The sequence below is a fragment of the Mesoplodon bidens genome, assembly GCF_964165515.1.
Source record: "Mesoplodon bidens genome assembly, chromosome: 15".
Lineage (NCBI taxonomy): Eukaryota > Metazoa > Chordata > Mammalia > Artiodactyla > Ziphiidae > Mesoplodon > Mesoplodon bidens.
In genome coordinates, this window is record NC_138171.1 from 28195866 (window position 1) to 28309514 (window position 113649).

The 113649-nt window shown below is 44.7% G+C and overlaps 3 protein-coding genes and 1 long non-coding RNA gene across 6 annotated transcripts; 2 read left to right on the plus strand and 2 right to left on the minus strand.

The window, feature by feature from the left end:
• Nucleotides 1-17344: 17344 nt before the first annotated feature.
• Nucleotides 17345-18234, minus strand: LOC308628916. 2 transcript variants are annotated; one of them, XR_014017600.1, is made up of 3 exons: nt 18162-18234; nt 17612-17702; nt 17345-17528 (listed from the first exon to the last, which is right to left on the minus strand). It is a non-coding gene; the product is annotated as an uncharacterized lncRNA (long non-coding RNA). The 2 variants fall into 2 exon arrangements; XR_014017601.1 differs by having other exon boundaries at nt 18055-18220.
• A 105-nt stretch (nt 18235-18339) lies between these two features.
• On the plus strand, nt 18340-64658 carry PSMF1 (proteasome inhibitor subunit 1). Of its 2 annotated transcripts, none has more exons than XM_081256286.1 (7): nt 18340-18615; nt 24866-25018; nt 26538-26620; nt 38431-38613; nt 61766-61819; nt 62956-63114; nt 63657-64658. In XM_081256286.1, exons 1-7 carry the CDS (start codon nt 18487-18489, stop codon nt 63706-63708), a joined length of 813 nt encoding a protein of 270 aa, XP_081112412.1. In that variant the 5' UTR covers nt 18340-18486; the 3' UTR covers nt 63709-64658. The 2 variants fall into 2 exon arrangements, with proteins under 2 accessions (XP_081112412.1, XP_081112413.1); XM_081256287.1 differs by having other exon boundaries at nt 18340-18501.
• Nucleotides 64659-78585: 13927 nt separating this feature from the next.
• On the minus strand, nt 78586-79405 carry TMEM74B (transmembrane protein 74B). The gene has a single exon (XM_081256459.1). The coding sequence runs from the start codon at nt 79367-79369 to the stop codon at nt 78671-78673; it is 699 nt and encodes a 232-aa protein (XP_081112585.1). The 5' UTR covers nt 79370-79405; the 3' UTR covers nt 78586-78670.
• Nucleotides 79406-97867: 18462 nt separating this feature from the next.
• Nucleotides 97868-100227, plus strand: LOC308629381 (uncharacterized protein C20orf202; the record flags this gene model as incomplete). Its single annotated transcript, XM_081257156.1, has 2 exons — nt 97868-97933; nt 99844-100227. The coding sequence occupies 2 exons, from the start codon at nt 97868-97870 to the stop codon at nt 100075-100077; spliced, it is 300 nt and encodes a 99-aa protein (XP_081113282.1). The 3' UTR covers nt 100078-100227.
• Between the last annotated feature and the right edge of the window lie 13422 nt (nt 100228-113649).

Below are 113649 nucleotides of genomic sequence, written 5' to 3' on the forward strand. Positions count from 1 at the left end.
ACACACAGTCCTACACATGCACATGGCCTTCTAGATTCCCGGGAATATGTCAAAGCTTTCCACAGCCCCTGTGGACATCTCATTCTCCAGCTTTTCCTTTAAAGCCTTTTGGTTAGCTGATTGTTTTCCCCAAATATTATCCACTGCCTAGGCATCCCCAAAGTTAAACAATTGCTTCTAAGTATTTTTGAAGAATGCCCTCAGGGAAAAGGCTTTTTGTGCTGGGTAAGCTCCTATTCAGTTCAAATAAAAACAGTCTTACAAGTGGGGTCTTCCAGGGAACCACCAGACAGGCCAACTAAAGACAATAGTCTGGGAATGAGGCTTTAAAAGAGGTTCACCCCTATTCTGACACCTTTGGTGGCTGCTAGGCTGCTGGATTTCAAGTCTACCATGGAGTTGGGGGTGGGAAGATGGGAATAGGGCAAGTTAAAATGCCACAAATGTCAGTGTTCTTACCAAGATTTAACCCTTTGTAAAATAAATTCTTCTTTGATTACTGCAAGCCTTTAGTTTCAAGGATTCTGAAAACCATTGATTCTGACAATTTTTGCCCATTTTGTCATTGATTTTATAGAAGGAAGAATTTCTGGAAGCCCCACTCCACCATTTTCACTTTTCTAAACATTTTACAGATATCACCTTATTTTTTTGTCACAACCCTATGAGGTAGGTATTATTACTGTCATTACCTCTATTTTACAAATGAGGAATCTGAGGCACAGAGAGGTAAAGTGAACAGCCCCAGGCCACACAGACAACAACTGCTGGAGCCAGGATTCAAATGCAGAGATTAACTCTAGGGCTGGCAACCTCACTAGGCTCTTTTTATTTTTTTAAACATCTTTATTGGAGTATAATTGCTTTACAATGGTGTGTTAGTTTCTGCTGTATAACAAAGTGAATCAGCTATACATATACATATGTCCCCATATCCCCTCTCTCTTGCGTCTCCCTCCCACCCTTCTAGGTGGTCACAAAGCACCGAGCTGATCTCCCTGTGCTATGCCGCTGCTTCCCACTAGCTATCTATTTTACATTTGGTAGTGTATATATGTCAAGGCCACTCTCTCACTTCATCTCAGCTTACCCTTCTCCCTCCCCGTGTCCTCAAGTCCATTCTCTACTTCTGCATCTTTATTCCAGTCCCGCCCCTAGGTTCTTCAAAACCTTTTCTTTTAGATTCCATATATATGTGTTAGTATACAGTATTTGTTTTTCTCTTTCTGACTTACTTCACTCTGTATGACAGACTCTAGGTCCATCCACCTCACTACAAACAACTCAATTTCATTTCTTTTTATGGCTGAGTAATATTCCATTGTATATATGTGCCACATATTCTTTATCCATTTATCTGTCGATGGACACTTAGGTTGCTTCCATGTCCTGCCTATTGGAAATAGTGCTGCAACGAACATTGTGGTACATGTCTCTTTTTGAACTGATGAGGATGATTATAATTTTTGTGACTTTCTGTTTGAATAAAAAAAAATCCCACAAGAACTCAGAGGTAAAAAATATACAAATCAATTTTCACTGCAAAATAAAGGAGCTGTTACAGTGGAGGATTACTGGACTGAATGTCAATAGTATGACATTAATATGAGTGTGTTTCGTGTTTGGTAATTGCAATCATTGTTGCTCTTGTTATGGTCATCCATTTACAATGCTTGGTGTCCATTTATTTATGTCTTCTAAAAACAAAATACAGTATGTGTGTGTGAAAAAAAAGAAAAAGAAAGAAAGAAAGAAGGAAGGAAGGAAGGAAGGAAAGGAAGGAAGGAAGAAAGAGAAATAAAAAGAGAGAGGGAGGGAGGGAGGGAAAAAAATTATGGTTTTCTCAGAGTATATGCCCTCACTGGGCTCTTTTTTCTCCCCAGGATTGAGAAAGGAGCACTGGCTCTGGAGTCAGGAAGTCTGAATTCAAGTCCTAAGTTTGCTTCTATTCTACTGTGTGACCCTGGATGCACCAGTTTCTCTCTGTGTGTCTTAGTTTCTCCACATATAAAATGAAGTGGTTGGCTGATTATCTCCTATTCTCTCCCAAGATTTTGGGTTTTACCCAAGCCTGGAGTGCCCACCAGACACTCAGATGAAGTTATGACCCATAGATGGGGCGCAGGCCTGGATGCTCCTGCTATAGAGAGTTGGTGGCAGCTGTCACAGACTTCTCTGGCCCAGCCTAGTTGTCCAGGGGCTTTAGGTGACTCTAGGGGAAGTTTTTGCCTGATGGGGCTGTCACTAATGACAGGGTCCCTTATCAGCTGTGCCATGGGGCCCAGGCCACTGATTCCCCTTCTGGTACCTGGTCTGGTCCTCCGAAGACCAAGGAGGGCCAAGCTTGGAAGGTCCTTGCTTCATCTTATTCTCCCCCCACTTCTCCCTATGTCAACTGCCCTCTCCACCAAAGCCTACAGGAACCTGACTCTTCTGTTAGGCCATGGACTAAAGAACTTCCTTTTCCAAAAAAATTTTCCAAGTCTTTTCCTAATATTTGGCTTTAGGTGATGCCTCTGACCTCATCTCCCACCTCTCCCCTCCCTCCCTGGGCTCTGGACACACATGCCTCAGACACAAAGACCTCAGGGTCTTTGCACTTGCTGTTCTATCTGTCTGGGATTTCTACCTCCTTCAGGCCTGTGCTCAAATGTCCCTTGTCAGTGAGACCCTTCCCTGTCCTCCCTAGTTAAAATATGCCCGCCTTACTCTTATCCACCCTTTCCCCTCCCCATTTCATTTTTTCCTCGGGACAGACAGTTTTGTTACATAAGCCAACAAATTGTGGGTTTTGTCCCAACTAATTTGAATTTTCCTTCCTGTGCAAACTAGGCATTCCTAAACATTACAGCCCTTGATGAAGACTTGACAGCTGACCCCTCCAAAGATAAGGGCCCCTCCCTTAGCCTCACCAAAGCACTTGGCATAGAGTCGGGTACATCAGAGGCCATGACCCAAAGCAGGACAACCTGCCTTGTGGCTGCAGTTGGCACAAAGATGCTCTAAGGTAACAGATGTGTGTAGGATGACAGCTGGGCCATGGATAAGGCAGAGGAAATACACTCATTCAGATGGAGCTGGCCTGTGCCCCGTCTTTCCCATCCTTGCCAACCTAGGATTTAACCCAGTGATTGGGAAATATCTTTTCGTTTTTTCTTGTTAAGGGCCAGCCCTTTCCACCGGGCCTTGTGAGCAAGGTTGAAACTATGGTGCTTCTGGGCAGGCTGAGGTTTGCGGCTAGAGGCTGGACCTCATCCCTGCCATGTCCCTGACAACCAGTCTCCCTGACCCTGCACACCCACGCCACCTACCCACCAGGCCATTCCCAGAGTTGCTCTGGCCTGGCCAGCTCAGCAGCTGTGGAGCGCCCCAGAGAGTGGAGGGAATGTGAGATGTCATTCAGAGGCCAGCTGATGCAACCCTCCTGGAGATGGGCAGACTGAGGCCAGTGAGGGGAGGAGACCCGCCCAGGGTCACACAGACGTTCAACAAAAGCCCAGGGCTTGTGAGACCAGACCAATCTGGGTTTTAACCCAGCCTTTGCTTAATTTCAGAGAGGCTTTGGGCAAGTTCCACAACCTTTGTGAGCCTCAGTTCCCTAATCAAAGGTCAGAACAGTCTCTCTTGTACTGGGTTGTGAGCAGGATGAAATGAGGCATCCACACAAACAGGAGGGGCCTGACCCCCACAGTCCATCAGCAGGTGGTGGCTCCCCCTAAGAATAACTCTGGAGCCCCCAAAAGAGGAGACCCCATCCTAAATGCACTACTCCACCAGCTCATTTCACCTTCACAACAATCCTGGGACGTAATAGAATTAGTAACCCCATTTTACAGATGAGGAAACTGAAACCCCAAAAAGTTGAGATGTGCTACACTTCCCCAGGATGAGAAGCCTGGATTGTTCCTACCAAGATGTACCCCTTCTTGGAAACCACAGCACACCCTTGCTGTCTGATTCTAGCCGTGTTCATTGTTTTTGAGCTATTTTGCACCTCTGTAAACCATAGGTAACTGATGAATGTGCAAACTCTGTCTTGTCTGGTAGAATTGACTTTTCTCCCCTTTGTGGAAAAACTAACTTTGCCTCTATTTATAACTCAATTCCTTTACTCCATATAAGTTTGTGCTTTTTCGACTTTTCCTTTGAGCCAGTTATAACATTTATCTGGTTCTCTTACTGTTTAACAAGTAAAATAAAACCTTCAACACATCATTTTTAGATTTGTATGAGAGTCATGATTTTACCCTTTTCTGAAGGTTATCTTTTAACAAGCCCTAAGAAATCAGTGCCTGATCCTTATGGCAATAGTCCTGGAAATCAACTCTCCTGTTCTCCCTTGCTCACCTCCAGTGCTCCAGACTCAGCCCTTTCATGTGTATTTTCTAGATAATCCTCATATAGGATGCTACTTATCACCCTTCAGTTTACAAATGAGGAAATTAGGGCTCAGAGGGGCAAAGCAACTTAGCCAAGGTTACACAGCTAATGCCAGCAATTTCTCCTTCTGGAGCTCTCTGTGTGTGTGTGTGTGTGTGTGTGCCCGCGCGCACGCGCGCGCACACGCATATGCATGTGTGCGTGTGTGTCCTGCCTCCTTGACTAGATTGTGAATCCAGCTCCAGGTGGAGTCCAAAGAATACATTTGGAAATGGTGTGGTGTGTGATGGGGGCCAGGTGATGCTGTTAAAATAGCAGCTTCCAGAGGCCTTGGCAGGTCGCTCAATCTCAAGGGAGTGAGGCTGCAGTGTTACAGTTGGCCGTGCCTTTGACCCCTCCAAATCCTGAAGAACAGTCCAGGCCTCTGTGGTGGCCCCCTCTGTCCCTTCCTATGTCTCCCCACTGAGAAGGTTGCCCATGGTCGAACAGTTTCTAAATGTTGGAGCCTAGACTTGAACCCAGGAAGTCCAACCTTGCATGCTGCAGTCTTTAAGACCTGGACTTAAGCCCAAGTTTTTTCTTCTCTGCAGTGTGTGACCCTGGGCAAGTTATTTAACCTCTCTGAGCTACTTAACCTCTCATGAAGTAGTTAAGATAATTGAATTACATAATGTAAGCCAAGTGCCAGAAACATGGTAAATCCTCAATAAATAGTGCTATTTCCCAAGGCCTCATTATCTCAAATAATGAGCCACCACTTAGGACCCCTGCCATGTGTCAGGCACTGTGGGAGATGCTTTGGTGACATCATCTCCAGGAATTGTCCCAACAACCCTTGGGGAGTGACTATGGTGATCCCTATTTGACAATTTGATGCCATTTGCCCAAAGTTACACAGAGAGTAAGCAATAAGGTTGAGATATAAACCAGGCTGCCTGACTCCAAGACCTAGACACTTTTCCACTCTATGCATTCATTAATTCATTTGATTCAACAAGTATTTATTGGGCATCTACTATGTATGCAAGGCACGGTTCTAGGAGGTAGAGATACAGCAGTGAACCAAACAGACACAAATCCCTGTGCTCATGAAACCGATGTTCTAGTTACAGGAGCATCAAGAAAAGCTTCTGGCCTTTCAAGGTGAGGCTGGTCACCCATCCCACCTGCTTGACCGAGGCAGGGCAAGTACCTGATGGGACATTGGAGTTGGAGCTGGACATGGCTAGGGTAGTGGGCAGGGGAAAGGATCAGGACCAAAACTATGAAAAGATGAATACAAAGCTGTCTGCTGAGAGAAGTGGGGAATGGTCTCAGAAGCAACAGAGCAGAACCTCAGTGCCCCTGGGACTTTGATTCCCTGAGGACTGTTTTTTCTCTGAGGTCAACAATGCCCAGAGCTACAAGCAGGTATTTCCATGCATGAAGACTCTGACTACACTGTGCACAGAGCCTGCTTTGGGGCCCTCAATCTGGGGCTCCCCGAACCTCCAGGTAGAAAGAATCAGAATGAAGGTGATACACCTCACTCTGCACAGCTGCCTTCGGTGGATATTTGGGTGGGCCCAGGCGCCCTCTTGTGGCTTCCCTTGTCTATGCATGGACCCTTCATGTGTCCCTGTGGTTGGAGGAGCTGCCCGTGCCTAGACCATTTCTCTGTTTCCAGCCTGGACCCTTTCCCCTATTCCCAGCTTTTCCTGCCTCCAGCTGAGGCCTGAAAAACTTACTCATTTTTCTCATCTTTTACTGCATAGACCTTGGAACACAAAATTGGGTGCCTGCAAGCCCTTTGATGCTATCAGCGGGCACAGCCATGTGGTGGTGTAGCACATAGGCACACCATTTGGTTCAAATCCTGACTGTATCCATCAGGAGCAATTGTACAGCCTTGCTGGGTCTTACTTTTCTCATTTTAAAAATGAAGATCAGGGCTCCCCTGGTGGCACAGTGGTTGAGAGTCCGCCTTCCGATGCAGGGGACACGGGTTCGTGCCCCGGTCCAGGAAGATCCCACATGCTGTGGAGCGGCTAGGCCCGTGAGCCATGGCCGCTGAGCCTGCGCGTCTGGAGCCTGTGCTCTGCAACGGGAGAGGCCACAACAGTGAGAGGCCCGCGTACCGCAAAAAAAAAAAAAAAAAGAAGATCATAATAGTTTCTACCTTAAAGAGCTATGAGAATTAAATCCGATAATACTCATTGGCCAATTTATCTGTTAAAGCCACAGTACCATTTCTGTTCTACACACACACACACACACACACACAAACAAATGCTATGCCTCTCCCGTATATTGCAGGGGCCTGAAGCCTGACTTGCCATCAGAGTTCCAGGTTAGATTTAGCCAATGGGAGGCAGCAAAGGCACATTATTCCTTCTCCAACAGCAGTAGGAGAATCTCTAGTTTAGGGAATCAGTTTTACAGACACCTCCGCAGGCTTTTTCCCTGAACACAGCCTCAGGATAGGAGGCAGCTGTGATCATTGTCAGTGGTTTCCTGCAGTTCCCGCAACTTCCAGACTCTCTGAAAGCTGTCTCCAGCCTAATCTTTATATTTTAAGCCATCTAATGGTTTTGTAAGCTCCCAGTTTTTCATATTAAATCCATTCCTGCTGGATGCAGAGCAACTAAGGGCTCTCATTCATTGTTCTGGAAGTATAGTATGGCACACCCACCTTGGAAATCCATTTGGCAGTTTCTTATAACATACACTACTACCACATGACCCAGCAATCCCACTCTAGGAATATACCCAAGACTAATGAAAACCTATGTCCACACCAGGACCTGTACGTGAATGTTAATAGTAGCATTATTCATAATTACTCCAACATGGAAATAATCAAAACATCCATCAATAAGATAAACTGTGGTACAGCCAAAGAGCAGAATATTATTCAGAAATAAAGAGGAAGGAACTGATACATAGAACATGGATGAACCTCAGACATGACGAGTGAAGAAAAGCCAGGCACAAAATAGTGTATATTTTATGTGTCAGCCATGGATGTGTGCCAGCCTCTCTTCAAGAAAGAAACTGCCAATCAGCTGTGAGGAGTGAAGTTCTCCAATAGCCCACAGCTGTAGCAACTTTGATAATGCTGAGGCCATGCTCTTCACGGCAGCTCACCCAGTGACAGGTCACAGAGGGAGTACAGAGGGATGCCCGACTGTTTCAGCCCAACATGGGACTCTATGGGAATCTTCGTTCTGGGCTGGTTGAGATTTTCTAAGAACTGCACCGAAGCCTGAGGCTCCTCCTGTCCAGTTTTCATTTCTTCTCCCTCTTTCACAGGTGTTAGACCTGCATCATAGTATGAAAATCCTTCTCACCTACTCCTGTTCCTGTTCTCCTTTTTCTTTCACAAGCCCTATCTGCAGTAAATCTCTAGAACCACTAACTCCATTCTGACATCTGCTTCCCAGGACCCCAAACTGACATTCTTTTTTATGAAATTTTAAGAGGGGCCAAATTAATCTGTAGAGACAGAAAGTGGACCAGTAGTTGCCTGAGCCAGGGGTTGGAGAGACAGACTGCAGAAGGGCATGAGGAAACTTTTTGGACTAATGTAAATGTTGTATATCTTGATTATCATGGTGGTTACACTGGTGTATACATTTGTCAAAACTCACTGAAGTGTACAATTAAATCAGTGATTTTATTGTATACAAATTATATTTCAATAAGGATTTTTTTTTAATCTCTGCTTTCGAGAAATATCTAGAGTGTGTGTGCTGGTTATAGGACTGTGCACATTTGTCAAAACATAGACTTGTACACTAAAAAGGAGGATTTGTATTATGTATGAGTTATACTTTCATGAAAAAAAAGAATGAATCAGGAAAATAATTTTTACTGATTATCTCAAGTGATGATATGTATGGGGGGGGGAATGCTCCATTGGAGGAAGCACACTTCCTGATTTCAAAAATTACTACAAATCTACAGTAATCAAAAGAGTGTAGTACAGGCATAAAGACAGACATATAGCCCAATGGAACAGAATAGAGAGCCCAGAAATAAGCCCTTGCATATATGGTCAAATGATTTTTGACAAGGGTGCCAAGACCATTCATTCACAGGGGAAGTACAGTCTTTATAACAAATCGTGCTAGGAAAACCGGATATCCATATGCAAAAGAATGAAGATGAACCCCTACCTCACACTATACACAAAAATTAACTCAAAATGGATCAAAGTCCTAAATGTAAGACCTAAAACTATAAAACTCTTAGAGGAAAACAGGGTAAAAGCTTCATGATATTGGATTTGGCAATGATTTCCTGGATCTGATACCAAAAGCACAGGCAACAACAACAAAAATAAACAAATTGGACTTCATGAAAATTTAAAACTTTTGTATATTCAAAGACACTATCAACAGAGTAAAAAGCAACCCACAGAATGAGAGAAAGATATCTGCAAATTATATGTCTGATAAGGGATTAATATCCAGAAAATATAAAGAGTTTTAAAAATTCTACCACACACACACACACACACACACACACACACACACACACACACAAAATCCCATTTCAAGATCTATATCAGGGAAACTACAAACAACTCTGATGAAACAAATCAAAGAAGAACTAAATAGAGAGATATTCCATGTTCACAGATAGGAAGACTCCATATTATTAAGACGTCAGGTCTTTCAAACTTCATCTATAGATTCAAGGCAGTCCCAATCAAAACCCCAACAAGCTACTTTGTGGATATCAACTTATTCTAAAGTTTATGTAGAGAGGCAAAAACCCCAGCATAGTGAACACTGTATTGAAGGAGAACCATTACCCGACTTCAAGACTTACTATAAAGCTACAGTAATCAAGACAGTGGCATTGGTGAAAGAACAGACAAATAGATAGATCAGTGGAACATAAAAGAGAGCTTAGAAATAGACCCAAATAGATATAGTCAACCGATCTTTCACAAAGGAGTAAAGGCAATATAATGGAAAAATGATAGACTTTTCAACAAATGGTCCTGGAACGGCTGGACATCTACATGCAAACAAACAAAAGAATCTGGACACTGACCTTACATCCTTCACAAAAATTAACTCAAAATGAATCACAGACCTAAATCTAAAATGCAAAACTATAAAACTCCTAGAAGATAACATAGGAGATGCTATCTAGATCAGCGGTCCCCAACCTTTTTTTGGCACCAGGGACTGGTTTTGTGGAAGACAATTTTTCCACAGACTGGGGGTGGGGGGGGATGGTTTGGGGATGATTCAAATGCATTAAATTTATTGTGCACTTTATTTCTATTATTATTGCAATATATAATGAAATAATTATACAACTCACCATAATGCAGAATCAGTGGGAGCCCTGAGCTTGTTTTCCTGCAACTAGACGGTCCCATCTCGGAGTGATGGGAGACAGTGACACCCGAAGTGTGTTGCTTATGTCCAGTCTACTCTGTAATCTCATTTTGGTTGCTGTTGCTGCAGAAAACCCTGCTTCCCAAAGATAGGATGCTGGAAATGGAAGCAGGCTTTTCAGTGCTTTTGTGGCAATCTCAGGATATTCTGCCTTGACTTTAATCCAGAACATACGGAGATCTGAAGTTCTCTCAAACATACTCTTAAGGCCACCGTCATTTGCGATCTCAAGCAGTTGATCCTCTTCTAGCACAGACAAAACTTTCAACTGATTCACCTGGCTTATTCACAAATGGGTCGCGAATCCATTCCTTCCCACTTCGGGGGTCCTTGTGGTTGGAAAGTAATGCTCAGACTCTTTTGAAAGCTGAGATAGGTGATCATGCACCAGCTGGGAGAAAGAAGGCCCTGGCTCAGTCTCTTTCAAAAGCTCTGCTAATGTTTGAAACATGTCCAAAATCCCAATGCTCACTCATCACTCCCATAATTCCAGTTTGGCTTTGAATGCAGCCACTTTATATGCCAACTTGAACATAGCTGTCGTTACCCCCTGAAGTGACAGACTGAGTTCCTTGAGCAGGTTGAACATGTCACACAAAAGTAAGCAAGTTTTGCGACCCATTCTGTGTCACTGAAATGTGCTGCCAGTGGTGACTGTTTTTCTAAAAGAAATTTCTGGAGCAGCTCTCGTTAACTCAGAAACTCTGGCCAGTGATCTCCCTTTAGAAAGCCATCTCACTTCTGTGTATCAGAGTAGACGTGTGTGCTCTGCGTCCAGCTCCTCACAGAGCTGCATGAACAGACGTGAGTTAAGAGCATGTACTTTAATGTGGGGGATAACTTTAATCACATCCTGCAAAACGTTGTTAAGTTCAGGTGACAGTTTTCAGCTAGCCAGCATTTCTCTTTGGATGACACAGTGCGTAGACTCACATTCAGAAGCGACCTCTTTGACCCGAGTAGTGAAACCAGAAAGCCGTGCAGTCATGGCAGCTGCTCCGTCACGCATATACCAGCCCAAAATGACCAATTCAGTTTTCCTGATATGTAATCATTCAAATACTTGAATAGTTATGTAACTGTGGTGTTCCCTGGCAACAAAAGTGCACATAACATAGCCTCATGCATATCCTCCTGAAAAATGTATCTCACAAAAACAAGCATCGTTGCCTTGTTGTCAACATCGGTAGACTCATCAACCTGGATTGCATTCCACGGTGACTCATTACTCCTCTCTAACAATTGTGCCTCAATATCCTCTGCTATTGCATCAATTCGTCTAGTTACGGTGCTAGCCGAAAGAGGAACGCGTGCCACTATTGAACTGCAGCCTCTCCTAATATTTCACGACAAATGTCCTCAGCAGCAGGCAGGATCAACTCTTCACCAATAGTTAAGGGCTTCTTAGCTTTAGCAATGCGGCTAGCCACTAAGAATGATACTCTCAGTGCAGACGCATTTGATGAAGTGGTGGCCTTCAGTAATTGCTTCTGCTCCTCGTGTTCACATTTTTTCTTTTGAAAAACTCCAAAGGCTTGTCTTTTCATGCAGGGTGCTTGGTCTCCATGTAGTGAAGCCGTTTTGAAGGTTTCGCGGCTTCGTTGGATCGCTGGTCTCCACATATTATACAAAGCGGGCTTGGAGAATGTGAATCGCCTGTTGCAATGAACCCATAATTTAAGTAGGGCTCTTGGTATGTTCTTGTAAACGCAGCTTCCTTTTGGTGGGCAGCCTTAGAGTCTTCTGCTGTCTGTCTCATCATTGGGTCTTTCCCCCTTTTCAAAGAAGCTCTCCAGCGATGCTTGCTTTTTACTCATTTTGGCTAGAGTTAGCTTGTGGGCTCACCAAAACTGTGACTGAGACAAGTACGCAGTGTGGGAAAGAGGCACAGACAGAAGTGGTAAATAAAATAATGGGCGGGGGGTCCCATGCAGACTAACATAAGTGTCGGATTCTGTCTTAAAACCCGCCACCAGATGCAGCTGTACAATTGAAGTACACCAACTCAGTTGCCACTTTAAAGCCTGCCACCAGATGCAGCTTGTCACTTGCCACTCACTGATAGGGTTTTGATATGAGTCTGCAAGCAATTGATTTATTATGGTCTCTGTGCAGTCACACCTCTCTGCTAATGATAATCTGTGTTTGCAGCCACTCCCCAGCACTCATTGCCTCAGCCCCACCTCAGATCATCAGGCATTAGATTCTCATAAGGAGCATGCAACCTAGATACCTCGTATGCACAGTTCACGGTAGAGTTTGCGCTCCTAGGAGAATCTAATGCTGCCGCTGACCTGACAGGAGGCAGAGCTCGGGCAGTAATGCGAGCGATGGGGAGCGGCTGTAAATACAGATGAAGCTTTGCTGGCTCACCCGCCGCTCACCTCCTGTGTGGGTCCGTTCCTATCAGGCCATGGACTGGTACTGGTTTGTGGCCTGGGGATTGGGAACCCCTGATCTAGATGACCTACAGTCTGGCAATAACTTTTTAGATATAATACCAGAGGCACAATTCATGAAAGAAAGAATCAATAAGCTGGATTTCATTAAAATTTAAAAAGTCTCCTCTGCTAAAGACACTGTCAAGAGAATAAAATGACAAGCCATAGACTGGGAGAAAATATTTGCAAAAGTCATATCTGATCAAGGACTTTAATCCAAAATATACAAAGAATTCTTAACAACAATAAGAGTTGTTCAACAATAAGAAAATAACCTGATTAAAAATTGGGCCAAAGACCTGAACAGACACCTCATCAAAGAAGATACATAAAAAAAAAAAAAAAAAAGAAGATACATAGACGGCAAATAAGCATACAAAAAGATGCCCCACATCATATATCATCAGGGAAATGCAAATGAAAGCAATGAGATACCACTGTACACCTATTAGAATGGCCAAAATTCTGAACACAGACAACATGAAATGCTGGTGAGAATATGAAGCAACAGGAACTCATTGCTTGTGGGAATGCAAAATGGTACAGCAACTTTGGAAGACAATTTGGCAGTTTCTTACAAAACCAAACGTACTCTTACCATACTATTCAGGAATTATGTTCCTTGGTATTTACCCAAAGGAACTGAAAACTTATAATCACACAAATGCCTGCACATGTATGTTTATAACAGCTTTACTTATAATTGCTAAAACTTGGGAACAACCAAGATGTCCTTCAGTAGGTGAATGGGTAAACTGTGGTACACCCAGATAGTGGAATGTTATGCAATGCTTAAAAACAAAAAAAAACAGACCAAAAAAAAAAGCTATCAAGCCATGAAACATACGGAAGAATCGTAAATGCGTATTACTAAGTGAAAGAAGCCAGTCTGAAAAGACTACATACTGTATGATTCCAGCTCTATGATATTTTGGAAAAGGCAAAACTATGAAGACTAAAAAGAATGGTGCTTACCAAGGATTAGGAGGAAGGAAGGGATGAATAGGTGGAGAGCAGAGGACTTTTAGGGCAGTGAAATTAAATTTCTCTGTATGAAACTATAATGGTGGAAACATGTCATTATACATTTGTCCAAACCCATAGAATGTTCAACACCTAGAGTGAACCCTAATGTAAACTATGAACTGTGGTAGTAATGATGTGTCAATGTAAGTTCACCAATTATAAAAAATGTACTACTCTGTGGGGGATATTGATAAAGGGAGAGGCTGCGCATGTGTTGGGGGAGAGGGTATGTGGGAAATCTCTGTCCTTCCTCCCAGTTTTTGCTGTGAGTATGAAACTGCTCTAAAAATAATGCCTATTTGAAAACAATCTAATTCAAAAATGGGCAAAGGACTTGCACAGACAGTTCTTCAAAGAAGATATACAAATGGCCCATAAGCACGTGGATAGATGCTCAACGTCACTAATCATTAGGGAAATGCAAATCAAAACCACAATGAGATACTGCCTCATACCCATTAGGATGGCCACTATCAAAAACAACAAGCATTGTCAATGATGTAGAGAAACGTGAACTGCTGTGCACTGTTGGGAATGTAAAATGTTATAGCCTCAGTGGAAAACAGTATGGTAATTCCCAATAAAATTAAAAATAGAATTACCATTGGTTCAGCAATTCTACTCCTGGGTATATATTCAAAACAATTGAAATCAAGGTCTTAAAGAAATATTTGTACACACACGTTCATAGAAGCATTATTCATAATAGCCAAAAGATGGAAGCAACCTAAGTGTCCACCAACAGATGAGTGGATAAGCAAAATGTGATAGGTATAGATATTCCATTAGATACATAGATAGATAAATATATAGCCATATATCTATGATACAGATATATACATGGAATATTATTCAGCCTTAAAAAGGAAAGAAATTCTGAGACACGCTACAACATGGATGAGCCTTGAAGACATTAAGCTGTGAAATAAGCCAGTTACAAGAAGACAATACTGTATGATTCCATTTAAATGAGGGATCTAGAGTAGTCAGATCCTCAGAGACATCATTCTACAGAAAGTAGAATGATGATCGTCAGGGATTGGGAAGAGAGGGGAATGGGGAGTTAAGGTTTAATAGATACAAAGTTTCAGTTTTGCAAGATAAAATGAGTTCTGAAGATAAATGTTGGAGATTGCACAACAATATGTATGTACTTAATATCACTGAACTGTACACTTCTAAATCATTAAGATAGTTAAATTTTGTCATGTGTATTTTACCACAATAAAAGACTTTAAAAAAACTGTTATATTAAAATTATATATATATATATATATATATATATATAATTTTTAAAGAGTTATCTCCTCCAGGTGTCAAATATGCTGGGCACCCCATCGACAAGGGGAATGGGAAGTTCAGATACTATTGAACAGTATTAATCACGGAGGGCTTCTCGGAGGAGGTGTAGTGGTTGGGCTGACGCTAGGCCAAAGGGGCAGGATTCCAGTGGTGAATGATTCCACCTCAGTGTTCATCTGGATCCTGCTTCTCAGCTCACTGCTTCACAGTTTCCAGGGAGATAGTTTCCAGAGAACTTGGAATACCCATGTTGCTGTCACGTGGCAACCAAGTACTGGTAGCTGCCGCAAACTGCCACATTCTTTCCATCATCCTGGGCCCTCATCTCTGGCATGGGCTCTGCACAGCCCAGGCACTGGGGGCCCAGCTAGGGAGGCACCTTCCACCTGCTTTCCTCTCAGCCACTCACAGGCCTCACAGGGACAACTGAGACTCTTGTTGATGGAGGAGAGTCCACAGAAAGTGCTGGATGGACTGCAGGCAGGACACAGACAACCTCCAGCCCCAGAGGATTCTCCCATTTGCTTCCATCCATGGAGGACCCTGGAGGACCCTGGGGTCCAGTGTGGATGGAACACAGTCCTGATCTCAAGGGACTCACAGCCTAGTGCAAGACACAGAGCTCACTCCATTCTTTCAATACCCAGATGCTAGTGCCTACTCCATGCTGGCTGCTGACCCACAGACCAGGGTGCAGGGGATGAGGCACACAGCAGACTCCATGGTGCCCCACTCACTCCTCAGCAGGCACCTCTAAGAACCACAGGCTTCTTTCTTTAAACGTTGTGATTCTCTGCCTGAGGGCTTTTCATGCCCCCAGAAGCAGCCCTTGACCTGTGGCAGATGGAAGTCAGTGAACAAAACACACCAGTCCCCTTGCCTTCAATTGAAACAACTCTGAGACATGTCCTACACTGTTTGCCAGAGTTGCCTGGCAGGACTGAGCTCCAGGTGCCCAGAGCTCCTGGCTTGAGCACATAACATACATTGGCTGCCTTTCATCCCATCTCGCTTCTCTACTCCCTTATTGCTACTCCTGGAATCAGCTCCCCAGTAAACCACTCAAATCCTCATCTCAAATTAGCTTCTGAGGGAACCCAAGCTAACAGGGATGATGTATAACAAGGAACCAAAGTTCTGTGAGATGCGAGCTCTAACCGATTGCACGCAAAGCAGTGGCTGAACCAAGGGGAGCTGTCTGCCAGGGCAGGCAATAGTGGTAGGGGGGACATTGTCTTTAAAAACTTAAAAGCAGTAATAACATGGACCAACAGCCAGTCTACTTTTTATTATCACCATGAACCAGTCATTCTAACCAACTTCAGTGATAAAATTCCCCTCCCCACTGAAGCTGATAGATCTCACTGTCCCATGCCCGCTCCTTGGCACTCCACTGAGGCCAGCTGCACGGAGGAGAGAGTCATTGTGGGCAGAGGAGATAGGGGAAGGCCTCAGTTTGTAGCAGTGACCTTCTAATCACCCAGTACCAGCTGCCTGGTACAGTCCTCCAAGTGCCCCTCTGCCATGGCAGTTTTCACTAGGTTACCTCTATCTGTAATTTTTTTTTAACCACTAGACAGTGAGCTCCATAGAGGCAGGAACTACGGCTTGGTCACCTGGGCCTTGCTCATAGTAGACACTTAGGAACGGGGCTGCTACTGGGTGGGTACTTTTGTGCAGTGCACAGCCTGCATCACTATCCATGGCAACCCAGCCTATGGAGGTTTAGTGAATTAGTGAATGAATGAATGAATAGGTGAGAACTTTCAATAAGTGGGGAAAGACATTGCAAGCAGAAGGGACAGAGCAAGCAAAAGTAGGAAGCTTGTAAGTGCAAAGCTTCTCAGTGGAAGGGGCAAATAGCTTTATGTCACAGGCAGTACATCTCAGGAGTTCCATAGCCACCAGCTTTAGCATCACCCAGAGTGTGGTCAACATACCTGCACTCCACCTCAGAAATGCTCAGCCAGAATCTCTGCAGATGGGGTTCAAGAATCTGGGCATCCCAGGGGAACCCCAAGAACACAACATATGGAAAAGTACAGGGCCAGCTAACAAAGTGAGTGGTGGACTGCAAAGCGGTGAGACTGGCCCAATTGGCCTGAGCCCAGGCCATTAATTCATTCATTCAGCATTCATTCATTCAATAAGTATATATTGAGCCAGGAAGGCATTCAGGTATATACCTGTGCACAAGACAGACATGGTCCCTTCTCCCTTGTCACAGGTTAGTGGGAAGACAGTCATTAAATAATTAAGCAAATAAATATCTAATATAGTGTCAGCTTATGAGTAATGCTTTGCAGGAAAGAAAGCAAGGTAAGGGGTTAAGAACAGAAGGTTATTTTGGATGGGATGTCAGGGAAGCCCTCTGCTGAGACTGATAGGAGGTGAGGGAAGGAGTCATTTAAAATGAAAGAGCAAACCATGCAGATGTTTGGGGAAAGAGCAATCCAGGCAGAGGGAGTATATGCAAAGGCCTAGAGAATAGAACATGTGAAAGAGGGAGACTGGTTAGGAAGCTTCTGCAATAGTCCAAGTATGAGATGCCAGAGGCTCAGACCAGGGTGGAGGCAGTGGAGGTGGGTGGAAGTGGTCCAATTCAGAATATATTTTGAGGGTTAAGTTGACTAGCTTTGCTGTTGGATCCGATGTGGGTGTGAAAGAAGAGGGGAGTCAAGGTTATTGCAGTCAAGAGTGCAGGGAAATTGGAGGAGGTAATGTTAGAGAGAGACATTGGGGTGGGGAGCACAGACCACAGGAAGGTTCCTGCAGACCATGAGAAGGACTTACTTTTCTTTTGAGTGTGATGGAAGACCTGGGAGGGTTTTGAGTAGAGAAGGGATGTGATCTGGCATGTTCTAACAGCATCTCTAGTTGCAGAGTGTAGAACAGACTGTAGGGAGACAGAGATGGAGTATGGCAGTTTAGAGCCTGGTGCAGACATCCAAGGGAGAGATGATGATGGCTTGCAGGGTGCTGACTGGGATGGAAAAACTAAATTTATTTGAGTAAAAACAGTAAGTGGTAAAAATCATGAAGGAGACAGACAAATAAATGACTGACATTTGGTAGTGGATCAGGAGCGCCAGCTCTCCAGTCAGCAGCTGCGTCTTCTTGGGGGAAGCGGCTTCCATTCTCCAAGCTGGTGACAAATCTGCAAAATGGCAACGATAATGGAACATACCTCATAGAGTTTTTGATAGAGTGATGTGAATGTTTTGACACAGGACATAGCACACAGTAAGCATTTAATAAATGTTATCCAAGGAGCCAGACTGCTAGATTGCTGTACCATCTCTGCCACTCACTCATCTTTGTGAGATTTACCCCTCTGTGTGTCTGTTTACCCATCAGTAAAATGGAGCTATCAAATACCAACTTTATGGGGTTGGGTGGTGAGGATTAAATAAATGAATACAAGTAAAGCATTTAGAATAATGTTCCATGGAGCAAGCACCGCATGTGTCAATTATTATTCTGAATATATTATAGCCCTATTTCATTACCTCTTCTCCCACCAGCATACGTCCACCCTATTCTGCAGATGGGAGGTCTGTGGCTCAGAACAAGGTAACCTCTCTTCAAACGATGCCACAACCTACGTGTAGCGTACCTGCCCGCTGCGGGGAAGACGGAGATTCCAGCTTTGAAGGACCTTGTCCCCAGGGGTCCTGTCCCGACAACGCGCTGCCTGTCGGAACCTTTTAGCGTCTCCCTTCTGTTTCCAGCCGGGCGCGCTGGCGCAGCAGCGCCGGAGCGGGAAGTTACTTCCGGTGGTCACACCCCAACGCCGAGCGTCTCCATTTTGGTCGCGCAGGTGGAGACTCGGCGAGAACTAGCGGAGTAGCGGAGCGGAGTCAGCAGAAGTGTGAGGGCCGAATCGGCTCACCGCACTTCCTCCCTTCCTTCCTCCGCCCGCAGAAGCCGGGGGCTCTCTCATGGCGGGCTTGGAGGTACTATTCGCGTCGGCGGCGCCGTCCATCACCTGCGCGCAGGACGCGCTCGTCTGCTTCCTGCACTGGGAGGTGGTCACGCATGGCTACTACGGCTTGGGTGCCGGCGACCAGGTACGCCACGGAGCCGGCCCGGGGCCAGTGTGGAGGGGGTAAGGTGTCTTCTGCCCAAACCCAGAGGACCGGAGGCTCGGTCCAAAGTGCCTGACCTTCCCTCCTCCCAGGTCTGGGTCCTAGGAGTCATGACACCATTGGTACCTTTAGTCTGCGGGTCGGGGAGGTGCTCTCTTGTCCTAGCCTAGCTGGCACAACACGATTTGAAAACCCAAGGACAGAAACTCGCTGCAGCACAGGCTGGCAGTCTCCGAGGCCGGGATTGTGCGGATCTGGCAGCGAGACAGGGGTTACTCTCCTGAGTACTCCTCACCTACCCGTGCTCCGCCAAGCTCCTTCCCACGCTGCTGGGTGGGGTGGGGCTGTACCCAGTACTACCCTCCTCATACTGTAGTTGAGTGCACACCAGATATCTGGATCCAGGCACAGGTATGTGGGGAGGTTGGGCCGACTCAGCTCCAGTCAAGGGCCCCTAGAGCTCAGACACCCTTCACGCTTTACTGAAGGACCTGGTGCAGCCCACTCACCGTTACGGTCTTCACTCCGGCTCCGGGGGAACAACCACCTCCCACACACGTACAGACATGCACCCTGGGTGCAGGGCCAAGTAAGTTTCCTCCCCAACAGCTGTCCCATCCTCAGGCTCTGCCTCTTACAGCAGGGGGCCCTGTGGTCATCCCCAGAGAGCCCCAGGACTGGCGGGCCCAGCCGGCCTCACTAATTCTTTGCCGTAGCATTCTCCCGTCTTCCCTGCCCCTTCCCTGTGACTCTCCCCCTGTACCTCATTGTACACACCAGCTTCCTGTGAGAACTGGGCCTGGGCCCCTTACTGCCCCTTCATTTCCCTTCTGCTCCATCCGAGAAAATATCCTCCCATACACACGCTCAGGACTCGCTGCCTGCGCCTCACTGTCACTCTCTTCTCACTCTCAGAACCTAGACCGGCTCTGGGGAGCAGGGCGCGTCACTCCTTTCATCTTACGGTGAGATTTTAACCTCACTCTCATTTCTAACTGCTTTAGTTCTCAAATTCCCTAATCCTTTTTTAGTTTCTCAGATATACATCCAGCGTCTTAATCTTTCCTCTTCTGACACAGAGCTTTAGGGATCCCTCCTCAGACACAGTTTACACATCCTGGGCTCCTAGAGCCAGGTTCGCCCCCCCCACCCCCACTGCTCCATTTCTCTGTCCCTTAGAACTCGTGACCAAGACTATCACACCCCCCCTCATGCTTTACCCTCAACGACAGGAATAAGAAACACAAGAACTGTCATGGATTTCTGGCCCTTGCCCCCCGCCCCCTAGACCTCAAGTGTCTACACACAGTAAACAATTCCACCACCGCCTCCAGGCTCACGGGAAAAGAAGGACCAGCTATATACACACACACACACACACACACACACACACACACCCCACCCCCACCCCCACCCCCACCCCCCCCGGAAGCACGAACCATTCTCCCTCCCAGATGCCTTTGTTCCTGGCCTTTCTGTTCACCTTTTGCTTCATTCCACTTACTTGCCTTTCAACATTTCAGACCTTGGGATCAGGTAGAGGCAGGGCCCAGAATCATGAGTGTCAGGTTTCCACTTTTAGTATGTAATCACCCCAAAAGAAACCTTACGTCCCCTGGCTTGCCTCATTCCAGCTTTCTAATCTTTAACAGCTCTTTCACTTGCCCCAGGCATTTCATTTCACCTTTTCCTGGGACATTCTCCCGGAAAGCTGATGTGTAGGATGGTGCAGGGGACAGTGGAATTGGAGAGGGGGTAAGACTTGTTCCTGACCTTGGGGCTCCCCTATCGACTCTCAGCGCTGCCCCCCCACCCCTCCCTGCCCCTTGCCCTGTCCTTCAGATCTAACAGGTTTGCCCTGCTTTCTCCCCTCCTCATATACCTCACTCTCTGTATTTTACTCTCAGCTAGCTACTGCTGCCCTGACACACTGTTAGAACCTCTCCCCCCAGGAGCAGGAACTTGTTACAGAGAGCCTGTGTGACTCCCTTCTCTTCTTCCCCTTCCACACACACGTATCAACGCTGCAGATCTGCTCCCACCACTCGTCCCCTCACAAATCCTGTCAGCAACTCTGTCTGAGTCACTTTGACAACTTAGGGACATCAGTTCATGTAGGTCATTGCCTCCTCCTAACTGGCACCATCCCCTTGCCATGTACTCCAGGCTTCCAAATTTTCAGAAAGAACACAATCTCATTTCAATACTGGTCTAAAAAAATAAATAAGAGATACTTAGCTGAATCCCAAAGGTCCATCAGTTCCACTCTGTTTATGATGCCACATGTCGAGTTCATGCAAGCCAGAAAAAGATGCTGGCTCCAGACATCTTAGGGGAGGCCCGGGGGAGTGCAGATGGGGGTCCATCTGTCCACCCCAGTGCTAAATCAAGCATGTTCCCCCATGGGGGGGTGGGCATTTGTTCTGCACACTAGAACATGGTGTGGTTTTGCTTCTCTCTGCCCCTTAAGTGCCACTGGAATTCAGGTTGCACTTGTCCTCCTCTCACTTCTGCTGAGTTTACTTTCATTCAGAGTAGAAACCTTTTGGAGGTGTATCTTTCCTATTAGTTTATTTAAGAGAGGTTTTAGTTTTCCAGCGTGGGGCCAACAGTCCCAGCTGAGACCAGTAGTATTTGCCAAGTTCAGAGGATGTTTATGTTGCCTCTCCAGCCACCTTCTGCTTCCCACCCTTCTGGGGGTGATATGAGAGAGGAAGGTCCTGAAATTGTGTACTTGATCATTTAATATGTTGACAGTTAAATAGAAAGCTAAATTGTCTGCTTTTCTCTTTGGTTTTGTGTCCTCTAGTACAGGGGAATTGTGTACATAAAACTTGATTAGAAGAGCAATACAACTTCAATAAAAATTCAATATTTGAATTTGTATTTCTTTCTTGAAGTCGGCACCGCTCCTCATAAGAGCTTTACAACTGTGTCAGGTGGTTTAAGTAGCAAGGGAATAGAGACGGCCATAGACTTAATTTTGAGAATATTGTTTTCTGTTGTAGGAATCTAAAGGTTATGACAAAAGAGAGAAAATGCCCCACATGATCTTCTTTGGGTGCATTTTAGCCCAGAGACACTGGAATAAACTCATGGCCATTAAAGAATATTTCCAGCCTCAGGATTTTGCCTAAGGGGACAACTATCTTTACTTTTGGGTGGCCCATCTAGGGGACCTGGCTGGGAAAATCTTCAGCCATAGTGTGGGCAATCAGGAGCTCTGAATGCCAAACCCAGCTCTGCACTTGACTTACCATGACCTTGGGCAGTTTTCAGCCCCCCTTAGATTTTTTTTCATCCGAACGAGTTAAACTACACAACCATGTACTTTGGCTGCTTTCCAATCGTAGCTCTTTGGGAGGTCTGATATTTGATGTCCCGCTCTAGAGGGCAGTTGATTGCCATGTTTGGCTTGATATCACCAAGGCCAGTCTCTTTCAGTCCCACCTGTTTTCCCATATCAGGGCAGCCCTTGAGCTGGGGAACATTGGTTCCACTGCAGTGAGAGGTATCAGCCTCACTAGGCCCTAGGATTCTCTCTTGCTCTGGAAGCCTGAGGTTATGGGAGAGTGAGCAGGCTGAATTATTTAGAATAAATAAGAAGAAATTCTGGTGGGTTGAATGCTGTACATGGAGGGTATAAATATAAATTCAAAGGCCCTTGATAGAACAAAGACAAGACATGTCATCAAATTCTTGGCTTCCAAAGTAAACCTTAAATCCAGGACACTAAACATGTTATAGGAAGTTTACCCAGTTGAGGGTGAGGGGATAGTTTCTCTTAGCAGAGTGGGCTGATGAGTTTCACTTTTGTTTTCTGTCACTCTCATTTCTCTGCTTCAGGCCTGTGAGTTTCCTTGTCATTTAGCCAGGTTTGAAACCATGCCAGTTGCAATGTCTTGAATTTTATTTGGGACCACTTTGCAGCTTGATTCCTGAGCCCCAGAGGTGACCAAAGCGGAGAGGCCCACGATCTCCATTCTTGGCCTTCCGTTGTCCTTGGTGAGGTCTGAGGTCTGTGTTGCTGGATCTTTGTCTTGTTGTTTTTCATCTTTGGTCGCACTCCCTCCCACCGTAGTCTCATGAATACAGATCTTACCAGTCCGCTTGCTGCGTGTTTAGCTGTAGAACTATGCTTCTATGAAAACAATATATAGATTCTTTGTGTGTTTTAAAATTTTTTACATAAGTGGTACCTGGCTGTAAATCTCATTTTAAAAAAACTTTTCTTTGTCACATTGTTTACTTTTATCTATAATACTGCAATTAGATCTAGTTTGTTCCTTCTAACTGCTATACAGTATTCCACTGTGAACATATTTTGCATTTTAACTCCCATTCGGTTCCTCCAACAGCGTTGTGATGAAGATCCCTTGTCATATTCCCTGTGCCTCTGTGCACAGAATTTCTTCCAGGAGTGAAGGTTTTGGGTCACGGGGTGTCGGCTTACGTCATTGCACTGAATATTACCAGATTGCTCTCCAAAAGGGTTGTTAGAGTGTGAACGGCCACCAGCAGCACCTGGAGGTTGCCATTCTCCCCACACCCACACAAACACTGGCAAAAAATAGAAAAACAGATAACAGCAGTCTGATGGGTGGATCCTGGTATCCCATATTTTAGCCTACGTGTGTCTGAGTGCTAGTAAAGTTGAATGATCCTTTATGCACTGTTAGCTGCTCTTATCTTTTGCTTGTTCATACCTTTTTCAAGTGGGTTCCCAATTTTTATTGTTCGTTTTCCAGGCATTCCCTTTTTGTACTAGTTATTAATTCTTTTCTTTTACAGCCACAGCACATAGCTCATCCTAGCCCGTGACTGCCTGTTAACTTTGTAGTATCTGTTGTTGATCTGGAGCTTTAAATTATGAGCTGTGTCAAAGACAGCACTATTTTTCTTTTGTGGACTCATTTAAGAAATCTTTCCCCACCTGGAAATCACTGTATTAGTTTTTACTATAGAGGTAGTTTGAGAACTATTTCTCAAACGTTAGTATGTAAAAAGAAAGTCCTGGGATTTTTTTTTTTAAGAAATGAGGCCATCACAACTCACAGTGATGCATTTTTATACCCATTAGGTTGGCAAAAAATTTTAAATTGGACAATAGCAATGTTGCTGACCACGTGGAACAAGAGCTCTCATACATACATTGCTCATGGGAGTGTAAATCATACTTCTTTTGAAAACAATTTGACTTTATCTTACAAATTAAAAGTTCTTCCCCTAGAGATACTCTATAGGAGTTCATCCATATGTGTACTAGGAGATGTGTACAAGAATGTTCATAGCGTTGTTTATAATAGCAAAACAAATAAACTGGAAGCACTCCAAATATCCATCAACAAGTGAGTTTGTAACTTGCAGCATATTCATGCAATGATGGGCTATATGGTTGTGAACTATATAGCAAGAATGGAGCGCTGTACAGTGAGTCACCTATAGTTAAGTGCATTGACATGGATGAATCTCAAAACAATATTGATTGAAAATGGCAGATGAAAAAAGTGATGCTGTTTATATAAAATTCAAAAACATTTGAAACAATATATTTTTAGGATTTGTGTATAGTAACACAACTATAAGGAAAAGTAAAGAAATTTTAAAAACAGCTTAGTGATTACCCATGAGGAAGGAGGAGGGAGATTCATTGGGGATACGCTACTCAAGGCTTGAGCAGGATTGGCCACGTTCTGTTTCTTAAGCTTGCTGTAGATACATAGGTGTCCATTTTATAATTCTTTTTTTGTCTTGTACGTCTGCTGTATTTTGTTTGTATGAAAGTTGTTCATAATATTTGTTAAGACACTGCAGTAGTCTGGAGAGGTGTACATTAGAATCTGCAGTTTTAGTCAACACTTTTGTGATCCCTTTGCAGATGGCCTGAATTCCAAACTTCGAGAAACACTGTCTTAGAATTTCACAGTATCCCTTTAGGTGACTGGCCTTATTCTTGACAGGGGGATAGAGAAGAGATTGTTAAACCAAGGCTACAGATTCTTGACAGGTTCCAGTGCTGTGTCACAAAGGCAGTCACATATGAGGGAGGATCACTAGAGCAGGAGTCCAGAGACCCCAGACCTCTAACTTGCTGTAGGACCTTGGACATTTTACTTCTCCTGACCTCCGTGTCTTCATCAGTGAAGTGAGGGAGTGGGATTAGATTATCTGTAAGGTCCTTTTTAGATCTGAGGTCATGATCTTTCACCTCTCATCTCTGGTGTCTTCTCAGCCCGGTCCCAATGATAAGAAATCAGAACTGCTGCCAGCCGAATGGAACAACAATAAAGACCTGTATGTCCTCCGGTATGAGTCAAAGGATGGGTCCAGAAAGCTCCTTGTGAAGGCTGTCACTGTGGAGAACAGCATGATCATCAATGTGCTGGTGAGTCCCTAGGACACAGAGGGGTCTGCTGATGGGAGTAGACCTTGGGATCGCCTTTTTGAAACCCATTTAAGAACCCTCAGTGTTTGTGAGGACTTTACTCAGTGATCCTACTTCCAGAACTTTATTCTGAGGCCAGGATCCTAAATGTAGAAATGCTTTGGGTTCAGAGATGTTCCCTGCCTATTACTGTAAGAGGAGGGACTTTCCATCACAGAGGAATAGTTAAGTAAATAAGGGAAATCCATTCAGGGACAGCTTGGGAGAAAAAAGCTTATTGTAGCCCCGGGGGCTACTTTTAGTTCTTTAGATAAGCTTAGCTTTCTGCTGCCTTGGAGCCTGTATACTTCTTGTTTCCTATGCTGGAAAGCTCTTCCTCTGTACCATTGCCGCCTCACACAGATACACACCATCCACCCTTCCTTTAGCCTGACTGACTCCCTCTTGTTTTTCACTTACTCAAAAAGTTCAGTCCTGACTACTTACTCTCGTCTGCCAGAAAAATCTAAATTATGCCTCTGCTTCATCATTTTATTTTCCTGCCTGGTACTTAACACAGTTTGTAATTAGTGTACTTATTTATGCTTTGGTGTAATATTTGTATTCTACCACTATAGCAGAATATTCTGTAGTCTATGTAATATAGACTATAAGCACCCTGAGGGCAGTGACTCTTTTTTTAATTTTGGCCTGGTTGTCTGTATTTTTACAAAAGTATCATGCAGTCTGTATTGTGCTGGACTTTGCTTTTTTCCCCTCAATATGTTTTGGAGGTCTTTACGTGGGAATGCATATAGCTATACCTTATTCATTTTAGCCACTATGTAGTATTCCGTAATACCATAATTTGTTTATCCCTCTCCCTTTTGATGAACATTTAGATTTTGTATCACACAGGGTTCTTAGTTAACAACAGAATCCCGTCAGGTTTGTTTAAACAGTCAGGTTTATTCACAGAACTGGGATAACTCACTGAATTGTTGGGAGGGCTGGAGAAACAGTTCCAAGGCTGGGCTTCCAGGGCATTGCTCCAGACCATGCCACGGAAACCACTGCTGCTGCCACCACCCCAGGGCATTAGGTACCGGCTGACTGCCAACCCAGGTGCCCCTTCTCAGGAGCCACTGATGGCGTGACCCCTGCTGCCTCTGCTGCTACCCTCGATAGCAAGACGTCTGCCCCTTACTCAGCCTGTTTATCCATGGTGCTCACCTCCAAGTTGAAGTTGTGCATCCGTTTAGCACCTCAGTTACATGCCTGTGTCCAAGCTGCAAAAGAGCCTGTGAAGTAGGTTTTTCTGGGCTCTGCCTCAGAAAGGCATTATTCCTAGATCAGAGAAGTCCCCAAGCATGAGAGATGTATTTCGTCTATTACAAACAGTCCTTATATATGTCTCTTTGTGCCCATATGTATTTCTTTAGGTTGAGTATTAAATTGTTCCTCTCCCCCCACTGCCCCGCCACTTACTCATTAGACCAGAAATACCCCAGTCTCTCATTTTCTATTTTCATTTTTCTAGGAATATGGCTCACAGCAAGTGTCAGACTTGACCCTGAACTTGAATGATTATATCGATTCAGAACACCTGGTTGACTTCCACAGGTATTTCTAAGGGTTGGCCTTTCCCTGGGAAAAAGAAGAGAGAACCAGTGGCCAGATATAAGGAATGGACTTGAGGTGTCAGAGAATGGAGGAGGGTTAACAGAAGGATCTTTCTCTCTTGGGCACAGTCACTTCTCATTTCTCTTCTCTGTTTATTTGAAGAGAAGATTCACGTAGGAAATGCCACTTGAAATAAAATGATGCAATCAAGAGTCCACGAGTCTACAGGGTGGAGATGGGGCCTAGCCAGTGGAGTCAGTCGGAGTGAGTTCCTAGGAGGAAAAAGTGTACCTAATCTGGTACACTCCATCCCCCAATTTTTAAAATAGACTTCATTTTTTACAGCAGTTTTAGGTTCACAGCAAAATTGAGTGGTAAGTGCAGAGAGTTTGCTTGAACCTCCCCGCTGCCCTGCACTCTCACAGTCCTGCACCAGAGTAGTGCATTTGTTATAGTTGATGAACCTACGCTGGCACACATTATCACCCAGATTCCATTCTTGGTGGTGTTGGCATGTGTTTACTTTTGTAAGAAACTGCCAAACTGTCTTCCAAAGTGGCTGTACCATTTTGCATTCCCACCAGCAATGAATGAGAGCTCCCCGTTGCTCCACATCCTTGTCAGTGTTTCAGATTTTGGCCATTCTAATAGGTGTGTAGTGGTATCTCATTTTTGTTTTAATTTGCAGTTCCCTGATGACATATGATGTTGAGCATCTTTTCATATGCTTATTTGCCATCTATGTATCTTCTTTGGTGAGGTGTCCAGGTCTTTGGCCCATTTTTTAATCGAGTTGTTTTCTTATGGTTGAGTTTTAGGAGTTCTTTGTATATTTGGGGTAACAGTCATTAATCATATATGTGTTTTGCAAGTATTTTCTTCGAGTCTGACTTGTCTTGACTTTTTATTTTGAAATTTGCAACCCCACAGAAAAGAGGGTTTGCAAAAATATTACAATGAACACCCATATATCTGTCACCTAGGTTCACCAATTTTTAACATTTTGCCACTTCTGCTTGGTTTTTCTGTATGCTTTTTTGTTCTTGAACCATCTGAGAATTATTTCCAGACTTTATAAACCTTAACCCCTAAATATTGCATCATGTATCGCCTTGTTCTTACACAGACATCCTCCTGTTACCACAATCAGGAAATGTAGGATTGATGCATTAATGTCATTTAATACACAGTCCATGTTCAGATTTCTGTAGTCATCCCAGCAGTGTCCTTTTTAGCTAGTCTTTTGGTTTTAGATTTGAGGTATTTTGTTTCTTATCCAACCAAATATCACACATTGCATTTATTTTCATGTCTTTTCAATTACCTTTCATCTAGAACAGTTTCCTAGACTTTTGTTGCTCTTAGCATTGGTATTTTTGAGGACTTGAGGTCAGTTGAAGACTTGAGGTCAGTTGTTGTTTAGAACATTCAGATTGTTTCCTCATCCTTTGATTCAGGTTGAACATTTTCAACAAGAACACTGTGTAAGGGAAGCTGTGTTCTCCTAAGTGTTTTACATCAGGCACGTGACATCTATCTTATTGTTGATTTTGTTCAGTTTGATCATTTGGTTATGACAGTATCTGCCACCTTTCTCTCCAGTAAAGGCATCTGTTTTCCTTTGTGTTTAATAAGTGATCTGTGGTATTATATTAGCAGCCTGTGAATATTCTGCCTCCCAACAGTCTTTTACCTAGTGATTTTAGCATCTGTTGATGATTCTTGCATGAATCAACTATTACTGTGATGATTATAAAACAGTAATTTTCTATGTTTATAATTCTTTCTACATTTATTAGTTAGATTTTTTTAATTAAAAGCTTTCTGTTCTCCGTCACCCTTATTTTTAATTAAAAAAATTTTTAATTTATTTTTGGCTGCGTTGGGTCTTCATTGCTGCACGTGAGCTTTCTCTACTTGAGGCAAGCAGGGGCTACTCTTTGTTGTGGTGCACGGGCTTCTCATTGTGGTGGCTTCTCTTGTTGCAGAGCACGGGCTCTAGGCACGCGGGCTTCTGTAGTTGCGGCGCACGGGCTTAGTTGCTCCGCGGCATGTGGGATCTTCCCAGACCAAGCTCGAACCCACGTCACTTGAGTTGGCAGGTGGATTCTTAACCACTGCACCACCAGGGAAGTCCCTATTTTTATTTTTAAAATATCAAAATAGACTCCTGGGTTATTTTTTATTCAAAGTTATATTCCATTTCTGTCATTCTTTGAATGTTCAACTTGTTCCAGAGTTGACCAGTAGGAATTCCCTCAAGCTACCTCACCTGTCTTTTTGGCATGTCACCGTGTCAGAGCGTTTTCACACTTCCTGGCACAATAAGGTGTTCTGCCCTCACTTTGTACTTTACTTGCCCCTGCCTTGAAACCAGGGATTTTTCTAAGGAAACATGATTTCTGTTGGTGGGTAATAAGTTTCCAAAATCTGGGCCCTGAGTGTGCTCATTAATATGAAGGATGTCATTGCTTTCAGGCTTTTTCAGAGAACAGCGCTAGGAAACTTTCCTGGAGTTTTTTTTTTTTTTTCCTTAACATTTCAAACTGATACTTTTATTTTTAATCTAACACTGCAGGATTTGTATTCTCTTATTCTGTACTTGTAACTCCCTTCTGTGTTGAGAACCCTGATGCCCAACAGCCTCAGAATACTCATTTGTTTGATTCTAAAATACACACAGATAGTTTTTGAACTGCTACATCAGTGCCGACCAAGAACAGATCTACTAAGTAAAGTCACAAATACAATTTCTTTCCAGTTCTTTTTGTCCTTTGACTGTGTCCCACCGAGCATATATATCGTCAGAGTATTGTGTTCAAAATGTACTTAGATTTAATGCTCGTTGGTCCATCAGTGTAATGAAATTATCTGTTTGATAGATAGTTGGGTGCATTTGTTTCCACTTTATTCCATTTTGGGGACTTTGTCCCCATCCTCATTGACCTCTTCAGGGTTTTGGAGGAAGCTTGGCATCGCTATAAATTCAGTCGTGAGAACTGCCTAGAAACCCTGTTGGAGTTAATTGCATCTAATCAGCGATAACCATCTTTAACCCGCTCCACTTCTCTCAGACTTCAGACAACCTGCCCACATCGTTCTGGCCACCCCTCTTTGTCTCCATCCTTCTTTCATGTATCCTCTATGTGAGGAAATCCCAACTTCCACTCCTGGTCATCACCCTCCAGTCGGTTTCCCACACAGCAGTTGGACCAGCATTTTTGAAACACAGATCAGGTTATGATTAAAAGTCTTGCTTGCAATCCCTCAGTGATACCACCTCACACATGTTAGGATGGCTACTATCAAAAAACCAAAATAACAATTAGTAAGGATGTGGAGAAATTGGAACCCTTGTACACTGTTGGTGAAAATGTAAAATGGTACAGCAACTATGAAAAATGGTGTGGTGGTTCCTCAGAAAATTAATTACCATATGATCCAGCAATTCCACTTCTAGACATATACCCAGTAGAACTGAAAGCAGGGTCTCAAAGAGATAATCATGCACCCACGTTCACAGAAGCATTTTTCATAGTAGCCAAAAGGTGGAAGCAGTGTAAGTGCCCATGAATACCTAGGACTGATGAACAGATAAACAAAATGTGGTATATACAGACAATAGAGTATTACTCAGCTTTAAAAAGGAAGGAAATGCTAACAAATGCTTCAGCATGGATAAACCTTGAGGACATTGTGCTAAGCCAAATAAGCCAATCACAAGACAAATTCTATATGATTCTACGTATATGAGGTACCTAGACTAGTCAAACTCATGGAGACAGAAAGTAAAATAGTGGTTGCCAGGGATTGGAAGAGGGGAGAATAGGGAATTGTTGTTTAATGGGTACAGAGTTTCAGTTTTGTAAGAGGAAGCGCTTTGAAGATAGGTGGTGGTGGTGATAGCACAACAACGTGAATATACTTACCACTACTGAACCGTACGCTTAAACTGGTTACAGAGTTGGTAAATTTCTTACAAATTAAACCTAAAAAAGAAACCCCAAACCCTTCAGTGAGTGTTCATTTCTCCAAGGATGAAGAACGAAATCCGTGATGAGGCCTAAAGCCTAGGGCCCAGCCCCTCTAACCTCATCCTTTGCCACTTCCCACTTAGCTCCTGTGTCTCAGCTGTGGTGCCATGTGCCTCCTCCCTCTTCAGAGCTCTCCCCTTGGCCGAGAGCGCTCTCCCCAGCCTCTTCCCACAGCCAACTACTCTTCTTCCTTCAGTTTGCATTTAAACATCAGCGCCTGAGAGAAGCCTCCCCTGCTCCCCCCACGTTTGAACCTTTTAAGCATTTAATAAGTGGGTATTTTATGATTAACTGCCTACTAGCCTGTGATCTCCTTGCGGGCAGGACCTGGGTCTTTTTCACACAGTAGACAAAGGAATGAAGGAGTGAAGTGAGGCCAGGCCTGGCCTTGGCAGAGCTGCTCTTCTGGGCGCTGCCCACACCATGACCCTACCTCACCCCTTAAGAGGGTAAAGGGAAGGACACTGAGAGTGTGGTCTCTCTCTTGACTTTTTCATTCTGGAATTCCATTGGGAGAGAAATTGACAAAACCTCTGGAAAAACCCGGGCCTGTACACCAGGCTGTTCATGCTCCTGAGAGCGTTTAGTCCCCTCAGCAATATTGAGAGAGAAACAGTGATAATATCTCCATTTTGTTTTTTTAAAAATAACATTTGTTGTTGGAGTTTTATGTGTGTTTGGGGGGGGGGCATGTTTTGATTGCTGTAAAATGACATAGTAGGACTACCTCAGAGTGTTCTGAGAATGAGATGAGATGTCAGCGCAGAGTGCTTAGTACTGGTCCCAGCCCTTCATGAATATGCAAATGGAAGAAATCTGATCACAAGGAATCATCTCCATGGAAACTGAGACTCAGAGAGCTGGGGTATGGATCTCTCTCCTGATCATAAGGCCCTCCGTCTCTCCTCTGCCTTTCTGGCAGCAGCACTGAGCTGCCTGCTTCTGGCCCCCTTCCACCATCTGGCCCTCCTTGTTAGGTCGTCATGGCATGTCATGTCTGTTCTAGGTAGAAATCTGTGCCTCTAGTTGAGCAAACTGATTTGCTAAGTAGTATAAACCTGTTCCTTTCTGTCGTGCCTCTACTATGTTAGGATGACAGGCTGTCTTTTGCTACTACCAAAATGGCAGTTCTCCCAAGGCTTAGAAATCATGTGAGAACTTCTCCTTCGGGACTTAGTAGTTTTTTAATCAGACCTGAGTTCTACAGGTAAACCTTTTGCATAGGGAGATCAGAGGGCTTTCACCTGTATCACACACAGCTCATCTGACTGAAAGGAAAGAGGAGTTAGATTTATCCCCGCTACCCAACTTGGTCAGGGAAGCAGCATGGTGTACAAAGTTCTGTGTTCTAATTAGGAACGTGATCTTTGTAGGGATGTATGGACCACAGGCCCTTAGAACTTCTAAACCATTGCAGGTGTTACACTTTTTAGTCATGGAACTCTTTATTCAAGCACGCGTAATATTCCGTCGTCTGTATTGACCATATTTTGTTTATCCGTTCATCTGTCCTAGGTATTCATGGCCACTTACGTTGCTTCCACTTTTTGGCTACTTTGAATAATGCTTCTTTGAACATGGGTGCACAATTATCTCTTCATGTTCTTTAGGATTCTGGAGGAAAGAGTAGGGACAGCAAATGGAGGTCCTTGTGCCCTATCCACTTGGCTTTCTCCATTGCCCTTCCTGGGCCCCCTTCCATGCCAGAGAAGCCCTGAAACCACTGATCTAGTCTAATCTCAGTGATTTTATGGTTATGTAATAAGTGATTTTTTTTTTTTTTTTTTTGCGGTACGCGGGCCTCTCACTGTTGTGGCCTCTCCCGTTGCGGAGCACAGGCTCCAGGCGCGAAGGCTCAGCGGCCATGGCTCACGGGCCCAGCCGCTCTGCGGCATGTGGGATATTCCCAGTCCGGGGCACGAACCCATGTCCCCTGCATCGACAGGCGGACTCTCAACCACTGCGCCACCAGGGAAGCCCAATAAGTGATTTTTTAATTAAACTTTTTATTTTGAGATAACTGTAGACTTACAGGCAGTTGTAAGTTGTAAGGTATAATACAGAGAGACTTGTATCCTTTGTACATTTTACCTTTATACATTTCACCTCAATTATAACATTGTATAAAACTACCTTAAATATTACAGTGAGGATATTGACATTGATACACTGACAGTAAGTATTTCCATCACCACAAGTATCCTTCCTGATGCTTTTTTATAGCCACACCCACTCCCCCTCCCCACCCCTCACCCCCTGGCAACCATCATTTATTCTCCATTTCTAAAATTTTGTCTTTTTAAAAAAAATTTTTATTGGAGTATAGTTGATTTACAATGTTGTGTTAGTTTTAAGTGTACAGCAAAGTGAATCAGTTATACATATATATATATATATATATACCACTCTTTTAGATTCTTTTCCATATAGGTCATTACAGAGTATTGAGTAGAGTTCCCTGTGCTATATAGTAGGTCCTTATTAGTTATCTATTTTATATGTAGTAGTGTGTATATGTCACTCCCAATCTCCCAATTTATCCCTCCCCCCTCCCCCAATAACCATAAGTTTGTTTTCTACATCTGTGACTCTACTTCTGTTTTGTAGATAAGTTCATTTGTACCATTTTTTTAGATTCCACATATAAGTGATATCATATGATTATTTGTCTTTGCCTGACTTACTTCACTCAGTATGACAATCTCTAGGTCCATCCATGTTGCTGCAAATGGCATTATTTCGTTCTTTTTTATGGCTGAGTAATATTCTATTGTATATATGTGCCACATCTTCTTTATCCATTTCTCTGTCGATTGACATTTAGGTTGCTTCCATGTCCTGGCTATTGTAAATAGTGCTGCAGTGAACATAGGGGTGCATGTATCTTTTTGAGTTATGGTTTTCTCTGGATAGATACCCACAGAGGGATGGCTGGATCATATGGTAGCTCTATTTTTAGTTTTTTAAGGAAGTTCCATACTGTTCTCCGTAGTGGCTATAACAATTTACATTCCCACCAACAGCGTAGGAGGGTTCCCTTTTCTCCACACCCTTTCCAGCATTTATTGTTTGTAGATTTTTTGATGATGGCCATTCTGACCCGTGTGAGGTGATAACCTCATTGTACTTTTGATTTGTGTTTCTGTAATGATTAGTGATGTTGAGCATCTCTTCATGTGCTTTTTAGCCATCTGTATGTCTTCTTTGGAGAAATGTCTGTTTAGATCTTCCACCCCTTTTTTGATTGAGGTTTTTTTTTGATATTGAGCTGCATGAGCTGTTTGTATACTTTGGAGATTAAATCCTTGGTCGTCTATTCATTTGCAAATATTTTCTCCCATTCCGAGGGTTGTCTTTTTGTTTTGTTTATGATTCCTTTACTGTGGAAAAGCTTTTAAGTTTAATTAGGTCCTACTTGTTTATTTTTGTTTTTATTTTTACTCTAGGAGGTGGATCAAAAAAGATCTTGCTGCAATTTATGTCAGAGTGTGTTCTGCCTATGTTTTCCTCTAAGCGTTTTATAGTATCTGGCCTTACATTTAGGTCTTTATTCCATTTTGAGTTTGTTTTCATGTATGGTGTTAGGGAGTGTTCAAAAATGTTATGTAAATGGAATCATACAGTATGTAACTTTCGGGATTGGCCTTTCTCACTCAGCATAATACCCTTGTGATCCATCTGAGTTGTTGCATGCATCAATGGTTTGTCCCTTTGTCTTGCTGAGTAGTATTTCATGGTATGGTAGGCATGGCATTTCACAGTTTGTTTAACCATTCACTAGTTGAAGGACATCTGAGTTGTTTCATTTTTTGCTATTACGAATAAAGGTGCTATGAACATACATGTACAGGCTTTTGTGTGGACATTATTTATTTCTCTACAATAAATGCCAAGAGTTCAATGGTAATTGCATGTTTAGTTTTTTAAGAAACTGCCAAACAGTTTGCCATAGTGTCTGTACCATTTTACATATCCACCACCAGTGTATGAGTGCTAGTTTCTCTGTATCTTCACCAGTTTCTGGTGTTATCACTATTTTTCATTTTAGTTATTCTGATGTATAGTAGTATTGCATTGTGGTTTCAATTTACATTTCCCTGATGGCTAATGACAGTTCCTTGTATATTTCAGATGCAATTCCTTTGTTGGATGTTGGTTTATAAATGTTTTCTCCCAGCCTGTAGTTTGTTTTTTCATTCACTTAACAAGGTCTTTTGCAAAGCATAAGTTTTTAATTGATAATAGCTATTTGATAAATTTTTGCTTTTATGGATCAAGCTTTTGGCGTCAAGTGTAAGAACTCTTTGCCTAGTTCTAGATCTCAAAGCTTTTCTCCTATTTTTTTTCTAAACATTTTATAGTTTTATGTTTTACATTTAAGCCTGTGGTCTATTTTAAAGTAATTTTTGTATAAGTTGTGTGGTTTAGGGAGAGGTTCATTTTCTTGCCTGTGGATGTCCAGTTGCTCCAACACCATTTGTCATTGAATTGCTTTTGCAACTGTGTCAAAAATCAGTTGTCTGTACTTGTGTTGGTTTATTTCTGGGTTCTCTTTTTTTTTTTTCCATTGATCTTTGTGTCTGTTCTTCTGCCAGTGTCACATAGTGTCTATTATTGTAACTATGTATCAGTAGTATGCCTGAATATTGAGTAGAGTGATTCAAGATCGCCCAATTCTTCTTTGTCAAGATAGTTTTCACTATTCTTGAGTCTATGCCTTTCTGTATAAACTTTAGAGTAAACTTCTCTTTGTCCATGAAAAACCTTGCTGGGATTTTGATAGGATTTGCATGAAGCTTACAGATCATTAAACCTAAAATGGGAAAAGTTGACATTTTTACTATAAATGTGGTATGTCTCTCCATTTATTTAGCTCTTGCTCTATTTCTTTCATCATCATTTTATAATTTTCAGCATATAGGTCCTGGACATGTTTTTTGCTCTTTTGGGGTGTGAGAGGTGATTATAAACGGTGTTCCGTTCTTGGTTTTGATTTTCAAATGTCCATTGTTAGTATATAGAAATGCAGTTTATTTTTGTGTGTTGATCTTGTATCCTGTCACCTTGCTGAATTCGTAGTGTTCTTGGAGGGGTTTTTTTGGTAAATTCCTTGGGAATTTCAAGGTAGACTGGCATGTCATCTGCAGATAGAAGCAGTTTCATTCCTTGTTTTCTAATCTGTGTGCATTTTCTTTGTCTTGCCTTACTGAAGTGGCTGGAACTTCCAGTATTAAGTTAAATAAGAGTGGTTAGAGAGAACATCCTTACCTCGTTCCCAGTCTTAAAGACAAAGTACTCAGTCTTTCATTACTAAGTATATTGTTAGCTGTAGTTTTTTTTGTAGATGCTCTATATCATGTTGAGGAAGTTCTCTTCTGTTCCTGGTTTGTTGAGAGTTTTTATCATGAATGGATTTATCGTGTTGGATTTTGTCAAATACCTTTTCTGTATCAATTGATATAACCATATCATTTTTCTTAGCTTATTGATATGGTAGGGATTTGTAACTATTGAACCAGCCTTGTGTACATACAATAAATCCTATGGTATGTAATTCTTTTATATATTTTTGAATTTAATTTGTTAATATTTTGTTGAGCATTTTTGCATCCAAGTTCATGGGAAATAGTGATCTGTAGTTTTTTGTTTGTTTGTTTTGTTTTGTTTTTTTGGCTGTGTTGGGTCTTCGTTTCTGTGCGTGGGCCTTCTCTAGTTGCGGCGAGCGGGGGCCACTCTTCATCGCGGTGTGCGGGCCTCACTGTCGCGGCCTCTCTTGTTGCGGAGCACAAGCTCCAGACGTGCAGGCTCAGTAGTTGTGGCTCACGGGCCTAGTTGCTCCGCGGCATGTGGGATCTTCCCAGACCAGGGCTCGAACCCGTGTCCCCTGCATTGGCAGGCAGATTCTCAACCACTGCGCTACCGGGGAAGCCCTGTAGTTTTCTTTTTTTTGTACTGTCTGTCTGGATTTGATATCAGCATAATACTGGGCTCATAAAAATGAATTGGGAAATGTTCCCTTCTCTAGAATTTTCTGGAAGTGACTGTAAATTGGTGTTAATTCTTTAAATGTTTGGTAGGCTTCTCCACTGAAATCATCTGGACCTGGGTATTTCTTTTGGGGGGTGCTTAAGTAGGAATTGTGTTACTTTAATAGAACTATTCAGATTATCTATTTTATTTATTTTATTTTATCTATTTATTTTTATTTTATTTTGTTACAGTTCGTGATTTTTGAAGGATTAGTCTATTCTAAGTTGTTCAATTATGCTGTTATTAGTATTCTCTTATCCTATCAATGGCAACAAATTTGTTATAATATCCCATTGCATTCTTGATGTTGGTGATTTGTGTCTTCTCTCTTTTTATGTTTGCTGCTCTTGCTGGAAGTTTATCAGTTTTGTTCATTTTTTGGAAGAACCAGTTTTTTGTTTTTTTAATTTTCTCTTGTTTTTCTGTTTTCTCATTTATTTATTTTTATTCTTTATTATTTCCTTATTTCTGCTTGCTTTTGGTTTAATTTGCTCTTCTTTCTCTAGGTTTTTGAGGTTAGAATTTAAATTGTTGGTTTCTTTCCTTTTTTCCAATGTAAACATTTAGTGCTATAAAGTTTCCTCTCAACACTGTTTAGCTATAATCTCACATAATTTAATATGTTGTACTTTTATTATTATTCAGTACTTTGTATTTTTTTTCAAGACTTCCTCTTTGATCCATGGATTATCTAGAATTGTATTGCTTAACACCATGTACTTAGAGACTTCCTTCCAGTTTTGATGCTTAGTATGATTCCATATGGTCGAAGAACATACTCTGTATGATTTCAGGTTTTTTTTACATTTATGAGGTTTGCTTTTTTTTTAACTTATTTTTCACTGAAATATAGTTGAATTACAGTGTTGTGTTAATTACCGCGGTACAGTAAAGTGATTCGGTTATACATGTATACATGTATATACATTCTTTGTCATATTCTTTTCCATTATAGTTTATCACAGGATATTGAATGTAGTTCCCTGTGCTATATAGTAGGACCTTGTTTATTCATTTTATATATACTAGTTTGCATCTGTTAATCCAAACTCCCAATCCAACCCTCTCCCACCCCCCTGCCCCTTGGCAACTACCACTCTATGTCCCTGATTTATAAGGTTTGCTTTTTGACCCCGGATATGGCTCATTTTAAAACACCAGATTTTTAGGAACTCTGTGGAGTCCTACTCCCTGTTACCTCAGTCTGCCTCAACACTTCATCTATAGCTCACATTGCTTGTCTCTCACCAGCAGAGAAAAGAGGCCTAGAGCAGCCTTCCAAGGACCCCTGAGTTAGTGACAGAATTGGACATTAAGCCCTGAGAGCCCTGCCTACTGGACTAGGAACCTGGTTCATCCTCCCCATGGAGGCTTTGCCTTCCATGACCCTTCCCATGACATGTGATGAGCACACAATGAGGCTGAGGGTGGGGTGGGGTGGGGTGGGGTGGGAAGGGCACAGAGGAGTAGCCAGTCTAGGCCCTGTGCCCCTTACACCCTCACTGCTTTCTAATGGGGTGGTAAACGAGGAGGGGCAACTCAGATGCCTAAGAAGCTTAGGCCCAAATCTCGGAGACAACGCCAGGCTGTTGTCCGCCGGGCAGCCCGTTCCCACCCTCGCAAACAGTCCAAGCATGATGCCAAGAACTATCAGGGCCGCCGCCGCCGCCGCCCCCGCCGCCGAAATACTGTACGCAGGGTTGCCAACCAGCTGCAAGCAGTTGACACCTCGTCTCCTTCCTTCAGGGTCTACAAGAAGAGTGAGGAACTTCGGTCTCGTCTTGTGTCTGGGATCATCACACCTATCCATGAGCATTTGGTCAAGGCTAGCGTAAGTCCCCAACAGGAGTTTCCCCCTGCCACTGCCAGAGAGGTGGACCCACTCCGGATTCACCCACACCATCCACATACCAGCCGGCAGCCTCCCTGGTGAGTACAGAGCCCACAGTGGCAGCCCATGCCTCTGCAGAAGGAGTCCAACCATGATCATCTTGCCACTTGACCCCTCTCTGGCCCCCGTGTGTCTTCAACAGAATTATCAGAGTCTTGGTATATGGAGATAGAAAGTGGAGATATAAGTGGAGCAGTGAGTTCTTGTACTGCTACTAGTCACCCCAACAACCTAGCATCCTAAGTCTGCCTACCTCCTTTCTAGAGGCCACACACAGCCTCTGAGTCTGCCCAAGGGTCAGTGCCTCTGAGGCGTGTGTGCAGTCCTCCAGAGTTGCTGCCCAGTAGTTCAGTTTTTTATTCCAGAGCTATTTGTCTGTGCAGGACCCTGGACCAGGCTTTTGGGGAAAATGTAGAAATACTGGAAGTTCCTGGAGGGAATATGTTCCCAATGTTCCCTTTCTTTGCCTTTCACTTCATTGTAGTCCCCTGATCTCTTTTTACAACTTGAAAACTTTGCCAAAACAGCATGAGGTATGAGCAAGTCACATACCAGGTCTTTGCAGATTAGGATGGCAGCACTTAGGACTGGAGACTTCTGCTCTGAGGGAGAAGACAAGGACCAGGGACACCTTAGTCTCTAGTTGAGATGGCATGTCCCAGTTTGGAGTCCACAGTGTGATAGTAATGGTGGGGTTGGCGGGGTTGTGGGGGAGGGCTCACTGTGCGGCCATAATAAGCACTCAATAAGTGTTAGCTGCCGTTGTTAAAAATGACTCTGTTTTGCAATTATATACCTTTGGTTAATTAAATAAATAGGAAATTTGTTTAATTACTATAATAAGTAATAATTGGCAAGTCTCTGGCAACCTTTGGAAATATTGGGTTCTGTGGGGAGAGTGGAGGATAATAAAAAGTGGTTGAAAGGTTGGGAACAGCTTGTCTGATCTAACCTCTTTATTTAAGATGACCTGTCTAAGGTCACCAGCCACTAATAAAGAGACAGAGCCAGGGCTGGGGGTCTAGGTGTCCTCACTCCAGCACAGTGCTCTGTTGTGATGCAACCAGAATATGGTGGGAAGATTTAAGGATAAGCCCTGGACAGCAATCAAATTGGGGGAGACTTTTAGACCTTAAGTAATAGTAATTCTCAGGTCTCTCAGATTCACTTCCTATTTCAAAACAAATATTCTCTGAAGTCTCCTTCACTGTCTCAAAATGGAATTCATAGATCATCTAACTTACCAAATGGACAGTTTCAAAAAGGATCAGTATAAAGTCCTGACTATAATATAAATGAGAAATAAAAAGTGAGTAATTAATAAGATAATACGTATTTCATTGTGTAGATGCCTGAGCATGATTACACTGGAAAAGATAGGCATTTGCACTTGTATATGGAATTATTTTGAATTTGACAGTAACAAAAGCAGGCACGTGCTATGTTATAATTACATTTCTGGAAAAATTTTTATTGAAACAGTATAAAAATACTTTGTGTTCACATATAAAATGGCCTTAGACTAACTTATGGTAGGTAATTTTATGTAGGCTTTACATTTCTCTGAATGTCTAACAAGACTTTGGCAAGTTGTGTAGGATGTAGATTATTCATTATGTGGAGCTCTACTGTGGATTATAGAGCATGAAGCATCTCTGTTCTTTGCCTATAAATGCTATAAGCACTCTCCAATCACCGTGACAAACAAAAACACCCCTGGGGCTTACACAAAAACACCTCCAGGGCACCTGGAGACTCTGCTATCCTAATTGGGAATCATAGACCTGAATCTGGAATTATGAAGGTAAGAAATCCTAGCCTTGGAAGAACAGAAAGAATGAGAAAATCACCATATTGCAGCTTCTACTGAAATAATGTAGTGACTAGGCACAAATTGTCAATGGTTGCTAAAACCATTAGGTAAAAGGTTGATGGGCAACTTTATAATGGATGAATCAGACTGATAGCACCTGAACCCATAGGTCAATCTTAACACTAAAAGTGGGATAGCCAGACTTTGTGTATTCTAATATAATGCAATAGTAGGTTCACAACAACATGAATCTAGATTGAACTCCCAGCTTAAAAGAAGCATGAGAGGTAGAAGAATGAGTTAAAGAGACTCATGAGGATACATGGGTTCCAGCCAATGTATGGAACATGAAAAATTTTTACAGGATTAATTGATCTTGTTTTTTTTCATTAAATAATGGCATGGGGAGAAAAGGGAGAGGGGGCTTGTTAATTAGAGTCTTATCAACTAAATCCAGTGTTGGACTTTGTTTTGATCTTGATTCAAATAAACTAATTCTAAAATTATTTTTGAGATATTTGGGGAAATTTGAACAGGGACCAGGTATTTGATAATGTTACTGCTAATTTTTTAGGTGACATAATTAAATTCTGGTTATGTTTAAAAAAAGTCTTTGTCTATTATATATATATAATTTTATTAATTGAAATATTTAAGGGTGAAATGATATGTCTGGGATTTGCTTTAAAATAATTTCACCCCCTAAAAGAGTGAGACATTGGGAAATGAGTGTAGGTGAAATAAGAATGGTAGAATATTTTGTTTTTTAATTTATTTATTTTATTTATTTATTTTTGGCTGCTTTGGTTCTTCTTTGCTGTGCACAGCTTTCTCTAGTTGCAGCAAGCGGGGGCTACTCTTCGGTGCGGTGCATGGGCTTCTCATCATGGTGGCTTCTATTGTTGCAGAGCACAGTCTCTAGGCACGTGGGCTTCAGTAGTTGTGGCACACAGGCTCAGTAATTGTGGCTCGTGGGCTCAGTAGTTGTGGTGCATGGGCTTAGTTGCTCCGCAGCATGTGGGATCTTCCTGGGCCAGGGCTCGAACCTGTGTCCCCTGCATTGGCAGGTGGATTCTTAACGACTGTGCCACCAGGGAAGCCCAGAATGGTAGAATATTGATAATTGTTGAAACTGAATGGAAAGGTACATGGGTGTTCATAAATTAGACTTTGTACTATTTTTTGGTCCCTTTGAAAATTTCCTTAATAATGAGTCTTTTATTGATACCAGTCCTTCAAAAATTCTTCCAAAAAATAGAAGAGGGGGCTTCTCTGGTGGCGCAGTGGTTGAGAGTCCGCCTTCCGATGCAGGGGACACGGGTTCGCGCCTCGGTCCGGGAGGATCCCACATGCCGCGGAGTGGCTGGGCCCGTGAGCCATGGCCTCTGAGCCTGCGCGTCCAGAGCCTGTGCTTCGCAGTGGGAGAGGCCACAACAGTGAGAGGCCCGCGATAGATGAGGGAGGAACACTTCCCAACTCATTCTGTGAGGCCAGTATTACCCTGATAGCAAAACCAAAGACATCACAAGAAAAGTACAAACCAGTATCCCTTATGAATATAAATGTAAAAATCCTCAACAAAATACTAGCAAAAGAAATCTAGCAACATATAAAAAGGGTTATACACCATGACCAAATGAAATTTATTCCAGGAATGTTTGGTTTAACATCTTAAAATAAATCAGTGTAATATACCATATTAATAGAACAATAGATGAAAAACACATGTTCATCTCAATAGAGAAAAAGCATTTGACAAAATCCAACACCCTTTCATAATAAAAGCATTCAACAATAGAAGGAGACTTTCTCAACTCCCAAAGCACACAACTAACATCCTACTTAATGGAGAAAGATGGAATGCTTTCCCTGTAAGGTCAGGAACAAGATAAGGATATCTGCTATTGCTACTTTTCTACAACACGGTACTTGAAATTCTAGCCAGCGTAATCACTCAAGAAAAAGAAATTAAAGGTATCCTGATGAGGAAGTTAGAAGGAAAGCAATCGTTATTTGCCAATGACATGGGATCCTGTATATAGAAAATCCTAAGGAATCCTTTTTAAAAACCTTCTAGAGCTAATGAATGAGTTCAGCAGCGTGACATGATATAAGATCAGTAAACAAAAATCAATTGCATTTTCTATACACCAGTAGTGAACAATCTGAAAATGAAATTAAGGAAATAATCTTATTTGTAATAACCCCTAAAGGTATAAAACACTTAAGAATAAACTTAACAAAAGAAGTACAAGACTTGTATACCGAAAACTACAAAATGTTGCTGAAAGAAGTAGGAAGATTTAAAGAAAAAGATATCCAGTGTTTCATAGATAGGGAGACGGTATTTGGCAATACTCCCCAAATTGATCTGCATACTCAGTGCAATCCCAATCAAAATCACAGAGTTTTTTTGTTTGGTATGGGGTAGGGGGGTTGGGGGAGGCTTGTGCGTGTGGGTTTTTCGTGGGGTTTTCTGGTAGAAATTGGCAGGCTGATCCTAAAATTCATATGGAAATGCAAGGGAACCAGAATAACTAAAACAATCTTAAAAAAACAAAGTTGGAGGACTCACAGTTCCCAACTTCAAAACTTATTACAAAGCTACTGTAATTAAGACAGTGTGCTATTGGCATAAGGATATGTAAAGCAAGGGAGTAGAATTGAGAGTCCAGAAATAACCCATACATTCGTGGGCAATTGATTTCAACAAGGCTGCCAAGACAGTTCATTGGGGAAACAGTAGTCTTTTCAAATGGTGCTGGGACACTGGATATCCACATGAAAAAGAATGAAGTTGGACCCATTCTTCAAACTATACACAAAAATTGACTCAAAATAGATCATAGACCTAAGTGTAAGAGCTAGATAGAACTATAAAACTCCTAGAAGAAAACTTAAGAATAAATCTTCATGACCTCGTATTTTCTTAGATACAACACCTTGTGGTTTCTTAGATACAACCGCAAAAGCACAAGCTACAAAAGAAAACATAGATGAATTGGACTTCATCAAAAATAAAACCTTTTGTTGCATCAAAGAACGGTATCAAGAAAGTGAAAAGAGGGCCCACAGAATAGGAGAAAGCATTTACAAATCATATGTCTGACAAGAGACCTGTATCCAGAATACATAGAGAACTCTTGCATCTCAGTAATGAAAAGACACTCCAATTTTAAAAAGGTTCAAGGATTTGAATAGACATTTCTCCAAGTAATATGTACAGGTGGCCCATAAACATGTGAAAAGATGTTCATCATTAATCATTAAGGAAGTGGAAATCCAAACTACAATGATATACTACTTGGTTGTGCACATGTTCATGTACAACTTTTGTACATGAATGTTCATAGCAGCATTATTCATAATAGCCAAAAAGTGGAAACAACCTAAATGTCCATCAACTGATGAATGGATAAAGACATGTGATATACGCATACGATGGAATATTGCAGCAATATAAAAGGATGAAGTACTGATACTGATACACGTCACAACATGTGTGAACCTTGAAAACATTATGCTAAGTGAAAAAAGCCATTTATGTGAAATGTCCAGAATAGGCAGGTCCATAGAAACAGAAAGTAGATTAGTGGTTGCCAGGAGCTGAGATGGAAGGATTAGAGAGCATGAATGGGGAATGACTAATGGATACAAGGTATCTTTTTAGGGTGCAGAAAGTGTTCTGAAATTAGAATAATTGCACACTGTGAACATCTAAAAACCATTGTTAAGTGGCTGAATTTTATGATACGTGAAATATCCCAATAAAGATGTAAAAAAAAAATTAAAAGGTCCTAACCTTGGCTTAATTGGAAATGTGAATATATAACAATAGAAATGAGGCTCCCAGGATCAAACTATAAGAGAACTGATAATAATCGCCCATGATTGAGACTTTTGTATTTTTCCTTCAACTAGAGAGTGGTTTGGTAATACCTAAACAATATTTTATGGGACCAACATTATACTAGCAAAAGAATTCTTGCCCCCTAAGAAACAAGGCAAGGATATCCACTCTCACCAGTCTTATTCAGCATAGTACTGAAAGTTTTGCATTTGTCTTTGTCTTTCTTAAGGCAAGAAAAAGAAAAGGCATATAGGTAAGAAAGGAAAAAATAAAAGTTTATATTCACAGATGACATAATGGTCTATATGGAAAATCTCAAGGAATCTACCCAAAAAAATACTAGCAAGGTTGCAGGATGCCAGTTCAACATTCAGAAGTCAATTATATTTCACTGTATTATCAGTAAACACGTGGAAACAGACATTTAAGATACAATACCATTTACAATCACTGAAAAAAATACTTAGGTGTAAATCTAACAAAACCTGTTTAAGACTTTTATGCTGAAAACTATAATCAAAGAAGACCTAAATAAGTGGAGAGACATAACATGTTCAAGGATGGAAGACTCAACATAGTAAAGATGTCAAATATTCCACAAATTGACTTACTAGTTTAATTGAATTCCTATCAAAATCCCAACAAAAATTTCTGTAGATAGAGCAAGATTATTCCAGAAGTTATCTGGAAAGGCAAAGGAATTTGGAGTAGCTAAAACAATTTTGAAAATGAATAAAGAGGGAGAAATCACTCTACCCAATGTTCAGGCTTATTATATAGCTACATTAGATGGATGGACTCATAGATCAATAGAACAGAATAGAGAACCCAGAAATAGGCCCACAGACGTATAGCCAGTTGACTTTTGACTAGGGTGCACAAGCAAATCAGTGGAGCAATTGGATAGTCACAAGCAAAAATAAGAGCCTAAACCTCACACCTTAAATACAGTTTAACTCAAATTGGATCATAGATTTAAATGTAAAACTTAATATTGCAACACTTTTAGAAGAAGTCAAAGGAGAAAATCTTAAGGGTCCAAGGCTTGGTGAAGAGTTCTTAGATATGACTATAAAAGCACAATCTATAACAGAAAAAAAAATCGATAAATTGGACTTCATCAAAATTAAAAACTTTTATTCTGTGAAAGACCCTGTTAGAATAAAAACATAACCTACAGATTGGGAAAGAATGTTTGCAAACCACATATCTGGCAAAGGAATTGTATCTAGAAAGATAATCTTAAAACTCAACAGGTTAAAAAAACGAACAATCCAATTAGAAAATGAGCAAAGGATATGAAGAGATGTTACACTGTAAAGGATATACAGATGGCAAATAAGCACAGGAAAATGTGTTCAGCATTACTGGCCATTGGGGAAATGTAAATTAAACCACTGTGAGATACTTCACACCTTTTAGAAAAGCTGAAGTGAAAGTAATGATACCAAATGCTGGAGAGGGTGCAGAGAACTGGCATCTCTCATACATTGCTGGTGGAACATAAAATGGTACAGCTACTCTGGAAAATTGTTTGGCAGTTTTTTAAACTAAACGTACACTTAATGGTAAGACCCCGGAATCACACTCCTGGGCATTTATCAGATATAAAAATTATGCCACACAAAAACCTATCCACAAGTGTTCATAAGCAGCTTTATCTGTAATAGCCAAAAACTGGAAACAACCTGGATGTCCTTCAATTGGTGAATGATTAAACAAACATCCATTCCGTGGAATACAACTCAGCGATATAAAGGGATGAATTGTTGATACACACAACAGTTAGATGGATCTCAAGGTCATCAGGCTGAGTGAAAAAAGCCAATTCCACAAGGTCACGTACTGTATGATTCCATTTATATAATATTTTTTGCAATAACAAAATTATAGAGGTACTAAACAGACTAGTGTTACCAGAGGTTATGGATGGGACAGGGCTGTGGTTGTGTTAATACGGGGATAGCATGAGGGAGGTCTTTGTGGTGGTGTAACTATTGGGGAAAACTGGGTGAGGGTACACAGGATTTCTCTACTACTTTTCCAACTTCCTGTGAATCTTTAATTATTTCAAGGTAAAAAGTATTTTAAAGTTTAGATGCTGAGGAGTCACGTAGGTTCTTAAGTCCACTGTATTTACTGAGCTCACTATATGCCGGGCACTAGATCTCCCTCTGGGTGCTTCACAAAGGCCAGTGATGCCATTCATGCTCCTGCTCTTACCTCATCTTATGGGGATGAACAGGATACTTGGGAGCACGTAGGAAGAGGAACCTGCACCACACTTGGTGTTCAGGGAAGGCTTCCCTAAGAAGGGACTCACCTCCAAGCAGGAGGAGATGTTAGCCAGGCAAAGAGTAGGGTAGAATGGGTGCTCCAGCCTGAAAGCCTGTCCTGTGCAGAGCCCTGGAAGGACAGGTGGTGTGGTTAGAGCCGGGCAGGGGTACAGTGGTGGTGCTGAGTCGGTTGCTGAGCCCAGGGCAGGCTTCCCCACTTAGTGGGGAGGGGAAGGGTACAGTACTTTCTACCCAGCGAGTGGTTTTGGGCCTTAGTTCTGGGAACCTTTACTGTGTCAAGGCTCTAAGTCTTTGGGTTGAGAAGGGCCTTGGGACATATGTGGGCACTGTTCTAGACCTCGAAGATGGGAAAATAGAGGCTGGGAATAGTGCCAGCCAAGCACAGGCCTGCTGCAGGCACAGACAGTCTTGCCCCATCCTCCTTTGTGTTCCTTTGGTTGGCTAAAACTCCTGGCCCCCTAGCCCTGGCATTCACCCCATCTTTGACAATACTACCCCTCAGTTATTTTTTGTCTAATTGCAAGATTATTGGCTTTTTTCAAGTGCATATCCCCCTTGCTCTACTTTTTCACCTCTTTGTATCTCCATCACCCGGACCTGTGCCTTGCACATTTTTGGTGAATTCTATGTTCAGCAACTGTTCCCCTCTGGGTTCAGCGATCCCTGGGCCTGGGCTCCTACTCTTGAGGCATGTGCTCTCCCTCTGACGTGGGAGACAGGTGAGTAAATAAGAGTGCCATTGCAGAGGTTAGCACAGAGATCCTTCATAGGTAACCTAGGAAAGGCTTCTTGGGGGAGGTGCTGCCTGAGCTGTGTCTTCACGGGGAAGAGGAGAACTATTCCTTAAGCTCCTTTTCTTTTTTCCTTTTCATGTGTCTGCATTATTTCCTAAGATTCCTTTCGTGGGGAGGTTGTTCCAGGTTGTGAGACCAGCAGGCCAGAGGCATCAAGGTCTGAAGGCATGGGACTGTCCCTGAATTTTGTCTAGAGAAAGAATTCATGTCAGAATCCTAGGATATAACAGCTGTGAAGGAAAGGACCCTGATGCCAATTACTTGAATCTTCCCCCATGGGCAGTTGGACACCATTGAAGGATGCTGATGAGAGAGGGCGTTAGTGTCTGGCTCCGGATCCTGGTGGATTGGAGTGGGGCAGAGGGCCAAGCCTCATCACTCCTGTAAACCAGTCTGAGCAGATGGGACTTGTTCCCCTTCTGTCTGCTACCTCACCCACCTCCCATGGCAGGAAGAGAGTAGTATATGGCAGCTAGCAGCACAGGCTTTGGAGGTTGATCAGCTGGGTTCAAACCCTGGCCTTGGAGCTTTGCCTGTCTCTCAGTGAGCACAGTTAGCCTTGGTTTTCTCATCTGCACCTTGGGAATTATTATACATGTCTCAGGTTTCTTCGCATGGAATATGATGATGTCACATATTGAGCTCATTGCTCAAAATATAGTAGATGCTCAAGAAATACTCCATGGATCCTATTCAGGTAGCAAGCAGAGATGAGAACAAGACTGAAGGTATAATGACTAGAGGGTTCCCCGAAAGAGAGAACCTTCTTTTATTTTTTTTAAATACATAGTCTGTTCCTCCTAGAAAAGGATTTGATGCTGTGGAACCACTTAGATGGGAGAGTATCGACCCAGAGGGTGTGCTGGGCAACTACATTTAGGCCCAGGACCTTTATGGACATGGTTTCCTCTGTCATCACGTTGGCCACCACTTATCCAGGATAGGAGAAACTGCCATTTCTTGGCTGTCCACCATGTGTTGACCACCATACCAAGTGTTTCCGTTTATCGTTGCTCATCTTCCATGCGGTCCTACACGGAAATCAGCAGCATCCCTACTTTTTACAGAGGGGTATACAGTGGATAAGGGAGGTAGCATAACTTCCCAGAATTATCTAACTGGGAGGGTGAAGACTGGGGTTTGCCCCTACATGGAACTCAGAAGCTTATGCTTTCCCCGTTGCACCCTTCAGTGTTAGTTCATGTAATCAATTTATGTACAAGTTCAGTGTAGTGAGTGCACACTGATTCTGGAGAAAAATCCATCCCCTAACCCCCCTCAGTTAGATCTTTCTTAGGCAAGCTTATCTCCCGGGACTGGGACACTGAACTAGAAGAGGAGGCGGAATGTTTAGGTGGCTTTATGTCAGCCACTCGCGAATTGACAGGTCTTGCCTCTGTAGTCCCCTTCAGTCTCCACCCCCACCCATTGCCAGCCCCCTTCCTCTGTCAGCACAGATGCCTATAATGATGACTTCTTTGTGAGAGCCCCATCACTACCATGTTGCTGGGCAACCAGCCACTCATACTTTCACCTTTTTGTTTTTCCCACAAATGCCAGATTTAAGGGTGGGGCCTTAGGGCAGGAAGAAGGGAAAGGAGAGCAGAGGGCCCATCTGGCTGCTGCAGGTGGTTAATTACCCTATCACTGAACAGCCTTGGCTTATATCCTGAGTGGGAAACAGCCTCTGCCCCTTCCCATAGGATACAGTTCTGGGTCTCGCCCCTCAGTTTCCACACCGTATTGCCTGTCCCGCACCTGGAAACCTCCAGATGCTAACTGAAGTTGGGATGTCTTGCTTCACTAAGTGTGTGGTGATGTGTGTCCAGACCTTGTCAGAGGCCACTGGTGTGATGCTGGTATTGTGATAGAGAATTGAGGGTGAAAAGTAGGTCTGTTCTACTCCTGAGATCTCTAGGGAAGAAATACTAAAAACAAGCCATCTCTAAGGGAAGTGTTTTTCATCTAAGCGTAACGTTTTGTTGTTGTTGTCATTACAATTCTAACCCATTTCCCTTTGCTCCATCTGTCCTCAGTCAGGAGACTGTATGCCCCAAATCTTGTTCTTTGTTTTGAAAAATCAAAATTTCCTATGCTTAACCAGCTTTGCTAAAACTAATCCTTAGATATAAAGCTCTTATTTATGTCATTCAGAATTCATTTTTAATCCCATTCAGTCTTTATCTTTACATATTTTCCAAGTGTTGCCAATATTTGTGTTCCACATATTCTTTTTAAAATTTTGTATTTCGTTTACTAAGGTGGTAAACATATATTTTTCAGTGTCCGATATTTTACTCTACTAATATATGCTGTAGTTTGCCTAAGCTCCACAGGGAATTTCACGAATGTCCAATTTTTCCTTTTAAATAGTACACTGTGAACATCTGTCTATAAATTTTTTCTTTTGTTTCCTGGAGTTGTATTTTCTGTGCTGGCAGATCTCAAGCTTTTTTGTCTCAGGAACTCGCTTGCATTCCCCCAAATTATTTAGGACCCCAAAAGAGCTCTTGTTTGTTTCAGTTGCATCTATCAATATTTACCATATTATAAATTATAGCTGAAGGTTTTAATTAAAAAATCAAAATTGAAATATACATTTATTCATTCATTAAAAAAAATAAACCTGTTGTGTGTTAACCTAAATAACAAATTTTATGAAAATAACTATTTCCCAAATCAAAAACTTCATGAGAAGAGTGACATTGTTTTCATTGTTGCAGATCTCTTTAATACCGGCATAGAAGACAGCTAGATTCTCATTTCTGCTTCTGCATTTAGTCTGTAGGTGATAATGTTTTTGTTTAAGCCTTAACATAGGTTGTTGGAAAAGAGAGTAGTAGTAATTGTGGATATTCTTTGCATTACACCAAAACTTGATAAGTGATAGCTTCTTTAACGTGTTAAGGTAAAACAATAAAATAGCCAGTTATTACCAACAAAACAGGTTTATCCAGGAGCAGCAAAGAATTGCAGTTTGGGACGTGCAGCTGTGGTTCACCACATGCAAGTCTGGTAACGCAAAGGAGAAGTTCTTTTATAGAAAATAAGGGGAAGTTGGGAGGGGCTGTTATAAACCTAAAGTCCATTGGAGAAAACTGGGAGTTTGCAGTATAATGGCTTTTCATTGGTTGAGTTGTGAGATTCTTTCATTGGCTGAGCTGTTGCCAGACAAGGAGAAAATCTTTCTTCCTCTTCCTGGCAGTAGTAAAGTAGTATCCCTTCCTGCGGGAGATGGAAGGTACTCTCTTCCTGCTGGGGTCTGTGTTGATGTCAAGTGATTCGTGCATGAAGGCTCTGCTCTCCCTTCTGGTCTCGATTCCATTTTAGTTAGTTTCCCTTTATTAATTTTCACAAAGGGTTAGTTGCAATGTAGAATCTGAATCTATATCAGTGAACTTTTTGTACATTATTACATTAAAATCCACTGCTCTATCATGCCCTTTTAATGGATCTTTTACCAGTGCATACTATTGGGAGATCATGAATTGGTTATTTGGAAACTGTTGGTCCACTGAGATGTGCAGATTCGCTAAATGTTGACACATTTTATTACACAATATTTTAAAAATCACATTCATCAATATTACCGATCTCATCAGCATCAGTATGGGAGAGCCATCAAGCTAGTGGTGAATACAAATTTCCAAATTGCTAATTTTCACTTGAAAGCTTGAATTTTATCATTGGCAACATATACTGTCAGTTATTTTCCTTGAAGTAACAGGTTCACATGGTTTTCAAGAAAGTATCAACTGTGTAGCCCAGTCTGAATAACCATGGTTTGTTTGTCTGTCGGTCATTGTTTTGTATAAAAATGGTTTTCCATGAAAAAAACGGCTACTTCAGCTAGCAACTTAAACAACTGCACGGGTACTTCTCTTTGAGACAACCGTTGTATTTCTACATGCAACAGAAGTACTTTATGCATATTTCCCTTTTCATCACACAGAATATTAAAAAGAGGTGTATTCAAAGATAGAGAGTTTAGAACACTTGGTAATTTTTAACGATTCTTTAAGGACATTCTGAAGCAAAACTGGATGGGGGTGGGAGTGGTCGGAGTGGCTGGTGAGGGAGGTTACAGTGACTGCTAGTTGAATGCTTCTGCTTTGATTCATGCTAAGGCATCAACTGTTTTACCCACCATTGCTTTTGCACCATCAGTGCAAATACCAACACGGTAAAAAAAAAAAAAAGCAGATAGCTTCTAAGATGAAATAGTTTTGACCTCATGGACCCCCGCTGAAATGAGAGTCTCAGGAACCCCCCCCCAGGGGTCCATGGACCACATTTTGAATCTTTTTTTTTTAATGTTTACAGGCCCATTTGAATTTACTCCTTTGCGAAGAATCTATTCAAGTCTCTTGCTTATTTTTCTGTTGGGTTGTCTTGTCTATTTATGATTTGAGGCATTGTTTATATAGTCTGTATTTAAGTCCTTTGTCAGATACATGTATTACAAATATCTTCCCTCTTGTAGTTTGTCTTTTCACTCTGTTAATGGTGTTTTTTTAATTAAAACATTCTTAATATTTGATGTAGTTTGGCTTATCAGTACTTTCCCTTTATATGTGATGCCTTTTTGATCTGTTTGAGAAATTTTTGCCCTACCCCAAGGTCACGTAGAATTTCTCATATTTTCTAGAAGCTTTGTTGTTTCACCTTTTATATTAAGATAATCCATTTGAAGTTAATTCTTATGTGTGTTGTGAGATAGATTCATATTTTAGCTTTGATCTAGCACCATATTTTGAAAAGAATTATCCTCTACCTATGCCACCTTAATAATTTTCATTTTTCATTACTTGTGAAACAATAATAGTTGCCCTCATTCTTTTCCTTGGAATGGAAGAAATCTTTATCCCTTTGATCTTTTTCCCATGGATGGCAAAGCTAGTTCAGTAATATTTATATAGCTACTTTTTATTGAACGCCAGCTATTGCAGACAACATACTAGTCATTTCATCCACATGCTTTTATTTAATCCTCTCAACCCCATGAGATCAGTAAGGGCTATCCCCCCTTTTACAGTTTACATGAAACTGAGGTTCATGTGTAAGTAACTTGACCACAACCATTCAGGAGAAGAAGTTGTGTTATAATAATAGAATATTGGATACTACTTATTAAACTCTTTATTGTGTACCAGGTGCTAAGCTTTTGTAAACATTCTCATTTAATCCTTATAACAACCCTGAGAAATAGATACTATTGTCTGTATTTTACAGGGGAGAAAACTAAGGCTTAGAGATTTCATGATTTGCCCTAGGTCAGACAGCTGTTAAATGGTGAAGCCAGAATTTGAACTTGGGTCTAACTCTGAAACCTTTGCTTTTATCCTCTACACAATTTCTTAGCCCCAAGTGGGTCTAAGTGTCAATTACGTGTCAGATACTGTGCTAGGCACTGGGAATACATGAAGAGGTATGGACCTAACTTTCAAGGAGTTCACAGTCAATTAGGGCTGATTGCCCCTTTTATTCCAGACCGTAACTGTTTTTAAAATCATGAAAGAAGTATGTCTGAGGTCTTCTGCTCAGAAAAGGTTGATTATTATGAAGGACTGAGTTGAGATAGGATATAGAAGGAAGAGCTTCACTGAGATAATGCATGATGAACTAAATTTTAAAGGACTAATAAAAAATCTGTAGTATTGGGAGTAATTGTCATTTGTGGCCAAGGGAACAGTGGGTACAAATGGGGCTATGAAATCATCTTATCATTGTGTGTGTGTGTGTGTGTGTGTGTGTGTGTGTGTGTGTGTGTGTGTGTTTGTAGGCAGGGGAGGGATCGGGGTTATATATTACTTGTGCTGGCATGTGAAGGGAGAATAGGTGAACCTGGGGGCCACATCACAAGGGGCCTTATGTTCTAAGGAGCTGGGTTTGATCCTGGGGTAATAGAAGCCATCAAAATGTTTTGGTTAGAAAGTGATCCATTTGGGACCCCTTTAACAACCATTGACTTTTTTTTTTTTTTTTTTAAGGAATCCCACTTAGATTCTGGCAACTAACATAGGTAATATTTATTGAGCCTTTACTGTGTGCTGAGCTATTACGTTAAGTATAAAGTATAACCTCTTTTAACCTTCATTAACAAGAGAATGAGAGATAGGTGCTAGTGTTATCCCCATTTTATAGAAAAGAAAACTGAGACACAGAGAGGTTATTCAACTTGCCCAAAGAAACACAGCTCATAAACATTGGTGTGGGATTCAAAGGGGTATTTTCTCCTTTTGGCACCTATATCAGCAGTTGCTTCAAAAGAAACTGTCTTGCCTTGGATTATTCCAAGGACAAAGAGAAAGCTAGTATGGTTGGAACATGGTGCGGAAGAGTGATGGGAGGTGACACTGTAGGGGTAAGCAAAGGACAGTTTGTGTAGAGCCTTGGGGTCATTGTCAGGAGCAGTGGGAAGCCACTAGGTGTATTTAGCAACAGAGGGACTTGGTATTATTTACTTTTTTTTTTTTTTAATTCCTCCGGCTCCTTTGTAGAGAATGGATTAGAGAGGGACAAGAGTAGAAACAGAAAGACTAGGTAAGGGGCTGACACAGGCACCCAGGCAAGAAATAATGATGGTAGGTGGTAGATGGTAGGTGGTGGCAGATATGTAGATGATCTGGGATATATTTGGAAGTATACTATATAGGACTTGCTTATGAGTTGGCCTGATGATGGGAAGAAAAAGCAAGGATGATGCAAGGAGGTTTTTTTTTTTTTAGCCTAAGTCATTTCTAATTTGGGGCTATCATAGGTAATGCTTCAGGGAACATTTTGCGTGCAACTTAGAACACATCTGAATATTTCCTTAGCATGCATTCCTGACAGTAGAATTAATATATTAAGGACTAAGCCTCTTTTTAAAGATTTTGAGATGTATTACCCAGTTGCCTCCCTAAACAGTGGTATTAATTCGCATTCCCCCTATATTCTGGTGTCATTTCCACATCCTTTTCACTGCTGGAGTTAGTCTCCTTTTTCTTTTAAAGTATTTAGAGAGGCATCATCCCCATAACATTTGTAAGCTAACTGAACCCAAATTCAGTTTCTTGTTACCCCATTCCTTGCTGGCTATTGGCTGGAGGCCTCTCTCTCACTTCCTTAAACCTATTACATTTCTTCTCACGTGGCTGCCTCCATATTTAAAGCCAACAGCAGTGTGTCAGGTTCTTCTCATGCTTCAAATCTTCCTTTCCACCTTTACTTCTGCCACCAGCTAGAGAAAGTTCTCAGCTTTTAAAGGTCCATATGATTAGATTAGCCCACCCAGATAATCCCCCCTTTTTGAGGTCAACTGTGCCATAAAACATAAAAGCAGGAGTGATTTCTCATCACACTCACAGATTCTGGGGATTAAGGGATGTGGAATCTTGAGAGGGGGACATTTCTACCAAAGGCAAAATACATTTCCCCTCCCCCAGGGTTCTGAGGAGTCTTTTGCCGTTACTGTATCAGCTCAGCCTAAAATCTTATCTAAATCTCATCAGCTTAAAGGACCTAAATCTAACCTTCTAAATCATCTAAATCAGGTACAGTTGAAGCTCCTGAGTACAACTGCTTTCTGTCTCTTGACCAGAGAAATAGGTTGTCTGTTCCCATCATACAGTGGTCGGATGGGCAAAGAATAACAGTTACCGATTTCTAACCTGGAAAAAAATATGAGCATGGAAGTTATTAATTACAGCATTATTTATAGTTACACACACCAGAAGCAATACACCAATACCTACAGTAGAAGATTAAGTAAATTTTAAAAATTTGCTTCACTTGAGTGACTATTATTTGGCCATTAAAAATGTTAATAGCAAAGACAAACAACATGAGGAATATAGGACACAAGTGGAGGAAAACAGTGAGATCTAAAATTATATTTATTATAATATAATTGTCTAAAATATGCTTATAAAAAGACTAGGAAAGAATAGCAAAAATAGTCATTGTGTTAGAGTCAGATGATGGGTGACATTTTCCTTGTAATTTTTTAGTATATGCATATGTTTTCTTTCTCTTTTGAAAATCTTTGTTCACTTAGCCTAAATGCAGTATTTTCCAACCTTTCTCAGTCCCCAGTTCACCTTTGAACCCATAGGATATCCTATTCTGTGAGTTCATTGAGGGGTGGGGAAAAGGAAAGGTGTAGTGCCCTGCTTGCTCAGAGCATATAACTGGTGCTCTCCTTATTTATGTGCACACACTGCTGTCTGTAGCTATCAGCATTTCCATTTTCCCAGTCCTAAGTTTCCACACTTGGCAGGACAAGGCAAATAAACCCAGACCACAAGAATTCCCCAGCTCGTACCCTCGCTGGGAAGCAGCCTAGCCATTGGTGGTCCCCAGACCAGCAATGCCAGATCATGTGGGAGCTTTCAGAAAATGAAGGATCTCAGGTCCCATCCCTGATCTTCTGAATTAAAACCTGCATTTTAACAAGATTCTCCCACTGATTCATGTGCACATTACAACTTGAACAGAACTGGCCTAGGTGGTTCAAACAATGCCATGAAAACCGACTCAGGGATCAGGGTCTGGAAATCTTCAGGTAATTGCTGCTGGATGCACTGTGAAAGCGCAGCCAGCACTCCTAAAGAACTCTGATGTGCAGATGGAGAGCTTTGCGTTCACGCCTGGTGATCACCGGTGGGTGCAGACCAGCAGCTGTGTTGAAAGCAGCCATATTGATGTTCTGTACCGGTTAAGAGCCTAGGTTTGGAAGACTCTGGTTCTGGAATAAGCACACTCCTTGCTGACTTTCCCATTGACTGCAGCTATATAGAATGCATGGAGCAATTATTTGAGGATGCTGAAAAGTAGTAGCAGATAGACTGGGAAAGAAGACCAGAGGTTGAAATACCACCATACTGGCCTCCAGTATGAACTCAAGGAAGCCCAAAGCAAGGAATTAGATATTGGCATGGAAAGAGAGCACTCCAGGACAGCCCTCCATTCTGGCTAAAGGAGTGGGAATGGGGTCTAGTGCTCAAGAGAGAATGAGGAAAATCTCCCGTGTTTCTTCTTCCTTTTCTCCATTGTTTTATACCCCAGCATGTGACAGTCCACAAACTTAAAACTGAGGGAGAAGACCCTTCCTTTCCAATAAGACTTGTGTCAAGAGTATGGAGTGAACCACTGTTGCTTTTTTTTCTTTCTTTGTTCTCCCTCCATTTGATACAGGCATGTGAACACAGGCACTGTCAGGGGAAGTACATGGCAGAGCAAGGTAAGCAATGTCCCAACTTTCTGGCCAGAGGACCAAAAGAGGAGCCCCAGGGAACTGGAAGGTATCAGGGAGATAGATCACAGAGATGGAAGAGTTCAGAAAGCAACTCCATAAAGTTATGGACTCCAGGCCTTACCTGCAAACTGTACATAAGCGGATCTGATTGTAAATAGCACACCAAAGACCTTTGAGAACAGAACTACAGGAGAGCCCACTGCCAGGTCTCAGACTGACCACTGGTTAGCACATACGTGGTACACAACTGGATAGCACTGCAAAGGCTTTCCAAACAGAACTGACATTGAAACCTGAACTTGGATCCCAAACCTAGCTGGGTCGATTGCCTGCTAAGACAAAAATACCAGGATTCTCCCCAAACCTCATAACAAAATGTTCAAAATTATTGGGCATACAAAGAATCAAGAAAATTTCAGCTCACAAAAAGACAATCAACAGATGCCAATATTCCAGTGTGATGCAAATGTTGGAATAATTATGTGACAGAGATATAAAGCAGCTATTATAAAAATGCTTAGAGAAGTGAGGGCAGTCTAGAAACAAATGGAATAATAGAAAATCTCAGCAAAGAAACAAGGTACAAAAAAGAACCCAATGGAAATTTTAGAACTGAAAAATAATAATGCAGTAATCAAAATAATTTCACTGGATGAATCAGCAGAACAGAGATAACAGAGGAGAGATTAAATACTTGAAGTAGATCAGTAGAAATCATCTGAACAATAGAAAAAATATTTTAAAATAAAGTTTCAGGAACCTGTGGGACAATTATAGAAGAGCTGACACTGCAGTCATGAAAGTCTTAGGAGGAGAGGAGAAAGAGTGTAGTACAGAAAAATTATTTGAAGAAAATAACGGCTGAAAACTTCTCAGATTTGGCAAAAGACATAAACCTACAGATTTAAAAAGCTCAGCAAATCCTAAGTAGGATAAACCCAAAGAAGTCCATGCTTAAACATAATCAAATTGCTAAAACTGAAAGTCATGAAAGCAACTAGAGAAAAACACACATTGCTTATAGAGGAATAAGAATTTGAATGATTATGGATTTCTCATCAGAATACATGGAAACCAGAAATAAGTAGACCACCATTCTTAAAGTACGGAGAAAAAAGGATTGTCAGACCCAGAATTCTATGTCCAGCAAATACGTCATCTTTATTTCTGAAGGATTTTAAGATATTATTAGTAAAAGGATACGAAGAGAATTCATAGTCAACAGATCTTCTCAGAAGGAATTGCTAACGAAAGTTCTTCAGACAGAAGGGAAGGGATACCAGATAGACACTTGGAACATCAGGAATAAAGGAAGAGCAATAAGAATGGTAAATATCTACATAAATATAATAGACTGTTCTCTTGAATTCTCTAAAACATGTTTTATAATTGAAAGCAAAAATTAGAACAAATTCATTGTAGTTACATATGTCATATAATATGACAATACTGTATGTTATATAAGACAAGGAAGGTGAATGAAAGGACTTACTTATGCTGATAAGGTTTTTACCTTCTACTTGAAATGGTAATATACTATTTCTCAGTAGACTGTGAAAAGTTCCATCTGTTTATTGTAATCCCTCAAGCAACCACTGAAAAAACTACAAAGAGATCTGGTCAAAAACTCTGGTTGAATTAAAAAGAGAGAAAATAGAGGAAAGAAAAAGAGAGAACAATTGGAAAAGCAATGATAAAATGGCAGATCTAAATCTAAACATATCACATTAAATGTAAATGGTCTCAACACACCAATTAAAAGGTCATGGCTTTTTTTTTTTTTTTTTTTTTTTGCGGTACGCGGGCATCTCACTGTTGTGGCCTCTCCCGTTGCGGAGCACAGGCTCCGGACGCGCAGGCTCAGCGGCCATGGTTCACAGGCCCAGCCGCTCTGCGGCATGTGGGATCTTCCCGGACTGGGGCATGAACCCGTGTCCCCTGCATCGGCAGGCAGACTCTCAACCACTGCACCACCAGGGAAGCCCAGGTCATGGCTTTTGAAGTTGGGTAAACCTAGTGTGAATTCATTCTTGGCCACTTACTACCCATCTGGCCTTGTGTAAGAACACTTGCTTCTCTGAGCCTCAGTTTCCTCACTTGTAAAATAGGAAAAAAATTGTACTTTCTCAGAGGGCTATTGCAAATATAAAATAAGGTAATATTTATAAGGAGCTCAGCGCATCCATCTGTTTAAAAAGTAGGGGAAATGCATATTTGCTCATATATGCAAAGTATCTTCAGAAGAACATACAAGAAACTGATGTCATTAGTTGTCTGTGGGTAGCCTGGAGGACAGGGCTAAGAGGGAGATTTTTTTTACTTGTACAGGTCCACAATCTCTTATCTTACAACTCTGAAATCAAAAGAGCTCTGAAAACCAGGTGGTGTTGATTTTTTTGTTTTATTTTGTTTTGTTTTTTTCATAAGATTGGTGCCACACCTTGTTTGGTAGCAAAACCTGAACTGAAGTGGCATGAAGCTCCTTATATGTTCATTTTGTGTGAATTCTCATTCATTTTGCAGAAATATTAGGGTATTGGTTATAGGGTACTACACAATAATATGTTAGGTATATTCATCTGACCTTTCTGAAACATGAAAAATTGTGAATTCCAAAACACATCCAGCCTAAGATTATGGATCTATGTATCCTTTGAATTTTGAATTAAATCTGTGTATTGTTTTGAATTTTGAAACTGGTGAAGGCATTACCTATTCAGAAAATTAAATTTTAAAAACTAAATTTAGCATGGTGCCTGACACAAAGCAAGCTGTCAGTAAATATCGGCAGCTGCTATTATTCCATTCTTCCAGGGCTTTCCTGTCAACAAACCTGTTCATGTCCAATACTATGTTTCACCATGACAGCAGACTCTTTGAGTGTTACTACTTAGATTTTCCATCGTAAAAGACTGAGGTGCAAAGGTTTTGTGACAGACCCCTGCCAACCAGCCAGACAGTCCCCCACCCAGAGTCCTGAGGTTTTTCCTGTTCACCAGACCACCTCAGCCGTAAGGATGGCATCAACAGGATTTGTGTGCCCAAGAGAGGCGTGTTGCTTTTATCTAAGAGGAGAGGAGAGCACATAAGGAGGAATTGTGTGCGGTCAGGATCACCCCCAAATCCCAAAGGGCCTTCAAAGGGCCCCAATCCCAAAGGACCCCTTTTGAAGCTAGGCCTTACTGTCCAGTGGGCCCAGCTAGGCAGTTGCGCCTACAGCATTTAGTGTACAGCACTCTCTTTCAGTTGATTACCAGATGAAGTTTTAGGGGCTTGATTCTAGAGACCACTTACAAAAATTAGCTGCTTTTTTTTTTTTAATCCCGAGAGCCTCATTCAGCATATCCAGTACGGAGACTATTTTATAATAGGATCTGGGCGTGTATATAATGAGCTCACAGAAACGTGCATGTGTTGCAGTTAGACTGTGTTGAGTGTGAGCCTAAAGGATATGCCGTGACAATTGCAAGAATGCAGATTGTTGGGGTGGGCCTGGCAGCTGCCTTTCTAGCCTCCATTGTGCTCTATCTCTTCTTTCCTCCCCACGCTCTGTGGCCTAGGAGAGAAAAACAGAGATGGCTCCATGTTTCAGGAGCCATCAAGGCTCTGTTTTCCCAGTCATTTTTATAGCCACTAGAAGCTCCTTCTGTTTGCTGCTCTGTAGGGGGCAGTTTGTGGAGATGAGTGTAAAATGCTTGCTGCCCTCTGCACCACTTGGTCTGTCCAGTGAGGCAGGTTGTTGGGAGGCCACCAGAAAGTTTTAACTGCCAGCTCCATGAACCATGGCTTGGAAACAATAACCTAGGTCAGGAAAAATTGCTTCCCTTGGAAGCCATGTCCACCTAAATCATGGTGTCCTTTCCAGCTCATAAGATAGAGCTGCCTGGAGAAGCACCTACTTTTGGATTATTTTCCTAGTTGCTTAATTAATGGCTTCTTACCAGTAAGCTTTGATTAGCTGCTATTTACCAGGCTTTTCTGAGGTCTCCCATGCCCCAGAACGGTCAGGTTTGTATTGCTCACCGGGGCTCAAAGCAGATTCCAAAGCACGCTTTTTCAAATACCAAATCTTCTTTGTTTTATTATATCCATAGCCATATCCTATATAGAAAAAGAGGAAAGTATAAAGAAATTTCTCCCAGGTGTAACTGTCACTGTTTATATTTTCAGTTATGCTTCTTTCTAGTTTTATTTATACACACACACACACACACACACACACATACATTTTTCATAGTTGATTTCCTAGGCTATTGATAATCCCCTTTTCTCCCACAGTTAACACTGGAGCATAAACATTTTTCCACATCATTTTAAAACATTCTAAGAACATTGTTTCCATGGCTGCATTACCATGATCTGCCTAACTGGTCCCCATTTACAGCCAATCCTGTTCCCTTGGTTAAAGTGTTTATGATGATATTTTCATTTGAATTATGTATTATTTTTTAAGATGGATACCCAGGCATAAAATTATCAGATCACAGAATGTAAAGATACAGAAGGCTTTTGAGAGGCAGATATATTTTACATGTATATATATGTTAGTATAGCCTTGGTCTCCACAAAGCACGCACTGATTTATGCTCCTGGCTCCTACAGTCTCAGTGTGGGCAAAAATTGGTTCTTGGTTGGGGGGTGAAAAGAATCTTAGAAATTACAATGGTTTGTGGCTATCCAGTGCAGTATCTGTGATATTAACATTTCATGCAGGGGCCATAATGAGAAAAAGGTTGAGAAGCACAGTTCTAGTTGTATATGAGCACCCATCTCACTCCACCCTTCGAAGCTTTTAAATCTGAGCTTTTGGTTTGGGGTTTTAGAATAGTATTTTTCTGATCTAAATGTTCTTGGTTCTTTGTACAAACTTTAGGAGCCTGAGAAAGGTATGAATAAAATAAAATGTATCTGGTTACCACTGTTCATATTTTTATCTTTCTACATTATTGGGATCCTCCATGTTTCTAGTTTTATGTCCAGCTCTTTTCGCGTAATTGCCGTTGTAATAATTTCAGTGTTAGTCTGTGCCAAGGACCACTTTGCAATATCCCTTGTGTTCTGGTCTCATGCAGGGGCTTCCCCTGTCCCCCATGCCTGGGAGTACATTTGGGTCCCCAAAGGCATCAGGTTTGGACCTCTGGGAGCCCAGGCGCCAGGCTGCTCTGGGACTTTCAGTAATTGTCCCTTGCTTGTTTCAGGTGTGATCCCCTGGGCCCGTTTGCTGTCGGGGGAGAGGACCTAGACCCCTTTGGGTGAGTACTGCTGGGGAGGTGGCAGCAACACGACTTGCTCTTGTGGCCTTTCAGCCCAAGCTCATCTTCTAATCTTAGAGCTTTTCATCAGTCTTCCTTTGGGGTGAAGGAAGCAGTTGTTGCTGAGTGGCTGAGAAAGCATTAGCACCGCTCTGCTCTGCCGTACCTGGAGCAGTGCAGGAGGGCTCCGAGTGTCGGGGGCGGGGTGGGGGCTGAGCAAGCCCAGCGGGCAGCTCCTCTGTTTTCTGGCCCTGCTTGTTTTGGTGGAAGACGCAGCTGTCCCTTGGATGGAAGGATACCATGGGGATCTATCAGGTGCAGCCCACACAGTGGGCTACAGACCTGAGGGCAGTTCAGGGCTATTCAGAGGTCACCTCACTTGGTAAGGGGAGTCTCTGATCCCCGTTAGACTCTGGTGTGGTTCTTGTCAAGTCCCCAACAAAGTTATTTCAGCCTCAGCTAGGCACTGTCTTCTCTGAATGCTTTTAGATTTTAACCTCTGCTGCAAAGTGTCCCCAGCTTGAGTGTCTCACTTCTAGACCATGGGGAAATCATATAAGTCTGCAGTTAAGCTTGAACAGTGACTTCAAAGTTTGGGGAACATCAGCTTATTCATCCTAGTTTGAGCCATGAGGTCGGATCCATGGAATTCCATGAGGGACAGATGCTGTCCAGAGCCAGACTTGGGCAACCAAATTATGGATTGCCCTGAGACCCTTTAAGGAAACAGAGCACAAAAGCTAGCATCGTGAATTGTCTCAATTCATTAGTCCTTAGACCTAAAGTAGTAGCCTGCAGAGCCTTGTGATGGTTCTGCATTGACCTTGACAAGTTCTGGCACATGTTCTTTATCAAATTGTCCCCCTTGGGTGCGGGAGATGGCAAGGATCTCAATTTTGTGCGTTCAGGGAGCCTGTAGAGCTGAAAGTACAGGCCATGATTGCCAGAGAAGGGGTGCTCTTTGTGTTGTTGCTCTTGCCCACTTCGTGCTGGCACTCAGGCAACCATCCATGTGTGTCTGCTTGAACCATCCGGAGCTGATGTCCCAGTCAGTTTTAGTCCATTCTCACCACCTTCACTCCTTCTCCAACAGCTGCTTGCCACATTTGCTTACCCGTTGTTCCTTCTTGCCTCAGGTGTCGGAGAGGTGGCATGATCGTGGATCCCCTGAGATCCGGCTTCCCAAGAGCACTTATTGACCCATCATCGGGCCTCCCAAACCGCCTTCCTCCAGGCGCTGTGCCCCCGGGAGCACGCTTTGACCCCTTTGGACCCATTGGGACCAACCCATCTGGGTAGGTATTCACTCAGGTATGCTTAGAAGCAGGACCTGATGGCAGCTCAGCTCAGCATTGCAGGAATGAAGGCGTCTGACGCCAGGCGCAGAGTCACCACTAACGCTGTCCCCTGCTGCCAAGAGAGTGGAGCCTCCTCCAGGCACCTGCCTGATGCCTCCCTGGAGCCTTCCAGGAGCTTCCCATTCCTCAGTGCCTCCCTTCCTCAGCTCCCGTCAGGGAGGACTCAGAGGAGGGGTTGCTACTCACACTTAATGGACTTTCTGTATGTGTCAGGAACTCATTGGATCCTTATGTCAACACTTGTGGGTAGATATTACTGTCCACATTTCACAGATGCAGAAAGCAAGGCCCTGAAAGATGAAGTAACTTATCCAAGGTGGGAGAATAAGAATTCAGACCCAACTCTAGAGTGCATGCTCTTGAACTGCACAAGCCACCACATCATTCTGGAGGCAGGCTCCCTCCATTCAGGCCCCTGTGTGCCTGTGTGCCCCTGGCTCTCCATCGCCCCAACTCACCGGCCCCTCTTTCCATTCCAGACCTAACCCAGACCATCTCCGCCCGCCGGGCTACGATGACATGTACCTGTGAAGGCCTCAAGAATGTAACATCCCATCCTTCCCTCTACTCTCCTGGAGCTGCCACTGCTGGCCCCATCAACAACCGTTTTCTTGTGGACTGGGGGCAAGGGACTCTGCCCATGTGTTTACAGGCCAGCTGGGATTGCCTCCCCACCCCCTACCAGGGCCAAGGTACCTGCTGTAGCTGTCCACCTGGCTGCATGTGGGTCCTAAAGAGAAATCAGTGTCTCTCACCACCAGCTCCTCCCCACTCCCCAGGGGAGACTCCGGCAACATATACCCTCGACCCGATGCAGTCCCAGTTGCAGCACTGTAAGAACAGAACACATTTTGGATGTTATTATTAAGAACCAAATGTCAATACAGAAATCGTGTTGCCAGTCTCCCACTCTTCTTTGCTGCTCAGTTCCTTCCATTTATGAGACTTGAGAGTTTGAATGTTTGAGGGGCTAAATGACTCTTTTTTCCTACCCAGGGCCTGTTCTTGCTTCTCAGGCACCTTCCTTTCATAAATTGCTCTTGCTCCTGACACCACTAAGATGGGTCCCAGTCTGGCTTCATGGATGAAAATGAGTGACTGGAAACCCCATAGGCCACAAGCATGACTTTCTCAAGGACAGGCACATTGTGGAAAGACTGCATCATTCTGAAAAGGGCAAAATCTTCCAGTTCTGCTTGTCTGAGCCAGTCCTCTGGGTCCCTCTATGCCTGGGCAATGGCAGCCTATGAACAGAGGAATAAACAGAACAGACCTGAAGGCTAATCTCTTTTTTGCCACTGACTTACTGAGTGACCCTAAGCAGGTCCCTTCCCCTCCCAGGGCCATCGTGTCTACCTACGAAATCTGAGGTGTGCCTTTCTTGCTCTAAAACATTCTGGTGTCTGCTTCTATGTCTGATGACCCCTGGGAACTGGGGCAAAAGGGAAAGAATAAAGGTTCAAGGCTTTGTGTGGTACTTACCTACAGAGTCCGCAACTGTGTGCCCCTCACCCCTCTTGCGGCCCAGACACAAGCATAGCAGCGTGGTGCTGAACTTCGGGACAAGCAGTGAGCCTGGTCTCTGAAAGCCGGTGGCAGGGGGCGGGTTGGGGGGAGTGTGTGATAAGGGTGAATGAAGGAGCTAGTGACGCAAGAAACAACCCAGGAAGGCATTTCACCCCCAGGGAGCCCCAGCCTCTGGAAACCTGTACCCTCTGTCCAGGCCCACCTGACCTTTGGTGTTCTCCAGATCCTTTTCAGCCTGAGGCCTGACAGATGTGGTCAGTGATGAACCCCTGTGCTGGAGTGGAAAGAGCTCTCTAGAGCACCAGACTCAGAGGCAAGAGATCAAGGCACTAGTCACTTTCACTCCCTAACTAGCATTTCAGCCATGGGTAGGTCCTTAAACTTCTCAGCTCCTTGGATTCCTTCCCCTAAATTAGGATGTATTGTTTATCTGTGGGCAGAGGGCCACCAGAGCCTTCCTGAGGCATCTGCTAATACACTGTAGCCTGAATTGCCTGTGTGCTGTGCCTGAGAGTGGGTTAGGAGCAAACTAAACAGGCATATGTGCCCAGGGTCAATCCAAGATGGAGGCTGGGACTAGGGGAGGCTAGCATGAGTCGGCTTCCTGGGCATTTCTGGCAGACCCCATTTCAAGCACTGATTTAGTAAAAGACCACCTTGAAGGTTTTAGAACAGCTCTGCTCTGGAGAAAGACCCAGAGGTCAGGCAGAGCTACAAATGCAGTCATTAATAGTCGTCTTCCTCAAGAGCCAGCTAATGGGTGGAACGTTTTTGTTTTGAAACTGGATCGTACCTTCAACCAGAAGGACTTGGGGCAATTTGCTCATAAAAGCATCTTTTATTATAAAACGAAGCATTTAAAGGAACATCAGACAAGTGGGAGAAGTAGATAACTTTTAGGACCCTGATTTAAGGAAAGGAAAAGATAGAAACAATAAATTGGCCACTTAGATTTTCTAATAGCAAAAGTGGAAAGGATAGCCATAAATATAATTCTGTTTTCTGAACGTAGAAACTTTAGTGATCCACCTGCAGAATCAGCAGGGTTTTTTAGTGGGTCTCCTTGCATCAGGGACAGTGAGGAACACAGACTATGTCTTAGTTATGTGGGGGAAGGTGAATGGGCCCTTCAGGAACTTCCAAGTCAGGCTGTTGGTATGTGTTGTATTTCTGGGCCACTTCCCTCCTTCCAGCCAAGCAGCCGAAGGGAATGGTTCAGGTATATGTTTTGTGGAACCCAGAAGGTTAGAGCCTTAGCAATAAATATCAGTACTTAATAACCTGTTCCTCTTTTTTAAAAATACAGCTTTATTGAGATACAATTCACATACCCATAAAGTTCACGTTTTTTAAAGTGTGCAATTCAGTGTTTTTAGTATATTCACAGTGTTGTGCATCCATCACCATATCTGATTCCTGGACATTTTCATCACCCCAAAAAACCCATGCCCATTAACAGTCACTCCCTATTCCCTCCTCCCAGCCCCAGGTAACCACTAGTCTATATTCTGTCTCTAAAGATGTGCCTATTTTGGACAGTTCTTACACGTGGAAATCACACATTATGTGGTCTTTCATGTCTGGCTTTCACTTAATGTTTTCAGGGTTCATCCATGTAGCATGTATCAGTAATTCATTCCTTTTAATGGCTAAATAATATTCCACATTTTCTTTATCCATTTATCAGCTGATGGACAGGTGGTTCCCACTTTTTGGCTATTATGAATAAGGCTTCTCTGAACATTTATGTACAAGTTTTTGTGTGGTCATATGTTTTCAGTTCTCTTGGGTATATCACCTAGGAGTGGAGTTGCCGGATCATACGATAACTAATTTTTTTGAGGAACTGCCAGACTGTTTCCCAAAGTGACTGCACCATTTTACATTCCCACCAGCAGAGTGTGAGGGTTCTGGTTTCTCCATAGAAACTACTTTAGCTTTTTTAAACAAAGAATTTTGACCTAGGTCAAGCAAAACAGAGACCAGAGACAGTCACCCCTGGGGAGCAGACTATGGCTTTGGTAATAGCCACCTAGGGATGACCACAGCTGGTGAGCCACAGAGGAGTTTGGGTTTGACTTTTGGGGAAGTTCCAGGGCTGGATGCGATACAGGAAAGGTCCTGTCTGTAGGGAAGTTGCCATGACCTTTCTGGGTCTAGCGTGATTCATGGCATCACTTTTGCTTGGTTTGAAATTTCTTTGTTGATCCAGTGGCTTACAAGTAAAATAACGGTCTGGTTCTAAATCTTTGTCTTTCAGTGAAGTGCCATAGACCATGTGTACCATCTCTGGCAGCCCCTACATTCCCACCTTCTCTTCCTTGCCTTGTCTCTTTCCTAATTCTTAGAGCTGGCTGTGTTTCTCACTGCATTGCATTTATCTACTTAGTCATGAGCTTCTGTCAGCCTTCATGGTGAAATCATTGGTCTCAAGACCCTGACTCTAAGAATGCGTTATGTTCAAAACGGAGATTTTATATTCCTGTGCTGGATGGTCAGTACCTGTTGACATGTAGTTAGAAAGTGGGTAGCAAGCCCCATAACAACCTCATTCTTTGAAATCCAGCTTCCTTCATGGCCTCCCTTTCTACTCTCATTAATGACATTCTATTACTGATCCATGCCTCTTCACAGAAGAAAAATTAGAATCTGTGGAGCAGTGAATATCTGTCAGCTTCTAATCTTGTCTACTTTGGGCAGTTCCAATGAGACAGGTCCCACCACCAGGAGAGGAAAGATCCCTCACGTGCATATCCTCAGCTTTGTCTTTTATCAAACTTAACATGCTTATGGACCACTATTGACTTTTTGCACCAAAAGAGAGATTCAAAGGCAGGCATCCAAGCCCCCAGCTCTTGTTTGTCCTTGGGATACCACAAGGCACACGCTAAGTCACTCCAGCTGTGCTGGACCCTGAACCTGACCCAGAGGGTGTGTCACAAGTAGAAGTGGCAGGCAGTGAGGGTGGTGGCCAGAGAGGAGTGGCAAGACCCAGGTGACTAAAGATAGACCCTAGAGTGCAGAGAGCAGCAATGACATGAGGTTGGAACACCTCACTAGTGGCAGGGCCTGTCTCTGCTTAGGCTGATAGTGCAGCCTAATAGAGGAGATTGGATGACCATGAGGAAAGGCCGTGTTCCATATTAGCCACGTAAAGTGAGTGTTGTGAGTATGATGGGCTCTGAGAGAGGAAACAGTGGGAGGGCTGCAGGAAACAGAAACTACTTTAGCTTTTTTAAACAAGAAGATTTGGATGCAGGCACCAGCAAGATCATATCATCATTGCCTTGATCTGGGGATCAGGAAACTCCAGAGCCTCACAGCAACTGCCTAGATCTGTGCCCGAAAGTAAATCCCCTCATCCTGCCACCTTGACCGCCCTCGCTCTCAGCTCAGTTCCAAGTGCAAGGCTCAACTGCATGCATCTGATAGTTGGAACCGACATCACCTCTCAAACCATAGCTGCAAGGGAGCCTGGGAAAATGTTCTTGTTTGCTTTTCCTCCCTGTCCCTTCAGGAAGGCACATTTGGAACAGAGGTCTGATGAGCCAGTCTCATGTCTGTCTATAGCATGGGCCTTGATAGAGATGAGCACCACAGCCATGCTTCTCCAGCTTGCCCAGGCCTACCAGTCTCCTAAGATGTTTGGTTGAAGGACACAGTACATCCTGGGCCCCAACCCAGACCTGGACCCAAATCACTAGGCAAGGGCCTTTAAGTCCATTTTTTACAAGTTCCTCAGGTGATTCATGTGATGAGACCAGTTTGGGAATTCCTGAGAAGGGAAGGCTACATCCTTGCTACTCAAACCAGCAGCACCAACAGTATCACCTACAAACTTGCCAGAAATGTGGAATCTCAGGCCCCACCCAGGCTTATTAAATGAGAATCTGCATTTTAACAAGTTGCCCAGATGATTCGTGTGCACTTTGAAGTTTGAAACTCTCTAGTGTACAGACCTTATATCTTTTTCCTTTACCTGGATATCAGGTGAAAAGAAGTCAGTCTTCTCAGTTCATGGCAAACTATGACTAATGCATGCAAGAACCTCCTCATTTTAAGTGTTTTCCGTTTTACCCCCTGTAACCTCTCCATTCTTTTCTCCCATATCGCTCAAATCTGTTTCATATATGTTTTAAAATATGCATGTACCCTTGTAAAATAGCATACATTATATCTTCAAATCATAACAACCATAATGAAATACTATCCCCATTTTCTAGGCCAGAAAAAGAGGGTTTGGAAAGGTCTAGTAATTTGCTCAAAGCCAAGCAGGGCTCTCAGAATCAAGCAGGAGTGGGTGCGACTTCCAGCCCTCCCTTTGCTGGTACGTGGCTTTATCTGCAAAATGAGCATCACCTCTACCTTCAGGATTGTTGCAGGGTCCAACCAAATAATGTGTCTTATAAACAGCAGGAGCTCAGTGGCTACCAGCTATCATTACTGAAGCCACATGGGTAGATAAGACTGAGGGTCATTGACAAGAGGAAGGGAGCCTTAGGCTGCTATCCAACAAAGAAAACAAGCTTGTATCTGGTGCCCCCAGTGTGCTAGGCTTTTCCTTGTCTCGTGTAGTACACCTGGCTACTCCCAAAGTAAACACTGTTAGCAGCATTAGTTGAAGTGGTGCTGGGTTTGCTCTTTTAGGGGTGGCAGAACCATGATGGGGACCTGAGTCAGCTGGTTCTAAAACCAGTGCTCTTTTTAGTAAAACTGCTGTACCTAGACCTCACATCTTGTCCAGACGAGGAGTATGGGCAAAACCCACTCCTGAAGCTGGAAAACAAGTCAGGTCTTGTATGAGAAAGGAACAATGCTGCATAATTCCCAAGATGGTCTAAGAGTCCTAAGTCAGTCCTGTTTGCAAAGTGTATCTCATGTTTCTGAGCACTTCCACCTATAGCCACAGCACCCAAGCACCCAGGTTAGGAGCATCTGAAAACACCCAGCCCAACCCCTATCCCACAGAGGAAGAAACAGGCCCACAAAGCCTCTCTGTAAGGGTGACCTCCTGAGAGGCTTCACTGGGCCCCAGAAATGGCCTTGGACTCTGTGCTCTGACCGCAAGTGATGCTCGCCCCAGCCTTCTGAGTTTGGTAGGATGGGAGCTACTCTCCCCATTGGACAGATAAAAAAGCAGGTCCGGAGCAGTTGAGTGACCTTCCCTATGCCACAAAGACCACAGAAATCCTAGCCCAAGGCTTTCCTACTAAACACTACCCAAAACAGTCATGTTGGTCTCTGAGGGACAAAAATAGGAGAATCCCCTTCCCTCTCTCTTCCTTTTCTCCCCTCAGTGAGGCTGTAAGAGGAAGGAGCCATACAGGTTCAGCACCCTGGTCAGCACCCAACTATGCACAGCTGCAAGAGGTGGCCTTTGGGCCAGGGTAAGCTTGTGTCTGCTGCTCCCCAATCCAGGATGGCCCTCCCCCCTGGGGACAGGCAGGCGTCCCTAAGAGAAGGAGACCTGAACCTCGGTATCCTGCCTCCAAGACAGAGCCCCGCCTTCCCTCTCTCCTTCAGATTAGAGCCACAGGAGCACAGTTTCATCCTGTAGGCTTCTCGATTCCTAGGATATAAATTCACATGAGAAGCCTAGGAAGAAGAGAGGCGGCCTGAGCCATGGGGCCCCTGGGCAAGTTCCACCCCCCTTTTTGGTTTTCCCCAGTAGTAAAATGGGGATAAAGGTGGGCTTGACTACCTCCAAGATCCTGCTCACCTGTGAGATCCCATGATCTAAGTAGGCCATGCGCCTGCCCGAGTTCAGTGCTCCCCCAACTGTCCCCTCCTCTCCCCCACAGAGCTTCCCAATTCATGTCTAAACCACGAGCCTCAAAGTGGCAGCCCACAACCCAGATCCACAAACATGCTCTGACTGGCCTGCATGCTATTAAATTTGAGTCTTGACTCTGCTATTTACCAGCTGTGTGACCTTGGGAAAGTCACTTAGCCTGTGCCTCAGCTTTCTCATCTGTAAAATGGAAGTAATGAGAGCACCCACTCTCCAAGATGGTTGTGAGGTTTAAGTGAGCTAGTAGATGTAAAGACTTAGAAGAGTGCCTGGCAGAGAAAGAGCACTATATTTGGTCTAATGTGTATAATGCATAACGGGTTCACTGAAATGTAGAAACATGAAGTGTTTTCTTTTATCCAACTAACCTCTATCAAATCCCCCTTTCTCGTCTCAGCATCTAGGGCCCAACCAATAACTAACTGGTCACTTTGATTTTCAAATTCAGTCCAGTCCAGTTTAAAACTTTCCAACTTATATCCAGTTCCAAGAGGTCTCCTCTGACCCCATTTGAACCCTTGCTCCGCCACTGTGTTGGGATGGGGAGGAAGAAGGGAGAAAAATGAAGTATCTCTTCACTAGCCGTGATGATGGGCCGGGGGAGGTGCTCTTACTCTAACTCATGCTGGGGTTTTGTTTGCTTTTGATGCTGGAGTCTTCAGTAGACAACATGCCAAATTTGGTGGGGGGGCGTGTTGAGAGCTTTATCCTGGACTCTCAGAGAGTAGTGAGGGTCTCTGTCAGTCCGTAAGAGGTTCTTAGCCCCTCTGCTTCTTGAAGTAGTATGCTGGGCTGCATAGCCACCTGTGCCACCCCACAGCTCCAGCCTCCCCTCACCTGCCTACATCAACACTTGGAGCCCTTGAACACTGGGGTCCTCCACCTACCTTCAAGGGCCTCAGAACACTGGGAGGGGATGCAGGACTACCCTTATTCCTCCCTGATTCCCAGCACCATCATCCCTTCAAGCCAGCGTGGGCTGTTTGCCTGGGCCTCCCACATCAGAAATTCTCCAGGTCAGAAATGGACCTCATCTCCATGTTCACACTAATTCACGAGCTCCAGAAGATACTTGTCAAGCCCTCTCAAGAATACTTTCCGAGTCATTTCCTGCCTAATCCAGGATGTGTGGCCATTTGGAGTGCATACCCGTTGGCAGGATGGTTATAATCCTTTCTGAACGAATAAGGTTAAGAGAAAAATATAAAAACATTCCCAAGAGGTTTGTCATCTCTGCCAAGGCTCTGCAACATCAGACTAAGGTCAGTCAGGCAGATGAATCAGACTGAGTCAACAGGTACTCTCTGCTTTGGAAGTGGATACTTCAGGTGATGGGGGCAGCCCTGTCAGCTGACGTTGAAAGGCTGGCACTCATTTTGACATTGAACAGTTCTAAGTGTCTGGTAATAAGACGGTGATAGATGCTATGGAAAGATGATATATTATAAGCCATATTATAGATATATTATGTGCACATACATGTATATACATATAATACTTGGCTGAAACATATACAGCAGTGCTGTCCAATAGGCATAAAATGACAACCACATATATAATTAATTTTTTTCTAGTAGCCACATTATAACAGTAAAAAAAACTATGAAATTAATTTTATCACCTGTAAACTGGGTTTGCCTCTTGGTGGGTATCCAGCCAAAAGACACAATCAAGCCAAAAATGGGGAAAAGAAAATAAAACTGATGGCAAACTTAGCTGCTGATCAAAAAAAAAAAAAAAAAAAAGAAGAAGAAGAAGAAGAAACAAAACAAACAAACAAAAAAGAATACTTCCCTAACCTTTTTCATCTGTTTGGTGCTATACCTCAAAACCTAGCACAGGATGGTGCTTAAGTCTTTGTTGAAAGAATGAAGGATCTTGGATGGGAAACACTCAAGTGACACTTGTAGCTCAGTGAGCCTCCAGCTGGGAGGCAGTCTAGTCCACTTCTTGAGGGTACCCCCATCTCTATGAGTGACTCAGTAAGCCCTGGGCCAGGGAGGGGGTGGATGTCTGGCCCCAGCAGGTGGCATCTCATTGGACACTCCCTTGTCCTCAGTTCTGGCCTGTCACAACTCTCAGGAAGTGGGATAATCCCTTTCAGCATCCTTTTACCCACGCAAAGGTCCAGATGTCCAGCTGCTCTTGAAAAATCAGGAGCTCTGGCAACCCTGAGCCCATCCACCAGGGCAACAGCCAGCCAGCTGAAGCAGGCACCCCTTTAATCCTGCCACTGCTGTTCACCGCCACCTGCTTCATTCGGGAATGTCACCTGCCAAGCTGTACAGGCATTTGCATTTGGGCCCCTTCTTTCACCTTTGGTGGGGGAGGGTGGAGACTCCCAGGAGGAGAACCAGATGGCTGGCAGGTGAGTCAGCAATAGTAGCAACTCACCTGTGGGTGCCTAACCCCCAGGAGTGGCTTTAGTGAAAGGAGATGCAGACACAGAGAAATAAAAAAGAGGAGGATAGGGAGAGACTGGTTGAAGAGAACTGGGAGAGGGAGAGAGATGGCCTTTTCTGAATGCCCTTTACCCTAAGTCATTATTGGCTCCGATGCCCTGCCACCCGGGAAAAGGTTGGCATGGCAGCCGCCTTGTTCCCCTGTCCTCCCTGCTCCCCTGGGGCCAGCTTTCCTGCCAGAAGATCCTTTCACTCACTAACCTTTCCCCAGGCCCAGGAGAACAGCAGCCTTCACCTCGACCTTGGCAGCTCAGAGGCTGAGAAGGGACAGGCTGCAGAGATGGAGGCCTGGAGTTCAAGGTTATGTCCTCTGGCTGCAGTTGGACAGTCCCATGGACTGACCTCCCGAATGCCAGCATCACCCGTACAATGCACCTGCCCTCAGAAGAGTCTTCCTGGGGCTTCCTTGGTGGTGCAGTAGTTAAGAATCCGCCTGCCAATGCAGGGGACACAGATTCGAGCCCTGGTCCAGGAAGATCCCACATGCCATGGAGTAACTAAGCCCATGCGCTGCAACTATTGAGCCTGCGCTCTAGAGCCTGTGAGCCACAACTACTGAGCCCATGTGCCACAACTACTGAAGCCCAGGCGCCTAGAGCCCGTGCTCCGCAACAAGAGGAGCCACCGCAATGAGAAGCCCTCGCACCACAACAAAGCGTAGCCGCTGCTCACCGCAACTAGAGAAAGCCCGCACGCAGCAACGAAGACCCAACGCAGCCAAAAATAAATAAATTAATTTAAAAAAAGAGTCTTCCTGCCACACACATCTATAAGCAATCATATGGCTGACAGTGAGTTCTCCCCACGTACCAGGCCCCTAGGTATGTGCTATACCAGTATGAACTCCGAGTCCTCATAACAACCCTGTGAGTTAAGGACTGTGGTTGCCCCCAGTCCGTAGATGATGAAATGCAAGCCCTGACTATGATGCCCCTGCTCTTTAGCATGCTTCATCTCAACACTCCAGCCCAGAACCCGCAGACCTCCCGCCCACCCCTGCCCCTCCCCAGTACACACCAGGCTGTTTTATGCCTCTGAGCCTCTGCTCATGCTCTTCCTCTCTGCCCGGAATACCTTTCCTGCTCCCCATTCTCACCCCACACTGGACACTGCCTCATTGTTTAAGAATCCTATTAGACATCACCCCTTCCAGGAAAGCCTTTTCTGACCCCAACTTAATCAGATACCCACTCTGTGCCAACCCCCCCCCACCTGGCCACACATACACAGTCCTCTGGGCACTGTCCTGTTTCCCCAGGGGCAGGGCCCATGTGTCCCTGTAGTGCCCCACCCAGGGAAGAATACAGATAGGAGTGAATGAATGAACAAATGAATAGTTAACATTATTGAGTGAATTATGAAGTGCCAGGCACTATGCTAAGTGCTTTACAAGTATTTCATTTACTGCTCACTATGCCTTATGGGGAAGGTGCTATCATTTAACAGATGAAGAAACAGCAGCTCAGAGGAATTAGACATCCGCTAAGCAGCCAGGCAATCCGACCCCAGAGCCAGTACCCTTATACTATTACATGATGGGCGCTCCTCACTGGACTCTCTCCATAAGGGGCTCTGCCCCCAATCCCTCTGAGATTGGAGTAGGGAGAAAGCTCAGAAGCGCTTGGTCCCCTTGGAGGAGGAAGGCAGTAATCCTGCCGCCCTCTGCACCATTCAGATCTCCTGGGCCTGCCCATTTGTTCAAGGACAACCCGACCCAAGAAGAGGGTTGATCTTGGGAAGAGGGTGTTGGGGCCAAAGAAAAGAAGACACAGAGGGCCAGGGTTGCTACTGTCTTTAGCCAGGCTCTGGCCACTGGGACACAGGCTCTCCTCCAAGGAGGGGTTTGGGACTGTGGGGAGCCTCGTGACTAAATCCTACCCAACTCCACTATGCCTTCTCCCTGAAGACACCCAACATCTGACCAGTAAATGCTAACGTACCTCCACTGACAAGGACCTCCCTATCACTCCAACCCAGGCAAGATCTCAGCAAGCTTCTCCTTTCCTTAGCTGAAACTCACCTCCTTGGTGACATCAAAAGGAGCCCACTCTCTCGGGAGAAACCAACAGACGCAACTGGAGGGCATCTCCACTGACCCTCCCCTTTCCTCCCACAGAACCCTTAGAGCCCTGCCTCCCGTGGCTTCTTCATAATGCCTCATTTCCTCGCCCTCCTCTTGCCTTTCCAAAGCTCTCCAGACATGGCACCATGGTCTTAACTTTGGAAAGCCCTCTTCTTGTGTTTCCTGATCCCCTCAGTCCCCAGAGAAGGCAGAGTGGGAAGGTTTCTAGTCTCACTCTGGAAGACCAGAGAGGTAGAATAGTTTGCCCAAAGGCCCACGGGGAAGGGGTGCCTTCCAGGAGTAGCAAGTGCAAAGGCCCTGAGGTGGGAGTGTGCCTGGCATGTTGAGTGTGCCTGCAAGGAGGCAAGCATGGCTGCCGTGGAGTGAGCAGAGGCTAGGGTGGGAGATAAGTTCAGAGAGGCACAGGGCCCAGATTGTGTAGGCCTTTTATTGGCAACTGTGAGGGATGGACCTGAAGCTTATGCAATTTAGGGAGCTGTCCTTTTTTAAAAAATCAAAATTACAAATAAAAGTTTGACTCAGGGCCTTGGAAGGAGACTGGGCAAGTGAGGGGCCTGGATGGTAAATCTACCCTTGACTGGCGAGAAAGGTGGCTTTTGCCTGGAATGAGAGGGAGCCATAGGACAGTTTCGAACAGAGGAGCTGCCTGACCGAATTAACCTTTGAATAAGATCTGCCTGGCTGCAGAGTGGAACATGAACTGGGGCAGAGTAGAGGAATTAAGACACTAATGAGCAACCTGAACCAGGCAGTTATGGCTGAGGGGCGGGCAGGGGTCAGATTCCAAAGGTGGAACCAACAAGATCTGCTGATGGGTAGAATGGGAGGCTCGAGAGGGTTGACCCTGAGGTTTTAGGCCTAATCCAGTTATCTCCAACTGGGGTGGGGAAGGAGCGTGATCATGGTAACTGGACCTCATACACTCAGGCCTCTAACTTCTCTATGATTTTCACCAACCCCCCTCTCCCCGCAAGGAGGCTGAGGCCGAAGTTTCATTCCTCCCACTTCACAAAGAAAACAATACTCAGGATACTCAGAGAGACAGAGTACCTTGCCCAAGGCCACACAGCCAATAAATGGCAGACCCTGGATTCAAACCCAGGTTTTACCAACTCCAGAATCAGTTATTTGTTCTCATACACCAGCAAAAGCAAGGTTTGGGGACCCTAGTAGACTGTCGGGTGGGAGAGGGAGTTCCTGAAGATAAGGCACTATTCGGCTACCACAGGGTCCCTTGGGACCACTTCACACCTACCCCCAAAAAACCTGCAAAGAAAGTTCTCGGCACCCTACGCCATGCTCCCTCCTGACCCTGTTTCTGATCCACTGGCTGGGAGATCTCAGCTGCGATCTTGGGGAAATGTTTTCGGCATCGCTCAAGTTTTCTTAACACATTGACAAAGTAATGACTGCCTCCATCCATTTTACACATTGCCTAAAGGAGTTTCTGTATTAGGATGCAAAGCTGGTTTCTCTGACTTAGAGAAAACCTGAGACTCCTGATTTAATCTAGATTTAATCTTCTAACAGATTTAGCCCCTAAAATCAATCCATTGCATTTAAACTGACAATATCTCACAATAATCCATTTGGCTTGGATTGATATTTTTATTATTATCATTATGGATATGAAAGGCCCATCATTTGGGATGTTCAATTCTACTACCTAGAATGGCTCATGCCACTTTCTGCCTCCACTCCTCGCTTGGAGCCTTGACTTGTGAATCTTTCACCATCTTGAGGTTTTGTCCTTTTCCAACCACCTCTTAAACACCAGGAACAGAACCTGGCAGGCCGAGCTGAATAGGCTTTGTCCCCTCCAGCCCTCCCCCAGCCCCCTACTCCTGGCAAAACCTGCCAGCGGGAGCAGATATTTGATCCGTCATAGAAGCTATGATGTTACACTGCCCAGATGTTCAACTCACCGGACTGAAGGCTCAGGTTACAGATAATCAGGGCTGCTCTAGCCTACAGACCCCATGCCCACCCTATCCTCCCACCCTGAAGAGTCAGTTAGGATCAATGTCCCACATGGCCAACTGAGATGGAGTACGTAGGACCTGCATGGGTCGGAGGCTCACAGAAATGACCCCTTTAGAGTCTTCACACCAGTGGCCTAGAAGGCACATACTCTCAAAGCCCTCTAGGGCTTTTCAGAATGGGCGATGCCCTCCCCCAGGCCTCAAACACCTTTATCTCCTTGCCTGCTAGGGCCCTCTTCCTTTCTTTGTCAGTAGTTTTTTTTTTTTTTTTTTTTCCTTGATTTTTTTTTTGGCGGTTCGAGGGCCTCTCACTGTTGTGGCCTCTCCCATTGCGGAGCACAGGCTCCGGATGCGCAGGCCCAGCGGCCATGGCTCACGGGCCCAGCCGCTCCGCGGCATGTGGGATCTTCCCAGACCAGGGCACGAACCCATGTCCCCTGCATCGGCAGGCGGACCCTCAACCACTGCGCCACCAGGGAAGCCCTCTTTGTCAGTAGTTTAAAGAGAATCTGGACAGAGCCTGGAAACACTCAACAAGAGAAACAGAACAAATGTGATCAATGTGGCTAGAATTTTCAGGCCACCAGAATGTGCCTGATTTCTCCCCAAATAAATTGGGGCTGCACTTTACAGCTAGGGGAGTTGGGGAAGGAAGTTACAAATTCAGCATTAAAAAAAAATTTTTTTTTCTGTTACCCGAATAAGGTCAGGCCTAAGAGACATACTATTGAGGAAGGAGAGGTAATGAAGGCCCACACTGTGTCCACAGAAATACAACAAAGCCCCTACCCTTTCCTGTTTGAAAGATTCCCCCCACCCTTGTCCAGGGAGTTAGGGAAAACTGTGCACATGACTTTGTAAAATGTGTGCTAAGATCTAGTCACAGCAGGTAATTGAATCCCAAGACCAAGACCAGGCTGTAGCAAACTCTGGATTTAGCCCAGTCTAACCTGATGACTTAGGAGGTCCTTTAACAGGACCGAGTGAGATGCTGGCTGTGTGACAGTGGTGGTCACCAACACTGGGTCAGAAAATGGCACAGAGAATGGTCAGCACCTGCCAGACACTCTCGTCCCCTGAAGGAGCGGCCAGATGCAGAAACTGGGCTCCCATTCCATATAGGAATTCCTAGGGCAGAACTGGAGGGGCCATCCCTCTCACCTCACAGTGAGGGGGACTGAGGCCTGGAGTGGGGAGGTCGTCCCAGGGCTGACTTCTCCCCTCATCATGAAGCCACCTCCCACCTTAGACAGTCAGGGCTCAAAGCCAAGTTTGCCCAACACCCATACATGGCTGAGGAGGACAGCAGAGAACCCGGAATTCCCCAAGGCACGGGGAACAGGATGGGCAGCCTTTCAGACAGCTCTTGATCCTCGGGCAGGCCAAGAAACTCATCCTCCAAGGGCAGCAGTTTCCAAACTTTTGTATTTTTAGCAGCAGAAGCCATCCTTCAAACAAAACCTTATGCAAAACCTCAAGCTACAAAACAGATCGGGGGGCAGCTCTCCCAAGTAAAGCCTGGGCCAGGCTCCCCCTCCAGCACCCAGGACTCCTTCCACGGGGCCCTATGTGGAGCTCAGTCCGAAACCCCAGACTCGGGGGCCTTGTAGCCCTGAAGCTGAAGCAGCCAGATAGGGTGGGCTCTTACTTAAGACCCCTGGAGGGTGCGGCTGGTCTCTGAGACCTGGACGACTTCGTTCTCCACCAGGGCCTGGCTCCCATCCCCACTGAGCTGTCTCATGCGCAGGTTAATGGAGCCGTAGGTCTTCCTGGAGCCCCTGCCAGGGACAAAGTTCGGCCGGCGGTACAGCTCTCCCTTGCACAGGGAGACCATCAGCAGCACGGACAAGAGCATGCCACCCACTGTGAGCAGCCCCAGGCCTGCAATGATGCACTTGTCCAGGTGTGAGCCCAGGCGCGCATAGTACATTTCTAGTCGTTCCATCTCCCGTGCTGACACTGTGTCCGGGTTGACACGGGCCTCTCGGGGGATGGCGTACGCAGTCACCACCAGGAGGATCCCGCTCACCAGGAAAACCAGAGCGGAAACGAAGCCGTAATCCACCGGGCGGCTCACCGGCTCCAGGCCTGGCCCCTCTTCTGAACGTAGGGACAGGTCATCCCTCTGGGATCGGGGCCATGAGGGGACACCCTCAGGGGGGCTGGGGGAGCTGCCCAGTCTGGCATCCCTAGGGTTCTGGAAATGAGTCTCGTGCTCCTCTGAAAAGAAGCAGGCATTCTCCACACCCTCCCTGCGTGGGGCCGCTGGACCCAGAGGAGCTGGTCTCCTTTGGGCCTGGGGACCATTGCTCAGTGTCTTCAGTTCCAGACCAGGGAGAGATGCCATTGGGAAGGCGGGCCCCAGCTCATCCCTTGGCCACTTGGCAGCTAGAAGAGAAAACAGAAAGTCAGTGGAATTTAGCAAATCTCTACCGAGAGCCGGCTGGTGCCAGACATCACAGAAGGCCCCGAGAGATGTGAAGGTGAGTCAGGCCCAGTTTCCACCAGGGGGGAGCCCGCCAGCCAGAGGGGGAGGCAGGGGATAAGACAATGACAGAGCAGTGAGACCCAATGCGCGCTAGGATCCTGCTTCACCACTGGCGGGCATGTGGCTTTGGGCAATTCCCGTAACCTCTCTGGGCCTGTTTCCCTCTATATTAAATGACAGTCATACTACCACTCCCTACTTAACAGGGCTGATATAAGGATTGAGTTAATCCATGTAAAGTGCTCAGAATAGTAAGTACTCAGTAAGTATCAGCAATGAGCTATTATTATGATGGAGGGAATTTAAATACAGTAGATAGGATCTCATCCCAGCTCATCACTTGAGCTTAGGCAAGTGAGGTGACCTTTCCAGACTCAGTTTTCTCATCTGTTAAATGTGAATAAGCCAAATGTCTCCCTCATAGGGATGATGTGAGGATTTCATAACATAAGGCATTTAAGGCCCCTGCTAGTTCAATCAATGGACACTGTTGTGATGAAGTGAGAATGACTGGGGGCAGGGGAAGGGGTAGAGATGAAGGTGGTCGTAAGAACAAAAGGAGAAAGTTAGGGAAGCTTCTAAGAGTCGGTGGCATTTGAGCCAAACCTTGGAGGACGAGTGGGAAATCCCCCAGCACTGAGAGGGGACAAGGGCATTCTGGAGAGGGAGAAGGGGTGCCTTGAGGTCAGCTGGGACCAGCTCGCTAAGGACTCTGAAAACAGGCCAAGGAGCCAGGGAGGCGAGGCGTTGGGGATGGGAGGGCTAACATCGCCTAGGTTTTGGAAAGCTCTCTCTGGCTGCTGCGTGAAGGACAGACAGGATGGGGAAGGAAGACAGTGGAGGCCAGGGGTCCATAGAGGAACCCAGTGTGGTCAGGGGAGGCATGGAAGCTGAGAGGGCAAAGAGAAAGGAGCATATCTGAGAGCCATGACTGAGGTCAAGGCCAAATGCCTTTATGTAAATAGCAGATGGGAGGACCTGGATGCAGACCACAGAAGGGGAGCTGGGAGAGGAGCGGGTAAGGGGGTACTCTCTGCTCAAAGAGGAGACACCCTACCCAAGTACCTGAATACACACCCACACAGACAGACAGACAGCACATGTGCCAAAGGATACCAGCTTACAGCCCATGGGCCATATTTGGCTCATAGAAGTTTTGCCTCTTTTTGTTTCTGGTCTATTCATCTGGTTTTTGGTGAAGCAGTTGCCAATATATAAAAAGCAAAAGATTTTACACTTTATTTATTTATTTATTTTTTAAAATAGCTCTTTATTGGAGTATAATTGCTTTACTATACTGTGTTCGTTTCTGTTGCACAACAAAGCGAGTCAGCCATATGCATACATATATCCCCATATCCCCTCCCTCTTGAGCCTCCCTCCCACCCTCCCCATGCTACCCCTGTAGGTCATTGCAAAGCACCGAACCGATCTCCCTGTGCTGTGCTCCTGCTTCCCACCAACCGACTCTTTTACATTCGGTCTATATGTGTCGATGTTACTCTCACTTCGCCCCAGCTTCGCCCTCCCGCCCCGTGTCCTCAAGTCCATTCTCTATGTCTACCTCTTTATTCCTGCCCTGCAACTAGGTTCATCAGTACCCGCCCCCCTTTTTTTAAAAATAAATTTATCTATTTTTGGCTGCGTTGAGTCTTCACTGCTGTGCGTGGGCTTTCTCTAGTTGCGGTGAGCAGGGGCTACTCTTTGTTGTGGTGCGCAGGCTGCTCATTGCGGTGGCTTATCTTGTTGTGGAGCGTGGGCTCTAGGTGCGCGGGCTTCAGCAGTTGTGGCTCGCGGGCTCTAGAGCACAGGCTCAGTAGTTGTGGCACATGGGCTTAGTTGCTCCACGGCATGCAGGATCTTCCCAGACCAGGGCTCGAACCCGTGTCCCCTGCATTGGCAGGCGGATTCTTAACCACTGCGCCACCAGGGAAGCCCACCCCCCATTTTTTTCTTTTAGATTCCATATATATGCGTTAGCATATGGTATTTGTTTTTCTCTTTCTGACTTACTTCACTCTGTATGACAGACTCTAGGTCCATGCACCTCACTACAAATAACTCAATTTCGTTTCTTTTTATGGCTGAGTAATATTCCATTGTATATATGTGCCACATCTTCTTTATCCATTCATCTGTCAGTGGACATTTAGGTTGATCCCATGTCCTGGCTATTGTAAATAGTGCTGCAATGAACATTTTACACTTTAAACCTTGGATGTCTGGTTTCTCTCGCAAAAGGAAAGAATCTGACCACCCTAGCCCCCATTCCCTCACAGCCACACTCAGCTGGAGCTGATGATGGAGTCCTCCCTCAGGCAGATCTGGTGCTCCCCCGACAGGCCCCACCTGGCATGTAGAACTCCTGATCGCACAGCAGAACTACCCCGTTCCCCCTGCACACTGATGTACTGTGGGCACATACACCACAGACCCAAGTCTCCACACTGCACAGAGACCCCCAGGTGCAGAGTGGCTCATATGCCCTAGTGTGTCTACACACGTACACAGGACTCTAGACCTTTCTCTGCATTCGTGTGCCTGAATTTATTCTCCAGTTCTCTGTGCTTCAGTGTGTGTGTGTGTGTGTGTGTGTGTGTGTGTGTGTGAGAGAGAGAGAGAGAGAGAGAGAGAGTGGATATAAGCAAATGAATGAAGTGAAAATGAATGAAATATAAAGAGCCTCAGGGCAGGAAGGCTCGATCTTTCTGATCTTCCTTCCAACATGGGCTCGCATCAGACACCTCCTCTTAGCACACACAGGGCCTTTCATCTGAGTACAAAGCCTGTTTCCACTTACAACCCATCTCTAGGACCATGTCCCTTTTTCCTGAGTTCCAATGTAATAAATGTTTACTGAGCACCTACACTCCCTGCTGGGCCCTACTGCGGGCACTTCACTCAGGAGTATTGTGTATAACCCCCACGAGCCCCACGAGCAGTTATTACTATCTCCATTTTACAAAATGTGGCCAAGATCCCACGGCATGCATGTGGGGGCCAGGAGTTGAAAGCAGGTTCCCCAAGAATTGTTATCACTTAAAAGCCTGCAAACCCACGTACTCTTGTACCAGTGGCATCATTCGGCCCTCCTTCCCTGGCCTTCCAGGCCTCATTTATAGATTCTCTACTTTATCCCACTGTTTAACATCAACCACGAGCAGCTTGAGGGCAGGGATATGTCTGGGTCCGCAGCCCCCTGCACAGGGCTTGGAACACAGCCAGCCCTCAGGAGTGGTTTGGCAACCTGCCCAGGCAGACAATCCTTCCCACACACAGGGTGGGGAGTGCCTACTCAGGGCCAGGCTCTGCCCAGACTGCTCCCACTTTCCAGTAAACCAAGAGGAGAGGTGTGTTCATTGGCTTTTTTTACTTTTGGCACCAAAAGCATTTTCCTGAGTGCCCAGCCAGTAACAGGGACTGGCAGTGACCACTACTGCCCAGTTGGTGTCCAGATGTGGTCCCCCACCCATGTCTTAAGCATCCTCCACAGAACTCAGCCCCTGGAGTGGCCCAGGAACCCCCTTCCCAGACCAACACATTAATGCTTCCATATCCCAGAAAAAACCCAGGACACCCAAATTCTTGGAGCAGGTCTCTCTCACTTGGCAGGAACCCAAAACTTTTTCCGTAGGATGCCAGCAGAGTTAGGAAGAGGGTGCAGGAAAAGGAGGTTCCCTCTTACCTAGAGTTGCTATGTATCTGACACACAGGTTCAGAGATGCCCACCGCTTACAAGGGCATGCCCAGTCAATTATCCAAAACATAAGCAGAAACAGACAAGCTGACAATGATGCTGGTGTCCACTGCTCACACCCCACAACTGTACCAGTAACAGTCCAGTTTCATCTGCAGTCCAACAGGACCTGAAAAGCACACCCCAGTTCCACACTCATACCCCCAGGGGCCTTTTCCACATGCAACATTCACAGACATGGGAAGCCACGCAGTGTGAGCCACAGATCCATAGACCACATTGGTACCCACACCCCAGCAAGGGACAGAGCTGGTTACACACACACACACACACACACACAGACACACACACACACACACACACACACACACGAGTTTACTACCCTCAGGACTGTTAACATCCACCAAGATCCCCCCAGGCCCAGCACCCCACCCACCGGTGTGCACTAACACGCGGGGAGACAGACGCACAGCGGGAGTGGGTAAGCTTCACAAAACCCAATCGATAGACACACGCACGAGTTGTACACAAAGCCTCGGGCGCTCAGATATGTCCACGCTGTTATACCCAAAGTTCCGCGCAGAAAGCCCCAGCACCCCGACTGCCCACCGCACCCGCGCGCCCGCCAGCCCGCAGCTCACACCCCCTGCTCCTGCCCTTGACCACAAACGCCGCTGGGCCGGGCCGGGCCAGGCCGGGCCGGGCCGAGCGGCGCCGGTAGCCAGGCGGCCAGGCGGCCCACGAAGGCCAGGATCTGCGAGGACAGGCGTGCGCCCGGGTCCCCTCGCCTCGTGTCCTTCGGCCGGGCCGCGAGGTCAGGCTAGCTCTCCTTGGCCGCCCCTCCCCGCCTCGGGCCCTCGGTCTCCCGCCGCCCCTCGCAGTCCCCTTTTCGCGTGCGTACCTGTGCCGGGCCTCCCTCACTGCCTCCCCACGCGGGAGGCGAGGGCGCCGGGCAACGGCGAGGGCGCGTCCTCCCAGTGCGCCTCCCCGCAGCCGGTGCCCGCCTGCCGGTGCCTGTGCTGCGGCGCAGCCCGGGAGGGAGCGGGCCCGGCCGCCGCCTCCTCCTCGCCCTCCCCGGCTCCCGCCCCCTTCCCGGCCGGGCCCGGCCCGGAGACGCTGCCGCGGCGCACTTACCTGCTCGCTCCGCGCGGGGCTGTACCGAGGCGGCCACGGCCTTTGAGGGCTCCGGGGAGGGAGGGACGGGGAAGGGGCGGGAGCCGGGGATCGCCGAGCGCAGCGGATCGAGCTCCGCCCGCGGCCGGCGCGGGCGCCGGGAGAGTTAGCGCGGGGAGGCACTGGGAGGAGGGTATCGGACTAGGGTGAGAGTGGGGGGACACGGATCCATCCTCCTCCCCTCCCCACCCCTTGGGGCAGATCTGTTTCGCCAGCACCTGGGCTTAGGGAACTGAAGCCTTCAGCCCGTGGTGCCTGGGCGCAGGGGCGAGGCGCGGGGGTGAGTGCTGAAAGAGACCCCTCCCTCGGGCGCCGGCCTCGCCCCTCGGCTGGGGAGCCCCTACTGCGCCAAGCCCCCACTCTTCCTCCGCTCCTCACCCCCTCCCACACACACAGCCCTCACGTAGGACCCAGGGTCCTCTCCGAGGTCCTTAGGTCGGGATAGTCTTCTCTGGCGTTTGCGGCTCCGTGGCTCAAGGGCGCCACCTGAAGGCTGAAAGGAAGCCTCTGAAGACCACCCCTCACCCCCAAACACACACACAAGCGCGCGCGCGCGCTCCTCCTTTTTCCCTGCTCTTCTTTTTTTGTGGGACACTGAGGTACACAGCCCAAGACGGGTGTTATCTTGCAGGATTACCAATAGCCACACACGCCTACTTCCTCCAGGGCCCAGCTGTAGTGCCCCCTCCCTTGGGAAGCCTAGCTCGCTGCCCCACACACTCCCTCGCCCCAGGGGCCCCTACAGCTGCGCTCTTTGCCTGCATTGTTGTCCTTATTTCTGAGGGTTGTGATTTTCAGTAAGTGCCAGCATCCCTCATCAGATCTGGAGGCACCTCCTGGAGAACAGGGCCCCTGTCTGATCCCCCCCAGAGCCCAGCGGTGGGTTTGGGTGAACAGGTGGTGAGTAGGGCAGATTTCACTCTCTCTCTCCTTTAAAGGGCTGAGATTAAGGTGAATCAAGTGAGATGCCTAGAGCACAAAAGTTAAGGAGACTCTCCCTCTTTGGGGGGCCCAGGTCAAGCCCAAAGAGGAGTTTGGTCTGAAGATCATGGTGTTTCCGGAAGTCTCCGTGGCCAGCTCACTTTCGTGGCCTCTGGTAAGTCCTCCCGCCTCTCTGAGCCTCACTGTTTGCCTCTGCCAATGGAATCATGAAAATGCAGACTCCAGGAGCTTTGGGAGGGTCAGCAGAGGTCAACCATCTGGAAGGACAGGCAGATGGGGATGCCCTGTCCTGGCTCCTCAGCCACCTCATGTGAGAACCTGACATGTCCTGCTCCAAAGGCCTGTGCCATCCTTGACGAGCAGGACAGTGGAGGCCACCCTGGAGGCCAGGTGCCCAGGTCTTTGAGGCCAGTGTGAGAGAGACCTCCGGGGATGGGAGGGCTTCAGTCTCTTCCTGCCTTCCAGAAGCCTGGCCTATTGTTAGGGACTTCAAAAGGAGCTGGCTGTGGCACCAGACTCCGGAGAGAATCCCAGCTCCACCATTCATGGGTGTGTGGCCTTGTCCCCTCTCAGAGCTCAGTTTCCTCATCTGTTTAATGGACTTAGTAAGGGTTATAGGGATTAGATGAGATACTCCCTGTAAAGCGCGCAGTTCTCTCCCTCAGCCCTGCCTCAGAGCCTTTGCCTTTGCTGTTCCTTCTGCCTGGGACACTCTTCTTCCTGAGACCCCCAGAGCTCGCCCTCACTTCCTTCACGTCTTTGCTCAAATGTCACCTTCTCAGAGACACCTTCCTACATCATCCTTTTAAAACTAGCAGTGCCCCAGCACCCTTTACTCCTTAACTCTGAATTTTTCTCCATAGCATTTATCAACTCCTGACAGTTGCTTATTTCTTTCTTTATTGTCACCACCACTAAAATATGTGTCCAGAGGCAGAAGCTTTGCCTGTTTCCCTCCCTCCTGTATCCCCAGACACTAGAAAAGGAGCCAACACATAGGAGGCCCTTGATAAATATTTATTGAATAAAGAATGGAGAAAATGAGCAAATATTTATTGAGCTCCTATTATATACTGATTAATTAGGTAGACTTCATCCCTGCCCTCTCGAAGTTTGTATTCCAGTGGGAGAAAAGGATAAGTAAATGTAACACTGCCACAGAGCAAAGGTACATAGTGCTGTTCAAGCTTTCAGCAAGGTGCTGACCTAGTCTGGGAGATGGGGATGGCTCCTGGCTCCCCTGCAGAAGTGAAGACTGAGCCGAGATTGAAAGGATGAATAGGAGGCAACTAGGTAAAGACAGCAGGAAGAGAGGCCCAGCAGAGGGACTGGCATGGGCAAGGGCCCTGGGGTAGAAGAGAGTATGGTGAGTGTGAGGCTTGACGGAGACCAGGGTGGTTGCCCTGAAGGGCTCAGTAAGGAACGTTGGAGATGAGGCTGGACTATCAGTGAGCCAGGTCACTGAGAGTCCTTGTAAGCCAAGCTGTTGGTTCTTTATCCCCAGAGCAGTGGGGAGTCATTGATCAGTGTGAGTAAAGAGTTAACAAACTTTTCCTCTTCTGCATGCGAATTTGACCTTTGGTTAACTGTCTAGCTCTGTTTCCTTGGAAACAGATAAACATATATCACTCTGTTACTAGGCAACATTGCTATGATAAAAATGACCCCAAGGAGGAGCCTAGAATGATCCACGTGGTAATGGATTAGAATTGGAGGTATCAGCATGAACTCATGTTTAGCATAATATTGATACAGATGAGTACATATTTATGATAGCTAACTATAAATGTATATATACACAAGTCAGTATACACTATATTTCCTTTCTCTGTCAGCTGAGAGGACCTAGCTGCATGACACTGCATAGCAACAAGCGCACCTGGTTCCCATATCTTGGTTTCTAATACCACTCTCCAATAAAAGGAACCAGGGAGAAATGGCTGATTCTAGGACTGGAGCAGGAAATGTACAAGACAAGCCTGGAGCATCTGATAGTGCCAGAAAGTAAGGAAGGAACAAACCACACGCACACACACACACACACACACACGCGCGCACACACACACACAATGATGGGGGTATGTCAAAGGACATAGGGGCTGACTAAAAGAGCTCCTAATAACCAAAGTTAGAAAAATTTGATCAAAAAAATAAATATTGGATTTCAACCTAAAATATGATAAATGAAAAAAATGGGAGGAAAAGATAAATCTCTGATGCAGAATTCCAAATATTCCATCCTCAAGGAAGAGCAACATAACGCCCCAATTCTTTTTTTTTTTTAGACTCCTGTGTAGAGATTTTTTTATACAATTTTTAAATGTTACATTCCATTTACAGTTATTGCAAAATATTGGCTATATTCCCTCGGGTTGTACAATACATTCTTGTAGCCTATCTTACACACAATAGTTTGTACCTCCCACCCCCCACCTCTGTATTGTCCCTCCCCCCTCCCCACTGGTAACCACTAGTTTATTCTCTATTATTTGTGCATAACTCCTCAATTCTTAAGTGTGGGCTGAGCATAGTGCCTTTCAGAGAGTGCAGTATGGAAGTGGGGGTGGAGATAATTTTATAGTGGAGAAACTGACAAACCTGATTACCTCAGCCAGGGGATCAAAGTCAACATCAACAGTCAAATTATGTTAATAGTATGTATCCTTGATATGATGTGATGGGAATGGCACTCTACCTCTGTGATCTCTCTCACAAAACCCATAACCCCAGTCTAACCATGAGATAAACATCACACAAATCCCAACTGAGGGAAATTTTACAAAATACCTGACCTCAGAACTGTCAAAACAAGGAAAGTCTGAGAAACTGTCACGGCCTAGAGGAGCCTTAAAGATGCATGATGGCTAAATGTACTATGGTGTCCTGGATGAGATCCTGGAATAGGAAAAAGGGACATTAGGTGAATACTAAGGAAATCTGAATAAAGTGTGGACTTTAGCTAATAATAATGGATCAATATTGGTTCATTAATTATAACAAATTTATCGTACTAATATAAGGTGTTAGTAATAGAAGAAATTGGGTATGGGTATATGGGAACTCTTTGTGCTATCTTCCCAATTTTTCTGTAAATCTAAAGCTGTTCTAAAAACTAAAGGGTTTTTTTTTTCTTAAAGATCCCTGATTGGTAAATTGCATCTGGGATGAGAGGAACTATAAATACCTGGTGGGAAATCATATTTTGGGCTTCATGAGCATGGTGACTCATGTAATTGGGCAGGTACAAAGGTATCGGCTCCCAGGGGACATGAAGCTTTTAAGCCGGGATGCACCCACCAGATGGGGGTTCATTTCCTTGAACCTGTGCTGTACTGCTCTGGTACACATGCAGCAAGGACTCCCCCACTGAGAGGGAGAGTTGAGTCCTGATGCTAGCATTGAGTGCCATTCTAGCAAGCTGAGGTTCCTGTCTTATATCCATCAGAGTATGTCAATGCCAAGTATGGCTTATGGTCATCTGTTGAGTCTGAGTGTGTAGTTGAACCTAAGGAGACTCCTTGTGGACACTGAAGTGGGTGATAAGCAGGGGGATGACGTGATCAGATTTGCATTTTGAAAACATTCTCCCTCTGGCTGCTCCCAGGTGCGAGGGGACAAGAGAGAAAGCAGAGACCATCAGGAGGTTATTGTGGTCATGTTGGCATGTGATAAGTCCTCAATCAATTCACTGCAGTTATGTATCTATGAGACGTGTGGGTCTGTGAGAGAATGTTCTTGTAGAATATTAGAATATCACTTAATCCAGAATTTTCCAAAGGGCAGTGGTACATGACATGATTTTTTGGTGTTATATAGATAAATGTGTTTGGTTATCTATGGCTGCGCTCCAAAATTTATCAGCTTAGAAGAAAATTATTTATTCGCTCAGTTTTGCAGTTTGGGCTGGATTTGATGGGGACCGCTCAATTCTTCTCTACCTGGTGTCAGCTGGGGTGATACAAACAGCTGGGAACTGGCTGTGGGTTTTTCTATTATCTACCACACTCTCCAGGTGGCTAGCGTGGGCTTCCTTATACAATGGTGGTCTCAAGGTAGTCAGAGTTTTTTATGGTGCTCAACTTTCCCAGAGTACAAAAGCAGAAGCTGTTGGAGCTTCTTAAAGCTGAGGGAACAGTCACAATGTCACTTCTGCTGCATTCTATTGCTTTAGTGAAGGTCACAGTCCAGCCCAGAGTCAAGGGGAGGGGTCTACATAAGTGTATGAATACTGAGAGGCATGGATCACTGGAGGCAGTAACAGTCTCCCACCATCTATCCTGTATCTGTATACACACACACCCATATGTATATGTATTCATTTTAATGGCTAGGTATTTATTTTATTCTAATGTGTTTTAGAAAAATAGATAACTAGCTCATGAAACTAAAGATATCATGGATAATATTGCTTAGAATGAGGACAGAAAAATCTATGAGTCTATATGAAGTTGGAGCAACATATTCTGCTGGTTTCCCCCACTATCCACTCTCCTTTTCTCCCACTGGGATAGACTTGTTGACCGATAGCTAGCACAGTGCACTCAGAATAAGGATTCCATTTCCCAGCCTCCCTTGCAGTTATGTAGGACCAAGTAGGCAATAAGCCATTATTCATCATCAGAGGAGAAGGTGTGGGCAAAATGTATTAAGTGTTCTTAAAGGAAGGGGATATGCCCTCCTTCTCCCCTTCTGTCATTCCTGCTGCCAGGATGCAGACCTGATGGCTGGAGCTGGAGCAGTAGTCTTGGACCATGAGCTGGAAGCATGTTAGGATGGGGGAGCAAAAAAATTGAAGGAATCTAGATCCCAGATGACCATGGAAACACCAGCCTGGGATAGTTTCCCACACTTCTATTTGTTAGAGAAATAAACTCTTGTATAAGCTACTATTACCTGGAATTTTCTGTCACTCAGAAGAGCTATTCCCATCTAATATGATCAGCTTAAAGACAAATACAAGTAAGTCAAAGTAGAGGTGGTAGGCAAAACCGAGAAGGAGGTATGTGAGTAGCTGAAGTTTGAAAAATACAGATCCAATCTGACCTGCTGTGCTCCAGGGGAGAAAACTCTGAATACAGCCTTCAGTGTGTCCAAAAGGGTGATATGAAAGAATAACCCAGGCAAACTTAAAGTTTCACTAGGGGAAGAAAAGGGGAGAAAGGAAAAGTATTCCTGGAGGAGGGAATAACTCTTAACAGGCTCAGGGATGAAGTAATAGTAATGACTTACTTGTGTGTTTATTTTAATTGACAAACACTTATGTAGCCCTCTCCAAATGCCAGGCAATATTCTAAGTGCTTTACAAACATTAACTCACTTAATTATCGTAACCACCTTATCATGAAGGTGCTATGATTATCTCCATTTTAAGATGAGGAAGTGGAGGCGAGTGGTTAATAACTGGCCCAAGGCCACACAGCCGGTTTACGACATTTCTGGGATTCAAATCCAGACCCCAACTAAGTGCTGATAGTCACTATGCTGACTTCCATCATAATTTTCAAAGCATGTGCAAAATTCCTGAGCTATTAATGTTATTCTCCCCACCGCCCCTTTTTTTTTTGGCCGAGCAACAAGGCTTGCAGGATCTTAGTTCCCCAACCAGGGATTGAACCCAGGCCACCGCAGTGAAAGCGCCGAGTCTTAACCACTGGACCGCCAGGGAATTCCTAATCCCCTTTTTTACATTTAGGAAAATTGAATGCCAAAGAGAGGAGATTGCTCTGTAGCCACACTGAGGGGTAGTAGAAGTACAACCAGAACCAAGGGCCTTGACTTCCAGATGGATTTGGGAACCTCAGATAGACCTAAAGTCCCAGGGCTGATTGGCCACATGCCTACTCTCCCTACCCCATTCAGTTTTATCTCCCACTCATTCACCTGGGGAGGGAACTGGGACTCAAATCAACTGGGCAACTTGCCTCAGAGTCACACCCAAGGCTAGTTGCGGCCAAGAAACACTTTTCCCACAGTTCCACTCTGCTTCCAGAGTCTCCACCACCTCGTCAGGGTGAGAGGCTGTGCTTCCCTGACATAAGGACATAGGGTTGTGTACTGGGTACCTGGGCATGGGACAGGTGTGTATAGGATACACGTACACAGGGTGCCTGTGTACAGAGCAGAAGGGCTAGATTACCCGTATACAGGACACTCATGCACAGAACAGGTGCACGGGACTCATGTGTACAAGGGCACACACGGATAGGATGTGTCATAGGTTGAGTTCCCCCAGAAGCAAACCTGAGACAAGAATTTGAGGGCAAGTGGTTTATCTGGGAGGTGCTTCCAGGAAGCACTGCAGAGGAGTGGGGAAGTTAAACACGGAACGGAAGGGAAGGCTTCCGATGTACCGGTGAGCAAGCACATGGCTGCTACAGGCAACTGGGACTCAGTCCTGTTGGACTGAGTATTGTCCCACCTGAGAGCTGAGGGAAGGGAGGTATTTATCTACTAACTTCTTTTTGCCAGCACTTCCAGCCTGTCCTCTGCACAGGTCAAGCACGTTCCTTAAGCAGAGAGTCAGATGTGCTTTGCAGTAGGAAGCCCGGGGCACATATGGAGAAGGGGAATGTCAGGGGGATGTGGGTGGAGCTCTGGAAGCATTTGCTACAGGACACAGAGGTGCAGGGCATGTTCAGGACCCATGAGTACACAGATAAAGGGCACAGGCAGAAGATAAATGATCAGATTACCAGCCTTGCTGTCTGGGGTGAAGGGAGGGCCTGCTGGGAGGGGGGAAATAGCACAGAAGAAGAGGCAGCGTTGGGACCCCCAAGTCAACTGGTCCTCCATCCGTGTGCTCCAGCTGGATGCTGTGATGGCATGTGCTTGCGTGGTAAGAAAGGTGGGCTTAAGGGCTCTCACAATGTGGAAGCTTCTCTCTGCTAAACTTCCACCTTATTTGTATTTTACAAAGTGGGGATGAGGGTGAAGGTGCCCAGGATAAAAGAGGGACCGCCCTCAAGGGTGGGTAGGGCCCTAGATTAGGAGTTAGACACGGAGGCGGAGCTCAGTGACATCACTGAGCCCACTTGCCCCATCCGAGAGACGGAAATAACTCTGCCCATGTGTCTCAGGGCAGGTCACCTACTACTCTTGCATCTTGGGTTCCCTGTCTGTCCAGTGAGCATCACGGAAGTCCTCTCCCTGCTATGGACTTCACAGAGCTGCTGTGAGGAGCAGATCAGGTCACAAACAAGAAGCCACTTGGAAGAGAATAAAATATATAGGTGGGGGGATTATGGAAGGGCCTGAGTGGGGGAAATCAAGGAACCTGGCTTCTCCCTCTAGCTCTGCTGCTATACTTTTAGGATATTGGTTTGACTCCTGTAATAAAGAGGCCCAAAATGATAGTGCATTTAATAAAACAGAATTCATTTCTCTTTCATGTAAAAGCATACACAGCAGTTAAGGCTGATACGGTGGCTTCACAAGTCATAGGAGACCTCAGTTCTTTCTATCGTGTTGGTCTGCCGTCCTCCACCTGGTGGTCCAAGATGGCTGCTCCACCTCCAGCCCTTATGAGTATATTCCAGTAAGCAGAAGGAGAAGCAGGGGGAGGGGCAGGAACCCTCCTCCCTCCTTTTAAAGGCACAGCCCAGAAATTGCACACATCACATCCATTCATATCCCACCGACCAGGATTTAATCATCTGACCACACTTCCCTGCCGGGGAGTCTAGGGATAGTCTTTTTTTTTTTTTTTTTTTTTTAGTGGTATGCGGGCCTCTCACTGTTGTGGCCTCTCCCGTTGCGAAGCACAGGCTCCGGACGCGCAGGCTCAGCGCCCGTGACTCACGGGCCCAGCCGCTCCGCGGCATGTGGGATCCTCCCAGACCAGGGCACGAACCCGTGTCCCCTGCATCGGCAGGCGGACTCTCAACCACTGCGCCACCAGGGAAGCCCTAGGGATAGTCTTTTGCCACGTGTGGATGGGAGAAGGGATATTGAGGAACAACCTGCAATTTTTGCCACAGCTGCTGACTTGTTTGGGCAACTCACATCACCATCTGAGCCATGATTTCTTCATGTGCAAATTTATTCATTCATCCATTCATTCATATATTCATTCATTCATATATATATTCCAGGCTTCTGATATAAAGTACGATTTTTGAAACACTTGATTGCTAATGAATTCTCCTACTAGCTGGACAATAAGCCCTGTGAGGTCAGGTGTGAGGTCTTTTTACTCACCGCCATACCTCTGGCATCCAGGGCAGAGTCTCGTCTGGCACATGGAAGCCATATTACCAGCTGCCCATGGATGATGCATGGATGTCCATTCTGGCTTTGATAATTGGTGAGGACATTTTTCCTCACTGAGGAGTTTAAGTTCTTTCCTCTCCTAGGCCTCCTGGCTCCACCTCCCCTTCTCCCCATGTGCCGAGGCTTTCCAAGCCTATGAAATAAAATGTTCTCTGAGCCAGAATCGTGAGAGTGGGATTAAAAATAAATGAAAGTGTGTCAGAACAAGTTAACCACAAGCAATGTCTTCCCACGATAATTCAGTGCTGGCACTGGAGGCCAAGGACAGAGCATCAGACTCTAATAGCCAAGCACTCCTATCAATACCACTCCTGTGTCAGGCAGAGAACCTGCAGGGCTGCCCAGGATGGCAGCAGATGGCCTAGCCTGAGCCCCCACTTAACCCTCCACCCCTGCAAGACAACAGGCAAGACCTTCCCACACAGGTCGGGGAGAACAGGTTCTAATTCCAACCCTGTTGCTTACCTGCTGGGGTGATCCTAGGAAAATCTATGCCTCTTTGAGCCTCAGTTTCCTCACCTGTATAAAAGGGTTAATAATAGTCTCTTAATCAACTATCAGATGCAGATAACAATGGTACCTACCTCGTAGGCAGAGGTTCCCAAATGTTCTCAGTTCCTGGCATCCTTATCATCTCTGTAATTTTTTCACAGTGCACCAGGCCCGAAGAAATGTCTAGATTAGGTTCAAACAACTTAATAGTAGTTTGTACGGTATCCAACAGATACTATTGTATTTCCCTCAAATTTTAAAAATATTTTGCAGTGCCCCTGTGACTTTTCTGAAGTGCCTCTGGGTGCCTTGGCACTCAGTTTGGGAACTGCAGTCACAAGGTTTTGAGGATGAAATGAGGTTGTGTTGTCAAGGACTTATCACAATGCCTGGTCGGGAGCCAGAGAGCAGTAAATGTTAATTGTCCTAAATCATCTTCCAGTCTCTCCAGTCTTTTCTGTGTCTCCTGCCGCTGCCACCCAGCAACTCTTCCTGACTCCAGCTCCTGCCATCTCATGGTTTCTGCTTGCCGCCTTCCCTCTGGACCCCTCGGGGCCTGTGGCCCTGCTTCTGAACTAACTTCCTTCTCACATAGAATCGCCAGCCCCCCTTCTTCATTCTTCCCTAACTCAACACGTGGCACAATCTCTTCATAGATGGAGTATACATTCTGGCCTCTTAATTTGGGGCTTGGCTGTGTGACTCACTTTGCTTACATGGCAAAAGCGACAGCTTGATTATTCTGAGCCTAAGTCTCAAGAGGCCTCACATGGTTCCACTTGCTCTCTATCCTCTGCCATTGCCAAGAGAAGAACTTGCCCCAGTAGCCCAGTGATTCTAGGAGGAGGACAAGAGACCCATGGCGAAGGCTCAGATCTGCAGACCTGAAGACCGATGCAGACCACCTTAGCCAAACCACAAATTCAAGAGCAAAAATAAACAGTTGTTGTTTGAAGGTATGGAGTTTTGGAGAGTTTCATTACACAGTAGTCTTGGGACAATCCAACCCCTCTAACTGTGGCAAATTCAAATTCTCTGAGAGAAGGTCTGATTGGATCATTTGCTCACCACCCAGAACATAGCTGCCTTCACACCATCACCCACGAGCCGAGGGTCTCCCTCCTGTCCAGTCTGCAGGTGGCTGCCTTGGGCTGGGACACCCATTTCTGATCCAAGCAGTTGTCCCATAATTACATGGTCAAGTGACACAAAGCCTGGTGACCTGCCTGGAAGCAGTCATTTCTGGCCCCTGTGTTCAGAAGGGGTGTGAGTGTGGCGAGCAGGAGATTCTTGGATCCTCTTTGGTTCTAAAGAGTGATAGCTAAACTAGGAGAAGTTGCACATAAACTTTTCTCTGCATGTGGCAGTCAGAATGCAACTTAAGCTGTGAACTCCAGGGTATAAGAAATGTGATGTTTCTTACAACTCATTTTTGTAACTATTTTGAGCCTCATTATACTTAAGATGGAAAGGAAGAGGCTCAAGCTCACATAGAAAATTTGGTACAACCGGGTTAGAACCCAGGTGTCCTGGCTTCCTATTCAGTGTCCTGGCCCCCTTCCCTGCGCAGTCAGTCTCACACTTGGAAGGATGCTGCAGGTCCCATCTCTGAGCCAGTGGAGCCCCTTCTCCAGCCTCCCTGATCGTCTGGGCTGTGCTTCCCCACTCCACTGGCTGAGTGCCCACTGCTTGGAAGAATTCTAAGCAACACTTTCCTCCTACTGAGTCTTAATCTGCCTCCCTGTGTCCTGTATCACCTGCCCTAACTCTGTCTTCTGGCACTATGCTTAAATGTACACTCTTTTTTCTTTAATTTATAAACATTTACTATAATTTTTACTTCTATAAATTCTATTTAGTTATTTTTCATATCTGCCTTTTTACTTTTTTTTTTTTTTTTTTTGCGGTACGCGGGCCTCCTACTGTTGTGGCCTCTCCCGTTGCGGAGCACAGGCTCCGGACGAGCAGGCTCAGCGGCCATGGCTCACGGGCCCAGCCGCTCCACGGCATGTGGGATCCTCCCGGACCGGGGCACGAACCCGTGTCCCCTGCATTGGCAGGCGGACTCTCAACCACTGCGCCACCAGGGAAGCCCTGACTTTTAAAATAGTGTCTTTTTTCTTATGTTTTTGAATTCTTTTGTATGACTTTAATTCTTTTCAAAATACTTTTTTTTTTTTTAATCTCACCTGAAGTTCTTAGGGGAAGTGGGGTCTAATCCTGCTGTTGCTGGTGTCCGCTGACTCTCACTTATGGTGGATGGTTTCCTTGTGTGGTTTGTAATTTGGGGCTAAGAGTTCACCTTCAGTGGAGCTTTATCTGTGGACAGCTTGTGTAGCCCAGTTGAGGGCAAGTCCCTCCAACACAGGTTAAGTTTGCTTTGCTGGTCACCTCAGCTCCTTATCTGGGCTCACTATGTTAATTCTGAGTTTGGGGTTCCTAGTTCAAGTGGATAGAATACATTTTTTTAAAGCCTGCGTGAGAATAGATCCTATTTATTGGCATCATAATATTAACTTGCTTAGAGTTTGTTTCCACACACTAGGTTGTCAGCTCCAGCCTTTGTCTCTCTGATTTTGGGCTCCACTCCTCTATCTGCCTGCAGCCGAATTTTAAACACAGTAGACACTCAGAAAGTATTTGTTGAAAGAGAGAATTAAAGGATGCCCACTTCACAGTGTGTTGTGAAGAATAAATGGGGGGGCTTCCCTGGTGGCTCAGTGGTTGGGAGTCCGCCTGCCGATGCAGGGGACACGGGTTCGTGCCCCGGTCCAGGAAGATCCCACGTGCCGCGGAGCGGCTGGGCCTGTGAGCCATGGCCGCTGAGCCTGCGCGTCCGGAGCCTGTGCTTCGCAATGGGAGAGGCCACAACAGTGAGAGGCCTGCATACCGCAAAAAAAAAAAAAAAAAAAAGAATAAATGGGGCGTCAGTTAGAACCGTGCTTGCCCAATTAAAACTTGGGTTTCTTGTCTCATATAACAGGCAGATAATGTTGGGGATTCTGTGACTGAGTGATTTCAATGACTCTGCAGTGTTCTTGGCCTTTGTCTTAGGGTTGCAAGATGGTTACTGTAGCTCCAGGCATCACATCCACATTCAAGGCAGAAGGAAGTAGAAGAAAGTAAGAGTAAAGGGGGAGCATCACTGACTTTTTTCCTTATCATGTAGGTAACATTTTCCTAGAAGTCTAACAGCAAATTTCTGCTTTGATCTCATTTGCTAGAAATGGGACGCATGGGCATGCAGAAGAAAGGGGACTTGGAAAGTGAGCATTTCCCTTATCTATAGACTCTATAGATAGGTGAGGGAGGGAGGAAGAGGACTGGGGACACAGGTGTGCCATCTGCCCCAAAGGAGGTTTTATATATCTGTATATATATATATATATATATATAAAACAAAGCATTTAGAGCAAAACAAGCCCTCAGAAAGGGGACACCTATTTTCATAATAATTATTAATTTTATCATTTAAAGCTTTATAGTCTCTGTGATCCTGTTGGCATCAGATTTGGATTCTGGAGCCCACAGGCACTGAGGCACCCATACCCCAGTGATCTCCCTCCCCCCGCCCCTTGTTCTATTCAGAGCACTGAAGCCCTTTAAAAAAAAAACACACACACTACATTTTCCAGTGTCAGCCACTTCCTGCTCTCATTAACTGCATCCTCAGTGACTTAGCCAGACTCTGCTCCTGGCCTGAAGCAGAGAGCAGACTGTCCAAGTCAAAGGTCCCTCAGGCCCATCACCAGGTCAGCATCAAGGTCTCTCCCAAGGACGCTGAGATGAAAACAGCAGAAGAGCCAACCTCAAGTCTCGGGCAGACCCTGGAGTGGCTAAGAAAGGAGCTGGTAAGTCTTTACATCTCTTTTTACCTGGTGCTTTCACAACATATATTCCAAGGTTCCCTCGTTCCCCACTCCCAGGTGCCCCCTAGGCTGGGGCAGAGCTTCAGGTTGGGGTGTAGGCCCTGCAGGCACCCCTCTGGGACCAGCCACACAGTGTACAAGCACCACCTCAGGTGCTGGGATAAGTAGGTCGTGGCCTACATAGGAGGCTCTGGGTGCGGTACTTGCCTGACTGGTTTTAGAATTACACTGAGTCCTGGTATGTGCCCAGCTCTGCAGCTGTGTGGCCTCTAGCAAGTGGCTTTACCTCTTTGAACTTCAGTCTCCTTATTGTAAAGTGGTGATAACAATAGTACCAGCACCACAAGGGTTATTGTAAGAATTTGGTGAGGAGATGGTGTAATTCACTTAGTGCCTGCGTGGCACATCTACGTTGGCTGTTACAATCCTGACCCAGCTGGGTATGGAGTACATCAGCTGTCTTAGCCTGGGTCTTCTAGAAAGCAGAGGCTTGCAAGGATTGGGGTATTAACCCTTTATTTGGAGGTACAAGCCCAGAGTGGTGAGAGTGAGGGAAACAGGGAGTGGAGGCAAAGGCCAATGCTATTTGAGGAGATGCCTTGTGTTACCAAGCTGGCTGCCACTTAGAAAGGAGCCCTAAGGAGGCCCAGAGGCCCTCTCAGCAGCCGGTTTACCTGACTGCGGGATTCTCTGCAGAGGTTGAAGGAGGATCTGCACCCTGGGGGAGAGAAGAAGAGGAAGTTTATCTGCCCAGCTCACTCCTGTCTCCCATTTCCTGTCTGTAAGGCTCCACCCCATGGGGCACTAACTCACCTGAACTTATGAGCTGTGTCACTTGGCCCCTCAGTGGCTGCTCAGGAAGCCAGGCCTTATGCCTCTCCTTGTGATGTTTTCTCCAAGTCCAAAAACAGAGGGGAGCCCCAAAGTGTGTGGGGACACCAGCCCAGAGAGAGAAGGAGGTGGTTTGGGGAACCACAGAAGGCACCCAAAGTTTGTATTCCAATACGCCAGCTTCTTCTTCTGGGGAGGGACAGAGAGGATTGTCCAAAAATGACCTGTCTGGGTTGCCAGGCAACAGACTAGCTGGGAACCAACCCTGTCCTCACCTCCGTGGGAGGGGCTGACCCAGTAGGGCTTCCCATGGGCCCAGGGGACTCCAGCAGCAGGAACTGCAGCCTCTTACAGTCCTCAGGGACCTAGAGGCTGGTGGCAGTCCCACCCTGTGCTCCCCCTAAACACTAGACACTACGCTGAGACTGCTTAGTGCCTGAACCCAAAGTGCCAGTTTCCACTTGATAAAGTATCTCTCTTCTCTCCTACCCATGAGGAGGGAGAACAGGTAGGGGTGGGGGGAAGCCTACCCGGGGCACAGCCTCCCGGGGCCAAACGTCCTCTGCCTCCACATGATGCCAAGAGATGAGCCTTGAGTCTCCACTTGCTGGTCCCTGACTTGCAAATTTCTCAGTCAAGTGTGTTTTTAACCTCCATCACAGGGAATTTACATGACATCACAAGGGCTCCCCTCTGGAGCCCAGCCAAGAAGCCCCGCTTGACCATCAGTGAAGTATGTCAGTCACTTTATGCAGCAGAAGGAACAAGTCAGTAACACCAGCAACTACCACTGGTGAGCACTGAGGAAAGTCTGGTGCTCTCCCTCCTTTCCTGGGATTATATAAACCCCCAAAGTCCTGGTGGAATCTAAAACAGGGGAGAGAGCCTTGAAAGGCAAGTAAGTTGCTTTCTAGTTTGCAAATGAAGAAACTGAGGCTTCGGTGGTCATGGCTTCTATGAGGCTGTGGGCTTGTCTCCAATGAGACAATGATAGGAGCAGGCTTTCTGGGGGAACATCCAGCACTCTGGCCGCCCCCTCACAGACTCCTTCTTTCTCCTAGGCTGAGATGCAGGTCCAAGACCAGAGACTTCTGCTCACGCTGAAGCATCTTCACGGTGTCCTGGAGGAGCTGCGCGCAGAGAGTGCCCACTGGGAGGAGGCCAGATCCAGTGGCGGGACCTCCCCCGTCAGACCTCGAGCAGGCTCTGAAGGCAGGGGCCACCAGCCCTTTTCCTCCAGGGGCCTGGCCCAGCTCCTCCAAGGGGTAGACAGCAGACGAAGCTCACTCCCTTAACAGGCCAGAGATGACCCTGACTTTAAACCCTCCCCCCACTAGTCTAAACTTTGATTGTGATGAGAGAGAGCACTGGAATGGGAGTCAGGAAGGCCGGTCTCTGGATTCACCCCTGCCCTCATTCACTGTGTGTCCCTGGACCTGTCACTCAGCCTCTCTGTGTCACTCTTTCCTCTCCTGTCACTTCTCAGGGTTTTTGCACAAATAAAGTATCAGATGTGAACACATTTGGAAAACGCAAACATGTTACATGGCTTCTGGCAAGCACCATAGTGGTAATCCTATTCTCAGGAATTTCCCACAAGGTGATTGTTAAAACAAAGAAAGAGGGCTTCCCTGGTGGTGCAGTGGTTGAGAGTCCGCCCGCTGATGCAGGGGACACGGGTTTGTGCCCCGGTCCGGGAGGACCCCACATGCCGCGGAGCGGCTGGGCCCGTAAGCCATGGCCGCTGAGCCTGCGCGTCCGGAGCCTGTGCTCCGCAACGGGAGAGGCCACAACAGTGAGAGGCCCGCGTACAGCAAAAAAAAAAAAAAAACAAAGAAAGAGCTCAATGTGCCAGTATGTTTATCTAGTGTTGCCATGGCAAAAATACAGAACCCCGTGCAGTGACTTGATGGTTGCTTTCTGTCTTCCCGGCAGGACTTCTTATTCCCCTTTATCTGAAAGCAACAGGCCCTACAACCAGCCTGGCCATAGGGATGGGCATGTAACCAGGCCTGGCCAATTACAATTCATGGTCATCCTAACAACATGATTGGCCCAATGAGTGGGCATGTGGCTCAACAGAGCCAATCACAGCCCTTGTCTGGTATTGCCCTCTTGATTCTTGTTCTACTGCGGTCGCAAACCGGGGGCTGCCAGTGGCCGTGATTGCTGTCAGGTGAGGGAGGCCTGCTGGCAGTAGGAAAGAAAGAGACTAATCTTCAAAGAGAAGCAGAGAGAGGACCACACAAGAGATGGGCAGAGAGGAAGGGTGCTGGCTCTTTTTAGTTCCTGGTTTCAGACCCTAATTCTGTGAGTTACTCCTGCTGTCTTTCCAGAGCAGAAGCCAGTAAATTCTACCACCACCACCCACAAAGGCACACACCAGTTTGTTTTTGCTTAAGCTGGTTTGAATAAGGTTTCCCTTATTTGCAACCAAAACAGTCCGGATGGTCAAAGAAGCAAAGAAGAAAAATCATGAAAAAAAAAGGCATTTCTGACAACCGAGTTTGGCAGGCAGGCAACAAGGTGTATGTTGTGGCAGAACCCTCAATTGTATGGGGTGCAGGAGTCATAACTTTGAAAAATTATATCTGCCTATAAGAAAGATATAAATGGAACAGGTGAAAATAAAGTCCTGGTGTTAACATGGTCCGATTATCGTCAGGCCTTTTTATTTTTGAAAATCTTCTTGCATGTTGCTAGGATATTGCTTTTAATGGCCTTGAAAAAGTAAATCCATTGCATACAGAGGCAAAGGGTGGGGGGGTTGCATTATATGTATGATGGTTATGGTCAGACTAATCTGGGGTTTCTATATAATATTTGATAATATAAAAAATAGTTCTCCATCAATGGCTGAATGGATAAACAAAATGTGATATATACATAAAATGGAATATCATTCAGCCTTAAAAAGGAAGATAATCCTCGCACATGCCACAAGATGGATGGACTTTCGAGACATTGTGCTAAGAGAAGTAAGCCAGTCACAAAAGGACAAATATGATATGATTCCACTCATACGAGATAGTTAGAGGAGTCAAATTCATGGAGACAGAAAGTAGTTCTGGTTGTCAGGAGTTTGGGGGCAGGGAGTAGGGGGTTGGGGGCTCATTTAAGGGGTGCAGAGTTTCAGTGTTGCAAGATGGCAAAAGTTCTGTGGATGGATGGTGGTGATGGCAGTGTAACAACGTGAATGTACTTGATGCACTATACACTTAAAAATGGTTAAAATGGTAATATTTATCATATGTTATATTTTACCACAATTAAAAATAAATACTTTAAATTTTAAAATTACCTGCTCTGTGATGCTGGGGTTGGAACCCCACAAACCCCATTTCTATATTACTAGCTGCTCTGGGTTAGACTTTGCCAATAAGCAGGGTGGGGCTCGAGGGACACCACAGGGCTGGAGGAGAGAGAAAAGACTTGCTTCTTCATCTTTGTTCTTTGTAGCTTCCTGTGGCCTTCCTGCTCTCATGAGCATCATCCAGCAATGCTGCTTCACCAAAGCAGCAATTCCTCCCTGTGGCACCAGCCAGAACCCCCTTCTCAAGGCTGTAGGTGCCAGCCCTGGGGGGCCCTTCCCCCTACCTCAGAGACACCAGCTCCAGACGGCCAGCATCTCCTCCCCCGAAGTCTCAGTCTCTGTCCTCCCTGGCTCCTCTCTGCTCTCTGAGACTCAAGCCCAGCTGAGCAGAGCTCCCTTCTCAGATACCTGAAGTGGAGCTCTGCAAGGCTGAAAGCTTTAATAATTTCAGTCTCCTCTCTTTGCTCCCTCAGCCCTGGGAGTGGTAGATGCTTCCTGCAAGTGCTACCTTCATTCTAAGAGTTCTTTTTATAACCTTTCGGTCATCCAGTTTACAACTTTATACCTAGTTAGCAACTCTTTATATTAAATTCTCTCTGTTAAAATAATTCAGTTTTTGGCTATGATTAACAATGCTGCTGTGATCACTTTTGTTCATGTGCCCCGGTGCACAAGCCCAGTGCCCCTAGGATATACAGGTTTTCCCCCGCTATCTGAAAGTAGAGCATTCCTATGGAACCTTTCACAAGCCAAAATTGTGTATAGTGAAGAAGCAATTACCTTAGGACACATCTTGCTAACAGAGGCCCAAAATAAATTGAGATAAAGCACAGATGCTCATAGACACAGGTCAAAGCCAGGTCAAAACTATGTTGGCTTGGTGCAGAAATGCTGAGTGCCGTTCCTGGGGAAGTAGCTTGGCAGTGCCACTCCCCCCCAGGGTGCTTGCTGCCTCTGTAACGGCTCACCCCAGATCAAACACTGAACACCATTTCCACCTGTTTTTGTAAAAGTGAAAATCATCTTTGGCTTTCTTTCAGTTCACGAAAACAGGTACTAATGTAGTTCTTTCATGAAAGCAAAGTGGCATAAAGTGAACTATCGAAAAACAACGGATACCTGTAGAGCAAAGAGTTGAACTGGAAGTATGTGTGTGAATACTCAAGTTTACAAGAAGCGTGTTTTCCAAAGTGGGGTATTCACTTAAAGTCCCACAAGCCGCGTCCAAGAGTTCCTGTTGCTCAACATTCTCGCCAACACTTGGTATTATCAGTCTTCTTAATTTTTGCCAATATAATGAGTGCAAAATGGTATTACACTGTGATCTTAACTTGCATATTCCTACAAATATGGTGGTTAACCTGAGTTTTAATTCCACCTCCACCATTTACTTACTTTTTGATCTTAGATGAATTACTCAACCTCTCTGAGCCTCATCTATAAAAGAAGGGATAATAATATCTACCTCATAGGATTATTATTTATATTGTATAGGAGAATGCATATAACTCACTTTACACGTCACTGAGCATTGTAAAGGCTAATACATGACACCTTGTTATTATTGCTGTGTAATCACAAATATATTGATTTGTGAAACTATGACTATTACAAGTAGACAAGCTTGTTAGCCACCATCATGAGGAGAGATATCTTCCTGGTCATGCAAAGTAACAATGACATTGGTTTTCCATGCCCAAAGCCAACAACCAGTACCCTCTGCCTCGCCCAGCTTCCCACAGCTGGGCCCCCAGACCAAAAACATCTGCCAATCCCCCCTCTACCAATCTGCAAAGATAAACCTGACCCTCCGCTCGGGTATGTGTTGTTCTCCAGACCCCACCTCTGGAACCAATGTTCAGTTCCTGATCCCAGGTCAGAACAAACTCAGGCTGAGTCCAGATGCTGGGGGACAAGGGGGTTGGAGTGGCAATGACATCCTCAGTGTGGGTTCCTAGAGGGCTGGGATATAGATCATGTTCAACCACGAGAGCAAGTGAGCACCAGGGGGAGCCTGTGGATCATGTTCACAAAGGAAGATCTGGGGTTTTCTCTGCTGAGGCAGCAAAAACAGGACTGTACACCCAAGCCTCCCATCCAAGGGTGAAGAGAGAAGGGGACACAGGTGGGGAAAGGACTGATGGGGGTCAGAAGCTAAAACATTAGGAGCAGAAGAAGAACAGTTCAAGATGTGATACCTATTGTCAGGGCCAGCAGTTCAGGACTCACCCTGTGACTAACCAGAAAAGATCAGAGGCTCACGTTTACCTGGGGCCAGCGTCCAGCCCTGGGCCAGGCTTGATGTCTTACAGAGCCCAAGTGTTCTGGCTGGTGTGTAACAAAATGCTCCCAAACTTAAAACAACAACAGTCACTTTATTATTGCAACAACGATTCATCATTGCAGTAAATCACACTTCCCATGGTCCTGGGGATTGACTGGGTTCAGCTGAGTGGTTCTTGCTTTTGGTCTCTCGAGTGGCTACAGTCAGATGGTGTCCAGCTTCATTCATCTCAAAGGCTTATTCATATGTCTGGCAGTGGACGCTGGCTGTTACCTGGGACCTTAGCTGATGCTGTCAGCTGAAACACCTACCCATGACTCCTCCCTGTGGCCCGGGCTACCTCATAGCATAGTGGCTGGTGCCAAGAACAAGCATCTGAAGAGAGCCAAGAGGAAGCTGTATAGCCTTTATGACTCAGTCTTGGAGGTCACACAGTGTCACATCCATTGCATCTGATGCAGTAGAAGCCAGGCACCAAGGCCAGCTCACATTCAAGGGGAAGAGAATTAGACCACCTCTTGATGGGACGAGCATCAGAGAACTTGCAGACATGTTTTAAAGCTACCACACCATGTAAGACTGGATGGGTTTCCAGTGTGGCACATCAGCTGCAAGGAGTAGGCACTTTGTAACCTCAGGCAGAGTGATAAGACAGAATCTCATCAAAATCCATGAGCAGGAACTCCAGGAGGTGAAGGATAGGTCTGGATCTACAAGAGTTCACTCCATCACTGCAGCATTACTGTGTTTCAGTGTGTTACTGAGAGGTGGGCTCAGCTCTGCTGCTGTGACAAACGAACTTTGAGATCTCAAGGCCTCAACACAACCAAGGTCCATTCCTGGCTCACACTACATGTCCTATGGCCCTATTATGGGGGGGGGCGGGGAGGGGGCTCCTGCTCGGGGACCCAGCCACCATCTGCGCTGTCACCAGATGCTACAGCAGGGAAGATACATAAGGAGAGTCACACACTGTCTCTTCCACACTTTAGCCAGGCAGTGAAATGTGTCCCTTCTGCCCACAGCCCATTGGCTAGAGTTAGTCACGTGGTCTGTCCCAGTGTGGGGGCCGGGAAATGTGAGGAGTGGATGGAGGGTCTGGCGAGCACCCCCATGTCAAACACATCCTCCATTCTCTCTCAACAGACTGGCGTCCTCAGTGTGTCAGAGTGGGTCCTCATCAGTCTCCACCACTGTGCGCACTAGGAGTGCGGACCCCCAGGCCCACCCAGGCCTGCTGAACCAGAGCCTCTGAGTTGGGGTCGGAGGATTGAGTTTCCACAGCTCCCACTCCCCCAAGGGAAGGCTGAGAACCGGGGCTGGGGGCTGTTCTGCGTCTGTCCTCGCTCTTAGCTTCAGTTTCCTTTAACTATGTCTGGGCTTTACTTTGTCTTCTTTCTGCATATTTTCATTGTCCACTCCCACTTCTAAAGACAGCACTCTCCTGCTATTTCTCTCTGTCAAAGTCTAGAGAGAGGTCTACAAACAACAAATGCTGGAGAGGGTGTGGAGGAAAGGGAACCCTCATGCACTGTTGGTGGGAATGTAAATTGATACAGCCACTATGGAGAACAGTATGGAGGTTCCTTAAAAAACTAAAAATAGAATTACCATATGATCCAGCAATCCCACTACTGGGCATATGCCCAGAGAAAACCATAATTCAAAAAGACACATGCACCCCAATGTTCACTGCAGCACTATTTACAATAGCCAGGTCATGGAAGCAACCTAAATGCCCATTGACAGACGAATGGATAAGGAAGATGTGGTACGTAAATACAATGGAATATTACTCAGCCATAAAAAGGAATGAAAGTGGGTCATTTGTAGAGACGTGGGTAAATCTACAGACTCATACAGAGTGAAGTAAGTGAGAAAGAGAAAAACAAATATCGTATATTAACGCATATATGTGGAACCTAGAAAAATGGTACAGATGAACCAGTTTGCAGGGCAGAAATAGAGACACAGATGTAGAGAACAAACGTATGGACACCAAGGGGGGTAAGCGGCAGGGTGATGGTGGTGGTGGTGTGATGAATTGGGCGATTGGGATTGACATGTAAACACTGATGTGTATAAAATTGATGACTAATAAGAACCTGCTGTATAAAAAACTAAGTAAAACAAAATTCAAAAAAATAAAAGGCTAGAGAGAAGGCATCTGATGGATCAGCTCAGCCTTTGACATCTGAACACATCATAGGTGGTTGGTATAAGGTAAGTTTGTTTTCTCCTCCCCCTCCTCTTCTTCTACCTCTTCTCCTTCATCATCATCGTCAATACACAGGTAATACAATGCAGTGATTAAGAGTGAGGGTCTTGACACCAGGCTGCCTGGGTTTGAATCCCAGGTCTGCTACTTATTAGCTCTGTGACGTTAAGCAAATAACATAACTTTTCTTGCCTCTGTTTGCTCCTCCATAAAGCAGGGATACAACAGAAATTACCTCATAAAGCTATTGAGCAAATGCAGTGAGTCAACATGGTCCTGGCACATCAATCTTAGCTATTATAATTAATAATAACAGATACCATTTTAAAGCTCAGGATAGTGTAGTGGCTGTAAGTACAGCTTGGAGCCTCACTGCCAGTGTTCAAATTCCAGCTCTACCATTTACTCATTGTGTGGGTTTGGGCAAGTCATTAAACTCTCTGTGCCTCAGTTTCACCATCTATAGAATGGGAATAATAATATACCTACCTCCTGAGGACGATGTGAAGAACAATGGGTTAATACATGCAAAACGTGATTGGAACCAAGATGGCGGAGTAGAAGGACGTGCTCTCGCTCCCTCTTGCAAGAGCACCAGGAACACAACTAGCTGCTGGACAATCATCAACAGGAAGACACTGGAACTCACCAAAAAAGATACCCCACATCCAAGGACAAAGGAGAAGCCACAGTGAGATGGTAGGAGGGGCATAATCACAGTAAAATCAAGTCCCATAACTGCTGGGTGGGTGACTCACAAACTGGAGAACACTTATACCACAGATGTTCACCCACTGGAGTGAAGTTTCTGAGCCCAACTTCAGGCTTCCCAACCTGGGGGTACGACAACGGGAGGAGGAATTCCTAGAGGATCAGACTTTGAAGGCTAGCGGGATTTGCTTGCAGGACTTCGACAGGACTGGGGGAAACAGAGACTCCACTCTTGAAGGACACACACAAAGTAGTGTGCACATCGGGACCCACGGGAAGGAACAGTGACCCCAGGGGAGAGAATGAACCACACCTACCTGCTAGTGTTGGAGGGTCTCCTGCAGAGGCGGGGGTTGGCTGTGGCCCACCATAGGGACAAGGAAACTGGCAGCAGAACTTCTAGCAAGTACTCCTTGGCATGAGCCCTCCAGGAGTCCACCATTAGCTCCACCAAAGAGCCCAGGTAGGCTCCAGTGTCTGGTTGCCTCAGGCCAAACAACCAACCAAACAACCAGGGTGGGGAACCCAGCCCCAGCCATCAGCAGTCAAGCGGATTAAAGTTTTACTGAGCTCCGCCCACCAGAGCAACAGTCAGCTCTACCCACCACCAGTCCCTCCCATCAGGAAACTTGCATAAGCCTCTTAGATAGCCTCACCCACCAGAGGGCAGACAGCAGAAGCAAGAAGAACTACAATCCTGCAGCCTGTGGAAAAAAAACCACATTCACAGAAAGGTAGACAAGATAAAAAGGCAGAGGGAGGAACAGATGAAGGAACAAGATACCAGATGAAAGAACAAGATAAACCCCCAGAAAAACAACTAAATGAAGTGGAGATAGGCAACCTTCCAGAAAAAGAATTCAGAATAATGATAGTGAAGATGATCCAGGACCTCGGAAAAAGAATGGAGGCAAAGATTGAGAAGAGAAGATGCAAGAAATGTTTAACAAATATCTAGAAGAATTAAAGAACAAACAAACAGAGATGAACAATACAATAACTGAAATGAAAACTACACTGGAAGGAATCAATAGCAGAATAACTGAGGCAGAAGAACGGATAAGTGACCTGGAAGACAGAATGGTGGAATTCACTGCTGCAGAACAAAATAAAGAAAAAGGAACGTAAAGAAATGAGGACAGCCTAAGAGACCTCTGGGACAACATTAAAAGCAACAACATTCTCATTATAGAGGTCCCAGAAGGAGAAGAGAGACAGAAAGGACCAGAGAAAATGTTTGAAGAGATTATAGTCGAAAACTTCCCTAACATGGGAAAGGAAATAGCCACCCAAGTCCAGGAAGCGCAGAGAGTCCCAGACAGGATAAACCCAAGGAGAAACACACTGAGACACATACTAATCAAATTAGCAAAAATTGAAGACAAAGAAAAATTATTAAAAGCAGCAAGGGAAAAACGACAAATAACATACAAGGGAACTCCCATAAGGTTAACAGCTGATTTCTCAGCAGAAACTCTACAAGCCAGAAGGGAGTGGCATGATATACTTAAAGTGATGAAAGGGAAGAACCTACAACCAAAATTACTCTACCCGGCAAGAATCTCATTCAGATTCTATGGAAAAATCAAAAGCTTTACAGACAAGCAAAAGCTAAGAGAATTCAGCACCACCAAACCAGCTCTACAAAAAATGCTAAAGGAACTTCTCTAAGTGGGAAACACAAGAGAAGAAAAGGACCTACAAAAACAAGCCCAAAACAATTAAGAAAATGGTCATAGGAACACACATATTGATAATTACCCTAAAAGTGAATGGATTAATTGCTCCAACCAGAAGACACAGGCTTGCTGAATGGATACAAACACAAGACCCATATATATGCTGTCTACAAGAGACCCACTTCAGACCTAGGGACACATTCAGACTGAAAGTGAGGGGATGGAAAAAGATATTCCATGCAAATGGAAATCAAAAGAAAGCTGGAGTAGCAATACTCATATCAGATAAAATAGACTTTAAAATAAAGAATGTTACAAGAGACAAGGAAGGACACTACATAATGAACAGGGGATCAATCCAAGAAGAAGATATAACAATTAGAAATATATATGCACCCAACATAAGAGCACCTCAATACATAAGGCAACTGCTAACAACTATAAAAGAGGAAATTGACAGTAACAAAAAAATAGTGGGGGGCTTTAATACCTCACTTACACCGATGGACAGATCATCCAAACAGAAAATAAATAAGGAAACAGCAGCTTTAAATGACACAATAGGCCAGATAGATTTAATTGATATTTATAGGACATTCCATCCAAAAACAGCAGATTACACTCTCAAGTGCACCCAGAACATTCTTCAGGGTAGATCACATCTTGGGTCACAAATCAAGCCTCAGTAAATTTAAAAAAATTGAAATCATATCAAGCATCTTTTCTGACCACAACGCTATGAGATTAGAAATGAATTACAGGGAAAAAAACGTAAAAAACACAAACACATGGAGGCTAAACACTACATTACTAAATAACCAAGAGATCACTGAAGAAATCAAAGAGGAAATCAAAAAATACCTAGAGACAAATGACAATGAAAATACGACAATTCAAAACCTATGGGATGCAGCAAAAGCAGTTCTAAGAGGGAAGTTTATAGCTATACAAGCCTACCTCAAGAAACAAGAAAAATCTCAAATAAACAATCTAACCTTATAGCTAAAGGAACTAGAGAAAGAAGAACAAACAAAACCCAAATTGAGCAGAAGGAAAGAAATCATAAAGATCAGAGCAGAAATAAATGAAATAGAAACTAAGAAAACAATAGCAAAGATCAATAAAACTAAAAGCTGGTTCTTTGAGAAGATAAACAAAATTGACAAAGCATTAGCCAGACTCCTCAAGAAAAAGAGGGAGAGTACTCAAATCACTAAAATTAGAAATGAAAAAGGAGAAGTCACAACAGACACTGCAGAAATACAAAGCATCCTAAGAGATTACTACAAGCAACTGTATGCCAATAAAGTGGACAACCTGGAAGAAATGGATAAATTCTTAGAAAGGTATAACCTCCCAAGACTGAACCAGGAAGAAATAGATAATATGAACAGACCAATCACAAGTAATGAAATTGAAACTGTGATTAAAAATCTTCCAACAAACAAAAGTCCAGGACCAGATGGCTTCACCGGTGAATTCTATCAAACATTTAGAGAAGAGCTAACACCCATCCTTCTCAAACTCTTCCAAAAAATTGTAGAGGAAGGAACACTTCCAAACTCATTCTATGAGGCCACCATCATCCTGATACCAAAACCAGACAAGGATACTACAAAAAAAGAAAAGTACAGAGCAATATCACTGATGAATAGAGATGCAAAAATCCTCAACAAAATACTAGCACACAGAATCCAACAACATATTAAAAGGATCATACACCATGACCAAGTGGGATTTACCCCAAGGATGCAAGGATTCTTCAGTATATGCAAATCAATCAATGTGATACACCATATTAACAAATTGAAGAATAAAAACCATATGATCATCTCAATAGATGCAGAAAAAGCTTTTGACAAAATTCAACACCAATTTATGATAAAAACTCTCCAGAAAGTGGGCATAGAGGGAACCTACCTCAATATAATAAAGGCCATATATGACAAACCCACAGCAAACATCATTCTCAATGGTGAAAAACTGAAAGCATTTCCTCTAAAATCAGGAACAAGACAAGGATGTCCACTCTCGCCACAATTATTCAATATAATTTTGGAAGTCCTAGCCACAGCAATCATAGAAGAAAAAGAAATAAAAAGAACATAAATTGGAAGAGAAGAAGTAAAACTGTCACTGTTTGCGGATGCCATGATACTATACATAGAGAATCCTAAAGATGCCACCAGGAAACTACTAGAGCTAATCAATGAATTTGGTGAAGTTGCAGTATACAAAATTAATGCACTGAAAACTCTTGCATTCCTATAAACTAATGATGAAAAATCTGAAAGATAAATTAGGGAAACACTCCCATACCATTGCAACAAAAAAGTAAAATTCCTAGGAATAAACCTACCTAGGGAGATGAAAGACCTGTATGCAGAAAACTACAAGACACTGATGAAAGAAATTAAAGATGATACCAACAGATGGAGAGATATACCATGTTCTTGATTGGAAGAATCAATATTGTGAAAATGACTATAGTACCCAAAGCAATCTACAGATTCAATGCAATCCCTACCAAATTACCAATGGCATTTTTTACTGAACTAGAGCAAAAAATCTTAAAATTTGTATGGAGACACAAAAGACCCCAAATATCCAAAGTAGTCTTGAGGGAAAAAAAAACGGAGCTGGAGGAATCAGACTCCCTGACTTCAGACTATACTACAAAGGTACAGTAATCAAGACGATGTGGTACTGGCACCAAAACAGAAACATAGAGCAATGGAAAAAGATAGCAAGCACAGTGATAAACCCACGCACCTATGGTCAACTAATCTATGACAAAGGAGGCAAAGATATACAATGGAGAAAAGACAGTTTCTTCAACAAGTGGGGCTGGGAAAACTGGACAGCTCCCTAACACCGTACACAAAAATAAACTCAAAATGGATTCGAGACCTAAATGTAAGACCGGACACTATAAAACTCTTAGAGGAAAACATAAGAAGAACACTCTTTGACATAAATCACAGCAAGTTCTTTTTTGATCCACCTCCTAGAGTAATGGAAATAAAAACAAAAATAAACAAATGGGACCTAATGAAACTTAAAAGCTTTTTCAAAGCAAAGGAAACTACAAAGAAGATGAAAAGACAACCCTCAGAATGGGAGAAAATATTTGCAAACGAATCAATGGACAAAGGATTAATCTCCAAAATACAGAAACAGCTCATGCAGCTCAATATTAAAAAAACAGATAACCTAATCCAAAAATGGGCAGAAGACCTAAATAGACATTTCTCCAAAGAAGACATACAGATGGCCAAGAAGCACATGAAAAGCTGCTCAACATCACTAATTATTAGGGAAATGAAAATCAAAACTACAATGAGGTATCACCTCACACCAGTTAGAATGGGCATCATCAGAAGATCTACAACAACAAATGCTGGAGAGGGTGTGGAGAAAAGGGAGCCTTCTTGCACTGTTGGTGGGAATGTAAATTGATACAGCCACTATGGAGAACAGTATGGAGGTTCCTTAAAAAGCTTAAAAAAGAACTACCATATGACCCAGCAATCCCAGTACTGGGCATATGCCCAGAGAAAACCATAATTCAAAAAGATACATGCACCCCAATGTTCACTGCAGCACTATTTACAATAGCCAGGTCATGGAAGCAACCTAAATGCCCATTGACAGACGAATGGATAAGGAAGATGTGGTACATATATACAATGGAATATTACTCAGCCATAAAAAGGAACGAAATTGGGTCATTTGTTGAGACGTGGATGGAGCTAGAGACTGTCATACAGAGTGAAGTAAGTGAGAAAGAGAAAAACAAATATCGTATATTAACGCATATATGTGGAACCTAGAAAAATGGTACAGATGAACTGGTTTGTGGAGCAGAAATTGAGACACAGATGTAGAGAACAAACGTATGGACACCAAGCAGGGAAAGCCACGGGGGGTTGTTGGTGGTGGTGTGATGAATTGGGAGATTGAGACTGACATGTATACACTGATGTGTATAAAATTGATGACTAATAAGAACCTGCTGTATAAAAAATATATATATGTATATATATTATTCAAGTCATCCAACGATGGAATGACCCAGTTGATTGTATGACTGATTTGACCAATAACAGAGTGATGTGAGTAAAAAAAAAAAAATATTGCTTACACCAAAAAAAAAAAGCATACACTGTACATCTGCTCTAACCATTAAAGAAAAGTGTGTATTGTCCAGAAGTAAAGAATGTCTGTTTTGAAGATAGAGATAAATACCTCCCTTCCTGGAGCATCAATGCTAATACTCCTTTGATGATAAGACTCTCATTGCAGGCGTCAAGGCCAGGCTGATTTGCTGTGCACGTGCTCATCTGTCTTCCTTGGAATTTTGTAGGAATGTATACTGTAATGTTTGATGTTCTTTGCTCTGACAAGATACAAAGCTGTGCTAAAAACCATGCTTCTTTGGAACAGTGCCTCAGAGCTATCTGAGAGACTGTCTCCTTGGCTATAGTCCTCAGTTTGACTCAAATAAAACTCTTTTCTAGTCCCATTAAAAAAATACATACAAAATGTTTACAACAGTGCCTGCCATCTAATAAGGGCTGTGTGTGTGCCATGTAAACTATTCATTTTTATTATCAATTATCTACCCTAACTACCAGCACCATATGAAACACTGTAAAGATA

What these genes read in the sequence shown, in the direction of transcription:
- PSMF1 (XM_081256286.1), top strand. Translation starts at nt 18,487, where the DNA reads ATGGCGGGCTTGGAGGTACTATTCGCGTCGGCGGCGCCGTCCATCACC. An exon ending in CACCTGGTTGACTTCCACAG is followed by an intron (nt 26,621 to 38,430) that starts GTATTTCTAAGG and finishes TCCTTCCTTCAG; the next exon opens with GGTCTACAAGAAGAGTGAGG. An exon ending in ACCAGCCGGCAGCCTCCCTG is followed by an intron (nt 38,614 to 61,765) that starts GTGAGTACAGAG and finishes TGCTTGTTTCAG; the next exon opens with GTGTGATCCCCTGGGCCCGT.
- TMEM74B (XM_081256459.1), bottom strand. Translation starts at nt 79,369, where the DNA reads ATGGCATCTCTCCCTGGTCTGGAACTGAAGACACTGAGCAATGGTCCC.